Here is a 144,179-nt window from a genome sequence, read left to right as displayed (position 1 = left end):
AGCCTTCTGGTGTCACTCTGAGAAAGCTGTCATTGTAGCAGCCAGACCTAAAAGTACATGGAGGAAGCTGAAAGGTTTTAATCATCACTGTCAGGGGAGGCTCTGCTCTGGTACCTGATCTCATCTGTCCTGTTACATGCTGTACATGTGTGATGTGAGGATTTGTCAAGCTTAGCTGCCACACTTGCCAGATGCTGTAGGCTGCACTAGAAATGCTGGTTTCTCAGTCCTGAGTGTTATTCAGGATGTAGGCTGCTGTGGAAATCACTACCAGGGTTAGTAATGGTAGCATCTTTACCTTGCACTTCCAGGACTGTACTGAGCAACAGGGTAAAACTGTAGTATTTTCTGCCTAGAGTGTAACTAGAAGGTGAATGGAAAGTTCTGTGCCTCAGGGTGTTAATTTAAAAATGTTCAGCACTAACAAATTCAGTTAAGATGACACATCACAATTTTCTATTGTTAGCAGAGTTCTAGGTAGTCCAGTAGATTATGGAATTGTCAGAGTTTTGGTACAATTGTACAATTTTAATGCATTTTTATTTTCATAGGTCTCTGATTAATTTTCCTTTTAATTTCCTTAATAAAGACAACACTTTTCTTCTTCAGGCAGCAGTAGTTGTTTAAGGTGAGAAAAGTCGAGAAAGATACATATTGGATAGAGTAGTTTTTTTGCTTTTTATTCAGTGTGCTTTAAAAAGCCTGCTCATGGTTATACCAAGCAAACTGAAATTAACTTTTGAAAAGAAAATTAGTACCTTGACAAGGAGATATGTAACATTTTCATCAAGTTTTTTGTCTGAAGTTTTTATCTGTAAATGACAAATATAAAAGCATGAAGGAGGAGAATGAACTTTATTACCAATAATATTAGATGCTTCCTTTCTGTTACTGTGTTGAAATCCATAGAACCTTACGCTAAGAAACTTAGTCTCTATGAAGATATGGGAATTGCTTGAAGTTACAAAATTGCTTGGAAAATTAGATGAAAACAGTAAAATAAAAGTGCTATTTTGGTTGATGGACTTATTAATGCTGTAGCTGTTTTTTGTTATGAATGCATCTCTGTTTCAAAGGGGGACAACTCTTTGCCTGTTGTAAATTCTCTCAGTAATACCTTCATGTGTCTCCTGCAATTTAAGTGTATTATTAGAGTCTAAAGTTGAAATACATGTAGCATAATGTCATTATCTTAAATTTCAACAGAGCTATAAAATTGTTATTACTGAAAGCAGTTGTTAGTACAAATGACTTTTTCCCCCTTGGGGAGTATCTGAAAGCCTTGAAAGGGAGGACAACCCACAGCAAAAGCAGAGAAGGTTGATTTTTTTACTTGTGTCCTACATAAGGGTTTTGCATCACTCTGTCATCTTTCCATGTCCCATTGTCTAATTCCAACCAAATGTGACTCATTTCAGAGTAACCAAAGGCTCACAAGCTGTGTGAAATATGAAATTATAAAACCTAAAATACTGAAACCTAAATACCAGGAGAGGCTGGGGTTAGGTCTCTGTTTTGTGTAAGACGAACAGAAGTAAGCCTCTCTTTCTCCCATCAGTGGCAGGCTGGTGAGGCAGCAAATGCCTGCTACACCTCAGCAGCAGTTTGGACCAGCTGCAGCTTGTGCCACCTTTCCCCATGTACCAAACTATGTAAATCCTGGCAAAAGACATGGAAGGAAAAAAATGGCTGAATATTTTATAGTGGGGATATGCAAGGATCAGAGGTCACAAAACATAACAAAACAGCCTTCATTTGTTTTGCACTAAGTCTGCCTGCCACTGTAGGGATTGCCAATTATGGTTTCAAAACTGAGAAACAAATTTGAAAGTAGTATTCCTATAGTAGGGAAAGCCTTGATGTGCAAGTGGTGATACTAATGACTCAAAAGACAGCTCTGTTCTCACTGAGTGAATACTGAAATTAATGTTGCAGGTTTTCTATAGAATGACACCTTTCTGGCAATGAGCTTTTCCTGATGGCTTTCAGAACCTTGTTTCTGGTTACTCATGGTTTTTGAATTATCTTCTGCTTTTCTATCCTAGAAATAGAGAAACGGAAACTTTCTCTGTCTTTAGATGTAATAGCATTTATCATTCCTTTCCCAAAAGCGCTGAAGTGTATTGCTGATCCACTTCAACATGGCTGTATTGTGTGTGATTCTGGAAACTCTAGAACAGTATATAAAAACATTATAGGAAGGTAAAGATATATGGATTGTGTTGAAGCCTCTACAGCAGTGGGCTTTGCTGCCAATGTAGATTTTGGGGGAAAGGTATTGCATCTGCGTCTAGTATTGACAGCTGTTATTCAATCTGATAAAGAGATCAAGGAGAAATGGAATTTATGGGAGTTTGGGGATACCAAGCTATAAAATCTAAAACTTTTATAGCAAACTGTATACTGTTCACTACAAAATAATAATGTATACTAAAATTTGATGACATCCTTCTGGTAATACTCTTAAGTATTTTAATACATAACATAGATAGCATTAAATTGTCTCGGTTTGAGGGGAAAAACCAAAATGTTTTACCCACAAGCAGGGGAGGGGCCTCCTCCTCAATAATCACACCACTCTTTATCAAATTTAAGAAAAGGAATTTTAATACAAGAAGGATAACTGCTATATATATATATATATATATATATATATGTAAACAGACTAGTGCAACCCACTTCCCCAACACCATAAGAGGAAAAAAAAAAAAACAACAACAACAAAACCCAGCAGGTTTTCCTCCGGGAGAAAAGGTTATACTTAAGTGTCCTTGTCACAGCCCGCTGGCTGCAGAGTGAGTTTCAGTCCCTCTCCAGCGAAACAGACGAGCAGTGGGCTTTCAGATGGACTCAGTCTCTTTCCCTTGTGTTCCCCGTCCAAGAAGCAGAAAAGGTACGAGCGACCAGCAGCAAATCCAAGGCAGGTAGCAGCACGGCAGGAAAAAGTAATCCGAAGTAGGCAGCGGCAAGACAGCCAGGGAAAACCCCAGCAGTAACCAGCAGGGCAGCCTGCCTCCTTGGAGCCCCCACTCCCCCGTTCCGCCGAGCCAAGACTGAGGAGAATATCCAAAAAAAACCCAAAAGAGACAAACCTGCCCCCACCCCAGCGATCACAGTTAACTACTTCTTTTGTCAACCGCTGGCCTGGGCAGTTAAGTGGCAGGGGAGAGAATTTACATAATAATCCCAAACTACAACATTATCCACCCCTAAATTCTCTTCCATGCCGATACTCTACATTAAACTTAAATTTTCTTTCAAATAATTAAGTGTTTACAAATACAGTAATATGAGTCGTTTACCCAGAGATAAGTTCCCCTTGAGGTACACATCGTGTCTCTCCATCTTCCTGCATCACCCACCAGGTGGAACCAGATCCTTGAGCAAAGACAACCCCACGAATGGGTTTGCCTTTGCCTGAGGCAGGGTTGATCCAGACTGTTTTCCCTAGCATACCTCTCAGGTGTATTACAGGGACTTTGTCTCCATCTACAGTGTGAAGGGGTTCTGATTGGGCAGGGCCGGCTCGATTGACAGAGCCTCTAGTGTTGACTAGCCATGTAGCCTTTGCTAAGTGTTGATCCCAGTGTTTGAAAGTCCCTCCACCCAACGCCTTTAAAGTGGTTTTCAACAGTCCATTACACCGCTCAACTTTCCCGGCAGCTGGTGCATGGTAGGGGATATGATACACCCACTCAATGCCATGTTCTCTCGCCCAGGTAGCAACTAAGCTGTTTTTGAAATGAGTTCCATTATCTGACTCAATTCGTTCTGGGGTGCCATGTCGCCACAGCACTTGTTTTTCCAGGCCTAGGATGGTGTTCCGAGCAGTGGCGTGAGGCACTGGGTGTGTCTCCAGCCACCCTGTGGTTGCTTCCACCATGGTGAGCACATAGCGCTTGCCTTGGCGGGTCTGTGGCAGTGTGATGTAGTCAACCTGCCAGGCCTCCCCGTACTTATACTTATCCCAGCGTCCACCATACCACAGGGGCTTCACTCTCTTAGCCTGCTTAATGGCAGCACATGTCTCACAGTCGTGGATAACCTGAGAGATAATGTCCATGGTTAAATCCACCCCTCGGTCTCGTGCCCATTTATAAGTGGCATCTCTGCCCTGATGGCCCGAGGCATCATGGGCCCATCGAGCCAAGAACAGCTCTCCCTTGTGCTGCCAGTCCAGATCTGTCTGTGATACTTTCACTTGCGCAGCTCGGTCTGCCTGTTGGTTGTTGAGATGTTCCTCATTGGCCCGATTTTTGGGCACGTGTGCGTCTACGTGGCGGACTCTCACAATCAGCTTCTCTACTCGGGTGGCAATATCTTGCCATATATCGGCAGCCCAGATGGGTTTCCCTCTGCGTTTCCAATTGGTTTTCTTCCATCGGTCTAACCATCCCCAGAGAGCATTGGCCACCATCCATGAGTCGGTGTAGAGGTAAAGCTTTGGCCATTTCTCTCGTTCAGCAATGTCCAGGGCCAACTGCACGGCTTTAAGCTCTGCAAACTGACTCGACCCACCTTCTCCTTCAGTAGCTTCTGCAACTTGTCGTGTGGGACTCCATACAGCTGCTTTCCATTTGCGATTAGTCCCTACAATGCGACAGGAGCCATCGGTGAAGAGGGCGTAGCGTATTTCCTCTTTTGGCAATTGATTGTATGGTGGAGCTTCTTCCGCACGTGTCACCTGCTCTTCCTCTTCATCTGCTAGACCAAAATTTTCACCTTCAGGCCAGTTTGTGATGATTTCCAGGATCCCAGGGCGATTTGATTTTCCTATACGGGCGCGCTGCGTAATCAGGGCAATCCACTTGCTCCAGGTAGCATCAGTGGCGTGATGTGTAGAGGCAGCCTGTCCTGACAACATCCACTTCAGCACTGGTAGTCGAGGTGCCAGAAACAGCTGTGCTTCTGTGCCAATCACCTCTGAGGCGGCTTGGACTCCTTCATAGGCGGCTAGGATCTCTTTCTCTGTGGGGGTATAGTTGGCTTCAGATCCTCTGTAGCCTCGGCTCCAGAATCCAAGTGGTCGGCCTCGAGTCTCACCAGGCACCTTCTGCCAAAGGCTCCAAGACAGGCCATTATTCCCGGCGGCGGAGTAGAGCATGTTCTGTACGTCTGGTCCTGTCCTGACTGGTCCAAGGGCTACAGCCTGAGCAATCTCATGCTTGATCTGGTCAAAGGCTTGTTGCTGCTCAGGGCCCCAGTGGAAATCATTCTTCTTACGGGTTACCAAGTAGAGAGGGCTTACGATCTGACTGTATGCTGGGATATGCATCCTCCAGAACCCTATGGCACCCAGGAAGGCTTGTGTTTCCTTTTTGCTGGTAGGTGGAGACATTGCTGTGATCTTATTGATGACTTCTGTTGGAATCTGACGGCGTCCATCCTGCCACTTCACTCCCAGGAACTGGATCTCTTGGGCTGGTCCCTTAACCTTACTCCGTTTGATGGCAAAGCCAGCTCCCAAAAGGATCTGGATGATTTTCTCTCCTTTCTGAAAAACCTCTTCTGCTGTGTCCCCCCACACAATGATGTCATCAATGTATTGCAGGTGTTCTGGAGCCTCACCCTTCTCCAGTGCAGTCTGGATCAGTCCATGACAGATGGTGGGACTGTGTTTCCACCCCTGGGGTAGTCGGTTCCAGGTGTACTGCACGCCCCTCCAGGTGAAAGCAAACTGTGGCCTGCACTCTGGTGCCAGAGGAATGGAGAAGAACGCATTAGCAATGTCAATAGTGGCATACCACTTTGCTGCCCTGGACTCCAGTTCATACTGGAGCTCCAGCATGTCCGGCACAGCGGCACTCAGCGGTGGGGTAACTTCATTCAAGCCACGATAGTCCACAGTCAATCTCCATTCTCCATCAGACTTATGCACAGGCCAGATGGGGCTGTTGAAGGGTGAGTGGGTTTTGCTGACCACCCCTTGGCTCTCCAGTTCACGGATCATCTTATGGATGGGGATCACAGCATCACGGTTCGTTCGGTATTGCCGACGGTGCACTGTCGTGGTGGCAATTGGCACTTGCTGTTCCTCAACTTTCAACAGTCCAACAGCAGAAGGACTTTCTGAGAGACCTGGCAATGAGTTCAATTGTTCAATCCCTTCTGTCTGTACAGTGGCTATTCCAAAAGCCCATCTATGCCCCTTTGGGTCCTTAAAATATCCATTCCTGAGGTAGTCAATGCCCAGGATACATGGGGCGGCTGGACCAGTCACAATGGGGTGTTTCTGCCAATCTCTCCCTGTCAAGCTCACTTCAGCTTCTAGCACAGTCAACTCTTGAGATCCCCCTGTCACCCCAGAAATAGAAATAGTTTCTGAGCCCACATGTCCTGATGGCATTAATGTGCATTGAGCGCCAGTATCAACCAAAGCCTTATACTTTTGTGGGTCTGATGTACCAGGCCATCGAATCCACACAGTCCAATAGACACGGTTGTCCCGTGCCTCTACCTGGCTAGAGGCAGGGCCCCTCTAACACTGATCCTGGTCATAGCGGTCAGAACCTTTTCTCGATGAGTACACCTGGGAGGTGCCCTCCTGTGGGTCAGATTCTTGCCCGTGGGAAACTGGGACTGCACTTACTCTCACTGACCTTCTTCCATTCTCCTTCAGTTCTTGTACTCGGGCTGCAAGGGCACGGGTGGGTTTCCCATCCCACCGTCCCATGTCTTCTCCATGTTTGGCCAGGAAGTACCACATCTCAGTTCGTGAGGTCTGTCCACTTCCTCTGGCTGGGGGGCGTCTGGCTCTGACTTCAGAGGTTCTCATTCGCACTGGTGCCACTTGGAGACTTTCCCTAATTTCCTCTCTGATCGCTTTTACCTCTGCAGGCAGCGTCTTGAGACTCTCAACCAATGTCTCTACAGCAGAAATACGGGCCTGCATTGGGCTGTGGGTCATGCTTTCATATATCCGGAGCTTATTTGCTACTGCGCCCACTGTTTCATGGTTCTCTTCCCTATACATGGATGCCAGGAAATCGGTGTATTCAGCTGGCCCCGAGCGTGAAAGGTCCCACCACATATGTGGTGTGCATCTGACCTTGTCAGGGTCATTATTGGCTTGCCCACCTCTTCCAAAAAGCACGTCCATCATTGCCATCTCCCTCAGACGTAAAATTCCTTCTTCCATCGTCTTCCAAGTCTTCCTAATATGATGTTCCTGCAGGATTTCTCTATAAACAAACTTCTCTCTTACACTCGTTAGAAGTCGTGCCCAGAGTGAAAGGGGCTTTGATTCCCTCACGAACACCTGTTCAATAGCCACGTCCTGGGCCAGAGCCCCCAAAAACCTGGCTTCAGCACCATCCAGTTGTAAGGTTTCACCCATAAGGTCCCAAACTCGGATCAACCAAGTCAGGATGGGCTCACCCGGGTGTCGAGCAATGTCTTTCCGCAAACTACGGAGATTATCAAATGACAATGACTCAGTGATGATCTCAGGCTCTGGGTCTGCTTGCTGTGGAGGTGCAGCAGCCCCCTCATCGTCTGCTGGATGGTCTAATTTGGTCTTATATTTCCTTTTCTGAATAGGGGCAACTTCCATAGGCTTGGCCTGTCCTCCTGGTTTAGCCTCATCCTTTTCTCCCTTCACTGTGGCATCAGGGGTTTTATTCTCTCGCTTTTCCCCCTTCACTGGGCTAGGTTTCTGAATGCATTCTGGAAAAACCCTGGCCCTACCTTCAAACATTCTGTAAGCTGCAGGGATACAACCCTGCAGAAAAACCATAAAGAGCAAGATATCTCTGGCATCCAGGGAGAATTTAAACATCTCAAAAGCTGTTGTAGCAGACTTGAATGGGGAATGGACAAAGGGTTGGGAGAAGAGATTCCCCTTTGTTCCTTCCCAAGGGTCCGTACTATTATCACTGAATCCCCAGAGGTAGCAGCTTAGGTTGCGGCAGGAAAACAGCCTGGAGAGCACCACCCACATGACATCCAAAGGCATCGAATTCATGGCACCATAAATCCAGAGTAAGAACTCAATAATAATTGCGGCTATTTGAGTTTTGCTCATTGATTTGTTGATAAGACTTAAACCTGCCGCTCCTTTTGGCATGAATTTGTACCAACAAAAAGCCAATATATTATACAGGATGGTCCTGATGAACTCTAAGCTCAAGACCCACATGGTGCCACAAAATAGCAGTTATCCTTCTTTGTTTACAAGCCCCACACGTTGGGCGCCAAGAAATGTCTCGGTTTGAGGGGAAAAACCAAAATGTTTTACCCACAAGCAGGGGAGGGGCCTCCTCCTCAATAATCACACCACTCTTTATCAAATTTAAGAAAAGGAATTTTAATACAAGAAGGATAACTGCTATATATATATATATATATATGTAAACAGACTAGTGCAACCCACTTCCCCAACACCATAAGAGGAAAAAAAAAAAAAACAACAACAACAAAACCCAGCAGGTTTTCCTCCGGGAGAAAAGGTTATACTTAAGTGTCCTTGTCACAGCCCGCTGGCTGCAGAGTGAGTTTCAGTCCCTCTCCAGCGAAACAGACGAGTAGTGGGCTTTCAGATGGACTCAGTCTCTTTCCCTTGTGTTCCCCGTCCAAGAAGCAGAAAAGGTACGAGCGACCAGCAGCAAATCCAAGGCAGGTAGCAGCACGGCAGGAAAAAGTAATCCGAAGTAGGCAGCGGCAAGACAGCCAGGGAAAACCCCAGCAGTAACCAGCAGGGCAGCCTGCCTCCTTGGAGCCCCCACTCCCCCGTTCCGCCGAGCCAAGACTGAGGAGAATATCCAAAAAAAACCCAAAAGAGACAAACCTGCCCCCACCCCAGCGATCACAGTTAACTACTTCTTTTGTCAACCGCTGGCCTGGGCAGTTAAGTGGCAGGGGAGAGAATTTACATAATAATCCCAAACTACAACATAAATCCATACCCAAAGTATAACTCCTAATTAGATCAAATAATATCCAACATCCAGACATATTTTCCTTTTTCAACAGCAAGTTGTAAAGACCTGAGCTTTCTTGGTGAGTTGTATTGGTTTTTTTAAAGGGGTTTAGATACTTTGATACCCTGAGGAAGTGCAGGGGACAACACAACAAAGTTCTCAGTAGGCTGAATAACAAACTTTTACTTGCAAACTTTAGAGCATTAGGGTAGCATAAGGTACCTGGCAAATTTTAGAGCAGTATTTAATCAAAATAAGATCCTCTACAAAATGACAGCAAACACTAACCAACTTTAAGTTACCCAGATTTGGAGAATTGGAAGTTAAGAGAAGAGAGACAGAGAGAAGGGACAGAGAAAGATTAATAGTCACCACTTGGACCCAGCATGGTCTCAGCTGCTTTACAATCCAAGGCAGTGAGCTGTGACCATGCGAATGCCTGTGCTACTTCTTTTATATGCTCTGGTATAGGGATCTTGCCTCCCCAGGTGTGGCTTTTGGTGTGCCAGTGGCTAATAGCCATTTTGGGGCTGGACTAGAGGCTCTGGGGGCAGGGTGTGGAGCAGTGAACCATCCCACCAACACAGAACTTCCCCTGGCTGCCCACTCCCCACTTTAGTTGTTTTGAGCCAGTAATCATTTTGTCATCTCTGACACATGCCTCACGTAGTTAGAACTAAAAGCCTTGAAGCACTTTCTTCTGGGACTTTTTGGACACTGGCATTACAGTCCAAAACCCCAGCAAAGTCACTGTATCTCTTCTGCTGTGAGCTCAGATCACTTTGCATGGTGCAGGTGTTGGATGTGAAAACCATCCAGTTTGGACTGCATCCACAGCTTATCCACAGATCAGAGTTTGTCTGCACTAGCAGGTTTATGCTGTCCAGAAGTGCTGGGTTTGCTCAGGCACATAAAATACAATCCAGCCCCACCAAATTCTGTAATAAGCATAGCAACCAAAGATTAAAGCTTCCATTGTTTACCAGCTAACTCTGTTTGTATCTGTAGGCCATCCACATTTTTAACACTTCATGTAATTCTGGCACAAAGGTGGTTTCCTCCAAAGGGCAGTGGGACTGGGAAAGGCTGAGAGGGGGGCAGGGAGGGGATGGACTTGAAAACAGGGATCTAACTGTCACAGTTGCTGAAGTTGAACCCTCCTAGAGATTCTGTGGCACTATTGTTTTCATGCTGTTGTAGTCATCCAAAGCTCAAAAACTGCTGCAAATTCTTTGCTGCTCCATTTGTCTTTTCTGGAGCACAACAGAACTGCCCCATTTTCTATTCCTGAGGCTGGAGCTGTGCCAGTGGAAAGAGGATTTCTTACCTGTCCTTATTAATAAAGAGGCATAAAGAAGGAAGGCTCCACTGGCCTACTGGCAGCGTCTTCTCTTCTCTATGGCTGAAAATTGCTTATTAAATAATGAAAATCAAAATTTGTATGCACCCAGAGAATTCTGGAGACCAGGAAAGGGTGTATATCCAGGCTAAGGATGGACAAATGCTAAGGAAGCCTGGAAACAACTTCTTTCAATGACAAAGTCTAGCTTTGCACAGTCTTGGAGGCTTTTCTGTCAGATCCAACTTTTTCTTATTGATTTTGAATTAAATAGGTCTCTTAAAAAAACTTATTTTGACCACTTGTGAAAGAGCAGGAAAAGCAGCCAAAGCATCTTCTATCATGATGGCTACCTGGAAAGTGATTTAAAACATGTTCATCATTTTGTCTTTGATTCTACAAACTCTGTGCCAGAAGACCAACATTTCTTCCCAGTGAAGCTCTGATTCAGGAGTAGCTCCCTATAGCTTTTCAAGATCAAAAATAGGATCATAAACAAGCTATACATCCTCCTCATTAACAAGTAAGTTGTAGTTACTTTTACTGTAAAAGCTTAAATTTGTGCTGTATATTGTACATTCTTGTTGCTCATGGCAGAGAGTTTGTTAGAGTCAACTTCTGCGGCAACTTGAAGAGAGTTAATTTTCTCTTGTAATCTTTTCATTGCTCATTTTTCTTGAACCAGTGTTCACATTTCTTTCGGATTCTTAAACATGGTAAAGTGGAGATGTTTCATTCTGTGGTCTGTTTGGGATTGTCCCTTATGAGATAGTGTGTTTCATTTTCACAGAGGGCATCATTGATGTATGCTTTCTCTTTTAATCCAGATCTCAATTTTCAATGGATCTTAGCTTATATATATATGTGCTAAGAGATACGGAAAAACTAGTTACCTTTCTGGGATCTTTGTGGAGCTGCCCAGTAGCCTACTCTTATAGGTGTGGAGATGGCCACTGGCTTCCAAGTTAGCTTTGGGATGGCCCTTCTTAGGCTAAATGTGCTCTTGGAGCAAGGGAAAGAGAAGTAGAGAGAAGCAAATGCTCTTCCTTCCCTGCTGGCTGGCACTATGAGATGGACCATCAAAACCACTGAAACAAATACATAGCAAAAAATGTTTGGATGAAAATTTGCATTTTCTTCCTGTGGTAGCTGGTGACACAGAAGCCAGACAGATCCCTGAATAACGTGAGCAGGGAGCAACAGGTCCAAAAGGAGTGGCAGCAATTCCTGGCATTCCAGGATTTACAAGTCTCCCTGGGGCACTTGTGAGTTTAAATTGTTACTAGTTACATGCAATCAAGTCATCCAGATTTGCAATCAACCCAGTATGTGTGAGGCTTGGGATTTAGCTCAACATGGATAGCAGCAAGGAAATATAACTAGCCTAATTTTAATTTCCTGCTTTCTTTCTGCAGAGTTTGCAGGGCTATTGGACATGGCATGGACAGAAGTTATGGAGACAGTTAGTTGGGAGGTTTAGCTTTAAATTGAGAATTAGACAGTTCTCTGATAGTTGTTTTTTTCCTACGGAACAGGACAGCACAGTCAGCACAGGACAATTAATGATAAAGCAGAGAAGAAATATATTTCAGTGGTAAACAGGTACGGAAAACAAATCAGCAACTAGTTGAAAACATGTCCAATCTCTAAATGTAAGTGCATGCGGCTGTAGGGGAAAAAACATTCCATAAAATACAGAGAACAATATTCAAATTGTTTTTTCCTTTAATTCTCCCTTTTTATGGAGACATCTTTCACTGCTGCTGTGATTACTTGGTACTACTGAATGAACAATTCCTACCACAATGTGAGAGCTCTGGCATGTGTTCTGCTGCAAACACTGTGCTCCCTGAAGCATGCAAAAGCTGGGTGTGCTCACTGCCACTGCTCTTCATGGTGTCTGGCAAAGAGCAAGGCAGAGCTGCTGGCTGGGACGGAGGTCCTCCAGAGCTCCTACACCCACCATTAGTCATTTCACCTCTTTTTGGGTGTTAAATGCTTCTGAAGCTGTCTCTTGGTTATCTAACAGTCTGAATTTCTAACAGCCTGTTCAATTCAACTTTTAGTCCAGTAATGCCCATCTTCACCATCTCTTTTTTGAAATGCTGTAGCCTAAACCCTATGGACAAGAACTCAAGAACTCTTGATATCTGACACTCAGTTATGAATTAAGAGTAAGTTTTAGTAAGTCACAGTACATTTTGCGACTAGGTTTTCCCATATGTATAATAGGAGTAAAAATATCAAATGAAAGAGAATATATCAAATAATAGAAATGAATGTATATAGTACATTAAAATGCTATGACATTTACAATGTAAATTTGCCAATTAAAAGCTAGAAAATTTATTTATTATGATCTTAAGAAATGTTTTCAAAAATCTTAGTGAACAAAACCATCAGGATCATTATCTTAATATCAGAGAGAAGAAGCACACAATTTGAGGTGAAAATAATTGAAATAACCAAGATTTTTTTTAAAAAATAGCATTTATGGAATACTATTCTATTTTTTTCTATGCAAGAAGTTTCCTTTTAGATTTAGGGAAAATTCCAGGTATATTTGCTAAAAGACATGAAATGATAGTTTGCCATGCATGCTTGTAATGAATTTGAACTCAAAATATTGTTTTAACTCTTTTAATGTTTATAATTTCTACGAGCTTTTCACATTCACTGTTCTCCTGTGTTTTTTTGCCAACCCACATAAATTTAATATATTTTTAATTTTGTACAGTCAAATGTTCTGAATAAAATATCAGACATTCTCCACTACCTTCACCATCATCATGAGGGATAATTTTCAGGTTGCTTGGATCTCAGTGAACATAATAATAAACTAATAAACTCTAAAGTATTAATTACACATGCTCATAGGTAAATCAATAGAAAGTAACTGAGTTTTGAAGTTAGATGCAATACCATCATTTATATTTTATGGTGAGAAAAAGGCATTGAAGGAACTGCAGGTAAAGTAATGGTTGTGATCCATTTGCTCCCTTCTCTCTAATCCTGTTGCATTCATCTCATCTAAGCTCCTTCCAAAATCAATTGAATAAAGCCAGGAAGAGTTAAATAACTGTTCCAATGGTGTTATATGGTAAGACATAATTTACAAAGTGCTCCTAAAAGTGGTTATTTGTTTAGGAAAGGAGACAAAGAACTGCACAAACTTGAAGGTGCCATGGACGAAGCAGGAAAAGGAGACTGGATGCCAAGGGCACCCTGGGGAGAAGGGTACTTCTGGAGCCAGTGGTCTGCCTGGCACCACTCCATCCATGGGACAACTTGTGGCATGTGCTGTTCTTTTTGAGCTAAAATATCATAAAAGATAACAAATAGTTTAGAGTAAGGAGAAGATAGATGAAATTGATTTGACACATCAGGAAATCATTATAATGAACACATCAGAAGGATCAGAATGGGAATAAAACTGGCAAAAAGTTATTCATCAGGCCAGTGAAAATGCATTAGGGAAGATTTCTGGCTTTGAATTTAACTTTACAAGGAAATTAAACCATCCGATAAGATCGCAAACACTTTCTTGTAAATTTTTTTCTTATTTTTGTAAAAGCCATGTTTAAAAATAACCACACTTGAGTATTTGACTATAAACATAATTTAGCCTTAGTTGGATACTAGAAGAGGGCAGTACAGCCAAACATTGTTAACCAGATAATTACAGGAAATTTAGGTGGCGTGTTTGTGAGGTTTTCTGATGAAGTTGTTTCTACTTTATTTTCCTAGTGTTTCTAAAGCTCCTTGACTACAGAGGCTGCTATGTTTAGAAACTCATGTAATTAGAAGTGTTTAAGAAGATTTTCTTAGAACAAACTTCAACTTTTGCAGATGGCATGAGGAAGAAATGTGCCAGCAGCTGCCCCCTCTGCAGAAACATGCAGTTGGTTTTTCCAGGACATTGGGATATTACTCTTGGATACCATGGGCAAGAAGATAAGTGTACTGGGAGAGAAAAATATGCCCATTTCACAAATCTCAATGTATCTGAAGCACTGAGTGACACAAAACATGAAGGACTTTATTTAAAGTAACGTTATACTTGATTTTGTTCTCACTGAACTCAAGCCAAAGTGAGTTTTCTATTTCTTTCAACAGGAACCATGGTAGTTTGTTTACCTGCAGGGAAAACAAATACAGGTTTATTTGTCTTAGATGGTCTGGATTTGGTATGGGCAGGGCTACAGAGGTGACTCTGTGCAAAACTGCTAGAAGCTCACATGACAGAGGAAATGCCAGCTGGCTCCAGGACGGACCAACTGCCCAAGACTGAGCCCATCAGTGACACTGGTAGCACCTCTGGAACAACATAGTTAAGAAGGGGGAAACAGTGGTCAGAGAAGAGAGGAGTGAGAACATGTGAGAGGAATAACTCTTCAGGCACCAAAGTCACTGAATAAGGAGCGGGAGGAGATGCTCCAGGCATTGGAGCAGAGATTCTGACCCAGCCCACAGTGAAGGCGGTGGTGAGATCTGGTGAAACAAGACCATGGGTTTCAGGAATGGTTAAGTTCATACAGCCTAAAGGCTATTTCATTCACTGCTTTGAATGCCAGATCTGTTGCTGTGGAAATGATAGCTGACCTTTAGATCTATCATCTGACTTGAGCTCAGGTTTTTCCCTGATGAACTGTATAAACTAGAAGCTACTGGACAAAGGGAAATGAGGGTTTAATCCTTTTCACTACTAGCACACATCTCTGTTCTGGTCTTCTTAGCAACCCTTTCCTCAGTGAGACTACCAAAGGAGAGAGGAAGTTGGGAATAACAACCATTCCCAAACTGAGGCAAATTGAGACACTTGTCAGTAAATGACATGAGACTGAGTTATGAATATCAGGAGTCAAGGGGCAGGAAGGATCAGCTGGTTCAGGAAGGTGCAGGAGGGGATGGGCTGAGTGAAGGGCTCTCCAAGTTGCCTTAACAAGGCAGTTGAGGATTTTTCAGTTTTTCTGAAGGTATCTTATGTGTTTTAGAGGCCTCTATTTCTGGATCAAGCAGAAGTCAGAGAAGCAACTAAGAAAAGTGTACTCTGCCCTGAACTGCTCAGTGTGTGTTAGCAGTGCCCTGAACTGAATGACATTTATTCTAGGAAAAAAGTATTTCACCATCTTCAGCTCATCTCAGCAATGCTGCAGGAGGAATTCCTTCCACTTTGGAGACAAAATGTACAAATGAGTCAAACTGAGTGATGTGATGTTTGGCTAAAGAAAATAAGATGAAAAATAATTTGTTAACATGGACATATCACACACCTTGAAGGTGTGAAGTATAGCCATGGCCTTCTGCAAAACTACAACAGCCTGTTCAACTGACTGATGATAGTGAAAATAAAGTTGAATTATGTGACTCAGTTTTTGTAGAAATATATATGTACATAAGCAAAATTAAGCATATGCAATGTGATCAGATCTTTAACAATGATTTCTCCTAAAAGGGCTGTCCTCTATTATTCATTTGAGACAATGGGGATGAGAGCAACATGTATTTATACTTCAGTTTAGCAGTATTCTTAACATTTCCATTTTCCCCATCTTAAAGATGAAAAGTTCAGCCAATAGACTGGCATCTGTGTGGATATGAAATCGGTAGCCAAAAGAGAGACTTACTGTGAACTTGCTTCTGGTTCCTATTCCTGTAAACACAAAATGGTTCATACAACAGTTCTTATGGCTAGTCACGTATTAAGATTTGCTAAGCTAGGTGATGATTTCAGAGACTGACTTTGTTCAGAACCTTCTGTAATGTCTTTCCTTTCAAAATCTTTTATTTGTGGTGGAAGATAAAGCAACAGTTAGAATTGTTCCATTGATTTATAAGAGTTTTGTAAGTTTCAAGAAGCCTGTTAGATGGAAGATGAATTTAATTTCAACTTTAATGCAAAATGTCCTTCATCAGAATATTTTCAATGTTGGAAAGTAAAATTTTCTGATGTTAGGAAAGGCCTAATTCAAGACTGATTGTGTTTGTTATAACACAGCTTTGTTCTAGTTAATCATACAAAGCACATAGTAGATAATGTTGCCCTAGGCATAACTTCTAGGTCTGTTGTTGACTTCAGTGTGTGGCTCTAGGTGGTCTTATTTAATGATATGTGAGCTGCTGTTTTATTTGATGATGGATTGTATGGCAAAAGTTTATTTTAATCTCTCCTTCAAAGTTGTGAAACAGAGGAATAAAAGAGCCATACTGGGGATGGGGAGGGAAGACACTACTACAGTATTAAAAAACCCCACACTGAAGTCCCTGAAATTTATGTTCCAGAGTATTTAGCTGCTCACTGAGATCCTGGTATTAGCTACCTGCTCAGAATCACGCAGACAAGGCTGAGTTTTCTAGGACGTCTTTAAAAAAAAACACAAAGAAGCATTTTCATATGAACTATATCCACTGGGTGGCAGAAGTAGATCAGAAAAAAAAATGCTCAAACGTAATGAATATATGCGGGACATACAAATCTAGTTACTATTTGAACTACTTTGTAGCAGCACTAGATGAATCTGATACCTGAGCTGAACGTATCTGAGAAAAATGTATCTCATGAGATAATGTGTTAGGTAGGTTTTTTTACTCTCTTCGCTTTCTGTACATAAGTAAAGTAGACTTCTGTACACACCCATGCTCATCCCTTCGTTCTTTTTTTTTTTCCCCCTCACCAGCATTTTCAGAGGGAAAGAGCACTTGGGCTGCCCTGCCTTCTCACCTTATTCTTCCCACTCTTTTGGGTGGAGGATGCTGCTGCTGAAGCTGGAAACTATGGTGTACTGCTCCCTCCTTGAGCAGAACTTGCTGCTTTGGAAAAATTACAGAGGGACGTGTCTTTGGCTAGTCCAGTGTTGCCACAGCTAAAATAAATTGTTAGTTTTGGGACAATGAGGATCCTTTCCAAAGCTGCATGTTCCCAGGTGAGCCAGGTCCTTGAGCTGATCACCTTTACCAGTAGCTGTCCCTTTGTCTTGCCTGGGTTTGTAACTGAAGGCAGATTTGCCAGCTTAAAGGAGGAGTTGAACCAGTGGTAAAATACTGGGCAACTAGTTAAGAGACACAGAGGGAAACTGATAAATTTAACAGTAATTAACAACCCCCACCCCAGTATGGCTACTACCTGACAAGTTTTAGGTGAGCACAGTGAAAATGGAGGTAGAGCAGGAGTTATGGACTACTTGACTTGGAAAGCAAACTAAGAACCAAAAGATAAGTTTTATACTTGAAAATTTTTGGACAAAAATAAATTTAAAAGACAGTCTACATGTCAGAAGCGGACCAATCTAAGTTACATTGTGATCCAGTACCCTTCCCATGTGTGTGTGCATCTTGTTATGATAATAGAACATTGTTTCTTTGCTGCTGTAGTGCCCCCAAATCCTGAGTGAACTAAGAGATCCTGAGGGTTTAATTTTGGTTCATCTCTTGTTTCATTTTGGTATGTATGTATGTATGTATTTATTTATTTATTTATTTTTAATGCAGTCTCTACAATATCTGTGAGAAAGAGATGTAACTAGTGTCTTCATGGTTTTGGACTTTTTTTACAGAGTATTTGGCCTTGTTGCCAGAATTTGTCCTTTACATCTGCCTGTTTTGCTTCCCTCCAAACAGTCCTGCTTCAAAATTCACTCTATTTCCCTTTCTCTGCTCTTTCTGGAGCTGCCAGTTTCTTGCACAGCCTGGGTGGGAGAATGATGCAGTAAGCAGTATGGTTAGTCTCCATGAACATTTTTTCCCTATTAAACTCAGCGCCCAAGAATATCTTTATTATGTGTTTTATTATCGTGAGGCTGTGAGGACTGTGGCTCTTATAAAAATGTATTGCCTAGCAGGTGGGCAGAGCATGTGGTGGGATGGGTTGAGCTCAGCATCTGGAGGATTATGTCTAACTGCTTGTAGGGCAATTGACCTGAAATGATTTTAATTTACAAGGGTAGTTCCCAATAGCGTATTTCTAGCATTCTTTCTTTAGAGTACAATAAATGCCAAGTTGTAATAACTAAAATGAGGTCAGCTATATCAAACCCAAGCTATTTGACACGACACTTTGCAATCTCTGGAATGAATTGAATGAAAGAAACTGTTCAATCTTGTTCTGGCATAACCCTTACTCCCTTTTTTTAACCCATTATGGCAGTATTGTTTCACTTTGAGCACCACTGCTAGATGTACCCAACACTATGAAAGTTTACGTGTTTTTTTTCTAACCACATAGTATAGATTTTTAGACAAAACCGCTTATAGCTATAATTTATCTAATATTTGAGTAAAAATATGAAGACATAATTCTCTTGGGCATGCATAGTGAAATACACAAAATTCTGTATTCTGTAAAAATCTTATACACAACTTCCTTTATCTGTATTTGAAAATCAGTAAGTTTCTAAAGAAAAGTAAGCATTCTGCAAACAGGTGTGATATATGCAAATAATGTGTTTGCTGTGTTGATTTTTTTATACGGAACAGCAATAACTCTGGTACAGAGAGGCAATAGCAGGGGGGAAAGAAGGATGTTTCCCAATAGTCTACATATTTTTATGCCAGTTGTAAAGTAAGAAAGTTAGTCTGCTGGGCACATTCACTGAGAAATTCAGCGTTGTTCAGGTCCAGATTTTTTGGCAGGAGTTAAGTCTCAGGTCTGGGAGTTGTGGCATAGTGAGACCATAACACTGCTAAAAATGAAAAAAAAGTCTTGGGTATCACTTAGAAAATGGCAGTTTTGAAATCTGAATGGAAATTGGAATATTATTAAAACTCCTCAGAAAATTAACCCTAAGCACATCTTGTCACTATTCTGATGATGTGTAAAGTGTTCATCATAAAATTTTCATGAAGAAAAAGGAGAATACCAACTTAACAGTCTTAAAAACAAAGAAAAAGCCCCTGAAGACATTAAATACACAAGAAGAGAGCTCTGGTATTGTGGTTTGGCTTGGTTTGTTTGTTGGGTTTTGTTTAGTTTTAAACATATAGGCTTAGAGTACTCTAATATTTAAATATCACGTGGTCAAATATATTTATTTCCCCCCCTTGTTTTCTGTAGTAAGGAAAATGAAATCTAAGACATGCTACACTCATCTGCTGGAATGGGAATGTTTGTTTTCATGGAACACAGAGATTGTTATCCTCTGTGCTACTTTTCTTCCCCCCCCCCCCGTCCTTTACTATTTAAAGAAACACCAGAAACTTAAGACAAGGTTTAGCCAAGTTTGTAATTAATTGTCATTGATTTATACAAAAACTCTAGAACAGAATACTCACAGGCTAGTACTATTAGCCCAGGAGAAATTGTGGTCTTAGGGACATTGTATGATAGTGACATGAGCTTTGGACATTCGCTGGTTTACAAAACTGCTTCTAGTAACTTGAGCATATACATTTTCCAAGGAAACAGTCTAATTTTTCCAAATAAAAGATGCTGAGTGGAAGGACATGCTGGAATCAGAGAAAAAAGCCAGGGTGTGGGAAATGTTAACTCACAGAGCAGTTGAATAATGCTGGTTGGTCCCTTTTCCATTCCCCACTGACCTTTCCATAAATGAACCCTGGGATGACTCACCATCTCCATATCTTCTCTGCCCTCCCTCCCTTTGGGGCTGTTGAGAGGTTGCAATGGCAGTCATCTGCATTTGGCTCATATATAACAGCAATTTGTTTTTTAGGCTTAGTGGGGTTTTCTCAGCTCCTATACAGAACATCCCTTTTCTTTCCTTGGCTTAAGGTAGAATTAAGAGTATTGTGATGAAAAATTGCACCCTTTCAAAAAGAAGCTAATTTTCACTTCTGTTCCTCTCTAAGGTTCATCTTAACACATTTAAGTTTCTTCAACTGAGCATGGATTTCTCAACTACCATCCTTTTAATTATTTGATGCCAGTTTATCATGGTGCATGTACTAACACGGAAAAACAGCTCAGTGTCAGACAGCACGTGATCCACCATCTTTTCCCCATATGTCAAAGGGCAATAAACAGTCATGATGACAAGAATATTGTCTGTTGATCTCGAAGGAATGTATTATTCTTGCTTCACTTCCTAAGTTTCCAGAAATCAAGTTCTCAAAGACACTGGGATCAGATTTTATGCTAGAGACACAATTTTATTGCACCAGTTTATTGCTGAACCTTGTGTAAGAATAGGATGGTCTTGATTATACTTTGAGCAGTAGCACTTGAAACTACACAACTGGAAAGAAAACTCCTGCCTGTTCTCTGAATCACTCAGGGTCCAGCAGATTTGAAAAGGAGTCAGAAAATCACTCAGACATTGCAGGGAGCCATTGTGAGAGCAAGGCAAGTCTTGCAGCACTGAGGCATCATTCCATTTCAGGACTCAAATACAACTCTGTTTCATGTACTCTTTTCGGAATTTCCCCCCTGTCTTTCCCCTCATGTTTTCCTTGTTTCTCTGGCTTCATATTCACATTTTAGCTCTTGAAAGAGAAGTGGGAATAATCCACTTACTTAATGGGAATTTGTGTGTATTAGGCAGACTGAAAGGGAAAAATTGCTGTTTCTGGAGGTGCCAGAAGTCTGATATCCTGGGATTGTTCCAGGTATCTGTGTTAAAAATACCCATCGAATCTTAGAATTGCAGTCAGCATTTCTGTTGTATTTAAATTTAAAAAATTCTTTTACAAAAATCTCCATTATCTAATTTTTGTGATACTGTTATCCCCCTGTTTATTGTAGTTTGACAGCTGTTTTTATGTTCATTAAATTATATTAAGTGAATGGCTGATAGATTGTTAGGAATAGAAGTATTCCATATAAAATTAACTTCCAGTGCCTGTTTCCTGGAGTTGGCAAGAAAAGCCTAATAAAAATGGTGTGCTTAATATGTAGTATTAAAATAATGAAATATGAATTTAAAAACTGTGGTTCAGTTATAAAATCTTCTACTGGAAGACAATGCATACCTTGAATAATTCCCAGCACTCTTATCTGTGGTACTCAAAATTAAGAATTCTACTTTATTTGATATAAATTTATGGATGTATATGAAATTTCAGTAGAAAGTAAATACGTAGTATCTAACTTGATAGACTGTAGAATATAGATAGATGGGATTACTTTTCACAAACTTCTATTATACTTCAGTAATTATAAAACTTTTATATAGAAGGCCAGAGCATGAACCAGGCAGTTTACTTAAGTAGCAATGTAATGTTGCTTAACATTATTTTCTCATTTGCTCACAACCTAGAGGTTTTTGAAAAAAAATCTGAACAGAGGCAAAAGCAGGAAAATAATACCTGCAGAAGAGAAGGGATTGCCTCAAAAACCCTCAGGGATGGAGAGCGAGGACAGCGGAATGTAAATTTTTGTTTAAACATTATTGATAGGGAAAAAAATCCCCCTCTTTGAAATCCTTGTGCTAAGGAAACATATGACAGCTCTGTCACTGATTTTAAAAGGGCCAGATTTCAACTATATTGATTCTTTCTCTATGTGAAGAATAAATTTCTAGTATTGACTAGGCTATAGCGCAGATGCAATATTCTGCAATGACTGACTTCACCTTTACTCGCTTTGGTTTCTGAGTCTTTAGTGTCAGGCGTACATAGGTCATGGTAAAAACTTAATGTAACTAATTCTTAAATAACATGAGAAAAATGTTGCTCCTGAAATGCAAACAAGGATTCTATACTTGACATTTGCAAAGGAACATGGCAAATTGAACCGTTTCATTGGTCTTAAAATTGGGATACTGAAAAAATATTAAAGATGATCTTCCCTTGAAGTCACAAGTGAATAGGATAATTGTAGTGGACATAACACACAATACAAAAAATATAAGGTTAGATAAGAAGAAAAGCTTTTGACAATATTGGTAAATCAAGTTGATAACATATTGCCTGGTTGAAGTGAGAATTCTTTATTGCTGAATATTTTTAAGAGTAAATTAGGAAAACACCTGGAGGAAATGATTTAGGATAGAAACTGTCATTTGATGACTTTTTCCCCCCTTGTTTATGATTCATTGGCCTTCATGCTCTCAGCTTACCTTAAACTGGATTTTATGAATAAAAAGTAATGGATGATGTTATGGGTTCACCTAGGTGGGCCTAGATTTGGGCTCTGAAGTTTGGATTAGGCCAAAGCTGTCAGCTGACTTGAGCTGGGCTGAGCTAACAGCTGACCTCTTCCAGCCAGTAACTTTGTATTCCATACCACATTATGACATCATCTCTAGGGAAGTAGGAACCAGTGTGGGAGTGGTTAAGGCTGTCGCTTCTCAGCCCTCCTCTTGGGAGGACGCACAATGCTGTCCCAGGGGGGATGGAGAGGACCAGGCCCACCACTGGCTCACAGGGTACCTCAGGAAAGTAAAATGCGTTGTTCTGGGTCTCTCCTTTCTGCTTGGGTTTGTCTCCCTGGGGAATAAGCTTCTTCTTAAGTAATGTGTAGTTAAGACAGTAGAATTTGTGTGTTCGTTAAGAAGTTGAGGTGGGGAACTTGTTGTAGACTTGTGTGAGTGTATATTTGTACTCTCTTCTAATTGTCTCTTTCTTTCTGTGAAAAATATATGTAGATTTAGTATAAATGCAGTTTGAAGTGTTTTTTTTTCTTTCCACTCTCTTTTCCTCCCTTTCCCTGGTGTTAGGAGGGAGGCTTTTCTCTCTGTGCTTGGAGGGGTTGGCAGTTGCTTATCTCAAACCAAGACAGATGACTTTTTCATTGACTTTCACTAACCACTTTAATAATTAGGAGAAATTTATTTTTCAAAGTAATGTTTTTTTCTGATGCCCTTAAGAATCTATAAAATCATAGAATCATAGAATTGATTGGGTTGGAAAAGACCTCGGAGATCACCGAGTCCAACCCTTGGTCCATCTCTAGTCCATTTACTAGATCATGGCACTCAGCGCCACGTCCAATCTGCATTTAAAAATCTCTAGGAATAGTGAATCCACCACCTCTCTGGGCAGCCCATTCCAATGTCTGATTACTCTCTCTGGAAAGAATTTTTTTCTGATATCCAACTTAAATTTCCCCTGGCAGAGCTTAAACCTGTGCCCCCTTGTCCTATTGCTGACTGCCTGGGAGAAGAGACCAGCTCCCACCTGGCTATAACTTCCCTTCAGGTAGTTATAGACAGTGATGAGGTCACCTCTAAGCCTTCTCTTCTCCAGGCTAAACAACCCCAGCTCTCTCAGCCTCTCACCATAGGGCTTGTGCTCCAGTCCCTTCACCAGCCTTGTTGCTCTTCTCTGGACCCGCTCCAGCACCTCAATATCCTTTCTGAACTGAGGGGCCCAGAACTGAACACAGCACTCAAGGTGTGGCCTCACCAATGCAGAGTACAGGGGAAGGATCACTTCCATGGTCCTGCTGGCCACGCTATTTTTGATACAGGACAGGATCCCATTGGCCTTCTTGGCCACCTGGGCACACTCTTGGCTCATGTTGAGCTTCCTGTCAATTAGTACTCCAAGGTCCCTTTCTGCCTGGCTGCTCTCCAGCCACTCTGTGCCCAGCCTGTAGCGCTGCAGGGGGTTGTTGTGGCCAAAGTGCAGGACCCGGCACTTGGCCTTGTTGAACTTCATCCCATTGGAATCAGCCCATCTCTCAAGTCTATCCAGATCCCTCTGCAGAGCCCTCCTGCCTTCCAGCGGGTCGACACTCCCTCCCAACTTGGTGTCATCAGCAAATTTGCTGATGATGGACTCAATCCCCTCATCTAAATCATCAATAAAGATGTTAAACAGGACAGGACCCAACACAGACCCCTGGGGAACACCACTGGTGACCGGCCGCCAGCTGGATGCAGCTCTGTTCACCAGCACTCTCTGGGCCCGACCCTCCAGCCAGCTCTTAATCCAGGAGAGCGTACACTTGTCCAGGCCATGGGTTACCAGCTTTTCCAGGAGTATATTATGGGAGACAGTGTCAAAGGCCTTGCTGAAGTCCAGATAGACCACATCCACAGCCTTCCCCTCATCCACCAGGTGGGTCACCTGATTGTAGAAAGAGATCAGGTTGGTCAGACAGGACCTGCCTCTCCTAAACCCATGCTGGCTGTGTCTAATCCCTTGTCCACCCTGAAGGTGCTGTGTGATTGCACTCAGGATGAACTGCTCCATAACCCTGCCAGGCACGGAGGTCAGGCTGGCAGGCCTGTAGTTGCCAGGGTCCTGCTTGCAGCCCTTTTTGTGGATTGGGGTGACATTCGCCAACCTCCAATCATCTGGGACCTCCCCAGAGAGCCAGGACTGTTGGAAGATGATGGAGAGCGGTTTGGCAAGGTCTTCTGCCAGCTCCTTCATCACCCTGGGATGGATCCCGTCTGGTCCCATAGACTTGTTAGGATCCAGCTGGCTCAGTAAGTCGGTCACTATTTCCTCCTGGAATACAGGAGGGGTATTCAGCTCCCTCTCCCTGTCTACCAGCTCCAGAGGCCAGTTGTCTTGAGGGCCACCTGTCCTACTGGTGAAAAGGGAGGCAAAGTAGGTGTTAAGTACCTCAGCCTTCTCCTCATCTTCCTTAACTATATTTCCCGTCAAGTCCAACAGAGAATGGAGGTTTTCCTTGCCCCTCCTTTTGTTATTAATGTATTTATAAAAGGACTTTTTGATATCCCTAACTGAAATAGCCAAATTTACTTCAAATTCCACTTTTCTTTCCCTAATTTTTTTCCTGCATGACCTAGCTCTATCTGTAAATTCTTCGTAAGTAGCCAGCCCTTTTTTCCATAGTCTGTAAACTTTCTTTTTATCCCTGATTTCTTGCAGAATCTCCCTATTTAACCAAGCTGGCCGTCTTCCCCTCCGGCTGGCCTTTCGGCACACTGGGACAGCCTGTTGCTGTGCATTCAAAATTTCCTTCTTAAAACACGTCCATCCCTCCTGGACCCCCTTGCCTTTAAGGGTTGTTTCCCAGGGTATGCTCTGAATCAGTTTTTTGAATAGGCCAAAATCTGCTCTCCGGAAGTCCAAAGTAGAGGTTTTAATGGTGGCTCTCCTTACATCCCTGAGGACTGAAAATTCTATTATTTCTTGGTCTCTATGCCCCAGGCGGCCTCCAACCACTACATCATCTACCAGCCCCTCTCTGTTTGTAAACAGTAGGTCTAGCAGGGCCTTACCCCTGGTAGGCTCATTTACCAGTTGATGAAGGAAATTGTCCTCTATACACTCCAGGAACCTCCTTGACTGCCTCTTCTCTGCAGTATGAAGCTCCCAGCAGATATCTGGTAGGTTAAAGTCACCCACAAGAACAAAGGCTGGAGATTTTGAGACATCTGCCAGCTGCTTGTAGAACAATTCATCTCCTTCATCATCCTGGTTGGGCGGTCTGTAACATTCTCCCACAAGGGTGTCAGCCTTGTTGGCCTTGCCCCTGATTCTGGCCCACAGGCACTCAACCTTGTCACTGCTGACCTCAACTTCAACAGAGTCAAGAGACTCTCTAACATATAAAGCCACCCCTCCACCTCTCCTTCCCTGCCTGTCCTTTCTGAAGAGCTTGTAGCCCCCCATAGCAGCACTCCAGTCATGTGATTCATCCCACCACATTTCTGTGACAGCAGCTATGTCATAGTTTTCCTGCTGCACTATGGCTTCCAGCTCCTCTTGTTTGTTTCCCATACTGCGTGCATTGGTGTACATGCACTTCAGCTGGACCATTGATTTCATTCTCAACTCGGGCTCTATGCCCTTAGACCTATCTCTGGAGAGCCCAGTTGCCGTCTCTTCCCCCTTCAAACCTAGTTTAAAGCCCTCCTAACCAACCCTGCCAACTTATGGGCTACAGTTCTTTTGCCCTTCCTAGATAAATGAAGCCCACCTGCTTTGACGAGACTGGGCAACACAGAGTTTGCCCCATGATCAAAAACTCCAAAATTTTGACGATAGCACCATCCCCTAAGCCACCTATTGGTAAGCTGGGCTTTCCTAAACCTCTCCTCATTCATCCCAGCTAGCACAGGAACTGAGGCAATTACTACCTGTGCTCCTGTCCCATGAAGAGATCGGGTCAGTGCCTTGAAATCTTTTTTAATTACTCTGGTACTCCTTTTATTAATGTCATCACTTCCAACCTGGACAACCAACAGCGGGTAATAGTCTGAGGGTTGGATAAGCTTAGGAAGTCTTTTGGTAATATCCCTCACCCTGGCCCCGGGAAGGCAGTCTGCCCTCTGGCACATGCAGCCACAGTCATCTGCCCTGTCCAGTTCAGCACTTGATTATATGTTTAGCCTGTAGCTGGCCTCAGACTGATGGGATCTAGCTTAACATTGTTGGACTGTTTCCACTTTGTCTTTAGAGGAGGCAGAGTAAAGCTGCTCAGATAGCACACCTGACTTGGTTAGCTGAAAACCTCTGGTGTTGCTGAAAATCCACTTTACAAAGTGTCAGTCTTAGAAGTCATCCCCAGTTAGGTATGAAGTTACTCTCAGCAGATCCGTAGCTGAATCTAAACAGCTAAACATGTTTTGCTTTCCACCATTGTGGTGTTATTTGAATGCATGTTTAGGCAGCTTGTGAATTCATGAACATCCTTGGAGTCACTCCAGATTCTGTGCTCTAAGTATCTGTCAGTTCTGTATCCAGTAAGTAAATTTATGATGCAAATGGATGATCATTACAGTCATCAAAGAAGTGAACTTTTGTAGTTCCCTAATTTTTGGGTTTTGACAGGTTTTTTTCCTGTACCTGTTGAACTTGTTTTTGTTTTTGTTTTTTTTTTTTTTTTTTTTTTTTGTTGTTGTTGTTGTTTTTTTTTTTAATTTTATTTTTGTTTGTTTGTTTTTTTAAGAAGAGACTTTTAAGAAAACTTTGACTGGTCACATTTCCTTCTTCAGGATTAATCTTTTGACTATTTCTCTGGCCGGAAGAGTAGCTTGGATTTTCTGTTTTATAAAAAAATTGTACAAAGCTACTCCAGAAGTCACCGTGCCCTCCTCACATATGTAGGAACTTTCCATTATTTTACTCTCCAAGTTTTTGGACATGAGATTCCAGCCCACCATCACTGACTCTTTGTCCCAGGAAAATAGTGTGATCCTTTGTAAATGAGCATTATTTCTCACAAATTTAAACCCTGGCTCTTAAAAAGTTTTGGAGTACTTTCCACTTCTACCAGATGTTCCACCCATGTTTTATGGGAACAGATGAAGTCACTTAAGGATGTGGGGATGTTTTTTGATCCTTGGAACTTCACAAACTTCTGAAATGTCTCTGGTACATTCAGGAGTGTAAATGGAATTCTGCACCACTGAAGCAATCCACAGGTTGTCATAACTGCTGTTTTTATTCCCCCTTCCATCTCTGAATAATAATTCAACTTGAAGGATAACTATTCAATGAGTGAAAACTGTGAATATATCCTATTCCTTACCATTTTTTTTTTACTTTTTGTATAATAAGGTGAACGATCTTGGCCTTTTGTGAAGACTTTTGTAAACAGAAATCTTTAAGTACCTTCAAATCTCTATCAGATGTTTGATAAAATTACAAGTGAGGAAGATCATGGTGATCACTGCTTCAAGCCATCCTCTAACATGAAATTGAATTTCTTTTTAAGTACCATGTGATATGATAGGAAATCCAATGGGAGTGGGGCTGCTTCGTCCCAGCAATACTCCAAAAATCATGCTTTACTGCTGCTGTTCCTCATATGTGCCCAGCTCTTCATTATACTTGGAGGACTCAAGGCACAAACCAATTGCTCTATTTATTTCCTTTCACTGCTTTCTATGGACGTTTCTATTGGGTTGGTTCCTAGATTTCTTTGACTCCTGTGTTGCTTCTCTGTTTTGAGTTCTGTCTTTCTAAGGAGCTCTTAACCACCAGCCCTCTTGTGCACTCTCCCCATAATGCTTTTTTCTGGTCATTCCTTTTCCTTGGAGCTCAGTCCTTCATCTAGCTTGAATCTAATTTCTGCAAAACAGCAGTCCCAGTTTCAAAGAGTGGTTATTAGTCTTACAGATGTACTTGCACAATGATTTATTATCTTTCTAACTATTATGGGCCCTTGCTCAGAATAAGAGTAATGAGAGAATGTCCTCCTGTTATCCTGCATGACACAGTATTGTTTCAAGAGGTCCCACTTCTTCATACTGACATTGAGCATTGTAGTATTATCCAGAAACCACCTTACTCTATTTGAGTCCTGGGGATTCCCATGAGTTAGATCAAATCCTTTACCAAAACACCTTGATTAGAAATGTTAATACTATAACAGCACGAAACAATTTAATGTGAAATAAAGCACACAAAGTCAGCTGCACTTCTTGTCTGCAGTGGATTTGTATTAATCACGATTTCTTCAAACTGACCACCTGAGCACTACTTCTTTTATGCAGGTCAGTAACCATCCAACAGCACTGCCACTTCCAAGCCATGGATGTCTGTAGAGAAGTGCTACAGGAGACCCAGAAGCTCTGGGGTTGATCAGATCTTTCCAAAGTCTGCTTCCAGTCCTCCAGTAACCCCAGAATTCCTTTTTCTGTAGAGTGACAATCCTACTGTTTTAGCATCTGCTGCCTCTGACATCTACTGCACCTATACCACCTGGGTTAGAGCCAGACAAGAAATGTGTTTTCTTACTCATCTGGCCAGTGACATTTTCATGAGATTTCTGCACTTTGAAGTCCTTCAGTATTTTCTGATTACATTGACAATCACTTCTGTTTTGCCTTTGAAAAAAAATTGCTTCCATGAAGTTTCCATGCACTTACTGCTCACTGCTTCCTTCTCTTGATGATTGCTTATACAGCATGAGCATGTTCTCTTACTTCACTGGGAGCCATTTTCAAAATTATTTTTCCCTCAGGCTTCAGAGTTCATCTCTTGAACAGACTCTTACAGGAATTGCCCAGTCAGCCAGCTACCTTCCTGTGTATCCTGTCTTCTGCTGACAGTAACAATGGCAAGTTAGGCAATTACTAAAGTTACAGCCTTTCCATTCTAAAGTCATCTATCAATTAGAAGTAAAAACAAACTACTATTTAAGCGCAGTCCTTACATATGGTACTATCTAAAGGGTGTTTATTGCTTCAGTTCTTCTTGAATGTGCTAGATCAGAAATTCTAGGCTTATCTGACTTGCTTCCTTTTTTTTGTGCAGAAATTGTGAATAGTAGGGAAACATTTTGAGGCAGGACTAAGCATTTTTCTTGTTCCACCTATATCCAAAGCAAAACCAGTGAAACCACTGCTAAAATGAAGTACTTCTCCATAGAAGTGATTCTTAGAATGATTCTTATATAACTTAAGATGTCAAAATCAGATTTTGGGAGCTGCATGTTATCAAGCTACTTTAAGTTAATGATCTCATCACAGAAAAAAATCTTGAGTGTTAGCCAGTGCAAATATATCTAAACCAATTTTTGCCTACAGCTCATCTAAATTCAGTTCAGAGCTTCAGCTGATCAATATGGATTATATTAATTCACACAAGAAGAAAATAGCCCATGGTGTAGTTTATAAGGGGTCTGAGTTACAGGACAGCTGTTGAATCAGTAAGTTTCCACACAGTGCACTTGAGTACTGGAGCCTGCTACGTGCAGCCTGCTGTCTGTGACTAATCTTACTTTTGTTCTTTTCGTTATTTCTCATGGCAAATCAAAGTGATTTTATGTGGGAGAACTTTCTGTACAACCAGACTAAATGAAAATGATCTATGTGGGAACAGTTTCTGTATCTTAAGTAATGCTCAGTGTGGTACTTTGCAAATCATAGAATGGTTTGAGTTTGACCTTAAAGTTCTTCTAGTTCCAACTCCCCTACTATGAGCAGGGACACCTTCCACTAGACCAGGTTGCTCAAAACCCCATCCAACCTGGCCTTGAACACTCCCAGTGACTGGACATTCACAGCTTCTCTGGGAAACCTGTTTCAGTGGCTCACCAGCCTCATAGTGACATATTTCTTCCAATATCTAATCTAAATCTGTCCTCTTTCAATTTGAGGTCTAAAAAAGAAAGGTCTAAAGGTGTAGAAGAGCCTCCTGAACCAATATAGCACTAGGCAGTGAAGCAAAGGGAGCCTAGCTCTTGGCTACTTCTTGAGTGAATAGAAATCTGTAACATTTCTGTAAAATCTTGAAAGTCCAAGGAATTATTATTTTCCAAGTTCAAAAGGTTTTATACATTTTAAATACTCTTGTCTTCTGAGTTAATGACTACAGTTACTGAAAATTAAATGTACTACTCCGGTTTTCAAAGACCTATTTACTCCATGAGGGCTATTCACATTATGTAACTTCATTCCAGATTTTTACTACTAATAAAGTATACAGACCTAACCTAAATGTTCTTGGAGAAGCTTCTCCTCATTGTGTATGTAGAGACAGTGTTCCTAAAGTGGACACCCAACTGAAGTGCTTGTATTGGTTGCCCAGAGTGCCTACAGTACCATCACTTAGCTATGAAGAGCTGTCACATAAACTATGGAAATAAAACTTTCCAATCACTTTTTTTAAGCAGTAGCTTAAATGACAGGGAACGTGGAAGCTTCTGTTTTGCAAATCATGGGCTACAACTACTACTTTCCAGTTGTTTACTCTTATACGTTAGTTCTAGTATCTCTTTTACAACCCCAAGTTCCTTGTTCTCACCACGATTTTGAAGAGTTCAGTTCAGAATCTTGCTATGCCAATAGAGTAAACCAAAGTATGTTTATTGGAGAATTAATGGAAAAAACAGAAATAGTGGTTTGCCGTAAGGTTATTGAACTTCTATCCCTTAAAATACAACCTGCTCTTCCAGAGTTGGTTTAACACTGTGATGTGGTTGCTGACAGCATAATTAAGTTAACATCTTGCATTGCTACTTTTCTAAAGCATAAATTCTAAATGGTGTGATTCCTACAGGTCATGTTTTTATTAGGATTTCATTCTGTGGTAGTGCATCCCTTCCTGCCCCCCACTCTCCATTTGCAGGCCACACTATGATCTGAGAACTTAGTTGTTTTTGTTGATACCTTTGCGGGTGATTCCTTAAGCGACCTTAAAGCACTCATTCATGACACCTACACAGCTTGAAGTTGTTTAGAATGCACCCTCATTAGGGGTGAGGTGTGAGCCTGGTGTCCTAGAGATAGCCTAAATTCTTACTAAATTTGGCATTTAGAAATAAGCATATGATTATCAGAAGTGTGAGTACATTTTATGTATTGGGCAACTGCTGAGGTGTAAAGAAGTATTGCTATTTACCAGAGTGGGGTTGATCTCATGGGAATTATCTATCATACACAAGTGTAAATAGAGCTGGTTCTACATCAGCTCTTATCTCTGAGCTTATTGGTTCCTGCCTGGCTTTCTCATGGGAATTATCTATCATACACAGGTGTAAATAGAGCTGGTTCTACATCAGCTCTTATCTCTGAGCTTATTGGTTCCTGCCTGGCTTTTTACTATTTACTGTCTGATTGTAGGGAGAGATAAAAGTAGACATAGGCACAGAATTTCACTGCAACTTCAGTCAGACAAACCTGAAAACTAGAAATGATGTTAAAAACTGATAGTAAAAAATATTCTTAATCTTGAATTATTTAAAATTGAGTAGGAAGGGATCTACAAGGATCCTCAAGTCCAACTCTTAAGCAAATAGCCCATATCGGGGGTATAATCCTGCAACCTTGGCATTATTTACACTATGCTCTAACCAACTGAGCCAATCTCTGGCTCATGGATTAGAAATAACATCCTAGATGTCTACACTACAAAGAAATGTCACTATTTTCAGTGAGATTACTAGTAACAAATACAGAAGTTGATGTAAATCAATCAAATTACATGACCTGAACACTATTGATTAGAAATGATCGAAATATGTGTATTTTTAAATCATTATGCAGAACAGTATATGAATTTAAAAGATGCTGTCTTTCATGACCCTCCACTTCATCTGCTTCATTTGTCCCATGCTGAAGAACATGGGAGAGGGCCCTGTGTTGCAGTTGTGAGGGAAGAAGAGGAATTTGTGGCTGGTTAATTGGGGCTTGGGAGAATTAACCTTCATATGATTTCTCCAGTGATGAGTCATTACCTCCATGACTCATATCCTCAGGACCATGCCCTGTAAACACTAATATACACACCAATACACACACTGTAATTCTTTTGAATAAAGCTACTAGTATGCAAGTTATTACAGAAGCAGACCTGTGTGATAATGAGCTGTTTATTAATGTACATTTTATGTTTACCAAACTTTTCTCTTCAGTTAACACAGAGCTATGTTACTGTCTCTTCTGTCCCTTAAAACTTCACTGGTGAAAAAATGGAAAAATTAAAATTTTTCTTGAGCAAGAAAGAACAAGGGCTACAGAATGTGATTCCTATTTCAGGAGGAGGAAAATAGGCATAGAAGAATAGCTTTTGAAAGGTACTTAATCCTAGTCAGTAAAACTTGAATCTTCAATATATTTAGGTAATATAGATTTATCTCAGTGTAACTCTTGAGAGTTTCCACAAGGAAACAATTTTCTGTCTACATAGCCTTGGCTAATGTAACTTGTTTGTAGAATAACCAGAAACTTAATTTGAAACCACAGAATCCCAAGACAAAGAAAGGCATCAAGAACTTTCACAGTGTGGGAGAAAGATGACATAATTTTTGATTGCCTGAAGGCAGACAGAAATGTAGCAGAGACCTCAAAGTGACTAATTTGGATGCAATTTGTCCTTAGACTTTAGTTTCCATTTTCATTTAATTTCATTTTTACATGGCCCCACTGGGCATCATACTGATTTATGCTTTACATAAGAATGCTTTTTTCCCCTCTTCAGAATAATAATTTAGGAAATAATATAAAAGGTTATTGATATATAATCAGCTAAAAATTCACAATTTTAATGATGGGAAAACCTTAATGGGTGAACAAACATAATGGCAACACAACGACCTACTGGGGACTGTGTTCACATCCACTTTGTGCATCATCTCTTCTAACGTTATTAGCCAAAGGGCTGACAGGACTTACACTTCTGTCCCATTTTTTTGTGTAAGTTAAAGAAAAGAAATTTCAGTGAAGCCTGGATGATCATTTGTGAGTTGAAGTCACATGACAGCTAGTTGTAATTGAGACCGCTGCATTATTACTGCAGTTTTTCAGACTTAAGTGTAGATTCAGTTAAAGGCAAAGTTTATACATATAGCATTTTAATATTTCTAAATTAGTTCTCAGGAGATAGATTTGTTAATTAGAACATCAACGCTTATAAATGATGAATGTTTAAGGAGTCACAATACATTGGCCATGAATGACGGGAAATTTTTCATTCTGTGAACATAAATATTCTTTTCATATAAACACAGGGCCAGAGGTGCTACACTTTGAAAAATACTGATTCTGTTAGATTTAAACACTCTTAGATTTGGCATTTACTATTATATGCTCTGTCCATGGTATAGTTAAAAGTTATTAATTCTTTTCATGCACTTTTTAAGGTAAAATGGGTATTGTTTATGACAATTCATTCTCAGAACCATGCTAAATATCTCTCTTCTAGAGGCTCTTCTAAACTGAAAAACAATATATGGAAAATATATGTGTGTGCTTTAAGAATTATATATGCACACATATATATGAATGAATTCACTAACAGCAATCAAACTGCATCATCATCAACTGAGTTATACATAGGTTCACTGCTGAGTGCTCACTTTTCCAACGTGAGTAGGAGTGAGGATGGCAAAGAAACAATCACTATCAAAGTTATTCTTATCAGATGTTTGCAAACAGTGCCTTTCTGGGATACAATTCAGAAGAAAAAGCATCTTTTGAGCCTTTGCTGTGTTTGAGTAGGTAGACATCAGTATGGTTGATTTTTAAAATTTCTGTCTTATTTGCATTTAACTGAAAGGTGATAGATCTTTCTGTCAGGTGTGGAGGTGTTTGCCTGAATTTTGTGTGTGACCAGGCAACACAGACACTTTGTTCATTCACAAAAATCTACTGGTGTTCAGCAAACATCAAAAGAGATGACATGTTAAAGCATATTGGGGCTATGTTTGCACACAAATTTGTCTCCTGGCTGAATGGAATATGTAAACACAAGCTTGTATGCAGGCATGGCTATTAGGCAAGCAGGAAAGATCTGTGGGAAGAGAGTAGATGAGGTCCCTTATTAAAGTGCACCCTGACCACAAAATAGATGAACTGGTCACGGGTACTGCTGTGCTCCCAGTGCAAATAGCCCATATTTAGCATCAAGAAAAGTACATTTGGCATCAAGAAGATAAGCTGGCCTCAGATTCTGAAAATGGCAGTGGCAAAGAGGGTGAGGACCTTGAGAATGAGAGTGAGTAGCCTCTGCTTGGTACTGCTGGCATCCATAACCCATACTGCTTTCTAATGTAGTTGTCTGTTACAGAGAACTAAGAAAGCTGCATTCCCCTTCCTACCTATCAGGCTCAGACCCATTGTTTAGCAAGGTGTTTTTTTAATTATTTTTTCTCCATATACATTTGTTCACCAGAGGATAGAGCCCATGTGACACAGCCTTGAGATTCCTCCAGACCCTTCATGGATATGTAGGAGGAGACATAAGCAGTATCATCTAGGTACAACTTGTGAATAAATAATACTAGGGAATGGCCCCAGAGGTCTTAACTACTGCTTTGCCTGTACTAGGCAGGCTTGCCACAGCTCTCTCAAGTGTGGACGTTCTTGAAGTTTGTGTGAAGGTGGTGAGGGTCACCAACTCCTGTCTTTAGTAACTCCTCTCCATATATGAAAGTCATGTACTCACTGTCTGGTCATCCAACTCCCAAAGACAAAATATTCCCACCAGTGTGTCTCCTGGACATAAGTCACTGAGACTAGGACTCGCAAAAGACAATTTTCCCTTTACCTGGAAAAGAAGTGCTGGATGATGGGCAGGAATTTATTCAAGGTATCCTTCTGGGCATTGCCTTTGCAGCTGCAGAATTTGATCGGGATCCCTCTGTGGCAACACCTTGCAGCATGTGCTGTCCACAGGGGCAAGGGGGAGGGAGGCATTTCAGTACTGAGTGCCAGTAGTTCTGGATGGACGGAAAGAGCTTCTGCATCTGAGCTCTGCTATGTATGATGGTACTGCAGACACAGAGGAAAGGGATGTGTGATGATTACTGGAGATTTGTGGGACAGCTTCACTTAGTAAAGGGTGAAACCACATGTGCAACATGTGTCAGGAGTGCTAAGGAACACGGCAAATAGTACCTAATCTTGCAGTAAACTCCCCAAACCAAGTACTTCTGAAATGAAAGGGACATCATCACTGAGCTACTTCAGACTACTGGCCTGCCCCTCTTGCATCCAACACTTTGCTAATCCCCGGTGCAGCCGGCTATCGGGATGGTCTTCCAGACCGGGGAAAGCCTATGAGACCCCTGTACCGGGGACCGTGCGGGACGGCGTGGGTGGCACTTTGGGCGGCAGGGGTGCACTGGGCGCGGGGCTGGCGGGGGCGGCGCTGCCGGCGGGGCGGCTCCGGCGGGCGGTGCGGGGCCAGGGCGGCCGCGGCTGGGCGGGCGCGGGGCAGAGCCGCGCCACGGCAGCGAGCGGAGCCTGCGGCAGGTGGGGCACCGCGGCCGGCGCAGGGCGGGGAACGGTCGCCGGCAGGTCAGCGGGGCTCCCGGGGCGCGGGGACAGACGGGCTGCCCGGGACCGCATCCCGGCGGGGCTCCCCTCGCCCGCGGGGCGGCTGGAGGAGCAGCCGGGGAGCTGCACGGGCACGGGCAGGAGCAGGAGCAGCCTCCGGGGGACCTCTACTACCCCTCCGCAGCCGGGTTGCCCCGCGGGAGCCGAGCGTGGGGACCGTGGGCACCGGAGTGTCGTGGGGCTGAGATAAGGAAGCCTGTGCCTCCTTCTTAGCAGAGGGATGAAAACGGACTGCTCCACTGATGCGTTTTTGGTGGTTTTTTTTTTTTTTTTATTTGTTTGGTTTGGTTTGGTTTGGTTTTTTTCAACGTGACTTCAGTGCGTGTAGCATACTGGACTAGCATGACAGGCTTGCTTAGTTTATTGGCACAAGATGAAACATTTATATCCTGCTGTGTCCTGTGCCGTACAGAAACCTGATTTATGCTCGTACCTTGTTATTCTTGCACAAAGTTAATGGCTTTGCGTATCAGCTTCTTCAGTAGTGTGTGGCAAGAGAGTAGAGACTTTAGAAGAAACAGTAAAGTTAAAGAGTTTGTAATAACTGCAGTTATACTTGCTTCTGTACCTGGAAAGACATATTTGTGCTGTGGGCCACTTATGATTACTGCTATTCAGTTGTGTAAGGCTTAGAGGTACATGGTACTGGCTGTGCTGAAAGGTTTTGGTCTCTGATTTGAGGGTTTCACGTGCTGGCAAATCAGTCCACTGGTTGATTCTGAAAGTGCTTTCAGGCACCTGAGAAAACCTTGTGGGTCTGTTACAATTAGCAAACTTGGAAATTTTTCTCAATCCCGATTGATTGTGGGTGTGCTTATTATATAATATCACTCAAATATTTTTTCCAATGCCTAATACCGAGCTAAAGGATGAGTACAAAATATTTATTTGAAGAAATGTTTTAAGTAGTTTTCTTGGGAAATTTTGTTTTCAGCATGAAGATTTTGATAGGATACAGCATGTCAAATATGTGCAAAATTAAGACTAATGTCCTTTGGGGCTGCATAACAGGAGTGTTACATCTGTTGGATAGTTGTGACTTTGGGATCTGTGTCTGGTATCAGTGTTATTTGGGATTCCGGACATCAAAGTTCCAGCACAGTCTCACCAGTTACAGGAGGTGAGTAGCAAACGTGGTCAGAGATCTAGAGAACATAACCTATGGGAAAACAGTGAAAGAATTGGAGTGTTGCAGTCTAGGAAATCAAAAACTGATGAGAGATGTGATAAAAATCTTCAGCTGTGTAATTGGTTGCTGAAGGGTGGTGGGAAGCAAATTCTTCTCCATATCCAGTGGAGACAACAAGAACCAGCATGCTGAGCTGTGCAGGAGATGTTTGGTTAAACGAGTAGAGAAAGTCCTGTTGTAATTATACAGGTAATTGAGCATTGACTGTTCAAACAATCACCAGAAATCTTCAAGACAAAGGTGATCGCGCCTTCCTGTTATTAGAGACATTAAATGACCTCTCCAGATCCCTTAAAGGCTCCAGGGGTGGCAGAGGCTATCAGAAGGTCAACCTGTGAACTCATGATGATAATCATGCATATCAAAGAACCAGATTTATAAAGCAAACACAGTTCAGTAATTCATTTATAGTATTTCACTCACATGTCAAACTTTTATACTAGATTTTGTGATTATTTCTGTTCCAACTGCATTTGCCATTGAAGTCTAAGAACAGTTGTGGATGACCTGCTCAAAAATATCACATCTAGATTTAGTACCATCACAATTGGTAGATTTGCTTATGGGTAAGTTTTAGGAGATTTCAGCTTAGTTTCGAAGTGCAGTTATGCTAATTGTATCACATTATTTCCTTCAGATCCTCAGTGTGACTCAGGCAGTCCATGAGGCAGGACTATTTTGTTTGATTTACGTCTGTCTTGGCTGAGATCGCTATACTGGAAATTACTTGGAATATAGTTCAGTTCTTAAACACACTTTGAAATGTGTAGTTGGTCCTACTGCATTTAACAAGGTTTTTCCTGGTTCAGCTATTAGCCCAATCAATTACAGAAATAGCTGACTGAAGTGAGACTTGGTGGTTTTGTTTCCTTCCCTCCATTACCTAGAGGTTTTTATTGCTTTGCTCAGTTTTTATTCTTTTACTGTGTTATTCTGTGTATTATTATTACAATTTAATTATATAAAAAATTCTACCATATTCTTTGCTTCCTGTAATTGCTTGTGAAATTAGCTTTGCAGTCCAAAAAAGGGTCACTTAAGTTTTTTAAACATCCTTGTTTTAAAGGAGTGGGAACAGACAAGACCTAATCTCTATTTCTTGGTTATTTGCTATTAATTGGTGTACTTGTGCTCTGCTTTTACTAAAGGGCCATTGAATAAAGCTGGTTCAAACTTTTTGTTGTCTTTTTGTGAAAAGAGATCCCTTCTCAATGCTTTTAGTCATCTGTATTATTGAGATGTCTCTGTTTGTGCCTTTTTTCTCTTATTTGAGCTGGCATGACCTGAGTTGAGCTCAGTATACCTGCTGAAGATGTACTGTTCCTGAATCATCTGCTGCTCCTGCCTTGTCCCAGAATCACAAAATATTCCCAGTTGGAAGGAACCCACAAGGATCACTGAGTCCAGTTTCTGAGTGAGTGATTCATACAAGCATCAAACCCATGACCTTGGCATTATTAGCACCATGCTCCAACCAAATGAGCTATCTCAGCTGCTTTCCATTACACCCACAGTGGTGTGGCAGGCTAGAGTGCTTGAAGATACTAAGTTGTGACCTATAGAATGTCTTGCTTTTGGTTTTTATGATGTCAGAGTTTTCCTGAGTCATCAGAAAGGACAAATTTTGTCAAGGCACAGCAGCAGGGGCTCCCTGTGGAGGGGTAGCAAGGATGGCCCTGGCCTGTCCCACGGCCCCAGCCAGGAGCAGATGGTCTGGAGTGCACCAGGTACCTCTCTGGGACTGATGGCCCTGGGGGGGCTGAAGTGGGGTCCTGGGCTGTGGGAAGGGACTGCTAAAGGCGTTAGTAGTCAACACATTTCAAAGATTCGCTGCTGCAAATTTTGTTTTGAAAGTGTGTGAAATCTACTCCTTAGCACAGTAGTGGATACCTGAAGTATCTGAAGATGTGGGTTTTAGGAAGGCTGAGCAGATAGAGACTTGGAAGGCCAACTGTGCCATTTATCCCAGGGTGATAGTCAAAAGGAGACTGTTGGAGAGTTTATGTCCCCCAGTTACACAAAATGGCATAACCTCTAGAACTGAAATTTTTTGTGATAGAGATACATGTGTGTGCTTCAGCACTCTGTCTTTGGCTTGCCTATGCTGGAGTAGGTGGGCATGTAGGGCTTGATGGCTGCTGTGCATCATCTGCCTGGAGAACCCAGTGCATCTCCTTGATCACCCTTGGCAACCCAGCTCACTTCTTTGGATTGGAGATGGCTCCATCGGGCAGGTCTGCTTGTAAATAGCCAATGCTACTAGTTCAGAGTAAAATTTAGGTGTAAGAAGAAAAATGTTAAGGAGGTTGCTACACTGTGGCAATACACACTGCTTTGTTAAATAAAAAAACCCAAAACCACAGATATTCAAGGCTTGACATTTCACTGCTTTTGCCCATAGAAATAGGCTGAACCTTGCAAAACTTCTGTGTTGCTTCATTTAAAACTGGACTGTCTGCAGAGAAATACAATATAGGGTAGAAAAAACTTAGATCTGTGGGTGGCATAGACAAAATGGATTGAGAGGCTTTTTGCTTCTCTCTGGTTTCTGTGGACTGAGGTACTGTAAGACTTAGAAAAGAAACTTTTCCAAGTTGCCATTAATCTGCACAGGTATTGTCTTAAAAGCAGCACTGATTGACTTAGCCTTCTAGGGTAGATGTCAGGCACACTATTCATGATTAACAGCAGATAGAAACCAGGGAGATGAGCAATGTTGATCATACTGGATAATACTGTGAGTGGAAATAAGAGTACAAAGTAAATACATGCCAACATTTTGGAATTTTGTGTGATTTATACCATTTCACTGTTGGGTTGACTAACTGATCTTTTTATCAGTGTGCTTCATGCTGTAGTAAAACAGGCTTTAAATAATAGAGAAGTTTATAGCTGCTCTAAGTAAAACACACAAGCACTGGAATGAGTAAATAGGAATGTGTACATAGGAAGTGCTAATCAGCAGTTTGGGATGTAGCTCTGCCATCCCCATATTCTATGGCATAAATAAAATCTACTGGTAGAAATGGACTACTTGCTTACAAGCATGCAGGTTTGTGTATGGATGTAAAAGATGCTGAATGAAGAAGTGATCATTGGGGTTTTGTATGTTTTAATTGGGAAGATTATCTGAGAGGGCTCTAAATGCACCTGTCTGGATGTGGCATATCCACAGCTGTATATGTGCTGCGTGACAAAATTTTTAGGGTGTTTTTGATACAGAAAAATGCCTCAAAATAAAAAACTGCTAAGAGACTTTTTTATTCTTTTAGCAGCAAAGGTATTTATTAACAACATTGGAGGCAAGCCAGTTCACACTGGGCAAAATGTTGCCTGGCTTGTTTGTGTAAAATAAGCCATTTATACCATTTTGAGTTCATAGTTTCACCTTATAATTTCCATTTTACTGACTGGGTGAAATCTTGGGTGGAGCTTTCCTTTTGGCTTGAAATTTGGGTAGTGGTCTTCTGACTTCATCCCTTGGGTAGTCCTGAAACATCTTCATCATTGTTGGACTTAGGCCTTTTCTTTGTTCAATGACATGACCTGTCAAACTTGTAAAATCTTGGCTTTATCTCTACAAAATCTTGGATCTTTACCATTTCATCCTATTGAAGTGTCTATTTTACCTTAATTTATGACTCTTAATCCATGGTACACTGGTCTCTATAATTGCTAGACAGTGCACACCAGAACAAAGCGACTCATCACTTCATGTTATGCTTTATGAGTTAGGTGTTCTTGCTATGCAAGCAACACTTTCCAAAGCAGAATTAGAAATTTCACAAAACTAGGGGTTTTTTGGACCCTTTTCTCTTTCAGTTTTAAAATTATTTTATCTGTACAACATGCTAGAAAAGTATCTTTATCCAAGCTGTCTTTAAAAGGGAGAAATCAAGTTTTGGAATGAAGAGTATCCCAGCTTCTGTGCTTGGAGAGTACATTAACATTGCCATTTGATTAGCTCAGAGTGGTTTTGTATATTATAAAGACCACTTACTGCATGCAAAGCTATTTTTGGTGTCATTTTTTGTATTTAGTCCAACTTACCAAATATACAATATTGATTTGCATTATCCAAAACTGTCAGCTCTTTTCCCTTTTCCTTTGTGTAAATCTGCAAAGCCATGGTGATGATAAACCGTGTTCTAACTTGCCTGAACTCATTTGTAACCTACATCAACAGAAAATGGGGAAAAAAACCAAAATCCCTGAGCTCTGGTGTGAAATTAACCCAAAAAGTTTTAAAGCATGCCAGCTTGTACTTTCCAAAATATTTTATAACAGTCTGTACTTTCTTCATTAAGTAGAGTTAATGATTTCCAAAAGTTTTCTTTTAGGTCAGAACTGTTTCAACATATAAAAATGTGCCTAATTAAGGTGAATTGAAGACATGTAAGTGAAGAGTGCTGCAGTTAGGATAACAGCAAGAGTACTCTAGGCTCAGCTTTTCACAGACACTTGGGAAGTCTTTGTTGTCAAGAGTACCTTGTACTTCTTTTGGTCTCAGTAGGTAATGCCAATTCTCACACCCTTATGAGCTCCCTAACTCCACAAGAGCTTGTAGTATCATATGTGGAGAGGTCAAGATAACTTTACATAGTTCTATCAACAGTACAGTTTATTAAAATACCAGATTATTGAGCTCAGTTTAAAATCTTGAGGTATAACCCTTGCTTCACTAAAGTGTGCAGAATACTGTGAACTTTTGCCAAACTAGCAGGGGAGCTGTCAGGAAGGGATCACATGGTCCCATGATGAGCTTTCTAGTGATGTGTATGTTTGAGGAAAATGTATGAAGTGGTACTCAATTCTTTTCCTGATATCATACACTGAAAAGTTCAAATTATAAGTGCAGTTAGAAAAGTATCTTCTGCCTTCAGTGTCCCCAAATATAGTAATTTGTTTTTCTTAGTCTTTTAACCACCTGGCATCTCCTGAGTGTCTCTTTTGGAGCTGTGGTCCAGTCAGACTCCATTAGACAGCAAGGCTGTTTACATTACTATCTCTTTAGTCGCAACTCTCCATGACCAGATCAGCATGTTCCTCCTTATTTACACTTGGGATTTGTCCCTGGTTTTCTATTGTTTCCCCTTTCCTTATTGCACATAGAGAAGATAGAATAATACTGTCAGTAAAACAAAAAGGCAAGGGAAAAATAATAGCTCTAGTGTCCCATGTGGAGAAGAGGTGGTAGACACATCTGTGCAATGACAGAAAGGATGGATGAATTATGTAGAACACAACTTGATGATGGAAGAGGCAGGAGTGGACCATGCAGAACTGTTAGAATTGTGAATTCATTTATTTCTCAACTGTGGGAAATGTTTCAAAACAAAAAAAGTACTCTGTGGGAAGTGGCTCCAAAGTCAGATTTTATGCCCAAGCCAAAAACCCAGGGGAAAGTTACATAATGTTAATTTTCATTTTATCAGAGGTTTGATTGCCTCTGGAAGGTGGATTTGAGGTGTCTCCAGCTCTTACAATCTTAGCCCTGATAGCACAGGACTGTAAGGGGTAAAGTAGGTCACTGTTGGCAGCATTTAAGCCAAACTGAATGTGAGTGTGTTGGTAAGGAGCTATGTGCCTTCTTTGTCCATGTGGAGTGGTATCTGCTTACTAATGACATTTCCATTAAGAGGGAACAGAACTGGGTGAGTGAAAGGGAGAGAACTTCTGGGGTATACCATAAGATTCACTGCCAAGTGAGGAGATAGAACAATATGGAAAAGTACAGCCAAGAACCTTGGAGCCAGAATGCAGCCCTTTACTTCATAGCAACTTAAACATAAAGGAAAGTTTATGTGGGAATGCAGTAATAATAAAAGGTAAAAATAAAGGGTTAATATGTGGAGGGAAATTTTCAGAGACAAAATACCTAATTATCTATCTTACTGAAAGCAAAGTGAAATTCTTACCTACTGAAAAGAAGCCTTCTTTATCTTTCAGAAACTATCATTTGCAGAGAAAATGAGCATCAAATGGCAAGCCTAAGAAAACCAACCAAATATATTAAATGGCTTTTTTTTCCAGCTCTGTCTGGAAGTTGAGAGAAATAGAAAAACTTGGAAATAAAGGCAATGAAGACATGTACAGGCAGTTTTTTCATATGTGTGAAAAATCAACTTGGGAATCTTTCAGGTCCTATGTCGAATGACACAAGCCATGAGAAATCACTGATGATAAAATGTATATAAATGCTGGCAATATATTAAACTCTGAAAAATATACTCTTGCAGTACACTAGAAGATAAAAAGATAAAGAATTTTTGTCTGTTTTACCACCATGGAAAACAATAAGGGGTAGGGAAGGAGAAGAAGATTTGCTGAGTAGGAATAACAGCAAATTCTTTTTAAAGGTCCTGGACAATGGAGGTTTATGTTTGTTATTCCCTGGTGAATTTTCAATGAGAAGAAAGGAATGTAATTGTGTGCTTCTGTGATTAAGTCCATTTGCTGTGCAAAGAGGCCCACATGGCCATGTCGTGCTCATGACTGGGCTGAAATGAACATTGACAACTTTTGCCAAAAAAGAGGAGGGAAGCCAGAATGCAGAGGATTTCATTAAGGAGCTCAAAACAGAGGACAGCTGCACCTAATTTTCAGAAGCACATAGTTCTCTTTGAGGAAGCCAAGCAGTACCAAGAATAAAGCCTAATTTTTATTTCTTAAAGAGTAAGGGCCTTACACTTAGTTATCATTTATTTTCCTTTCTAATCTGGATTTAAATAAGGTATCTGCCCTCAGAAGAGATATTACTAGCAAAGAAGAATTTCTTCTCTGCATATGCATAAGTATACCCACTTTTGCTAAGTACTGGCTATTCATGGTTTGATGGTACCTGACAGTAGGAAGTAAAAGGCATTCAACAAAACCATCCTGGAGCTGTCCAGTACAGAGCATTTTCTTTACAGAAGACCTGATTCTCTCTGCTCTTCAGCACTTGACTTCATGCAGTTTGGATTTTTTTCATGGTTCACTCTGTCTGATCTTTCAATAGACCTGGGTGATATATGCCTTCTGCCCCGCAGATTTACTTATAGGATGCCTTTGAAAAGTTGGAGAACTGCAGGCAATGAAATCACACTCAGAAATCAAAGTGCTATGAAAATTCTGTTACGTGGTGGCTGCAAACTGCTACACTAATAGCAAAATAGAGCTTAAGCACTGATTGTTGACACCTGAAGTAAATATATAATCGCTTTAAATCATTAACCTGTTTTCTTGTTTGAATAAACAAGAAGTAGCTTTTCTCTCCTGGAAATTAATAGGCCAAGGTGTCGAGAATGTTTTGATATTGTGGAAAATATTAATATTTATTATGTCAACTCTTAGAAAATATTCCTACACAACTTTGTGACACAGATATTTTGACAATTTTTTCCTGCAGTGTTTGTTTTCTATTTTTGTTTGCTTATACCTTTTTCACTGATTGATATTTTAGATCTGTTTTTGTTTTATGGAAGTTTATTTTACAATATGGCTGTAAAGAAACTGGCTTTCTATATTTGTTTATTCCCCTTTTTCACCTTTAATAATATCTGAGAACCAATAATAATGTGCATAGGTAAAGTTCATATTTAATAAGCCTGTTCCAAAACATACAGGACAGCATTTGATTTTAAAGATCTAGAATATCAGGCAATGCTTGTGGAATATGTTATAGTTGCTATTTGTTGTGGCTAAACTATAGATAAAGTGAGTGTGAATTCTGATAAATTATAGAGTCCAAATAAAAACTGAGAATGTAATCACACATCTGATAATAAGGTTCAGAGGCAGGAAAGTCCATGTTAGTCAGGGGATAAATTCCTTATAGTTTTTTAAGTAAGAGAACAGTATATACTACTTTGCACACCATCTTTGACTGTTGATACTATATTCCAGAGATTCCTCCAAAGACACTTGGTTTTGAAGGAGATGGCATTAAACAAAGTCATTCTGCAACTGTAGATAAACATATGAAATTTATTAGCTTATTGTGTGGAGTATCTAGAATCCTCAGACCACTCATATAACTGTTGTGGCCTTAAAAGACCTGCAAATACCACCATTTTTGCAGTGGCATATATAACTTCTGTAAAACAATCCTGAACGAATTAAGTTAGCTTTCCCATACAATTCAATATTTTGTTAGTTTTGTGTTTTGTAAATGTATTAACAAAATTGGCGGAATAGAATTTCAAAGAATACTTCTTTTTATTTCTTTTACATGAAAAGCAGTGTTAGGTCGAGGTTTGAGCACTGCATATCACTCTGTAACTGGAAATAGCATAGCTGTTACTTAAAGTTTTAAGTTGCATGATTTAACATGCATGCTTATTTATTTTGATGACTTCCTGACTTATTCCATTTGGAGGCCCAGTCATACAGACAATGCTGTGTGTATTTAGGCCTTAATGCAACAAATTACGGTCCAGATGCAGATTTTATAAACCATTGAGATTACTTTTTTTTTTGAATGGAAGCAGTAGTCTATCTAATCACTTTAAGCTGAAGAAGTCACGCTGTGTCTATACAATGATCAGCTTTTTCTAAACCCACAGGTGCTTGTTTTACTATTTGCAGGTAAATGCTGTATTTATTTTACATTTTTGTGTTATAATTTACGTATTTTTTATACTTCAGCATAGAATATAGACAGTAATATACTTTACTGAAAAGGAATTTGTCCATCTGGCCCTTAGTATTAAATTCTGTACAAAATTCTCTATATCCTCTGGTGCAGGTAAGGTAATATTAATACTGGCTTGTAGCCAATACCACACTTGACAGCTTCTTTAGGATCTTCCTATTCAAGATGTCTCTGAGCAGAACTGTAGAAATGTCTCTCTGACACTCACTCAGTGATGCTTTGTAGCACTGACAGTCAAGACTTGCCTGACAAAGGCTGTGCCTAACTCAGACTTACCCTTCACCACCAGGAGGTTGCCCTCTGGTACAGAGGCTTCAACACCTCTCAGTCATACCATATGCTTACCTCTTTTGGGTTGTACCACAATAGGCACAAGCAGCACCTCATTTTGTAACTAACTATTTTGCACCAAGTATTTAAAAATTAACTGCAGTAAAAAGTGTAAAACCCTGTTATTACCTCCAGCGTCTTCAGTGTTCTGGTGATAAATTGTCAGACTCTTGGGAATGCTGGCAGAAGATTAAGAACTGGACATAATTAGAAAGGATCACTCCTAAAAGGGAGGCTGTGAAACCCCAAGGTCTGAAGAATGTGCTAGTAATGCTTTTAAACCATGACTTTTCATTTACTGTGAGAAATACAGATTGGAACTGATATTTAACAGATGGCGTTTATCTCGACAAGCCTTCTTTAAATGAAGACACTAAGACTGCATGCATAGTGTTTTTGTCCAACTGTATAATCCTTAGCTTCTAGTGCCAGAATAAAACCTGGAAGCACTGTCAGTTTTTGCTCTGGAACACTCTGATAGTCAAGATTTTTCATTACTGGGAACACAAAATATATCAGAATTCCCTCTTGTATATAAATTCATCTTTGTAAACAAACCTGAAATCTATTAGTTTTCTAAGAGCACCAGTTTGACATTTTCTAAGAGTACCAGTCTGACATCTAAAAAAACCCAAAAAACCTCAAGTTAACTAACTCTGGAATATGTCTGAAAATGTGTCTGGCATCTTTAGAAATGTCAGATTTCTGGGACAAATAATAACCTATTGTATTCCTTTCACTTTTTTAAATTAAATTTGTATTAAAACTTATGATACTATAAGAATTGCTTTTTAAAATTTGTGGTATTCCTCTGAAAGGTAAGTTGTACACTGTTTATTCAAGAAAGCGCAACCTATACTTTGTTCAGGCCTGTCTGATACTGTCAATATACAGTGTAAGCAACTCGTCATAGGTCCTAGTAAGTGTGCCATGTTGTTTTATTCATGCTTTTGTAACCTATATTAGTGACAGTAGACATCTTAATGGACTTTATGGAAAATACATTGCACATGTTGTATGTTTCAAGATATAGGAAGTACTTTGGAAAATTAATCTTAGCTTTTGAAAGAAAAAAGTGTTGCCTAAACTGCTGTAACCTCTAATGGCCATTTAATGCACCTGTTGCTAATTTAAGTCAAGTTAGCTGATGCAGAAATGTGATACCCTTGAATTATTAACAAATTCCAGGCCCTTTCGTGCCAAAAAGAAGCGAAGTGCAGAGCTTTTGCACTGTTCTCTTGAACAGAAAAGTTGCAAGTGGAATGGGATGAAGGAGTCAGAATACATTCATAAAACCATTAAGGTTGGAAAAGCAGTGCCATGGAAAGGGAGCTGAGGGTCCTGATCGATGGACAGTTGAATATGACTCAGCCGTGCCCTGGCAGCCAGGATGGCCAACTCTCTCCTGGGTGGCATCAGGCACAGCATTGCCAGCTGGTCAAGGGAGGGGATTGTTCTGCTCTGCTTTGCACTGGGGCAGCCTCACCTTGAATATTGTATGCAGTTTTGGTCACTGCAATATAAGAGAGTAATTAAGTTATCGAAGAACATCCAAAGGAGTGCAATGATGATGATGAAGGGCCTGGAGGAGAAGCCGTATGAGGACTGGCTGAGGTCACTTGGTCTGTTCATCCTGGAGAAGGGGAGACTGAGGGGAGACCTCATTGCAGTTACAACTTCCTTGTGAGGGGAAGAGGAGGGGCAGACACTGATCTCTTTTCTGTGGTAAACAGTGACAAGACCCAAGGGAATGGCCTGAAGTTGTGTCAGGGGAGGTTTAGTTTGGGTATTAGGAAAAGATTCTTCCCCCAGAGGATTGTTGGGCACTGAGCAGGCTCCCCAGGGAGGTGGTAACAGCCCCAAGCCTGACAGAGTTCAAGAAGCACTTGGAAGATATTCTCAGGCACATGGTGGGACTCTTGGGGATGGTCCTGTGCAGGGCTAGGAGGTGGACTCAATGATCCTTGTAGGTTCCTTCCAACTTGGCATATTCTGTGATTCTGTGATCACGAACTCGAACACAGCACCATCATCATGTTCATTGTTAAACCATGTCCTCAAGGGAAAGTCTTAGGCTGTTTACTGTATGGGTTGTAGTATTGTAAAATATAGAATCTGTCAGAGTAGTAGTCTGTGGTTGATCTTCTGGTAAATAATTACTGCTGAAAAGAGGGAGAAAAGTGCCTTACTTATTCTGGTGCCCTGGTCAGAACCTAAGAGGTGTGTGGGTGTTGAGTGCTTATGACTGCTTGGGATACTGTTTGCGGAGTATAGAGCGAATCTCATCCCTGGGGGCCAGATAACTCTCTGACCCATATGTTGAAGATTTCCACATAGATGTAGAGTGGGAGGAAAGAATTTTCCTTCTTGCCATGAGTAACTTAGCAAGATGGAACAGGATGCTGCCTTTCACCCCCACTCCATTCTTACAGTGCCAGATTATGGGGAATTTTCTGCAATGGCTGAGGGATAATTTTCTGCAGTTTTGAAAACTGAGATTTCTAAGAATTTTCAAGTGTGTAACAAACCTGTCTGTTGGAATTGTTATAAAATCAAACAACTCAGTCTTGAAGATAGTTCTCACTATACCCTGGAGATCTGGAGTTGCACTGTCATACTATTAAAACCTAATTAGTGAATGTCTGAAGATTAAACAAAAGAAGTGGCCAGCAGCCCAGATTGTCTGACGTGAGACAGAGGAAAAAGCAAACATATAGGAGGTAAAAGGTTAAAGTAGTATTATAGGGTTCAGGGGCTTTTTCATAGAGATGAGATGGTACTTACTGTTCTGTTAACTTAGTAGTGGGAGAATCACTCCCCAGCATCACCAAGGGTAAGGCTCATCATAAAACAGGAATGTGATATCTCGGCAGTTGGGATACAGTGATGTATCCAACTACAAGGTATCACATCCGAAAATTCAAGCACACAAAGACACGTAGGGAATATTTTTAATATGTTAAGAGAAATATTGACTGCTAAACAATGAAAGAGAAGAGCTAGTTAATCATGAAAGAATTGCATGGAATGAAAGGGCACTTTTTGAAAGTGGAAAGCTGAAGAGCTGGTGGATGTCTCTGAGAACAAGATGAATTCCTTCTTAAGCATGTCTGAGGTGTCAGTAAAAAAAATAGTGTTTTGTCATTGCCGACTTCAAACTGGAAGATGTTTGGTAGGTGTCACTTTCAGGACATGGTTGGATATTTTATGCATGTGATAGGGAGTTGGGGAGTAGCTGCTGGGTGTGCTTTGAATACCCAAAGCATGGGATGAACTCTGAATATCCAGACTTTGTCTCTTTGTTAGCTGTCTGCTGATCTTGTTGCCAAGAAGAGAGGTCACAATATGTGGGATGACAATGGCTGTCTTGAAGGCCCATTCTGCACTCCAGGGCAGCAGGAGGGCAGGGCTGTCTGGACCTGCTTTCCTCACCCTGTTCCCGCTCTTTCTCCTGTCTGTTCTTTGTCACACTCTCTTATTTTCATAGTCCCTGTCTGCAACAGAATAGCTCAGAAAAGCAAGTGGTTTGGAGAAGGGTGATGTCCCTGAGGGATAGGGGCCATGCACTTCGAGATCAAGTGCCTTGGAAACTGTATTCTGAAGAGTGAGGAGGCCTACTGGAAAGAAACTACAGAGATACAAAAGTATGGAGGTTGGAAGGGACCTCCTGGCATTGTCTTTTCAAGCCACAGCTCAAAGGAGACCCAGTTAGTGTAGGTGGGCTAAAGCTTGAATAACACAAAGATGAAGATTTTGCCAACTCCTCTAGTGTCTGGCCATCTTCCTAGTAGAAAAGAAATGTTTCCCTTTTACTGAATTGGCATTTTCTGTGTTCCCACATGTGCCCATTTCCCCTTATCATTCCACTGGATGGCGGTGGAAAGAGTCTGCCTCCATCTTCTCTAGACTTTCCCTATAGGTAGTTGCAGATTGCACTAAGATCATCCTTCGGCTTTCTCTGCATTTAGGTAGACAGCCTGGGGGTGGGGGAGACAAGAAGAGACACTGATTTTATTCCTGTCTCCCTCTTGGACTCCCACAACCCCAGAACAGTACTGACCAGGACTACTTGCAGCTTCTGCATCCTCACTCCCTGCACCCCAGGAGTGCTCCAGAGTCCTTCAGATATCTCAGCTCTAAGTTCTCTGTCAGTTACCTGTAGCAATGCCCCTAACTCCCTGCCCCTCTTCCCCCCCGGTCCCTGCAAGGAGCTGGATTATTTCATTAAGAGTGATTCTTTAAATAATCTGAAAACAGGCTTATTAGCAGACACTAAAGAATATCTACAACAGCAACACTTCCTAGATCATCCGGAGTAATCACTGTCATAAGTTTATTCTATGTAGGTTACTTCAGAGATGTTGTTTTTGGTGTCATTATTCTGTAGATAATCACATCAATACACACTATTGCTCCAGGACTGGGACAAAACAGACTGGTATGTTTAGATGTGTGAAGTTGTATGAGGTTTGCATGGCCGTGTTTTAGTATTGGGGCCAGAGCAGTGGCTTCTCTGAGAAGGTGCCAGAAGTTTCTGCTGGGCCTGACAGATCCAATGCCAAACTACACCAAGAACAGAGCCCTGCTGACCAAAGCTAGGCCCATTGGTGATGGTGGTAGCACCTTTGGGTGGGAAAAAACCTGTGCAGTGGCAACTGCATCCAGAGAGAGCTGTGAGAATATGTGAGAGGAACAACTCTGCAGACAGCAGGGTCAGTGAAGAAGGAGAAGGGCAGAGGTGCTCTGGGTGCTGGAGCAGAGATTTCCTTGCAGCTCATGGTCAAGACCATGGTAAGGCTGTTCCTCTGCAGCCCATGAAGGTCCACAGTGGAGAAGAAATCCACCTGCAGCCCATCAAGGACCCCACTCTGGAGTAGGCAAATGACTGAAGGAGTCTGTGACCCAGTGGGAAGCCCACACTGGAGCAGACTATCAGCAGGACCTGTGGGCCCATGGATAGAGGAGCCCATATGGGAGAAAGTTTGCTGGCAGGGCTTGTGACCCTGCAGGGAACCCATGCTGAAGGAGTTCATGAACTGCAGCCTGTGGAAAGGACTCATGCTAGAGAAATTCATAGAGTACTGTCTCCCATGGGAGGGACCCTGTGCCAGAGCATAGGAGTCTTCCTCTTAAGGAGGAAGGACGGACAGAGACAATGTGTGATGAACTGACTGCAACCACCATTCCCCATCCCCCTGCACCTCTGGAGGAAGGAGGCAGAGAATTTGGGAGTAGTCTTCTTGCAGGTGTAAAACAGCTGGGCATGGCAATTGTGCATTCTTTTAATTTTTCCTTGGGATCATACTGCACGTGTTTCTCAAAGTACCGAATTTTGGATGTACTTCAAAGGTACATCAAATTTGTAGAGCAAATGCTTATGTTTTCCCCTTGAAGGATGAATGTGCTAAATTTCTTTTTTCTTCCCTCAAAAAGCTATTTAAAACTCCCCTGAATGCAATTGGAATTCTTTCAAAGTTTTCACTAGTTCAGGTCCTGAATTCCTCTAGAATTTCTACTATTTCCATTCCTTCAGCCATCACAACCTCCTTTGAAAGACTTTTCAAAATTTTCAGTGAAAACAAGGCTAAGTAAAAAGAACCCTCCTGTTTAAAAAACATAGAATTGGAAAATGTAGAAATCCTTTTTATCTGTTTACATTTTGTAATTCTTCTTGGTTTAATGTCAGGGAATTTATATATTGTTGTTAAAATGCTGACATATAATCAAATGTTTTAGGGGCCAGTCTACATCATTATAATACCTTTCTCTGTACTCTAAAGGCTGTTGTACTAAGTTAAATAGAATAAACATCCATTCATTCTTTTGTGTAAAACAATAAAATTAAATTTTGATGCTTGAATAGATAGTTTAATCAGCTTTTCCTGTGGCTATGGATTGCTATTGAAAAGTGAAATAATAATCAGATTTGCTTTTTTTTGAATATTTCTGGAGATAAGGCAAAAAGAGACAGGACAGTTAAGAACCGCAAAAACTAAGCTTTTAAATAAATTTTTGAAAACTTTGACCAAAGCATGGCATTATTCTTATCCTCTCTAGCATTTGAAAGTACTTAAATTAAAACTAATAATAGCATTAAGTATATTTTCTGGAAACAGACTTATGAATAACACTAATGGGCTTGGTGCTGGAATGCAAACCTGTTCAACTGATAAACAGGAGAAAGGAAGAGAAGAAAAAGGGAGATAGAAAGATATAATTTCTATTTCTGATGCTGGTCTTTACTTGAAGGAGGCAAATGAAGCCCATGGACTTATTCTTTCCTTCATATAGTAATCTTACTTGACATCACCTGTTGTGTATTTCTTACTGCATCTTTTGTTTTCAAGGCAAATGTTGCAGTCATCATTTTGCAAATGACATCTTAGCTAAGCCAACTCTACACTCCCTTTTTTAAAAGTGAAGAGCAAAAATAAAAAGATGGAAAGAAAATAATTGTAAGGGGAAAGGAAAGAAGCAGGTAAGGAGCTCTTGGCAGAAACACGTGTCTGACATATCAGGACCGAACTAAGTCTGGTAGCACTGCCAGTATTTCTGAGTCCTTGGCTGTCTTGCTTTTCTGAGAACTTTGAGACCACAGCAGTAATGGCTGAGCAATTCGGTGTATCTCTTGTCACCTAGACATGATCCTAAAGTAGAGTTTTAATTGCATTAGAAGTTGTTACTTGGATTCAATTCATTTCTCTGTAGCCTTTATGCCTCTTTTTTATCACCACTTGTTAGAGATTGTTGTACCTTTCTCACAGGCTTGAGCCAATTTCCACAGTGGTTTCATTGCTAAATATAATGATAGGTAATTATATGAAATTATTTTATATAATTTCTAGTGATTGTATTATGTGCCCAAATGACTGTTTTCTTTCTGTTTACCAACAGTTGTCACTGGCCCAATTGAATACTACATTCATTAGTGCAAAAAAAATGGTCTCCCAAATTATTGCACCAAGTATTTGTTTGTATTAAATAGTTTTCTCTTTTTCCATTTGGTAACATAGATATACATGTGCACACTCAAAATTCAAACTTTTAGGTTTCCTGTAACATTGGGTTGAAACATTTCTTACACAGAATCCTGTTATCGCATGTGAGGTTAATTTCAACTGTACAATTTGAGTGTCAGATTTTACTCTATTGATTAGCTGCTTTGTTTACCTTGGGCCCAGCCAAGGAGGGAAATTTCTGTGGAATCTCAAGATAGTTGATAAAGAGAGAACAGCACAGGCTATTCACAGGCAGGATGAAATCATGATTTCCAGGGAGACTTCAAATTAATTTATTGCAGCCAGAACGCTGAGCTGCCAAGTGTGGTTGCTTACATAAGTCGCCCATCCTATATTGTTTTCCAGGTAGTCATGTATCAGTTCAGTAGCTCAAATGCTGTGGTAAACCTCCTTTTTCTTTATCCTGTAGTAACTAATTGCTGGCTTTTGGCACAGCATTCTCTTGGAGTGGGAATAAATCCAACAAAATGCAAAGTGCCAGAATAAATTGGATTTAAAATTACAAGTCTTCAGTGACTTCAGACGTTGGAGCATGAATACAAACTTTCTCTGCTGTAGACTGAAGGAATCTGTGTGTTTGTGTGCTTTACTGAATCATATGAAAAATAAACAGTCAGCCCATCCCACTTAAGAGAATTATTTGCTTTCATCAATATGTCTTTTTGCTTGGGTTATAATATATATTAACTGCTTACTTTGGTCTTCAATGTACAGCATTGAAGTTGACGTAAAGACTTCATACACTTGATACAAAACCTTCTTTCCAAAATCTACTAAAAATGTGTCAAATCTTTGATTATCTCTGCTCCTTTATATGATCTGCATAATACTTTATGAGTATATATATATATATAAGCTACAAATATGAAGTCTTACCATGTAGTATTCATTCTTGTGGGTTTTATTTTGTTTCTATTGAACACCTCTAATCATGGAAATTGTAATCATGTTGGAGAATAGTTGCATTTAAAGTACTGGCCCATTGGATTTTTTTCTTGCCTATCCCTAAAATATCTTCTGGAGTGAAGATTGAAGTGGTTTGCATTATCAGTAGTTTCAGAAACACTTTTTTGACTATTAAGTCAATGATTTTTAATAAAACATTTAAATTGTGACTGTGGCATAAATGAATGAAATATCAAAAATAATCTTGAAGTAATTGTTAGTGCCTTTATTGAGTTTTGAGGGAGAAATACAAAATGATTGACCAGCAGGAACAGTCCTAGCTAATACATACTTGAGGAACCACGGAGGTGTATGTGGAGACAGGAGAGACTGATTTCTGAAAATGTGGAAAAGATGTGTTGCTAATGTTTCTCTGAGGTTTCCAGTGTTCATATTCTGCAGGTGCTTGGACATTCACTTTCAGCTAGCCCACGTTGCTTTGCCATCAAACCTGCAAGCTCCCATTGCTGCAGCCCTAGACTTGATATACTCACTCATCTGTAAGAGGTCTTTGCCTACATTTGTACTGATGTGTCTCACATGTTTCTCCAGCTCTCTTTGAAGAACTCAGTCTGTCTATCAGGCAGGCTTTTAGATTTTTAGAGGGCAAACAAAATTATGTCTGTTACCCTTGCTACTGTCGTAAAAAGAAAGATAGCAAAGGTGGGGGAAATGTGATGGACAGCCCAGGAAAAAAACCCATTAGTCTTTTCTTTTTAAGGGAATCCAGGCAATCCTTTCTGCTTGATTTCAGGGTTAGGAAACAAAATATATCAAACTGTATTCTGTGTGCTTTATATTGCCATGTATTCTTGCATAAACTTAATACAGCTATTGCTTAGACAGAATGAAACTCTTTTACAACTACTTTTCATTGTCGTTGCACTACTACTAACTGTTAAAAAAACCCTGAAGAAAACTCATGATATGTTGAACTTAAGCACATAATTTTCTTTCTTGATTCCTCTAAATAAAAAATGTAGTCATATATTTAATGTTGTAGAACACTTCTGGTATGAACTTAATTATACTGCTGATTACGCAAAAATAGTTTGCTCCAATATAGAAACAGAAAGAAATAGTAGGAGGGATACTGATGTACTCATCACTGTAGGACATTTTATCTAATTATGTGCAATCTTGCATTTATGTTCTTATATGTTGGCGCAAACCGAGCCTAAATTTATGATAGTTTCACAGCCTCACCCTTCCCAGGAACTGCTGTTATTCTTTTAAATGTCTGCAAGTATAATAACGTCATTAGTTGTACCCACCAAGAAAAATAAATGGAGAAGAACAAATATGTGAACAACATGAATGAAGAATGGGACTGAAATCCAAGAAGAAATAAATATAGATTCAGATGAATTACTTGATAAAAGAAACTGACTTAGAATGAGCTCATAGACTTTTTGAATGCTTAGGACAGGCAGTATAATGTAGAGTTAGGAATAAATAGTTAAATGTAAGTTGCCCTAAGATTTTATTTGTAAAACCCATTAATTTGGAAAATGGAGAGAGCAAATATAAAAAAAGGTAATGCAATATTGCATTACTTTTCCACATTATTTAATGCATCTTAATCAGAATTTTCAGGGTTACTTTTCTCTTGCTTCTACAGTTGCTGTAGTAGTGCATAAGTTTTGGAAATGCAAAGAATCTCTAGCATGTCCTTTCAGTCATTATTGTTGTAATGTCTTACTATTTGTCCCTTTGTATGTCAAACCTAATTATCTCTAGTTAAATTGTGAAATGTTTATGCAGTGATGCCATATGAAAGGTGTTAATTTATACTTGGAAGGCTACATAACATGTATAACCTTTAGTCTGGCTATTTTCTCAGAATGCTGGAAAGGTTATAATCATACCATTCCTGGCTTTCTTAGGCAGTAACTGGCAATGGGAAAAAGTTAAGGAAGGAACTCCTCCTTTGAGTGTAGTTCTTCAGCAAGAAATCTTTATGCAGCAGAGCAGCCAGGGTTCTCAGAGAAAAGAAATATGATTCTCTTTCTCTCCATTCCTCAGTTTGAATAGTGACAAAACTGCACTCATTTTTGAGTAAACATTTTTGATTCTGTAAAACTTCAAAGTGCTCTAAATGGAAACTTTCCTCAGAGAATATTCCTGCGAAGAAAAAAATTATATATTTGTCTGGTCACTGAGAAATTGTAGCACCCAGAAGACAGCAAGAAATAAGTTGTAGGAACTGTGCAATTCGTTAATGCTGCCTAAAATGACACAACATGTGGGTGAGTTGATATATCACCAATTTACAAACTTCACTGAGTTTTCCTCCTGTATGTGACAAAACCTGAATGTGCATTGGGGAGGCTGTCACTTGTCTCTGGCCAAGCACTCACAGGGCATGAGCAGCTGCAGCCAGGTTTACTGCAACATCTTTCTCTGCTGCCTTTGGTGAAGACAGAAATAATACTTTACCATCTCTGCTTTGATGGAGACCAGCTACTCCCCAGCTGGTCATGGCTCAAGAATCTGATGCTTAGAAACATTGCTAGGGCTTTACCTTTCATGTACTCTGAGATGCAGAGAAACTTGCCTGAGTCTTCATGAAAATCACTCAGAGATAACAGGTGTACTCTACAGCCCCTCATTTCTGGGGGTCAGAGTAGAGGCTTTTACATAAACTGTTAGTTATCCCTCTGTCTGAGATTGACCATTTTACCTCAGGGGCTGTTTCCACTCTCTCTAAAGATCCCTTTTGCTATCAAAGTGACACGTAAGATACTGAGGTAAAAAGCATACAGTGAAAAGAATGTCCATCATGAGTTACAGTGAAAGTTCACTCAATCCAGTATCCTCTCTCAGTTAATGTCTCATAGACTCTTGTGACTTTAATTTAAACAATTTTGTGGAGTTGGGAGATAGCCAAAGACCTGCTGCTGCCACCATATGCATCACCAGAGTTACAAAGCCTCTGGGTGCAGTGCACTGTCCCACTAAAGGTGCTAAAGTTAAACAGCTGTGGAGATGCCTTGAAAAATACAGTAACATGCTATTTCTCTACTAGTAATCTGTCAATCAGCAACCCTTTACTTGAGCTGGATGCAACAGTGTGTATTTATTTAGTAACCCTGTATGGATTTCTCCTCCATGAGCTTCCGTATATTAAAAGTGGTTTGATATAACTGAGAGGTGGGAAAGCAATTTGTTATATTTTCCTGGTTACATTTGGTAAAAGCCAAAGGGAATAAACTAGAAAAAGACAGGGGCTAAACATTTTATTTAAAGTATTCATTCCTGCTTTGAGTTGTGGCTTTGGTTGTTTGTGATTTTTTTCTTTTTAATGTTTCCTGTATCTTAGTCTAATATTATAGAATCATAGAATATCTCAAGTTGGAATTGGCCCATAAGGATCACAGAGTCACAGCTACTGTTTGCAGATGCAGAGAAAATAAGGAGCAAATGCCTTCCCTGCACAATCTGACCCAGCTTCTACAGCTCCAGCAGCAAAAGGTTGGGGCAAGGATCCTGATTTCTTGTAGCAGTCAGCAGAGCTCTCAAGGGTAGAGAACAAAGCAGTGAGCACTTCCATGGACAACCACAGAAACAACATTCTTCTCTGTTTCTCTTAAAAAACCTGGAGATAGTAGCGACATGATCAGCAGAGAGGAAATCTGGCTTTTGGCAATATCAGTGGTCCTGAACTGATATTGGTGGTGACCTCTCAATGGTGGAAATAAAACACTTGGACAAGTATTCTCTCTACTATCAAGTACACTTCTGTTGCCTGTTCAATAATTACTGTGTTGACAAGAAACAGAAATTTAGTCTCTGGAGCTGTTTTGACAACTGTTTTGATTGTTAATATTTCAGTGCTATATTATTATTTTCTTTCAAGTAAAGTGAACGTTGTGGAGTTCCTGGAATCCTCATTGGCTGGTTGCTTAAGTTTTAGGTTTACCCTTTTAATTTTGGTTTCTATTAGTAAGTCCAATTTGGACTACTAAATAGTTATTTGACTTTATATTTAAAGCAAAGTTCTCAAGTACAGGCTTTGATGTAAATGAAAAACAGAAGGATTCTCAAAAATAGATGGAAAAAACGATCTGTTGAGGGAATACAATTTGGTTTTGTGAATCAGATAAGCTTGTTTTGCCAATTATTTCACTGATTCTTTTTGAGAAATGTAAGTTGGAGCATGGTTTTCACCAAAAGAAATCTTGCTGTGATGGTTTCATTGCTTTAATGTCTTTCGACATTAAAGACATACACTGATGGCTGCTGTAGCATTGCTGATGCTTTCTGTACTTCAGGCAGTACATAAATGCTGCTCTCACATGTAGCTCTCCCATTGAGGTATTAGTGTTTCTGTGGAGCAGCTCCTTCCTCAGAGGCACAGGGGCTTCCTTGCAGCCCCTGCTTTCCCTTTCCCACCCACCCACCTCTGAGCAACTGCCTCTTTTCTGTAGCTTCTGTCATTTCTGTGGGAGGCTCATGCCTGAAGGTACCAGTGGGTATGTGCTTGCTGAAGGATGAGCAGAGATGAAAGGGTCCGGTGCTGTTCAAGGAAGGCATTCCTAATGGTTTCTGCAGGGTTGATGAGAGGAGAGTGGTGCCAGCAAACAGGATCCCGGTGTCCCGGCCTGACCTCGAGTGTCTCATGACACAGAGCACATACAGGTTCTGTGCTGCAGGCAGCGCATTATTAAAATATTTTTTCTAATTTAGCGTGCTGTTTTAATTGAATAAAAATGTTACAATATTAATGGTAGTTGTCCATGTACTCTTTTTAGTGAAGATTGATGGCAGTGAAGTCACTAAGTTGCTTGGGTTTTTTGGGTCCTGTCTCACAGACCCCAAAGTGCTTCATCTGGTTGCTCACCCATTCTGATGCAAGGTAATATGAATAAAGTATGAGGTTACCTTGCAACTACCTGTAACCTGAAAGAGAGATTTAATAACAGAATAACCATCTCTTTGTACTAGGAACTTCAGAGGATTATATTAGGTAGGAGTAGCATTTCCTGGAAAATCACTTTTGTGCATTTTTTGAGGTTGTTTGTAGAGATTTTTATTTTTTGTCTAAATGGAATGAGTGCTTTATAAACAGTGGAAAAAGCAAAGCAGCTGACTGAAATGCCTTGGTAAATCAACTTACTGATTTGTGGCATGTCTTCTATTTGGCAAACACAGATAATGAATCTACCATGAATGAACATGACATTGAATTTACTACCTCTCTACTTGCTATTATCTTGGCCCCAGAACTATGTAATCCCTTTTTCTCATATCATTTTCTGAAAGATCATGTCAGGTAGATGCATTTTTAGAGGAAAAGGTTTATGTTTAATTGGTGTAGAATTTTGTTTCAGGTAGCAACTTATTGGCTGCTTGATGGCTGCTCAGCATGTTAAAATGATTAAGTGGCATTCTCTTCAGTTTACTTCTTTAACTAGTTGTGGAAAAGAAAATGGTTTCTTATTTCCATTTATCTATTTTTTTCTCCTAAGAGGCACTTAAAATAGGCATGCTGATTTGTGTTTTGGTCACTACAGAGGTTTCAGAACATCTGCCAATACCTTATTACTGGTCATGTGGTGGGCACCTGGTCTATCTCAGGAGTTCAAAAGTGAAGATCAGCAGTATAAAAAGGACAAATACACACAGTTTTCATTCCTCCTCCCCTTCTTACCACCCCATCATGGATAGATGACTTTTAATTTTGTTGTGTAATAAATACTGTAGTTATTTGACCTTTTATGTGGATGTGTAGATCATTTTGTTGTAGGCATAAGGTTTATGACTAAAAGAAAAAAATATGAAAAGAGAAAGAGGCTTGGCCTTATGCAAAGAAAGCATTTCAATTCTAGGAAATGGGCTGAAAAAACCAGCAAGAATGTTAGTGATAAACTTGCAGGTAATAGGTTAAGACTAACATGACTGACAAAGCAAAGTCTTTTTACATCTAGTCAGAAGATTAAATATTCCTCTTCTGGCTAGATGTAAAATACTTGCAGTAGGGACACTGAAAGGCAGTGAAATCTATTGACCTTAAAAATTTCATTTTACATTGAAGGATGAGAGGAGAGACTACAGAAGAGATTTGTTATACTTTTTTTCAGTCTTAAAATTAATGGATCTCTCATGCAGTAGTCCAAAAATGTGTCTTTTACCATTATGATACTTTTTTTTCCCAGTAAGCATAATGAATAAACATGGCTTAATTTAAGTAAATTGGTCAAATAATATTTATAACAGCAATATGAGACCAAAATTGCATATTTACTTCAGAGGGCATTATAGATCATAAATCACGTTAACAAAGGAGACATAAACAGGAAAAAGTCGAAAGTTGAAAATGTATATAATTTATGTAATATAGGCTGTTACAGTACACAGTCTATAGGGCTTGGTTCTGATGGGGAAGGGTTGGGGCTTGCTGACACCCTGACTCCTGGGGACAATCTCAGTCCTGGGATACAGGAGTGGGAATTGCACCATGCTCCCTGAAGTAGCCAGCTCTGTGGGTTGAGACTGAAGTAACACTTACCCACCAGTACCTGATACATAAACACTTGCTGTATTTTGGATCAGGCTGTCAAGTCTTTTGATAATGGCTGCAGAATGGGATGGTGTTTGGACAAGTGTGATTGAGAATATAATCTACTTGTGAATGTGCCTAGCAGGATAAGTGTCTAAAATGTTCCTTGGTGGAAACTCAGCTTCCATGGAAAGGCTGGTGAGTGTTGTTGAGTTTAGAATCTCAGTTTTGGGCTTAAATGCCTGACTGACATTTTTTGGGTCAGTGGTTCATTGCAGGGTGGTCAAATCTGGACCTGCAGATTTGATTCAAAGTTATTCTTCATACACAATTTTTAAACTGCAAAAGCTTAGATTTGTTTTGTAATAGAATAACACTGTATTTTCTTTTCATTTTTCCCCATCTAGTTTTATCTTGAGACTTTGAGAATAAAATACACATGGCACAGATCGTAACATTTTTTCAGATGCTGTTAGTTCTGCTACTTCATGATTACATCTCAGCTGAAGATGGGGAAACAAGAGCAAGTAGGTCTTAATTTTTGCATTTCAGATAAGGGCAACTTCAAAGCATGCCTTGCAATTTTAGTATCCATTTTAATGTCCACATGTATGCTACTGTTGATGGTGATTTTCTTCCACAGTAATTTTACTGGTGAAAATCCTATAATATGTGATAAATAAATAACTTATTTCTTCTTTGGAAAGGGAATATCTTGGAAATTTCCAAGCAGGCAGATGGAATTGTAAAGCTCCAGTCTTGATTTAAAGTTGTCTGTTGGGTATTTGTATTTTTTTTCCTCCAGAAGTCATGGTCTGAATAGTTTAATGTTATGTGAGAAACTAAATAAAGAAAAATAAAGGTTCTGTGAGAGGAAGCTGTGATAATCCCGGTTCTGGGACAGACTTTCATGCATATTCTTCAAGATTAGCATCTCCAACTCCATCAAACCATGTTTTATACTCTAAATCTGGTTTATAGACAATAAAACATTAAAGAAAGATAGCTTTTTAAAAGCAAATGTGACTGAATAAAAAGAGTGTGGAAGACTTTCCTCTGGATATGTATACTTTCAGGGTAAGTCTTTCTCCTCTTGTTTTGCTCTTAGTCCAGAAATTTTCTGTATTTTACAACAAACTCTATAAAATTGCTTTTCACCTCTAGAAAGACTATTTTTTTCAGTCTACCTGCTCTGAGAGTATCCATCAAAACAGATACTCAGCTTTGAGCAGAGTCCAGTGTTGAGTTCCTTCCAACTGAAATTACTCTGTGATTCATATCCCTGGACCACAGAGCGCAGCACTCCGCTCACCACTTACTCCATCTTGCAACGTTTTTTCTCTTCACCACCACCTGTGTTGCAAAATCTTCTCTCCAGCAGACTGTGGTACCTTAATTTCAGCAAAGGTGAAATCTTGTCCTGGCTGGCAATGTTTGTAGGCAGATGTCAGGACTAGACAAAACCCTCCTTTCTTGTGATGAAACTGCAGCCTTTCACCAAGTGGAAAGCACAGTAGCCCCCATGACCTCATGTGCCATAAGTTCAAAACAATTTCTTCTAGTTTTGTCCATCTCCTTGGCACCTCTTGTGTCAGTTATTGAAACTTCTTTCACAGCCAGTTGAAAGTGATTTTCTCCTTTAGAGAGTTATTCCCTCCATCTGAGGATGGGCATGTAGAATGGATAGGGCTTTCCTACAGAAATGCTTATGTCAGTTCATGGCTTGTAGTTAGCAATTTAGTCTAAAAACTCCATTTATAAGTGACTACAACTAGAAGAGCTGAATCCATTCATTATGCAGCTACATTGTAGTTGTTAAATGCAGATCTTAAGTAATCTTATATTCTGGAGGTTGAGCTCATTCACTGAACATTTTTCTTCTATTAGAATTAGAATATGCTACCAGGAACATTCAATTGAAACTCAGAATTTTCTAATAATTAGTTCTGTAAGTGCCATACAGCAGTGTCAGAAGTCAGTGAAAATTTCCATGTGAAAGAATTGCCTATTACTGTTGAATTCTGGAGTGTTCAGACTAGAGCCTTCCTCTGCCGTTTGCTAACAGAAATGAGGTTTTATGTTTATCATCTCTGCAGATGAGATATGAAGGAACCCAATATGTATTCGTCTCTGCTCATTGCATGAAATGCCAGCTAAGGAACTGAATTCCAGAATTTCTCATAGTTATTCCTGGTGATAATGTAAATAACAGAAAATGGTATGGCTTTCAGATATCAGATTGGATCTGATTGTGGCTTACACAAACAGTCTTGTTTTCCCTGATAAATTCTGCTGATTTTTTTTTCAAATGGAATGTGTTTCCCAGTACAGATCTTAAGACAAACAGCGATTAATAGTAAAAACATTCACTGTGGAAGAAGAAAGTGAAAGCATTCATTAAAATGTTTATTTTATTTTTATTATTTTTTAGGTTGCAGAACTGCTCCGGCTGATTTAGTTTTTATCTTAGATGGCTCTTACAGTGTTGGCCCAGAAAACTTTGAAATAATCAAAAGTTGGCTTGTCAATATTACAAGAAATTTTGACATAGGACCAAAGTTTATTCAAGTGGGAGTTGTCCAGTACAGCGATTACCCTGTACTTGAAATTCCTCTTGGAACTCATGAATCCACTGAGAACCTCATGAGGGAAATGCAGTCCATACACTATCTGGGAGGAAATACAAGAACAGGAAGAGCTATTCAGTTTGCTTTTGACCATCTTTTTGCAAAATCTTCAAGATTTTTAACAAAAATAGCAGTTGTTCTCACTGATGGAAAGTCCCAAGATGAAGTCAAAGATGTAGCAGCAGAAGCAAGGAAGAATAAAATCACTTTGTTTGCTATTGGTGTTGGCTCAGAAATTGAGGAAGATGAACTTAAAGCTATTGCCAACAAACCTTCATCAACTTATGTATTTTATGTTGAAGACTATATTGCAATATCAAGAATTAAAGAAGTTATAAAACAGAAACTCTGTGAAGGTAAGTGGTTATCAAATACTTTAGGTGTGCAAAAGGTAGTTCTGTGCATGTATTTCTTAATTTCACAAGCAGAATATATGATTGATGTAACCTAAGGAACTTGATAATCTTTACTATGATCTTTCATTTTGATCTCAAAATAGAAATCACTCACCAAAATTTTGGAGTTATTTTGTCCATCAAGCAAAGAGGTACATTTGGTATTTTAACAGAATATGTCTTTAATTTCAATATATATATCCTTTCCCCCTAAATCCAATTTTTCTCGCATTGCTAGTTTAGAAACACTAAAACATACTTATACTGCTGAGAATATAAGGTTTACTTTATTATTTTCCTAGTTGCAACTGATAATTGTGTACAATCCAGTATTTCTTCTTGATAGGTGAAAGGATAGCCTGCCATTATAAACAGGAGTTCTCAATATATACTTCTAGTATGCATTGTGAAATGCTTAAGGAAGACTCTTGGCAAAAATCACAGAATCACAGAATGGTTTAGGTTGGAAGTGACCATGGACAGGGACATTTCCACTAGACTAGGTTGCTCTTAGTGTCATCCAATCTGACCTCGAACCCTTCCAGGGATGGGGCATCCACAGCTTCCCTGGGCAACCTTTTCCAATGTGTCACTGCCCTGACAGTAAAGTTTTTCTAACACCTAATCTACACCTACTCTCTTCCAGTTTAAAGCCATTCCTCCTTGTCCTATGACTTAAGACCCTTGTGAACAGTCCCTCTCCAGCTTTCTTGTTGCCCCCTTTAGGTACTGGAAGGCTGCACTAAGGTCTCCCCTTCTCTTCAGCCTTCTCTGCACCAGGTTGAACAAACCCAACTCTCTCAGCCTGTCTTTATAGAAGAGGTGTTACAACCCTCTCACTTTCTTCATGGCCTCCTCTGGACTTGCCTCAGCAGGTTCACATTCTTCTTGTGTTGTGGCCCCAGAGCTGGACACAGCATTCCCGGTAGGGTCTCATGAGAGTGGAGTAGATGCTTGGAGTTGTAGCAAGCTGTTATGGTCTTAGAAGGATTTTATAAGAATTAGCGAAGACCAACATTGTAAAATGCCTTTTTAGCTTCAGGATGCTAACAGCATTACTGCATTGAGTTTTCTGAAAATTTTGCAAAACAATGGCTTTCCTAAATATATAAAAAAGATATCAAAGTGCTTCTAAAATGTATCACTCAGACTATAATTACATCAGTGCTATTTTGTACATGTTTTATTATTATGAATTGATGCAAGTCCTATTTCAGTTGTACCATATTTCTGCACTTAGTAAGAGGGGAAAATAGTTTTTGTTTGCTCTCACTCTGAGTATGGACTTCATTGAAAAAATATAATGATACTTTTGTTGAGGATATTAGTGTTTAGTTTTTCATACATCAAATGAGAATCATAATAATTCCTTGTGGCTGACGTAGTAAGGTAGTCAATCCAAAAATTAAATCAGCTAAGTGCCACTAAATTCTTTAATAGAGCTTCATGCAGAGTGAACTTCCCCTAAATAAACATGATATTTTTTTAAACAAAGTTTAGAAGAAGTGACATATTTCCTCAAGATGGATTTTCAGCTTTCAGAATGAAGTTAACTAGTATTCTTTAAAATTCATCTGCAGTATTCCACATGACTCTTACAGCAGCAATCTGCAAGTGTTGCCTGCTTATACAAAAGTGTACTTGCTGTTTCATTTGAAGTGACCCTTTGCTTATTCCCTCTTACGTTGCACACTTCCCTCGTGTTAGCATTGGGATGCCTCTCTCACAGAGCAATCAGAGCCAGTTGGCAGGTTCATTTCTAACCACAATGTCTCTAGCAGGTGAACTGCAAGATTAGTAAACTGGAAATTTTATATCTGAGTCGTGAATTGTTTTATGCATTTATTTGCCTGTCATCATGTTGTTATGATTCACTTTGACTGTGGGAGGGGAAGTTCCATTAGGGCTGAGCAGCACTGGTTTGGCTCTGATCAACTGCATGAAGCTGCCGGAAAATTTTGCAGTTCTCTCTTCATTGTTTAAATGTCTAAAAAAGTGCCAGCTTTTACTCTATGGCATTTTAAAATTTGTTATTGTGTAAACATAGATATATGACCACAGGGGCAGAATTTCCTTTCTGGACAAAGGAGGCTGAGGTTTGCTTGTTCTCGTAGCAAGTAATGCTATTAGGAACAGGCTTGTGGATGGAGAGCTCTAGTGTGCCTTTTGGGAACTCTAGTGTTTGTTTTAGGGTACAGCAGGGTGAAAAGACCTGCTGAACCTGTTACCCAGAAAGAATCCAAATGTTTAATACTTATTCTGAAAGTCAAATGTTCCTGTATTACCAATATTGTATAGGAGAAAAAAAAAGGGTGTCAGGGATGCAGAGGAAAGGAAACTCAATCCAGACCTCAGAAAGTATGTGTGGAGGATGCAAGGAAAAATTCCTTTCTGCTAGATCCTGGGATTTAACATCAAAAAGTTATTTCATGCTTTAGGAAGGAAAATAAAGCATCTGAAAACTATGTAAAAACATTAAAAGGCAACCAGACTTCAGAAAAGACTAGGGAGTTGATGTGTCTGGTACTGTGGACTGGAAATACAGCCCCATTTCTCATGGAAGACAGTTCTTAATTTTGCCCCTGACTTCTGCATCCTGTATAATGGCTTAGTTAGTTGCCTGCCAGAAAATGGCCCAGAATATCCAAAAATTATCTACCTGACTGGGAATTTTTAATGTAACTTTTCAATGTGCAATTGTAAAGAAAGAATAGTTTCTTAATGTATAATTTTATGCATGTTTAACTTGTTTAGTGTTGGTTTGGAATCGTTACTTTGGCATTAATCCATAATAAAGGCCCTGTCACATAAAGTTATTATTTATGCATTTAGTTTTTGATTTATACCGTATTTCTCATATTGTGTCTGATAAGAGACCATTGTTTTAATTTTCTTGTCAGTGTATATTTCTATGATTATATGTAAACTGATATGACTGTTATTCAGCTTTGAAATAAGTGAGTTTAGAAATATTTTCATGATAACAATGCACAGTTGAATAAACTTGAAAAAATAGTGTTATTTCAGTTAATATCATAAGTATGTTGACTTAAATACTGCATCTATGTTTTGAAAAGAATGAGAAGGAAAGTTGTGTTGAACTTTGAATTTACTTTCTGTTTTTTTGGAAGCATTCAGGAGGTAGACATTTTAATTTCCAAAACATAGGCAGATTTCTACAAGAAAGAATTGTAAGAACAGACAGATAATATATTTTTAATTTGAGAGTTAGGTGTCATTTTGCTGTGGTGAGGAAGAGAAAACTAAGTGGAGTTTATGTGATTTCTTGCTGCTGCCCCAAGTACCTGTGATATATCCCTTTAGGATGGATTGTCCTCTCCACCACAGACAGTTTGTGCAGAAAATTACCTGAATTTTCTTAGAGTTTATAAATCCTGCCTCCCACACCATACTGGGGTAGCTTCTGAGTGCCCTTGGGATTGTTAGAAAGGGAAGTCATGGAGCATTGCTCATATTACAAAAACAAGCTAGTCTAGACCTTTGAGCTGATAATTCCCTGGCACAGGGACATGAATTTTCTGGCTGATGGCTGGTCCAGAGAGATGAGAGAACTCTCCATCCTTTCTTTGGAATGTTCCTAACCTCTTTCTGTCTATGAACTAATGTTTTTCTGCTGAAACAATGGAAAATAAATAAAGAAAATTTATTTATTGTAATTAGTTTAGCATAATTTTAATAAAACTAAAATGTCTTTGAATTATTTTTATTAATTTAGTATCCTAATACAATGTTTACCATTAAATTTCACTCTCCTATCTCTTTTTCTTTTTCTTTTTTTTTTTTTAAACAACTTAGATTCACTGCCTAGTAATGTTTTTGTGTAAGGAGAGTTAACCAAAGCAGATAACGTGCAGCTAACTTAAGCTTCCATAGCAAATTTGTCATACACTCTTTCTCCAGTGAGAATAACTTCAAGAAGATTTTAGTGTAACAGACAAAATTGCTGAGGGTCCATTTCGAGTTAAAGAGGATGAAAAAAACAGTTGTAGATGATTTTAACTTTGTCCATTTTCAAGCTGATTTTATAGTTGGGAGGGATGCTGAATCCAAATTATTAGTGAACTTGTGGAAATTAACATCTATAATTTTATAGCATTTGGAAACTATACAATTTTAGAAATTAAATGCATTGCTTTTATTAACCAAATATTGTAATACCTTTGTATTACATTTCATGACAATTCAAAATAGTATGTGAATCTAATTGCAGTAAAATATGGCATCTTAATATTCTTGCTTCAGATTCCTGAGGATTGTTCATACCACTTCTCTCATATTGTACTTAAGTGTCAGTTCTCAGTTCTCTCTTTACTTCTTAAAAGGCAGCTACAAAAATTAGGTGGGACATCAGGTTTTGAAAGTTTCAAGTCATCTTTTGGACTATCCTTACGTTTATTACTTTGCAGAATCTGTTTGTCCAACAAGAATTCCAGTGGCAGCTCGAGACGAAAAAGGATTTGACATTCTTGTGGGATTAGGTGTGAAGAAAAAGGTTAAAAAGAGAATTCAAATACCAGCAACTAATGCAAAAGCTTATGAAGTGACCTCACGTGTTGACCTCTCAGAAATGACAAGGTATTGAAATTTATAAATACACTTAGTAATTTTTTTTGTTTGCTTCAAGTGAGAGAGGGTTATTTTAAGATTTATATGAATATTAAGTACTGTCTTGTTTTTTTCCCCCTTCCCCATTTTTAGGAATGTGTTTCCAGAAGGTCTTCCTCCATCCTATGTGTTTGTTTCCACTCAAAGATTTAAAGTAAAAAAGACATGGGATTTGTGGAGAATTCTGAGTCTGGATAAGAGACCACAGATAGCAGTCACTATCAACGGAGAAGAGAAAACAGTATCATTCACTACAACAAGTTTAATAAATGGCACCCAAATTCTTACTTTCGCTGCACCTCATGTAAAGGTGAGGAATGCTTATTTAAGTACACATTATTCCATTATTCCCCATTTGTCCAAACTAATTTTATTGTTTTCTAGTGTAATCTGAGGGTTCTCTTTCAGTTTTCCTTCAATAATTTCCAGTGAAGTTTTCAACTCTTGTAGGAAAGCTTGCCTTGACTGCAGATGAGACAGTGATAGAGATTGAATATTTCTATTCTTGCATTTGTAGCACTATAGGAATATGAGCAGACCAGAGATCACCCTTCCTGCCACAGGGAGTATTATTTAGGTGAACAAAGGGAGATGATTCAGCAGACAAAGTGTGAGAAAGATTTATTGCTGGACTGCTTTCTAGCCAAGTGGGTTCAACTTTTCTGGGAAATGGGGGCCTGCATTTGAATCCCTATGCTAAGTCAGGCTGAAGCAATTGTAAACATAAATCCTCTGTGAAGGAAGGACTCCTATCCAAGGAATAGGTCTTAACTGCTCAGCTTTTTCTAGGGAGAAGTATTTTATTCTTTTATTATTGGATGGAGAATTTTTGCTTTTTCTTTCTAAATTTATTCAGTTTTATTTATTAGTAGGAGAAATAATTTTTATTATTTTTTAGGAAGCTGTGCTAAACTTGCTTTACTGGAAACTGTTAGATAATTCAGTTTCAAGTCAATAAAAAAATTTGTATTTAAATGTTTCTGCAAGGTACAGTGACTAATCAGTCTTATTCCTTCAGTCCCAGGTATCCATGAACTTCACCATAAAAATACAGCTTTTGTGTTTTTTTTTTTCCTTTGTGTTTCTCCATGCTTGCACTGCTGTTATGGAGAACAATAATTTCACGGCTTTTTTGGAGCTGTGTGTCTCTGTATGTATGGCCAGACTTCACCAATGAAGATTTGGGCAGGGCTCTCCCCACATGGGTGTGCGCTTTCAGCCTGCGCAGTGGATTTTTTAGGTGAGGCTCAGCATGCGCAGAACTGACCCCAACGTTTAAGTTCCAAGGTCCGTTTGCCATGTCTGAGTGAGCTTGGACAGTGACAGTGAAGTCACAGCACCGGGTACTAACCGGGGCTGACCCTGCTGAGCATCCGAGATCTGATGGGATCAGATCGGAGAGAGGCATTGAACTGCCAGGGGATGGTCCCCACTGAGACACGAACTCAGCACCTTGGGATTCAAAGTCCAGAGTGCTCTCCATTACACCATAGGACCGCCCCGGTCAGGGCGTGTGTCTCTAAACACAATATAAATGCCAATATGCTCCTATTGAACTTTTTTGTTTAATAAACCTCTGTGATAATTTATCTCTTTAACTGGAAATTAGAAATGTTGTATATTCTGATCTGTTGCTCATTTTATCTTGTAATAAGAGCCACTGTAAAAAAACCCAAAACCTACAAAGGAAAATAAAATAGAAACAGAGGTACTTTCAAAGGGTATATACTATTAAGTGAAGTAAGATTAATTTCTCTTTATGTCTAAAAAAAGGTGACAAAGATATATAACATACTGAGACAGGCATGCTTCATTTTACTCATATTAATACCAATTTAGTGCAGTATTAATCTCTATGCAATTTAGTTTCTAGGCTAGGCCAGTTTAAGGGGCTAGATTGTTTTTGAAATTCGTAGATAGGCTCAGGAAGAAGATGTTCCTTCCCATGTTGAATTTTATTTCTAAGGTAGGTAAGATTAATGCTTTAGATGTATCTCTCATTTCCTACTACTTGTAGAACTGTGCCATTTGTTTAATTTTCAAGCTTTAGAAACCTGAAGTTTTGTAGAGTAATGTCTGGTTTATTCATTACAGTATTGTGATCCTTTCTGCCAATGTCATGTCATCTTTTTGCGTATGAGATTAAGAGAAAAAAATTCAAATGCCAATTTGTTTTCAAAATGATTTATGATCTGGAGGGTTTGAGACATTATACCACTGCTGAAAAAAGGCTTCTGGTTGCATATTTTCAACAAATACAATTTTGAACACATTCAAGATTAAAGAGATCTATGTGACATAGAAAAGAATTCTGAAATAGGGATGTATTATTACCAATTGTCATCTTCTCAATTACAATATTACTTGGAAATACTTTTTTGCCTATGCAGTTTACAATTATTGCATGTAACATCTGTAACATTGGTCATCTCAACCACTGACGGTAGTTTAAGTGCTGAAATGCAATTTTATTGTTATTTAAATTGAAGACATTTTGTTTTAAACAGTTGTGTTTTCTTGGTTTTCCTTAGACATTGTTTGATGAAGACTGGCATCAAATTCGTCTCTTAGTAACAGAAGACTTTGTAACTTTGTATATAGATGGCCAAGAAATTGAAACAAAGCCATTACGTCCTGTTTTGGGTATTTACATCAGTGGCCTTACCCAAATAGGAAAGTATTCTGGAAAGGAGGAAACGGTACAGGTAAGCATATGCTAAAACTATAATAATTCAGTAATTCTACTGTAGATTAACATTGTATTACTGTCTTTGGTTTTCTTGTGCTTACTCTTCTAATTTACAGTAGACTGAAATTCAGTATACAAAATTCTAATACTTAAAGAGAGGACAAAAATGGTCATGAGGACTTAGCACAACCGACATATCCTGTCTGATGGGTGCTTAATTGGTCTCACTGATTTCAAGGGGCATTTGCTGGCAAAATTGATGCAACGTGGTTGCCTGAATTCAGGTAACATTGTCTGAAAGCAGGGAATTTCCTCTGTGCTTGACACTTGTATATGATTTTCTTCTGTCAGTGCATGGGTTATGCTTGTAAAAGAGGGAGAAAACAAAATTTTGGTGAAGTTTCTTTCTTCTCACTTTGTAGTCATGATAGTTAATGCTAGAAAAACTGGCAATGGTTTCATTTTTTTGGAGTATAGCAACAAAGCAGAATGGAACGAACTTTTGTTTACCTGATGCCAGTGTTTTTTTGGTTCCTTTTTAAAGATTTACATTATACACTAAACTCTAAATGAAATTCTTTTAAGCATCAGGGATACTTTTGATGTTTTGCCAGAATTTACTAATCCTATGTCTAGTATGGACAGGTCAATGTAGGAGCATCTTCCCAGGTCTGTTAAGGTAATAAAGAAAAAAGGTTAGTTTTATCTGTGCTTGTAACTTGTTCCTGGAATGATTCTGGCAGCTGGTGTAGATCGCTGTGTGTGTTTGGATTCATCGTAAAGGTAGTGATTTCTGTTGTTTTAGAAACAGAAGAATTGGATTATTTTTCTTTAAATAATTCTCTTGCAGTATGTTTAAGTGGTTGCATTAATCATTGTGAGTAGTCTGACTAAAAATGTTTCTATATCTTAAATTGATTTTTAACTGTAGTGAACACACAGAGCACTAAAGAGTCTTTCATGTTTTGTATTTTAGTTTGATATACAAAAACTGCGAATCTACTGTGACCCAGAGCAAAATAATAGAGAAACAGTCTGTGAGATCCCAGGATTTGTGAGTATGATAGACAAAGACAACTGCTTGGATTTCTTTTACATATCACTGTTTAAAGCTGACTTAATGAAATTTTATAATAATACTGTATTGTTTCAGCTGGTGCAAACACATGCTCGTTACCTGTGGAATATCAAGTAATACAAACCTGTCTGTTTTCAGGCTTATTTTTCCACAGGTTTTTTTTTTTTAGTTCAGATATTTGATGGTTTAAAGTTGACACTAGTATAGAAGAATCTCAGAATCTTTTGTCAAAATTCCAAATTTTAAACATTATAAATTAATAAAATTTCTATGTTACAGCTGTGTAAAATTCTTTAAATATGACCTTTTAACTTACCCCTGATATACTTGCTACTTGTCTGGTCATTTAATCTTGGAAATTTTGGTACATAACCAACAAACCTATATTTATAAATCACCTCCTATAAGAAATATCCATGCAGAGGTCTGTGATAAATATCCCATTATCTGAAATGTGGCCAAAATTTCAAGTATGTTAAGGATAAGACAAAAGGAAAATCGTGTTCAGGATTTTATGATTCATGTACACAATCAGGAAGCTTATGGGCCTCCTTTGACTCTTTGTCCTCTTACCTACATTAATTATGCAGGAAAATGTAAAACATGCAAACAGATTTGGAAGCTATTCATGTCTGACAGTTGGAGCCAGATTTAAGCATTCAGTTCTCATCTCAAAATATAAGCAAGAGATTAATTTATGCATGCAGATTCCTTCAAAATACTCTGCTTAGTGTGTAAAACAAATTGAGTTTAAGATTATCAGCCACCGATCTCTTACTATGTAGGTCCATATTCTTAATATTTTGATTTGATTTAGTATCAGGACCATTTTGCTTATTTGACAATAGAGCTGTTGAATCCTTTGCATCCAGATTTTACTTTTTGTCAGACTGGCACAGACTGCCAGCTAGTCTGTTTTCCTTCTTTTTAGTTGGAGCCAGAGTGTCTATTGCAATCAACATCTTTATTAGGTCTTTTTCAAAACACAGCTTTCAATTAAGCAGCAAGTAGGTGGCTGGATTATTACCTCTTCTGAAATCTGCCTGTGCATGTCAAGAACTAATGGGGTCAGGAATGCTTTTGTAAAATTAGCTTTAAATCTTGTACAAAATACAATATTTGGCAATTTAACTGCATTATATATTTTTTTCTTATTTGCAAATTAAAAGTAGGATATGAAAAGTAAACAAATGAAAAACATTTTGCGTGAAGAAGACGAACACTAGGAAGTCTGTCACATCTTACATTCTCTGCTATTTGGCCAGGAATCCAAGCCAAAAAGATTGCTTTTTGCCATTTTAGTTTCACTTGCTATTGTTGTTTTTTACATTTGGACTTTACCCATGAAATTCTGGACGTTTTCAGAAAACAAAAATGTTGGATGATCTCCAGGGAGGAATATGTGATTTATGATTGTATTTTGTCAGTGTGGTTGTGTCAGAGCTCCTGAAATATGCAGAAATTGTGCATACTGATTACAGCCCAAATTCATCCCCTTGCCCAGATATACGTGCATAGTAATTGTAAGCTCCTTTATGATCCTTGGAGAAAGACAAACTTCTATAGATGTTCCTTATGCAGAATATTGAATACATGAGAAGCTGTCCCTCCACAGAGTGTGTAGGAAATCTGTGAAATATGTGCATTAGAAAATTCCTGTGAACAGTGCAGCTACTGGTGCCTACTGAACCATTAAGACAGAAAATTTTGTGCTTGCTATTCTGAAATATTTGGGAATGGTTTGTTCTATGGTGTTTCAGATTTTGGAAAAAAAAAGCCCAGTTGATAGCAAAGTCTAATGCAGTCACATAGTAAAGCAAGAAAAGCCAGCCTTGCCTCTATGCTGCTCTGTATTTTCCTAGATGTGTATTCATACAGATCAGAGATTTCAGAAACATTTTGGTACATTCTCTGACATGAATGAATAAGCAGAGGAGTGGTTTGATAAGAAGTTATTCCTGGTAAAAGATTTGACCCAAATATAGACATTAACTGTGTAAATATTGGCATGGTTTATTAATTCTGATTTTCTCTTAGCTTTTAAAAATTGCTGGTGGTAGCTTCTATTAAGCTTAACAACAAAATGAACTAAGATTATTTCATTTGCATTGATAGCAGCTGCACATAAGTCTGAGAGTCTAAAAATTTGAATTAAAATTTCTTGATCGTTACAGCCTTAAAGTTATGATTGGTTTTGATAGTGTTTACAAATTAATGAATTTTGCTTTTTACAAATATTTCTGTGCTCTTAAACTTTGTTTCTTCTTGTTTCAGAATGGAGAGGTAGGCTCAATCCTAAACTACTAAAACTCAGTTTAAGGTAGTATTTGACTTTATATAAGCTTCTTACTGTTCTAGGTAATATACACTTTGTTTTCTAAAGGGAATTGAGGTTTGCTAATCTTAAAAGTGCTGGATTTCCATTAATTGAACTCTAGTCAATAGACAAATTCGAAATCATTTTTCTGAAGAAACGTATGTTTCTTAGAATAAATGGGCTGATTTTTCCCCCCCGTTAGATTCAATTTTTCCTATTTGCAGGGCTGGATACTGTTGCAAAGGGATGGGGATATGTACAGTCAGGTACCACATCATGGTAGTGGGAGCTCCCTGAGGAGGACCTGGTCTGAAGGCTTAAATGAGAGTTTCCTTAACCTTCCTTGTAACTCCCATTGATACCATTGCAAAGGAAATGGGGATTTGTGTTTTGATCAATCATTTGACCCTGAGAAAGAATTCCATTCAGAAAACACTGCAGAAAGTTTTCATTATTTTAGAGAATATGAGTAAAATGCTACAGAAAGTATTTTAGAGGATAAAAACAAGATCTGCAATTTTGTTGTTTGGATTCTTAAATTTTTGCCTTTCTACAGCTCTAAGAACTTACTGGGTGAAAAAGAATTCAGTGAATCTTACTTCAGTGTACAGATTTACTACAGATGCACTATATTTTAGGTACCTGACCCTGGACAAATGGATTTTGATCTCATAGCTCTCCTCTTGCCTGCCTTAGTAAAGCACTGTGGTTTTATGTGAGGCTTGATGGTGAGAAGCAAGTGTCTCAAAACCCCCCCAGAATTCTCGAGGGTGATGTAACCTGCCAGGGTTTAGTGTTCACTGCTGTATAGGGAGCATAGCTTGCAGGAGGTCACCTGTTGGTCTTTGGAGGATGGGCACCCTTGGGGCCAGGACTAGAGTTGGTGTAGTGGCTGTGCCCCATCTCTCCTCAAGTAGCATCATAGCTGGGACATGCTTAGGAGGTAGGAGACTTCTATGTTATGTTCTTTTCGGGCTTCCTAAACATTATAGTCTGATCTCTGGTTGGGATCATTATGCTATATATATTATTTATTACATTCCTTTACAAACTTTTAATTAAATAGTTATATTTTGAAATTGATCATACTTCAAATTATGAATATAAATTAGTTTAGAACAAGAGGTTTTCATGTTGCAAGATTTAAAATTAACAAACTATATGACAAAATCTTTGTGAAATAAAGCAGTTATCAGCCCAATATTGGTACTTTTTTTCCCCCTTTGTTTTTATTCTGGGTAAAATGGTGAATTCATACATAAAAAACTATTGAAGGGCAATATTCAGATAAGCAGAAGTTCCAGAGGAACAAAGCAGTGAAAGCCAGGACCCAAGTTAAAGCCAACCTAATGAAAAGCAGCTTCAAATAATGTTATGATACATTTGTTGCATGCTTTTGGCATATATATTGATGACTGGTTTTGCTCTTGGTAGTGCATGAATGGTCCTAGTGATGTAGGCTCAACACCTGCCCCCTGCATATGCCCACCAGGAAAGCAAGGACCTCCAGGCCCCAAAGTAAGTCTTCATTCTGTCTTACTAAGCATACACAACCTTTTATTTTTATTTATTTATTTAAATTCTAAATCATACATTAGCCAGTCATAGTCAGGCAGATTGAAAAAGTAGGGACAAGTTCTCTTAGTTCTAATTTCTGGTGCATGGCTATAGTGATTAGGATCCTTAAGGATGGGGTTTGATGTCATAACTCCCAATAACACAAATGTATCTTCTATTTTTTAAGGAAAACTTTCATGGATGTAAAATTGTGTCTCTTTGCTACTCTTCAGCAAATGATGTTGCCCTGTTAAATGTTTGAGAATGAAATGATTTACTATATAAAGTCTTTTAATGGAGAGGGTTTTTTTCCTTCATTGTAAAAGAATGAACAAGATGCTTACTGGGAGACTTCCACCTCAGCTGTTCTGATGACCTCCCTTCAGAGCTGAAGAACTAAAATGAGAACTAGACTTGAATTGCAAATGTCTAACATGGCAAACTCAAATCCCTAGTATTTTGCTGCAGTACTTTTCTCTATAACTGCCCAAGCAGTGCTTACAGAGCTACTTGCAAGTTTAGTCAGAAAAACCCCAAACCACTTGTCTTCCATTAAGCAAATGAATAAAACCCCTTGTATTCTCATCTCATAAGAGGTTACAGTCTGCTGCAGCTACCCCAAGTCAAAGGGCTTATTGCTGCAGTGGTAAAGGTTTCTGCTGAGGGAATTGGAATCCACAATATAGAGATCATAATTATAATTTCATGTCATAGAATTTTCGTGGGGTTTTGCCTTTTTTTTCCCTTTTTAGCATGTTAAAGAGAGAATAAAGTATCATTTAAAACATTGAAAACAACTTCTTGTAAAGTATGAAGGAGTATGAGATGTCAGAATTAGGGTGACCTATACAATTTTTAGACTCCTACTTCATGTGCAGTCTTCCAGCTGCATTGCAGATTAGTACATCTTTGGGGATAACTCAATAGCACAGGTGACAAGATACGGCCTAACACAAAAGGCTGCAGAAAGGGTGAAAAGGAAGCCAATTTAAGACTGAGTAGGTTATCCTAGTTATAGTATTTCTTAGCTTTTGAATATGGGACTCTGGAACCATATAAATGTAAACTTAATTTGGGTGTTTGTCATATTAATGAAGTACAATAAAATTAAATCAAAACAAATTGAAAATAGAGGTATTTCAAGATATATTAAGCTTTTCAAGTTAAAACATAAAATTTCCTTGTTTAAATAGTATATTAGAAAAAAAATTATTTTCATTTGAATCCCAAACCTGAATTTCTTAATTTGGACCATAGTAGTTCTGGGTAAACTATTATTACTTTAGCAAATGATATCCTTTATATGATTCTAAAGGAACATTATTCTATATCCTGTCTCATTTAGTGCAGCATTACATTTCTGTGGTTTATATGTGAAAAGATGTTTTTCCTCAGTCGCACTGAAAGGTAGTTTCCCATTTCTCTTCTGATGTCCTCCCTGCTTATAACAATTCAGTCATAAGTGACCTGCAGTTTTTATAGATCAAGGCTTACTAGATTTTGCTGAGCTCATGTCAAGGCAATTAGTAAAACAGACCAAGTCAATACACTAAGGGGATATATTGAATAAGAAGTTCCTGCTTTTCACCATAAACATGAAGCCTGAGGATCCAGGTGTTGTTTAACACAATCATAAGAAATGTTATCAAAATAATTTCAAAGAACTTTTAAGAAAAAATCTAAGAAACTATTATGGTTTTTAGAGAGTAAAAAGTGTGTGAGAAGGAGTTTATATTTAGCAGGTTTTAATCCTGGCACCTACCTTTCCAGTGATTTTGTGCTAAGAATTAGACTTGGACAAAGCTAGTGACAATTTTCTTTAGAGTAGAAATATTTGATTAAAAAGGTTTGAATAAAGATTGTTTCATCTTCTTGATAAAAATTGGTTTTTCATTTCTGTTGATTAAAATGTTTAAAAGCTTGAAAGCATTTGAGATGATGGATCAAACTTATGTTGTAACTGTGTGGACTTACTTTTCCAAGTATTGGGGAGAATTTTCCCAGAGAAGGGTTTACAAAATCAGTTGGTTTTCACTGAAGGAATTACTCCACAATAGCAGGTATCTGGACTTCTTTTGTGGAATTTTATAGGGTTAAGGATTCTCTGTGCTAATTTTAAAGTGCTCTTTCATCTGTTTTGTGTGCTAATGTATTGCTTCTCCATAGGGTGACCCTGGGCAGCCAGGGAGTCATGGTTATCCTGGTCTGCCTGGTCCAGATGGTAAGCCTGTGAGTACTAAAAACTTAGTCATATATTGTAAATGTCAAACTAACAGGGGAAAAACATGTACCAGTGAGATCAGATTTTCAAATTTAGATGACTTTGTCTCCATTCTTTGAAATTGTGAATTCTATGAATTTGTTAATTATATAATTATTTTGTTTCAAGCTAAAGTATTGCGAATATGAGTTAGACACTGCTGTAAATCAGAGAACAGGCTATGAGAGGTCCTGTTGGTATTTGAATTATTTTGCAGCAGTTATCACCTTCAGTCTTTACTCCTTAAGAACTGGTGCAATAGAAAGCACTTTAGGGCAGCTAAGATCCTAAATTTTTTTAGGGACTGCTGCTCATGTTTAAGCTTGCTATGTTTAGGTTTTTTGTAAGCTACATCAAGTAGTCCATCACAATAGGTAGGTATAAATGAAAAATATTAAAAATACAACTATTTTTCAGTTCTAAATATTATGTGTTAAAATATATATATAATAAAATGAATAAAAATAAATAAAAATATCTGTATTTGTCCTTCCCTAGATATTACTTTTTGAATTGTCATTCTACTAATATGATACTAGGATGATAAAGACTGGAAGAAAGTAGATTACTAGCATATGTCCCTAAAATAAAAGTGACAGATTTGGCAATGGCTTGTTTGGTCTTTAAGGTTATTTTTTTAATTGTAATTAAATTGTAATAAAAGCAAGGAACTATGTAAAAATAGCTAAAGATTTCATTCAGAAATATATTAGGTCTCTGAGTCTAACAGAAAGCCTCCTAAGATATTGACAACCAAACTTCCCTGTGAAGTACAGGTTTGTTAACAGCCTGCAGTCTGTACCATCACAGTGGTGATGTGCATGTGCCTCTGGTGTGTTGAGAAAGGGCAGGACAAAAGCCAGGAGACTTGACCACTTGTGTTTCTTTTCAAAGAATGTTGTTTACTATCTATTAGAAGCTGTTTGGGGTCATTAAAATAATTTGCTGCTGAAAATAGAATAATTTCTCTGCTTCGATACCAAAAGAAGAAAAAGCAAAGTGCATGCCTATACTAGAAATTGTTAATTCATTGTACCTTTGATTCTTATTGTGAGGGCTAAATTTTATGGTTGAGTCCTTAGGTTGTAGTGTTATTTTGAAATCTCCCTGGTGAAGTAGAAGAGAAGGTAAGCATCATAACTTGAAATACACATCAAATGCAATTAGGGAGGAGTTCCAAACTACTGAAAATAAAAATATTAAAAGTTGTCCCAGAACATTAGAAAATACAAGTGATGAGTGCAAAGACAAAATTATTTTTGAAAGAAACATTGGATTACACACTGGCCAACTAACAATCTGTGGTTTGGTTGAAACTTAGAAGGGATATGAAATAATTTTGGACCATTTTGGTCCCTACTTGACAAAGCAAAGTGACTTGACACACTGGAGAAGTACAAAAGGGCTGGATTAAACCGTTCATCTTCACTCTTTTAGTAATTTTTCTGTCCTTTGAAAAGATTAATGAGGATATTGTAACTATTCTCAAGTCTTTACCGAACCTGCCCTTATCATAGTATTCTATCATGTTATTCCTACTAATGAGACACTACCCACCAACTTAGATGGCTTCACAAAAACAGCTAACATTTAATTTTTGTTAAAAATTTTTAATACTAGTGATACATTTGTTTTCTATGCCAGATAAAGATGGAAACATGAGATTGACACTTATTTGGACATGTGTGTTTTATAAGGGTAATATGTATTACTGGTTACAAAGAAAGCTCCATGCTGTACCCTATAAAAAGTTCTCATTTATCCTGTTTTGTTGCTTAATTATATGTTGGCCTTTTCTTAGGGATGGCATCTGGTTCATTTAACTGTGATAAATCCATTTGTAATCAGAGCTAGTTTGGCAGAAAGAAAACAGGCACAGAAAAGAAGAAATGTAATTGTTTCTAAAACTTGAAAATTTCCCTTCTTTAAAATATGGGACATGCTATATTGAAACCTCTCCATGATGGCCCAGATGAGCAGTGAGTACATGAATTTTTCAGTAGTTCCCCAGACAAAGATCCTCATTTTCCTTGTGATATAAAAACACTTTTATACTTTTGCTTTGGTGTTAAACAGCTTTTCATAGACTCATAGGATTGGTTGGGTTGGAAGAGACCTGTGAGATCATCAAGTCCAATCCTTAATCCAACCCCACTTTGATTGCTAGATCATAGCACTAAGTGCCATGGCCAGTCTGACCTTAAAAACCTCCAGGGTCGGAGAATCCACCACCTCCCTGGGCAGGCTATTCTAATGCCTGACCACTTTCTGTAAAGAACTTCTTCCCGATATCCAACCTAAACCTTCCCTGACAGAGCTTAAGCCCATGTCCTCTTGTCCTACTGTTGGTTGATAGCTATTATGTTTGGAGTTTTTCTTGAACTAGAATTAGAAAAGGCAATCTGGATTGAAATTATCAGAACTTTAAAATACTGCATTTTGGTTCTAAAAAATCCTGAAAAAATACAGGCTTTAAAATACTCTAAGCTGGGGAAGTGGATTAATCAGAATAACTTTTCAGTTGGTAATGGTGGTGCTTAAGCTTATGAAGAACGTTTGTCATCTGCTACAAAAGACAGCTGAACAAACTGAACCTGGAATTGCAGGGGAGAAGGTGTCCATCACAGATTGACTGTTTTGATTTCTGGAGGTAGACTTGCAGTATTGAGAAGCATAGCAGAGCTCTCCTTAATCCAGCTGAGTCTGATATTTTGAAAACAAAAGTGATACTGTGTAAGCTTTAATGAAGGCAGAATGAATTGGATATGGGTAGGGAAAAGGCAGTTTTGCTTCTCTCTTTTAAAGAAACTAGATTAAGACTTCATTTCTAAAGCATCCAGTCAGCTGCAACAATATTGTTTTAGAAACAATTTGTTATGACTCTTTCATACTTTTGTGATGGGTTTCCACTTCAAGGCTATATATCTTCCCATAGCACTGAAATTTGTAACAGCATGAATCATGAAGGAGAAATGAACTGATACTGTAGACTTATTGTAAGTTTGTAATCTGGCACTAACAGCTTTTTATTTTTTTCCCCCTGTAAGTGAGTCATAATGTGCATAGATAGGCATTCTCTGAACATAAAATGAGTGCCAAGAGTAAATCAGAATAAGAATCAAAAAGCTTCAGTAGAGGAGAAATTTTACCACTTTTCTGAAGTTTATATGCTATTTGAAGAGCTTACAGTCAAATCCTATAGCTTTATTAACTGACTAATATTTTTGAAACACCAGCTGTAGTTTCAGTTTCTGCACTTGTTCTTTGTAAAGACATAATTGCAAAACTATTAGATCATCTGCAGGTCTGGCCAGTACATTATTATTCCTTACAGTATATTCTAGAGTGCTTTCCAGGCAATCTTATAACCGTGAGTGCTGGGAGACCCTTTAGATACACTGTGCAGCAAAACAGATTCCCATCTCCGTCCTACTGGTTTACCTTTGTATTTGCTAATACAAGTTGCACATTTTCTGTGCTTTTAGTGATTTTCCTTTTTTGAGGAAACTTAACTCATATGAATCTTTTTAACTATATCCCTTGGGGAACTCAGAAGCAAGCTCTTAATTCAGATACCACCATAGGCTTACAGGTAGTTGTGTAGTCAGTCTTCTTTAATCAAGTGGCTTTTGTGTGAAAAGCTTTTCCTGCAAAGTCAGTCTTTTCTGTTCCCAAACACATTTTTATGTTCTTCTCTAAAGTTATTCCAGTTTGCCTATCTGGTATTCATTTTCTTTCAATAGTATAACTGGTCAACAAAATGTTTTTTCCTCTGAGAAAGGTTTTAGGCATGCATTTTTATTACTATATGTAACTGATTTTTAAAGCAGAACATCAAAGAAAATTTAGTTTATTGTTTTTGGACTGACTAGATTGTTCTAATATATAAAGTTAGTTTTAGTCTAGAGAAATTGAAAACAATTCCTATTAATATCTTCAATCTTACCAGAACATGATTGTTCACTTGGTGTTACCCAGTAAAATTTTTTAACTTCAAAATTTGGGGAAGTGAACATAAACATAACTTGTTTTCAATAATTCCTTAATTGTTCTCTTTTTGTTCATAGGTTGGGTTTTTCCCTTTAGTTGCCAATTCTGTTTATTTCCTGATATATACAGAAGAGATCTATTAAAGTTACTGTAGAAAAGAATGAAAGTGAGAAGCACAATAAATAATGAAAATACATTTTTTCCAATAAAAATGTAATTCAGAACCTGAAATTATAAAATTGTCTAGTCAGGAGAAAAACACTGGTCAATAAGCACAACGATAAAAATAGTATCTCAATTGGAACTGGAACTCATTTTAATGGACATTATTCATCTGAAAGAAGCAGATTGCTGGCCCTGAAAGTGCTCAGCAGTCTGACTGTGTGGTCACAAAGCCATTTTTTATTCCAAAGGATACTTCGTATGTACTATGGAAAAGCTCAAGGGGAAAAAAAATGATCAGAGTGTGCAGTGATTACTTATGGTTAATAGAGGTGATACGCTATCAGTCTGCTGAAAGAAATAAAAAAACTCCAACCACTTATTTGTCAGTTTTGAACTTTGAACCATATAGCTGAAAAATCTGGACAATTTTCCAGTATTCCATCTATTTTCATTCATGACGGTTTGGAACTATTTGCCTTGTCTTTACAGTATCTACAAGCAGTAAGCAGTTTACAAATAATCTGATGAGACTGATTTTGCTTACATATGCAGATACAGAGTTCATAACGTAGCCAAAGCCTCACATAATAAGTAATTTCTGATCATTCCAATATGTTCTTCAAAAAACTATAGAAAATTATTACAGCTGGGCTAACTGGTGTTTAATATTTGGACACCAAGTGACAGCCAAATCAACAGTGCTTTTGGAATAAAAATGGGTAAAAGTTTCATGTATACATAGAATTCCCTGTACTGTTGGATGGTTTGTTGGGATTTAAGTTGTTATAAACTCTGCAGCTACTTTGTCAGGAAAAATTTGTAGACATAGTTGATAATTCATCAATAAAATACTGCTTTCAATTCCAGAAAAAGTACTTAATCCTCAGTAACACTGTGACTTGCTATTATTAGAGGAAATATGTTTGGTCCATTCTAATGCAGTCATGTAGTGACTTCTCTGAGACTTGCTAGTTTGAAATCAGAGCTTTGCCTGATGCTGACTTGTGCTGCACACAGCTGTGTAGTTCAGAGAGAAAAACGTATCACTTCCTGCAGCTGTAGCCAAAGGCAGATTATATGATAAGGATGAACATCTAACCAGTGAGCAGGACGTTATACTCCCTTGGTACAGCAGCTCATGTCCTAACAGTCTGAAGCTGATGAACTTTTTAAGGTGGATTAATGACATTTTGTTTAATGATCTTGATGGATCTTTTTGCTTTTGTGGTGTTTGAGAACATAATGCTCTGGTAAAATATACTGGTAGGGGCTCGCTCTGAGTTATGAAAGCCTTGGCAGACCATGGAATAGCTAACAGAAGAAAGTGTCATGAAATGGAGAAATAAGAAAGAGACCAAACAAAGCAAACCTGAAAAAATGCAACATACAAGACACTAAAACCTTTTTTCTTTACTTTTCCCATAATAACATTCACATGATTATAAGTCTTTGATCAGGAGTCATGCCAAAATTTATGCTGGAAGGTAAAGGGTTAATTTAGTTACCTTTGTGATTTAATGCTGGATCTGCCCTTCATTGTCTCTTCACTGTGGGCTTCACTGCAGACACAGTTCTGGTGGGCTGCAGAAGCAAATGCCACAAGAAGTCCTTCTACGGGGCCGTGCTGTTTAACAGAGGGAGGAGAAAGGAAAAATGACTGTCATTCTAAGTTCCTGAGTTACCACTGCTCAAGGAAGTCCCAGAGAAAGAAGTAAGGCAGTAAGGCACAAGTTCCAAACAGACCTTCTGAAGAGGATCATTTGACTGATCCACATGTCCAAAGCGGCAAGAAAAAGAAAAACAGTATCCAGATAGGCATGATGAGGTGTTAGAGAAGACGTTAGAAAAAAGTGAGGGAGAAGGTCATAGTATGACAGCAAATTTGAATGGATATGTCTGAATAGCTGTAACACATGTAGTCTATGAAAAGAGTTGAGAGACTTGTGTTCTAATGCTATAGATTACTATGCTTTAAGATTTTCTACAAGAAACTTCCATAAGAGGTCCGCAGACCTTTCAACATGTCTTTCTAACACCAAATTACCAAATTACTGGACAGTTATTCTCATTTTTTGGACTTTGTGTGAATTTACTTTTCAATGTTCTCTGTTCCCATTTTCTATTGACAGAATACAGTGCCAATGTGTTTGATTTGTGTTGAAATCATATTACAATATCTATCTCTGAGATAAATATGCTATTTTCTAAGCTGAAGACTCTTCTGCCATCTCCATTCATCTTGTGAATTTTGAAATTCAGTTCAGTCAGAAAGCTGTACTCCTCTACTTCTTCCCTTGTTCATTTAGATGTAGAAGGGAAATTGCATTGCAGAGATCTAAAATATGAAATAGAGTTTCATTTATATAGAATTATATCATAAAGAAAGTCAGACAAACTTTTTGCCTATTTGTGTTTAGAAGAAAAAGAATGGATAAACTTTTAAAGGCATTTTTTGGCTTTGTGAATTATTTCAGCGACCTGGGAGGCCTATAAGCAATCTGGGAATACTATACCATTTACAGTTGAAGCTGATTTTGCTAAAACTACCTTGAGCACTAAAAGTGAAACGCTTGATAGAGGATCCATGTATGACAGAGACCTAGAATTCTGTTTACTTCTATACTAAACATTACCAGCTGGCTCACCAGGCATCTGCTCAAATGTCTTTTGGGAAGAGGGCACAGCAAGGACTCTCTTGTATCTAACCCAGAAAATAATTTTAGCTCTGTTTATTATTCCTAGGAAGCTCTGACTGATTTAAAGAAGATATCAGACATAAATGCTGCCTTCCTTGTATTGAGGAGGTTCTATTAGCTCCTTTTTACCATTGTGGAGATCCCCCCATTAAATTTTGGGCCAAGTTTTTAGTACTGAAACACATTTAGAAATACGACCATTGGTTCTCTCAGTTCAAATTAAGGTCAGATTCTGGGTATTTGAAATTGAATAGTACACGTAATGGGATTTATCAAATGTAGTTTTGTCTGCCTGTTAAAATGTCTGAGCCAAATACCCTCAGAGTTTTATAAAACAATTTCTCCTCTCGTTTTGAGTGTTTGCTTAAAAAAATCTCTCTTCATAGCTTATTTTGTCCATTGGAATAACATGTTTTTAATGGAGCTATATGAAATTCTTATTCTTCAGTAACTTGCCTCTCTTAAAGGATTCTTTAAAGCCCTTATTAATTTTGCATAAAAACTGGCTATCTTTGCAGTACTGATGGATTCAAATCAACTCAAACATAGACATATATTTTGGATTCTGTAAAGGTTCTCTTGTTCTAGCAATGCTGATTTCTAGTAAAGCATTCCTGAAATTCTCTCTTCAACTCATGAATTATTTAGTTTTTCTTTTTTGTAGTCCCAATCATTCAATTCTTTTTTTATTTTCATAGCCTGTTATATACCTTCGAGTTCATAGCTAAGTGCTTAGTATTGAGAATGGAATTTTTCTTATTTATATTACAAAACTGGCTGCATTATGTATTAGAACATACCTTATTTGTTAAAGCTTGTTTCTGTAATGGGAATAAACCTTTAAAAGTCCTGGCATTTTTCAGCTATTTTTCGTGAGAAAGAAAAAAATGTATTAGCATATGTGGATTAATTTCCCTCCCCCCCCCCCCCCGCCATGGAAAAAAAACAATTTGTTTGTTATCATGTAACAATTCTAAAATAACTGCTTTTAGCCAAAGTATGGAGCCTGTAAACTTCAGATGCAGATGCGAAAGCTCTTGAAAGCTGAAATCTAAATCCCAAATATATGATTGTGAAAGCATTTGCTAAAATTTGTGACCTAATATGACAGGATTGTGACAACAGTTCTCTAGTAAGCAGGAGAATTGTTTGGAAATTTGTGTAACTTCTGAAAAGTTGCAAATCTTGGTTCTTTTCCTTAGGGATATCAGGGATCAGCAGGAACTCCAGGTATCCCAGGAACTCCAGGGGTTCAAGTAAGTTTCTGTTTTGTTCCTAGATTTTGAGACTAGATCTGAGACAAATCCTGCCACCTCTCTCTCAATATCCATTGTTTGTCATTGAGAGTTGAGATGTGGGCAATGAAAAGGACTCAAGGGATATCATTAAATCAAGGACCATCCTTGGGTGAATTGCTTTGGAATTCACACATCTTTGGGGTTTGAAGGTAGGCTGACAATTAGACTGCAAATCTAAGCAGTGCTAGGTAAGATCTGCAGAAGATGGACTCAGCTGCAGCTTAGACATTTTTGTCCTGGTCAAGAAGCCAAACAACAGTTCCTTTAATTTTTCTATGAGTCAGTAACAGTGATCTGAAATCTTGTCATGGTGATGGATTACCCACAGTTCACAGGCCCAAAACAAAGTTTCAGGTTAAGCTCAGACTGCTGGAGAAGAATTATTTTTCTTTCTTTGTTGCATCCATTTAGTAGTCTTTACTGAGACAGTTGTTGGAAACCAGTCCTGTACTTGTGGCATGATCCTGTCAAGCTGATAGTCAGAACTTAGTAATTTGTTGAATTAAATATCTGAAGCATGCTGTGGCCAGGAGTGAGCCTGCAACATGGCATATGTGAAGGCTGTCTGATGGACATTTGAAGGGGACATCTCTAGGCTAGTACAGGCTGTGTGACATTCCTTTTTGCCTGGAGTTGTCCTTGGTTAGAACAAAAAGTAGTTTCAATATTCCCGAGCCATGGGTTATGATAGTGTGCCATATTCCTACATGCTGGATGCATTTCATGCTTGGTTCTGCCTTTGTGTCCAATTACAAGAATGTTGTAATCAGCCAGCTGACACACTGGTCACTCGGTCATGGTGCATTACCTTTCTGTGTCTTGTTTTATATCAGGTTGTTTAGTATTTGAGCTGGGTTTCACTTTTTTTCTCACTTTAGGGACCTCGTGGCTTGCCAGGTATCAAGGGAGAGCCAGGACAAGATGGGGCAAAGGTAAAAAAAAAAAGAATAAATGAATAATAGAGAAAGATTTTACTCTTACAATTTTTTTGATTGTACAGTTAAGAATATATATACTTTCCCATGAAGCTTCTGTGAGAATTGTTTGTTAAAAGGGTAATAAGGAAGGATTAAGAATACTAAATTAAAATTCTGAATTTGGTCTGCTTTATTTAATAAAGTTTATGGAGGCTTTAGGACTGCCAGTAGAAACCTTACTGCACTGAATAACATATATTTAGAAAACATATCTAAGTATGGGAACCTGGAGCACAATACAGACATTTGTCAGAATGATTTCTTTTTAACACTTTTTAGCTTTTTTCTCTTCAACTGAGCATCCCAGATGACCTAGGTAGGAATTTATGGATGGCAACTTTTTATCAGAAAACACTGATTAATTGAAACCAAAGCATTTTGTGGAAAATTCTAGTTGAGGTGTAGCCAGTAGCTTGGAGCTATAGACAGATGTGGAAGCTTATATGTAACTCCCTTCTGGTAATCAGGATAAACTTGACTCTGGATCTTCTGTATGCATAGTGAATAAACCATCCTTTGGCTATTACCAAGTCTCATTGATATGCAAATGTCTATGCCCACATTTCTGCCCTATGTTTAGAAAAGTTATAAGTTTAGTGTGATAAAAATTATTTTGATTTACAGTTATTAAAATTTGAAAGCATTTTCTGTAAAACACTTGTTTTCCAACAAGTCTTACTTAGAATTTCTTTCTAAAGTTCCCAGTGTAAAAAGCAGGTCCTTAAATTCACCATTGTTTAGCAGATTTCTCAAGTGCATGGTGAGGGCTGAAAAATGTGTATATGTGTTCTGTGCTTTAGTCATCTCAGTCTAATTGATTTTAGATGTTAATCTAATTGATCAGTCAGTATTAGGCCATGTGTAGAAATCAAGATACTGCTGATGCAAACCCCTGTTCTGGCAGTGTAGGATTGTGACAGATAGAATATTTCCTATTGCTCAGTCCAGCCTTGTTTAAAATGTGCCAAGAAACAGGGCTTCCACCACTGTTCTCGAAAACTTTGCCATTGTTAAACAGGTCTTGCCATTAGAATTTTTTTCCTGGAGATTCAGCTGAAATTTTCATCCCATTACTTGTGAAGTTTCTGTATCAACTAATTTAAAACTGTTTCCATTTCCAAGTCTTTTAGTTCATGCAATAGTTTAATCACCACTTCTGAGCAGAAATGGAGACTCCATTCTTTTTCATTAAGAAGCAATGGATGCACAAAGTGTTTATTTTATAAGCTTTGCTGATTTTTTGAACTCCATTCCACCTGTTTTCAATATTTATTTGTTGAGAGATATTCTGATAGTACTAACTCACAAGCTATCATTCCTGTGGTCATGTTCCAGTCTGTGGAGAATGTATGACAGACCCCCATGTCTGCTTAGACAATGGCATTGATAAATAGCACTGAGACATGTTGTGATGGTTTGACCTTTGTCTTAGAACTTGAAATACTATATGAAATAACTTTCTAAGCATAGTTTACTATTCCTTCTTTATGATTGAAATATATTAAACAAATTGAAATATATTATTTAACAGAGAGTTAGATATTAACAGGGAAAAAACATTCTGATTGACCAAATATGATTTTGTGTTGGCCCTTTGTCCCATGTGAAATAGATCTTGCCTACTGAAACAAGCAACTAAGCTTGCTTCAAGTCAAGGACACAAGTTACAATTTAGCCTTTTATTGTAATTGCTGAAGGGAGCTTGCAGAAAAATTTTCAGTTAAATATCTTCAGCAACAACTGGAAAAGCTTGGAATTCCTGATACCTGACACTTCTGAAAACAATAAAAAGAATTGATGACTCGACGTGTCTTTTCAATTGCCAACTGCTTTTACCAATTTCTATTCCACTGAAATTAACAAAGTGCCAAAGTTGTTTTATTGCTGTATTTTGGTTAAATTTTGTTTATTTTTTAGAGAATGTACTTAATTCCTTATTTTTTAATACTTCTCTCATCCAGAGTAGGCTGTTGAGAAATTTCATAAGGTCAGAAGGTCTTTAATATCTTCAGTAAGAGGTCAAAGCAAAGCCATTCCAGGTTTAGGGAGTTTTCATATTCTTTGGGAATTAGGAATGGATGGTAAATTATCACAGGTCCCACAGAGGTTTTCAAAGCCTTTTTCATCTTGTCGAAGCTGAATTGCTGCTTTTGAATGTCCATAAGATTTATTGAGAAATTAAAGTAAAATTTATTCTAAAATATAATGATTGCTTGAAGTGTTTCTTTTTATGTACTGAAGCTTGTTTGAATATAACCAACTCTCATCAGTCATCATAGAAATATTATGAAGTTGATATGGTGATACATTGCATCTTTCCACTCTTTGTTGATCATGAGAATATGAATGTTATTATAGTATATTACCACTATTTAAGTTATAAGGATTTAAAATACATTTGCTCTTTTAGGGTGACAGTGGACTACCTGGATTTCCTGGATTACATGGGATGCCAGCACCAAAGGTTGAAAATAAACTGTTACAATGCTCTTGTGTTTCAACTTGCTCTATGGTTTAATTTAAGGGAAAAATAAGTCTATATACAATACTGTCAATGCATAACTACATAAAATCAGTAGATATGATGCTGAAATTTAGGGGACATGCATGCCATGGGATTTCATTACACAGATATCAAGCAACAGAAACCACCTGGTTTCTCATTTTTGTTCTGCTCTATGGGGTTTTATATTAATTACTTTGATTTTACTACTACTTAGAACGTTCTTCATCACAAGTAATGTGTAAAAAAAATAAAAATAATTATACAATTTTCTTTAAGTCTTCAATTTGAGTGACAGCATTTTGAAGGATAGTTCTGGTTTATCCTAGCAAGTTTAGTTCATATGTGTGTTCTCCAAAACACCATCCATCTTATCTCTTTTTCCTCTATGTGAGTACTCAACTGGATTTATTTCTTTGTTTTTCCAAATTTGTGTTTTAAACTTTTCAAATAAGGTCTTCAGAAAAGTGCAGCACTTTTCAAGAAGCTGAATTTTCAATAACGTTCCTACCTATATGGAATCAACCAGAGTCACAAAGTACCTTCCATAAAAGTAGAAACATTAAGACTGCATGTTGTGGATTTCCTCAGAGTCAGTGTTGAACATTCTGGGCTTCCTTGCTTCAGAGAGCTTGGAAAATTCAGAATTTGCATTTACTGTCTTGAGCATATTTTTAATATCACATGGAGCTCTTCCAGCTTTATTTTGAGTCTGCTATACATGTAAACTTTGCATATATGTCTTTGTATAACTACTTCTATTTTAAAAATTATCTTGTTCACACACATTTTGTCTAGGGGGAAAGGGGTCCTAAAGGAGATCAAGGAGTGCCAGGAATATATGGAAAAAAGGCAAGTGAACTTATAATCATAAATTAATGCAAAATGTTACTGGTATCTGTGATGGGGTGACATTGGCTGGCTGCCTGATTGCCCCCCCACCAACTCTCTCATTTCCCCTTCTCAGCAGTATGGTGGGAGAAAAGTGTGTGAGTCCAGGTAAGGGAGATGACCTGCCAGTTACTGTCACAAGCAATACAATGTCAACTTGGGGAAAATGAGTTGAATTTGATGACAACTAAAATAGGTTTGAATAGTGAGAAACAATGACAAAAACTAAAACACCTCTCCCACCCTGCATTTTCTTTGGGACAACTTCCATGCTTCATAGAAAGGGAAATAGGGAACAAGGTGAGCTGGGCAGTCCATAACAGCTCTCTGCTCTCTTTCCCTCTTAAATTTCTCCCATGCTTCAGTGTGATTTCTTCCCATGGGCTGCAGTCCTTCAGGAGAAATCTGCTTCTGCGTGATGTCTCCATGGGCCACAGCTTGGCTATCGCAGCTCTGCTGTGGTGCCCTCCACAAGCTGCAGGAGAATCTCTGCTCCAGCAGAGCACTCTGCCCTCTCCTTTGCTCCCTTTGATATCTGCAGAGCTGTTGCTCTCACTTTTTTCTCTCTCCTTACTTTGTCAGTGTCATGTTGTTGATCCTTTTTAAGTACATTTTCCCGAGATGCCCCACTCTGGTGGTTGGGTCGGAGACGCCTGTGCCCAGTATGGGACAGCCCCAGTGCCTGCACAGAGACCCCCGCAGCCCCCACTGCTGCAGCACTGAGGCATGGAAGCCCCATGGAACATAATTTGTATTTCTATTACGTGCATTCACAGATAATTTGATTCTCAAGTCATAACTCAAGGAAGTCTTCACTGTTGTTACAGGATGTAATTACATTAGTAATATGAAACTTGCACCCTGCTTATTTGCATATTTTGAAAACTGTCTTCATCCTTCTGTTAATGGATCAGTGTAATTCATTTTCACATGACACAAAATGCATATATATTTTACAAATAAGTCTATAAGGTAGCACAACATATATGGGGTATATGTAATAATCATATTGCAAAGAAGGCTGTACTTTTTAATATGTAGGAATGTATGTCTAATCAAACAGGAGAGAGGGAGAGGAGTAAGGCAAGTGAGGAGAGGAGCACATGAAAGGAGTGAGGCTGATAGCGGCCGCGAAGAGGGATGTTTTAATCTGTAATTTATATAAGCAGAGAGCATATTTTGGCCATCCAAGATAACAGTTACATTTTCACCTGTCCTTATATTTTCTTCATGTGTTTTTGGTCGAGAGTTTTATGCAATTTGAAAGACGGTCTATGTTTGCATTTCTTATTTTCATGCATATTTATATTTCTGTAATGGGGGAGTTATTAATTGACAGTTGCCTATGTTAACCAAGAAACAGATCTTCTGTACATTTTTTAAATTAGAAACAACATTCATTAATTGCAGGTTAAATATATTGAATTTGTGTCATAAACATTGAGTATAACTTACTTTGTGTTTGCTGTTTTTCTAGGGTTCAAAAGGAGAGAAGGGTGATACAGGGTTTCCAGGAATGCCTGGGCGATCAGTAAGTTTTATGAAGACAATTTGCCTTTAACTTTTGCTTGTTAATTTGCCTACTGATTACTGATAACTGTTGCTACAGGGAGACCCTGGCAGAAATGGGAAAGATGGATTACCGGGAAGTCCTGGTTTCAAGGTATGTAGAAATGCATATTTGTATTACACCAAAGTCTTTCATAGCATTGCTATTGGTCTAAATATACCCAGCTTATTATGTGGAGAATTACTGTAAATTAAAATAGCATAAGTAACTGGGAAATGCAGAGGTTTACTGCAGCAGTGAGCAGACTTCATTGTTTTCAGTTGTTTTGTGAGCAGGGGCAAATCTATTATTAAGAATGTATTAATGATTCTTAGAGATTGTTTGTACTTTGTCTCCCTTATCCTTTTGTGTTTCTCTAATTCTGTGTCTCTCTTAAAGAGATTTATAAACAAGCATACACTGCAGAACATAATTGCTTTTGAATGGACATGCAGAGAAGTTACGGGAAAACACCTTTAGTATTAGATTTATATTTATGTTTGTATTCATTTCACTGTGCAATGCTCTTCATATTGAATTTAGAACAGTTTTTCAAGTTGACTATGTATCTGTCTACTGTAAAAAAGACTACAGGATCTGATATTTCTATGATATATCACAGTGCGTGAGCTCACTGGCCGTTTTTCTTGCCAAACTGTTGCTTGTGCTGTTCTAAGTTATGAAAAGAAAGAGTTTAGCCATATCAGTTTTAAGTTCACAGAAAAAAAAATAATATGCAATGTAAATGCTCAGTTGAATTGACCTAAAGAAGCTTTTAAACAGCAGCTTTGTTCCTCTAATATTTTTCTTAGTAATAAGGGAATTATTTAGTGCTGCTCAAGAGTAATGTTTCTTCAGTGTCAAAAACACAACTGTACTTTTAAGTTCTTTTGTCTGAACTCCTATTGCTTTAGTTGGTGATGTGGATCTTCCATTTTGTGACCATGCTTGTCTAGAGCAGTTGGGAGTGCAGTTGGCATATCTGTGACATCTGCTGCAGCAGGGGGATATGACACAAGACTTGCGAGTTGAGACTTAAACCCTTCAGACAGCAGCTGCCAACAAGGTGGATCCAACAGGATCTCAGGCTCATTCTCTCAGGCTGAAGGGGAATTTGGGTCATCTCCTGGACTAGCCTCCTGCTCACAAATGGGGCACCACTGAATCCATAGCAAGTTCTCAGCTGGGACTTGGCAACCTCCAAGGATGGAGACTGCACAACTGTTCACCTTGTTCCATCCTTGAATGTCTTCATGGTGAAAAATAATTCACCCATATTTGGAGCAGGCAACGGCTCTACATGTCTGTGTGGTGACAACTGCGGGAAGCTCTTAGTAAATATAATAAATGGAGTTTCTAAAGTCACTAAGCTCCTGATTGTTAACTGCTATAACTTTTAAGACCTCACTAGTAAGTTTGAAGTCCTATTTGCTTCTCTTTGGGTAGCCCAGGTGACCTGTAAGTGCCAATTCAGAAGGACATAGGTCTCCTCTAGGTAGTACCTGCTAGCCCAGCATGAAGCTTTGGCTGCCCTAGAACACCTCAAATAGAACCTGTCATTTGTGGTGAAGTAGCTAAATCATACCCTCGATCACTGTAATGGGGTCTTAGTGCCCTTACATGTCCCTAGACAACTTTTGGGTGTACTTCTTGTTTTTTAACTGACCTTATATTTACACATTTAAAATACATCAGTAAAAGAAATTGTAAATTAATTAAGGGGAAAATTGTTATTGCACATTTTTCTTAAGTTAACTTCAGCAACCAACAGCAGATTATTGCTATGATACTAGAGTACTTTTTCTTAATTTTTGCTTGGTTTAGTTTTAAATACTGCTACATTAATTTCATTTTCATCTTCAAATCCCATTGCTACATGGTTACAAGTTGTCTTTATTAATATAACATATCTCTGACTCCTGCAAATACATCAAGCAAAGACAATTGAACTGACACAATTGAACTGTCTTGAAACACTCAGCTAAGTTCATGTCTATGGACATAGTAGCTTCCTATGTTGCCATTGAAGTCAGTGGAGGACTAAGTGGTAATACCAGTGAAGTCAAAGAGAGCAAGCTTGTAAGTACCAGTTCAGTTGTGTACATAAAAAGCCAGTCGTGCATTTGAAATGAATTAGTGTCTGAAGCATCCTAAGGCAGCTAAAAACTATGACATAAATTGTATGGAAAGCCAGTGCCTTTCTGGAGTGGGAGTATGTGATGGAATGGTGTTGATAGTGTCTTAAACATTGTCAAAAATCATAGAAAGACTTTTTGTCAAACTACAAGGAAGCAACTGCCTGTGTGCAACCACCAAAGCCTGACCAGAATTTCAACTGTGAAAGGGGACTTGAGATAATACGGTCGTCTAGTCATCTCAAGTCTGAGGAGAAGTAAACAAGGCCAAGGAAAGAAGAATGCGTCTGTGTGAAGAATCCTCCCTAGCTGAGCCCAAGGGGTGGTGGTGGAGAAGGATTTTGGGTGTGTGATGGCAAAATCTCTCCACACCAGAGTAAACCTCCCCACTTCCAAAAGAGCGCATACACATGGGCCATTCACATGAGAGGCAGCTGAGAAGGGGTCATAAACCATCAAAGACCCCCAAAGTACCCTCTCAAATCATTCCTGAGGCCTTCTACTACTAGAAGACTGGACGTGACCCAAGCAATGCAGCAAACCCAGAGTTTGTGGCAAGAGACTGCAAAGATTCCCTCCCACCCCCATCCCAGAGGAGGTGGCTGGCATCTCCCAAATATATATTAATCCACTGGACTCTTATGTTTTGTGGGACCCTCATCACCAAGAAGCCCAGAAGAGCAGAACCCATGGGACACTAAGGGGTTACACAGAGAGCTGATGCATTTTCTATTTTAATCTCTCACTGTCACTTTCTTTCTTCCCCCTCCTCCTTTTTCCTATTTGTTTCTGTCTCTCTTTCTCTGCCTCACATTTACCATTAGGTAAAACACCTGGTGATGTTTGCACCTTAATTCAGGCAGAGGCATTTCTAATAATTTTGTTAACCACATCATAACAGAGCAGGATGACAGACAAGGCATCCTTGGGTATCTCAGATATGACCAAATGTCTATGTACAGCTATTGGAACTCAGCTTCTGGGCCTGGTCTGCTGAATCAGTCCTCCATTAATTGTGCAGACTGGAATTCTGTTGTCTGTGGTAGGAGCTTAGTTACCTCCACAGATTTATTTCAAATGAGCCCTCCCTTATTTTAAATATATACATATATATATATATATGTATGTATGTATAAAGTACCCATATAGAGAAATCACTTCTAGGCTGGTGAAGAAATGCTCTGGTACTATAGAATGTAGAAAAAAAAATTAGGTGTTAGATTTTTTACTTTTCTGGTATTTGATAACATGGACAGGTAGTAGTCACAGTTATAACATTAACACACAATTTTAACTGTACTGGTGGCCATTTAGAGTGAAGCATTATGTTGCTAAAGGATTAATTTGGAGAATACTTTGATCTGCTTTTATGCTTGTAAACAATATACAGAGAATTCAGTATATTAGTTGTGTGAATGTGTGTACACTTAAACTGAAAGATATTTTCTGAACTATTTTCTTAATTTAATTATCGTAGTACAAAAAAAATTGACATGCTCATTAGTTTTTATTGATTTTATAAATAGCTAACAGAAGCCATGTTCTTCATTCAAACATTTTGTCTGCTTGACTTCACCATCTGCTTGCTATAAAACATTGTTTCATTCTGGGTCTGTAATCAAATTCAGAGCAGTAACAAACATGCTGTCTTTGAAGGAAATTTCTGTTGGAGCTTTCCTGTTTTTTTACAATATTCATTCCAGGAAGGAAAGTGGAAAAAGCATAGCTTGAAACCCAGATGCTGTCCATTGTAACTTCAAGTCCAGTTTTTATAATTTTAAATTTATTATTGCTTGGTTATTTATATATGTATACACACTCTATCTATCTATCTATCTATCTATCTATCTATCTATCTATCTAAAATTGATCTTTGCATTTGTTTTAATTGCTTTTATTTCTGGAATTATTCAAATTTTCAGGATTTTTTAGTATTATACATATTTTGAGTAAGGTCATAAAGATTTGTTAATTTCTGGTACTGGTGTATTCTGAAGTGCTTTGAAATATTTTTCCAGACGTAGCTGTACTAACAATTAGACAGTATCACTTTATTAATATTTTATGCATTTCCTCAACCAGAAATTGCTGTGCTTATTCAAAGGACAATTGTCATTCATCTCTTATTGCAAACTCTTTGACAGCTGTCTGTTGGACACAGCATGAGGGAATATCAATTGACAACACTTCTTACTATGTTTTAAACTGTTTTCAAGAGATGCTTATTTGCTAAAGCCTGATTTACATGTATTGGGTTGACATTTTATTTATATTAAAAATAATAATTTACTGTTTCAAATAATTATTTTTATTATGTAAAGGAAGGTATTTTCTTAAGTATTTTTTTTATTTTAAAGGGAGAAGTTGGACAGCCTGGATCTCCAGGCCTAGAAGGACATCGAGGACAGCCTGTAAGTGATTAAACTTCTGACCTAACCTTATGTTCTGATTTGTTAGGTTTTTTGGGATTTTGAGGCTTTTTTTAGTTAATGGCTGTTATACTCCATGTTTCACTCATATTGATTTGAATTGGTTGATACATTCTTTTTTTTAAAGTGTTGCCTATTTTCTGCTGTCTTCAAATTTGATTTTATTAAAAGAAATAAACAAACCATTAAAGTCAAAGACGCCTTAATTATATTGCTGTTACATATACTGATATGTATATATGTTATAAAATTGTCTCATTGACTTCTTTCCTGTTGATATTATTAGATGGGTGGATTTTAATAATTACTTACACAAGGAAGGATTCTGGATGGTTTTAACTCTCATTTCTGCAACATGACTTAGCTTCTTTCATATACTTGTTAATGGCACTTTTAAAGTTTATTTTTGTCCAGCTTTATTGGTCTTTTACTTCCCTGCATCATGTTACACTGTTCATCTTACTTGTATCTCTGCTTTTCTTGGTTAGCTGAGGACCATGCTGCTGCATTTTTGTTTTGCTTATTTCCAGAGACGGTTCCTCTACTGGTATTTGGGCAGCTACTCAGCGCAGCTCATTTTATCTCCTCTTTATGTCTGATAGCTTGGCTTTGTCCTTCTTGTTTCCTTGTTTCTCTCTTTAAGAGCCAGCAGGCTGCTTGAAGTAGATGAGCCAAGATATCTGTAGAAATAGCTGAGACCTTTGAGTGCTGAGAGACAGCCAGCTGTCATCAGTAATTCTTCTGTAGGCCAAGAGCAGTAAGCAGAGTTCAGTTGGTGGAACACTGCTTTCCACATGAATTACATTCTGCATTACATTTTGAGCTGTAAGACAAGGAGATACAGCTTCATACATACAGCAGAAAGTTTGTGGTATTGAATCTGAAGAGAGGCAGTGTATGTTACATGGTACTGAAATCTGGTAGAGAGTTTTGAAAACTGGGAAATAACACTTCCAGCTGAAAATCCTCAAACTCTTTAATTTAAATTTTTTATACATTCACAAAAACATTCTAAAACTCTATAAGTAGACTGCAAAACACTGGGAAATCATTCACAGGAGACCTTATTCACACTTGGCTAGCTTAAGTGGAACACACATAATATCTCTCTGGCTTTATTTTTCCCTCTTTTTTTCTATCCCAAATAATTGTGAAGTGTTTTAACCTTTTACAGTCTCTGGTATCTTCATATGTAAGAAAGACTGAAATTAAAAGTCATAAAATACAACCAAAGGGGTTTTGGGTTATTGTTGACTAGCACACCATAACAAATATGTTGAGATAAAAATGAATTGTTCCTAGCCTTATTTTGTCTCTTTTCATTTTCACAAAACAAAAAGTTTGTTGGTCATTGTGGTTTATAAAAAAATTAATCAAAAAAAATGGAAGGGAAAAAGCATTTCTGACTCAGGGAAAAGAAAATATTTAATATTCTAATAGCTCTCTTTCTGATCCGATAGCATTGGTTAAGTATTACCTGTATCTACTAAAGACGTGTATTTTGGTTTAACATTAATATAAACATGTCAAAATACAGTATTTTAAACAGCAATGTAAACTCATCCCTTAAGTTCCATAATTTTGCTTTAAAGAGACATTGAGTGACAGATTTAAGATATTAAAATAGCTAAGAAGTCTTTGAAAATCACAAAATAATAGAGTCTTCCAATATATAAACAACTACAAAAGGTTTAAACAGTCCTAAAAGGACAGGCCATATTACATTGTATTCTTCATTTATAATCAGTGGAGGTACTGAAGAGCAGAATGTCTACATGCTCACCATGAAATTGTCTCAAGGTAAACAGTGGAAGACGTAAGACACTGAGTCATCCCTGCTCATCTGCCCCCACTGCTGATGGAGCATGAGACTGCATGTGCAAACAACTATTTAGAGGCTGGAGGAAGAGCAAAGGGCATTTCTGTGCAGCCACAGGTGTGTTTGGGCTGTGGAAAATGGAAGCTATCCTCAGCTGTGGGAGACATGGGCTCCCCTATTCAAGTTGAGGGTAACTGGCTTTCATCTCTTGGAAAGTGAGATGAATCACTGGGAGCTGTGAGGGATGTCGTGTGCAATTTATTGTTTCTGTTGTTCCTATTGTCCTCCAGTGTATATTTGATACATAACACTTAAATGACTCCTCTCTGCTTCTCTTCTGTGGAATTCAGTGTGATGTTCTCTGGTGGAATACCCTAGGAGTTATGGCACTCCTGTGGAAGAGAGGGATTGAACACCGCTGTGCCCTCCGTGTGAAAGCCAAATAGGCTGCCTAAGCTCAAGGCAGGGTTTGGATATTACTGTTGAAACTGTTTGAGTCTCTGCCATTAACCAGCCACATACACCTGTGGCCCTGGAACAGCTCAGCAGATTTCATGGATAACACCCCAAATGTACCTGAAGACAGTCTTTATTTCTTCTATTCAGCCACATTACTGTTAGACATGGCCTAATTTCTTATCTTTTTAGAAATAGCCAGCTTATGATCCCCCGTGATTTAACAAATAAAAAGATCATAGTTCTGAAATGAATTTGTCTTGAGACAACATCTGAGGGGCAACTGTGTAGGATAGAGCACACAGTTGAACTGAACTCCCATTGCCTCCAGCCTTTACGCGCTGTGGTAATTTTTTGGGCAGACTACTTTCTGCTATATTATTACTATTATTAATCTCCAAAATTATAAACAGGAAGAAGGAGGTTGTAAAGCTAAGTAAATAATTCCATGTCATGTGGTTGTTTTCCCTCAGTAGTAGTATTCGGAACTTAACTTGACTGGGCCATCCCAGTTCTACCCACTCTGTGTAAGAGTAATGTGACAGTATGGACAGAATAATTTAGATAGCATTTAGTAAAGGTAGTAGTCAAGCTTATTTTGCTGATGACAAAAAAAGGCCATGCTGTCACTTGAATAGTCTACTGGCTAGTCATCTGTCTTACTGATGACAAACTGTTTTGATAAATAGGGTTTATTTCAGGGTCCCACTTTTCAAATATAGAATAAAGCAAGATTTATTTGAGCTTAATTTCAACCTGACTGTCCTTTTTTAACATATGTATAGTTTTGACAGAGTCTGGTTTCAGTGGAAGCTGCTTGTGTTTACAATTATGCAGATGGAGGCTCTGAAGTGAGTGCTTGTGGGTAAAACTGGCAGGACATTTATAACACTCTTCTAGGCCTAGCTCTCCTGCCACAAATAATACGTCTGAGCATTTGCAACTGCTCATGTTTACTGTCCAGAAAACATATTTTTCAGAAATACAGCTGGAAACACTTAAAATAGTAGAGTTTGCCCTCAATATTTAGGTCACATCACAAGACCTCAGATGTGGCCTCATTTGTGCCAGTGATAGCAACACACCATGACTTTCAGCTTCTGACTTGACTCCCACTGTTATACCTATCCTCCTGGTTTGTCTGTTGATCTTTCATAACTGCATCAGGAATGCCAGATCTAGATCAATGCATTCCCTGGAAATATCTGTGTTTTATGCTAGGTAATGGTAGCAGAATTCTTTTTGAAATATGTTCAAGATACATTGCAAGATACAAGAGAAGCTGCAGTATTTTATTCATAAAACAGAAGTCCTGAAAATAAACTGGTATAGCCAGGTATCCTGTATGTTTTGAAAGCAAACCCACAGTTGATGTAATTCTACTGCATCTGTAGCCCTGCTGAGATTGATAGAAACAGGAACCCAAGAGAGAAGATTCCTGACTTAGTTATATAGTAGTATGCAGAACAAAGTATTTACTTTGTTACTCATTTCCTCTCTCTGTCCCGTAATGTTTTACTTGATGCACTTTATGTTGATGTTACGGTGGTTTGTACTAGTTTTAGTTAAGAAGATGACATTCACTCAACATTTGTTTTTTATATTTGTATTTACATACTGAGTTATGAAATACTTTGGAAAAAAACAAACCTAAAAACTGGATTGTAAATCTATACAATAGGTCTCGTGAAAAAAAATTCTTTCTGAAAGTGTTACTTTATTTTTTCATGCAACTAGTCTGATTATTGTATTTCTATTTTTAATCTCCTAGTAGATTAAAAAACAAAGATCTTGTATTTCTGGTGCTCAAAAGTTCATAAGTTGTGTGAATTTATTACCTGTGGAAATGTTCCATAGAGTACTAGATACTCATTTATATCACTTTAAATTAGACACTTCTATAAAAGAGCACTCTCTTTGTAAGTAGTATATAAAGAAGAAATTATTTACTATCAGTTTTTAAGAGAAATGTGATTAGGAGACTCAAGAAACTGGTTGTGTGAGACTGTCAAAATTCTTAACTTTAGATCTGATAGTCATGGTTTTCCACTAGTCTGAGATGCCTCGATAGTAGGATCTGAATGCGGGCCATTGACTTGAGAGTTGGACTCGATGATCCTTGTGAGTCCCTTCCAACTCAGAATAGACTGTGATTCTGTGAACTTTAATGGCCTGTTTTTCAAAAGTGTCAGCATTGCAGGCATATTGGATGTACAAACTACTGTTTTCTCTGCAGGTGATGTCTTGTGGGTCTCAAAAGAATACCTTATTTCTTATTAAAAATTCTGATATTTACCTCTAAATATGTATAAAGTGAAATTGTTATTTGGGTGAGGTGGGGTTTTATACGTAATCAACTGACTTTGGTAGGCATATGCTATTCACAACTATTTCTTTACAAATAGGTTTGGTTAATTGAATTAGCTTTTTCATGATTTCTTCTTTACTCCTTCTAATTTCTAAATTGTTGAAGTAGACAGGGCAGAGTCTTGCTGAGGACTTTCAGAGTGGTAGAGCTACTATAACAGATGTTGTGAGTCTTGTTCTCACTTGAGGAAGGGGAGATGAGAGTTTGACTGCACTATACTTTTGGCAATCATTTGTTAATTACATAGTGCTTGCTTTAAGCTCAAACACAGTTTTTAGACAATGCAGGTTTTCCTGTTGAGTATAGCTTTTAGGTTTTTTTTTAGATGGATTTATTTTTAGCAGGCTTAATTTGCACTGGAGGATTATCTTCATTCTGACTAACACCTAGATTAATTCCATACTACTTTTACAGCGGAGTTAATTGAGGTTAAAAAGGTAAATATGGGAATGGTGCTGTAATGAAACAGGTAATTAAAGACTTCTAGAACTTCAGGCAGGTTAATCTGAGTTGGTTTATTATTCCCAGTTGACAGCAGTGATATAAGACATGACAGTATAGTTGCTGATCCAAAGCATATTGAAGTAAATGGAATGATTCCCATTTAATTCAAACTGGACTGGGGCCACAATAAATGCTGTAAGAAACTTGGACTCACTGACCTAACAAAGTTGGAAAATAATGCCTGCTTTTTAAGTTATAAAGCTAACAGTTCTCTCCTATCTAATTCTCACTTGCTGACTGTTCATCATGATTTCTAATTTTTAAATTTCTTTCCTCACACAGCATGCAATTATATTATTTATATTAATTTTCTATAATTGTAGTATCTTTTTGGTTTTGTTTTGTCTACAAGATTTGGGAAGGTTATTTGTTCTTTTTTTCAGTTAGTGCCATTTTAACTTTTATGACTTTGGAAAATCAAGCACAGAAGAGGTGGCACACCTTGCTGTCACTTTTTTGAGACTATTTTATAAACACAATGTTAACAAAGAGAATTTCTTAAAAGTTGAAAGGAAATATGGAAGAAGCTCTAGTTGTAAACGTATTATGGGCATGAATGGTGTGTGCTATAAATAGTTATAAAAGGGTACTCAGAGTATTCTATTTTCGGCAGACGTGACCTTTTGATGGCTACTCTGGCACTTTCCTTACTAACTCATATACTGATAGAAGTTAGATGCTGGCATTCCTCCCCCATTTGCAGCTGAATTGTGAACATAGTATAGAAATACCTCTGGCCAATATGTTGTACCAATTTAAAATCTCCCTATTGGCTTGATGAGCTATATTACAATAAACAGATGCTTGTCACTTGTTAAAATGTATCTTAATAATTTTTTAATCTTTCATAAGTTAAAAAAGTCTGTTAAAACAATGTGATTCTGTAAGAATTATCCTGCAGTGAGCACTTGAAGGTGCAGCTTTGTTAAAGAGTGCATTCACTGTCTTCTAAGAACAAAATTAGTGGTAGTGATTGTTTATATTTCATGACTGATTTCAGTGAGTTAGTCCTGTTTGTACACAAAACCACAAGTCTAATTTCTTCTGTGCATTAAAATAATTTTCAGTACTTATTGGACATTTTCATGTAGAGGCGTTAAGCTTGATATTATACTTGGTTATCTGTACTAAAAAGTGAGATGTAGTGCTTTGGTATAAGCTTATTCTGTTCATAGGGTAAGACACATGTTGTTCCACCTGTGTTTTTTCCCACTGAGGAAATGATAATATTCACCTCATACTGTAGCTTCAGCCTTCAGCTGTCATGTTCTCAGCTTGGCTTAGATGGAGTCTGGTGATCTGGTTTGAAAATAAGAGCAAATCAACTTGGCAGTTAAATGCCGCCCTGACATCCAATCCCATCAGATCTCAGAAGCTAAGCAGGGTCAGCCCCGGTTAGTACTTAGATGGGAGACCTCCTGGGAATACTGGGGACTGTAGGTTCTAGTCCTGAGGACTTCACTGTCACCGTCCAAGCTCACTTGGCCGTGGCTGATGAACCTTAGGAGTTAAAGGGCGGGGCCAGTTCTGCACATGCTGTGCCTCACCTAAAACATCCACTGCACAGGCTCGAAGGACACACCCACGTGGAGAGAACCCTTCCCAAATCATTGTTCATGAAGCCTAGCCATGATGATCATGGATGTATACATTACACATCAGATATCCTCTCTCATGGGAACATTCATCAAAAATACACACAAATGTTTGTCCATTTACATGCTTGTACATTTAGGAAACTAAAGGCTTTCACATCAGTGCCAGACACTGCAGTATGCAAGCACTTACAAACATTACCATCATTTTTTTTGAGCACTGGGAACTAACTTTTCTTGGTATTAACATTGCAGTAGGCCTTTTTGTAGAGATTTTTTTTGTATTTGTACATTATAACTATACAATTTTATTTAGTGTATATTTAAGTGGGAAGAAGTCAGTTGACTGTAACTGATTATTGAAAAGCATTTTTGATGAATTATGTTATTTTGAGCAGATATCTCTCCAGTATATTAGTTAATATACTACAGCTTGGACCAAAAAAAAAAAAAGACATTCTTAAGAATTAGTAGGCTGGAGATTTTTGAGAAGTTGAATGGACAAATCCACACAATGGTAATTTGGTCCTGTATTCTTTGTCAGAAATTTATTTTCTCACAAATATCAGTTAAAAATGTGATTGTTTACTGGATTGGCTTAAATTAAAGAATTAATATCATCGTTCTGTGTGTGTGTGTGCGCACACATAATTGGTTAGTTAACCTGCTAAAAAGTGAGTAAGTACTAAAGATCTTGACAGATCTAAAGTGCTTAACATTCTTTGACATGTAACATTTAAAAGACTCATTTGCATTCTTTTGGATCCACCTGATATCAATAATGATACTTAGAGCGTTCCTGAACTTGTGTGCTAATTTCATTCAGTCAAGAAAGGCTTTTCTGAAGAAGAGGAGGCTTGAAGAATGTTTGGTATATGTTGTATATTGGGCTGGTGCCTGACATTTTAGTGCCAGGAAAGTTCATGCTTATATTTACAGTAAACAGTGTTTCACATTTGCTAATTAATCTTGAAACAGCAACATCTCTCCTTTATTCTTGCCTTACAGTTTTCTTAACTCCCTCAGTTTTCAAGGAACATGTCAAGACACTGTCAAATCCTTCAGTAATATAGATAACACATTGGAAATTACATCTTTAACAAAATAGATTTTGTCTATTCCTGAGCAGAAAGATTATGCCTGGAATCAGAAAAATAAAAATACGCTTGGTGAAATAGTTAAGAACTTGAATGAACTTCTGACAGCCAGGGTACCCAACAGTTCCTATTGGGTAGCAGCATCATCACGTGTTTTTTGCCTGAATTACATATATATGCATGACCTTTTAACCAAAATACAATATGACAAAGTATTTGAAATATTACAGTTTTTCAGTTTATTGGGAAGAGCAAAAAATGAAAAAAAAAGTTCTTTTGTAAAGGAAAGAGTATTTCACCAGTAAACAACCCATTTGTGGATTTAAAAGGAATTAAAACCAGGCAAGATATAATATTTATTTTTTCTTTTTTATTTAATTAAGTTTCAAAAATGCCAGCTTTCATATTTGTATGTTAGTCTATGCTAATTTTCTACTTTCAAATGTGTTTCAGTCATAAGATATAAAATTCCTCAGCTTTCAGTATCTACACTAATAGAATTGGAAATATTTTAGTAACAATAAATGATAATTTGAACAGTAGGTTTTATGCAAGAATACAAGATATAGAACATATTAATTTAGTTTACCAGATTACAAATAAGAATGCCCTTTCTGTATTGCTTTCATCTGTAATTCACAAGATTATTGCTCAGCAGCTGTGTTCAATAACACACAAAGTGTCATATCTGTTAGACCATTTTATACTGCAAAATGCAGTGATATGTGCCTGTCCTAAGTGACTAAACACTGTGCTTACTGCAGGTTTTCAATGTGTGAGGTCTCAGAAGCAAGCTATGGAAAATCAAGATGGATTTGGATTTTTTGGCTTTGTATTAACATATGCTCCAAAATGGAAATATTTTGAATAAATTCAAAATTCAGACCAAACTTTTTAAACAGTACACTGGTAATCCTACATAGTCATGGCAATGCTATAGGAGCTAATGCTTCACAGTACAACTTCATATTTCATTTTTAGGCACACACAGTATTGCTTCCCACTCATTTGTATCATTGCATTTTGACATAAGAGTAGTATTAAGTGTGATTTGTATCTTAGTAGTATGATTCAAAGATGAATTCCTAGATATATTGAAATGCTGGTCTGTTGAGGACAGGAATGTGGTGTTTTAGGTTTATAAGAAAGTGTTCTTGTCTTTGTAGAAATGGTAATCACAGACTCTCTCTATCACAGATTATTTTGAGTTGGAAGGGATCCACAAGGATCATTGAGTCCAACTCTTAAGTCAATGGCCTACATAGGGGATTGAACCCATGACCTTGGCGTTATTACAACCAAGTTTAAACCAACTGAGCTAATCTCAGGGTGTCTCTTTTAATATTCATGCTAAGGCATAATCAAAAGAAAAGAGGTCTGAATGCCTTTAACACATCCCCTAAATATTTCTATCTTCCTTTCCTAATACATTATGAACACTAAGAATTAGCATTTTCATTTACAGATTGAATAAATATCTGCTGGAATTTCCAGTGACTCTGAAGACTAAACAGAAACTTCCCTCAGTTGATTGCTGTACTTAGAAACCAGACACAGAGAGTAAGCTATGAATGAAGAAGACACTCAGACTGTAGCATACATAAATATTTATTATCTCTGTTGACTTCCTTTGCACAATGCTGTTCTATTCTGTGCTTCACAACATGTTTATGGCAAGTTTCTTAACCACAAGGAGAAAGAGGTTTACCAAAAGGATGTTTGGCTTTCCTTCCTCTGATCCAACCTCACCAGCATAGTAACATGGTAGCTGATTTACTAGCTAATGACCATTTTTCTTCAACATGGGAGAAGCCAGAGAAAACACTTGGACCTGTGTCCTCAGAAGGTTTGAGTTACAGCCTGCTGTGTTCAGAGTGAGGACATGAAGCAATCTAACTGTAACTCCTTCAGACCTCTAAGTGCTGTACCTGGGCATCAAATCTGCTGTCTGTATTCTGATAATTATCCAGAATGGTTTTCATTTTATTTCATATAGTCAAGTAGACATATTTAGTCTATTTCTTTGATATGGTTGTTCTTTGATATGAAACTAATATCTGCATAGCATTATTCATCCCATCATTAAATATTTATCTCAATTAAAAGCAGTCATTTTCTTTTGCAATTGCCCTTTTGTTTGGGCTAGGTTAGACAGTTCAGATTTTTAGATTAATTAAATTTAGTTGAATTGAACCTCTCCAGAAAATGTGCAAGAGAAAAACAAGCAAACAACTTAAAGCACGGCTTCCTTGTTAGTTTTGTGTTCAAGTGGTAAGTGGGCTGTCAAAGTAGTTGCTTGTTATGCTTCTTCCATGTGTCCTTCTCGATCAATTGCATTGCGTTGTTCTTGTGCAGGGTCATGACAGTTGTTCAAGATAGATTGTCACATGCTTTGTAGTGTAGAGCTAAGAAAAGATACAGAGAGGTTAAGTAAAGGAGATCTGCAGTATTTGTGAGCCTTACAAATCCTTTAATCAGAAAAAATGCATTAGGATTGCTTCTGCTCAATCATCTTGCTATAAAGAAGGTGATTGCTTTGTAACTGGGATCAGTTGGTTCACTTCACTGTAGGAAGTGGTGAAGAAGTTCCTATCCACAAAGAGCTTAAAATGTGAAATTGAAAAGCTGATATTCAAATCTCTAGAAAATTTGGGGAAGTTTGATACAGTTAGTGTTTTCATTTTTAATCCTTAGGTATGAAAATTACTGTGACTTGAAGCTATGGAAAGTCCTGTCAGAATACAATCTGGCTTCTTATCCATAAGCAAACAAAACGCTAAACAATCTTTAATCAGAGTGAATTTAAATCCATTTGTCCAGTTTAACTAATGTTCCAACTAGTATTATTTAAACCATTTAAGACATAACCTTTGGCTCATATTGTGAAAATTAATTTTTGCTTTAGTAATTGGTTTTAGTGATTAAATTTAGTCTTAGTGATTGCTGTAGGGTCAAGGTGTGATATTCTTTCTTTGTGCTCTGAAAGGTTTTGGTCCCAATCTCTGCTCCAACTTTTCTGAGCTATTCTTAAACAGGTAATAACTGCCAAACAGACTCAGACTAAAGGAATTATCCAAAACTTTTTCTCTGAGAATGGATAGAAGTGTGTAGAAAATGTTTTTTTCCCACCTGTTTTTTACTGCCAGATTCTGTCTGTCAGAGCTTTGGGGAATTCCTCAGCCAAAAATGCATGCTAGCCCATCCTACTTAATAGCCAGTAGTGGACCAGTCCTCTAGGAATTTTAGCCCTTTTTGGAACACAGTTTTACTGCTGTCTTTTGCTGCATCCTCTGACCACTTTCACAGTGTGCACCATATGGGAAACAAAAAAACCCCAAACAAAATGATTTGTTGTTAAACTTACTCCCTTAATATGGGAAAGGGATATGGTTGAAAATTGTGTCCTTCTGCATCTGTGACCTGTGTGAACAGAAATTGTTGGGTGCAAGGAGCAGATCAACAGCCTTTGAGGTGGCTCTGCCATCGTCCGTGTGCCCTCTCATGTGTGCAAGATGGCTTGAGCAGTGTGACCTGTCATAGGTTTTTCTCCATAACTTTAGTAGTGGAGAAATTTTAAAGCATTTTGGAGGCATGTAACTGCTTGAGAATCAGTGTGTTTACATGAAAGTGACAAACATGGTTTGGTTTTTCAGATTTTAGAAGTCTGTAAGTTTTGTAGATAGATTGGATGTTGGTTTTCACAATGTCTAAGGCTGGTTACCAGCATGATAGGCAAAGGAAGTGCATCGTGATTCACTTGCAGGGCTGGGAGCTCCAATTTTGGCTGTCCACCTTTGGATCCACAAAGATTTGACAGGTCTGATACTCATATTATATTGTAGGTTGTTTACAAGAAACAGTGACACCAATTTCAGCCTGTGACAAGATATACAAAGTTTTCATTTTCTGTTAGTATTTCCAGCTTTCAAATGACAGTTTTCCAAGGTCTATTTTGTTGGCAATGCAATAGGGGTCACCCTGTTCCACATTTAACATGTGTGTTCTATTTCTAATAACTGATTTGCCAAAGAAAGTGTTTGAGAACTCTGGTCTTATAATTTCAGAGATCTTTGTAATGCTTTTTCCTTTCCTGAATTTAATTTAAAGCTTCTACGCTAGTCTGGTGGATAGTCATTATGTCTGTGGGAATGCTTCTTTGTATTTAGCCTTTTTTTTTTAATGAATTCCAACTATTCAGTAGTAGCATATGGGGCTTCACTGAATTTCTTTTCCATATATTTTGTTACTTTGCCCAGTAGAAAGTTTTATACATTATCTAAATTTGGTTTGTGTCTTTCATTTATTAGGATTATCAAGGATTTGCTGTAATCTTTTATAAAGTATTTTGACTTTTGTACTTTCATAAAAATTATGACTTGACTTCTACATTTTTTGCATGCCCCCAGTAAATCTCTCATATATCACCAAGTATGCTTTTTCAAGTAAGGATCAGTAATGCATAAACAGTTTTGTTTTTCAGGTGTTTAAAGGGATCCTGGGAACACGTGAATAGATAGATATCTTTTGTGAATCTCTTTCTATTGCTATAATTCATGTAATGCCCTTCAGTGTCTTCCCAGAATCAGAATTGCAGATTTTTGTGAGTGAAAGGAACCATTTGTTTGAAACATAATTCAGAGAATGCATATACACTAGAAAAGCCATTTTTTATCAGAAGAAAATAAGATATAAAGATAATTATACTCATGTTCTCTACATCTGCTTGCAGAAGTGACTGGAAAGCAGTTTGCTCATAACAGAAGAGCTTTTGGAAATACTCTATAATTTTCCACCTTTCAGAGATAGAATTTTATGATTATGGGTATGTTACTTGTAGTCTAGAAACTCCTAGTTCCCATACTGTCCTATGAGGCACTGAAGAGCGAGAGATTATTCAAGACAGTATCAGAAAATAGAGAGTAGAATAAGCTAATAAATACTCATTTAAAGAGCAAAATAGCTTTTGTTTTGTTATGAAAAATGTTTTTACACGTGGTTTCTTCTGCTGTTTGTAAGCATAAAATTAAACATGAGTGGGATTCAAATAATCCATGATACTAGCTAGAAAATCTGTGAAATATTTTGAGAAATGTAGCTTCTTTCCTAAGTAAAAATGCTTACACCTAGTTGATCTGTATACAATGCCTCAGGCAATTTCCTTAATGGATTTTTTGTGGAACTGCACGGAAGAGAATCCAGCTGTTTAGTATAATCCAAAAAAAAAATAGACACCTCATGATTAAAAAAAGCTACAAGAAAAATTTTCCAGGGACTGTAAAACCATGTTCCTCTTACAGTTAAATCCATTATATCTGCCAGATATTATCAAAGAAGGGAAGATTTATTTAAGTTGCTAAAGCTGGGATAAAATAGAATATTTATTCAGAATTTCATAAATGTCATAATTTAAGCTTGCCATCAAAATAGAAACAAATTCATACTTTTGCGTGTTCTGAAGTTGCAGTGTTATGTGGAACTTCAGCTGAGGAAGACTGCATCCATTGATTTAGTTGCATAGGGACATGAGCTTCAGTCTGCAAAGAAACTTTAGACAAACAAGTAGACATCAAGGTGTGTGGGAGTTGGTTGTTTAGGCATTGGCACCACAAGCCATTGGAGTTGTGCCAAGGCAACTGCAGCGTCTGGCAGGCACGACACAGTTTTCAGAGCAGAGGGATATCTTTTTCAAAGCTTAGATAGGCTATCCCACAGCACCTTCAGTGACACCAGAGATGATTTCATTTAGCTTTATGGCATTCAAATGTCACTTTAGATCCCTGCAGTACCCTGCACATCCTCCCCAGCTTTGTAACCAGGGCTTAGAAAGCTGACAGGCTTCTAGGTACATGTAGGTGACACAGGGTGGAAGATAAATGATTAAGCAAGCAAAGGAGGCTGAATAAAGTGTAAAGGTAGCAGTGTCTCAGTAAATAAAGAATCTTGGTTAGCTGCCAGACTAATACATGATCACATTAGTTTTTAGGCACAAACTCAGCAGTGTATGATAAAACTGCCATTGAGAATCTTTAGAATAGACATGATTTTAAACCAAAGAATTAGATTTGCTAGGCTCTCTTTCTGGCTTTAAATTTCATGTGATTATAGCACTTGCTGATTAAGATGAACATAATGAATAATATTGCAGGCTTTCATGGGGTGAGGGAAGGCTTCTGATTTAAGGGAAAATTTCAGATAAAGGAGGAAGGCATTTGAATGAAGTAAAAATAATTGGCAAAGTTGGATTCTTGATACTGAAAGAACTAAGGCAGTGCTTACAATTAACAGAATTTTTAACTATAAAGAAACACTGGATAAACCTCACATGAAGTTTGATGTAAAAGGATGATCCAATTCATATAAAGAGAGAAATCAATAAAGCACAGTAGATGCTTTGAATTTTAACTATTTTGGCTAGAATGTAATTTTATGTTTTATTGGTATTATAGCTGCATATATTATATGTACAAACCATTTAACATATATTTTTTTTGAAAGACAAGGAAAAGAAAATTTAGAATTACAACCCCTTTTCTTATTTCATATGAACAAAATGTTGCTTGATAGCTTTGCAAAGGCCATCCCTAAAGGCAGTTTTTTTCCTGTAGGCCAGTGAATCATGAATTATTCCATAGCATTGATTCTTTTACTCCCAGTTAGTGGCAGTTTTCCCATTTGTAGAAGTTCCAAACACTGTTTTTCCCTTAGTGACAAAAAAATTGCATGATAAATGTGTTTCATATTAAGTTTTGATTAAACACATGCGTTTGTGATAATTTTAGTTGCAATATACTCTTCAAAAAATGACATTTTTATCTTACAACTGGAGTAAAACTAGTTGTTTTGCAGCATACTTTAAAGTAAGAATACATTTTTTTCCTAATGAAAGTAAAGTTTCCTTGACAGTAGTTAGTGTTATGTCACCCAATTAAATATAATTTCCTGTTAAAAGTGCCTTATTACTCATGGTGGACCAAAAAAAAGTGTTCAGATTCTGAGGATTTGTACTGCATATGAAATCCCTGTTTAGGGACAAGACACATTTCCAAAGCTTGGTTTGGCTTTTGTCCTAGAAGTTAGGGAAGAAACTCATGATATCTAAAGTACGTTTTTACTGTATCTTCTGAGAAAGTGCAAATAATTCTAATTGGCATAACCAGAGATAATCCATGTAAAAGAAAGTAATGGATTGGGATAGATCACAAGAAGGAAACCAAATCTAATTTTTTAGGCCATCTGGAGCTGATCCTACAGAAATTAGTCTTTATAATTAGTAAACTATGGAAGCTACACAGAAAAACAGTTCTTTTGGGAAATACTCATTCTTTATGACCAAATTAGCCACTTCATTCTCCTCCTTTTGTGCCAACTGACATGTGGAGAGTAACTGAAAATCTTCACCATATGTACTCTGGGGTTCACTTACATCAGCATAAGTGATAGATTCATTCTTAGTTGAGTGAATGTCAATGAACCATAAGAGAATTTTACGGGTCTGAACCAGGTCCCACTGAAATAAGAGTCCAAGTTCTGTATACTTCAGTAGTGCAGACTCAATCAGAAGGGGGGGGAAAGGGAAAAAGAAAGGAAATAAGACTTACTTTTCAATTACTGTTCTTTGAGTTTTATCTTTCTTTGTCACTGATATAAAGTTAAATGTCTTGTACCAGCAATTTATTTTAATGAAGAAAGATCAACACAGCTCACCAGGATTTGTCTTTCTTCTTCTAGGCATGCTCATATAATGGTAAATAATTTGCTGTGTAGGATAAGTATGTGGAACTGTCTTCTCTCAAACTGCATAGAAATGTAACCATGGAAAGCTTTGGTACATCCTTTCAGGATGGGAAGGTTGCTGCCTAGTGGGAGGTTTTTTCAACATGTATGAAATACCGTTTTGTGTTGCAGGTACAGATACTCATGATTTGGTTGTATATTTTACAGCTACAGAAATAAATAATTCAATCATTAAATGTTATCATAAATAATTGTACTGAGAACTCTTGGGCAGGTCTGGAAGTTCCTAAATGTGGTGACAAATGTGCCCTATTTCTCATTTCTTTATTTGTGCAAAAGTTCTAAGAGGGTTTTGGCCAATAGTTAATCCAGAAGATCAAGTCTCTGGATGAGGCATTGTTTTCAAGTTCTTTTTATGACATTATTTGATCTCTTTTTTTTAATGATAGGTACAGTGGAATTTTGATGACCTGTAAAATGGTCAGAATGTCATTGTTAACTCATGTGCCATTGACCAATGAGCTGTTTGTGCTTGGTAGCATCATTATTAACTAGAAGTGGGTGTAAACTGCAAAACAATGGAACTATATTTTGCACAGATGTAATCTGTATGTAAAGTATCTGTTCATTCCTGATTGTTAAATTAATTTTATTTTCCCCCCATTAAATCCATTTGTTTGGTCTTGTATAAAGCAGTCCTCTTGTCTTTACTGCAACATATTATTTTCAATATTAAAGTCTTTAAACTAAATCCTTGCTGCAGATTAATGATGGTACAAATAAGAGCAGTGCCTGTTCAAAAAATTTGAATCATTTTACTTGAGAGAAAAAAATTGACTAACTGAATATTGACTACAGTTTGAAGCATATGTGGAGTTTTGTTTAAAAGCTGAATTATGTTCAATTAAATGATTGTTGTGATAAAAATGTGAGATATACTATAGAGCTGAATGAGCAGTGATGTTTAGGAAGTGACAGAGATCTTCAAGTATTTATGGAGGTGAAAGCTAGTGTACCTCAAATTCAACTATAGCTATCTCTTTACAGTCACTGTATTTTAGATAAGAAAATATGATTTTTCATACTGATGGTCCTGCTGAATAGGGCTTTTGCTTTAACTTATATGGGAAATCTTATGGGTAATGAAAAGTGGTTTCCTTTCCCCTGTCAGGGGTTTGGGGCAAGCAGGAGCATGAGAGCCTGCCCAGTGGCAGACATAGACTCCTGGAATGAAAGCAGTGGGGAGTGATTGAACATTAATGTTTCATTGTCTCCCTAAATGAAATAGTCTGCATGGTTCCAGCTGAAGCTCTTTTCTCATGGTTTTTTTAGTGCTTGGTCTTTTTTTGGGGTTTTTTGGTATGAAGGTTGGATTTTTGGTGGTTTTTTTTTTGTGTTTGGTTTTGTTTGTTTTTAATTTTCTCTTTCTGCCCATGTTGGCTAGTGCTAAACTTATGAGGACATATATATTTTCTGCTGAAACTATGCCATATATTTAAAAGATTTTCACTTCCTTCTCAGGGAATCCCCGGAATTCCTGGAAATCAAGGAGCCAAAGGACAAAAGGTATTTTTAATTGTTCAAAATCTAGTTAAAATCTGTACCTATACATACATTCAATCCAAAGTAAGGGTTCAATCTGTGCTCAGGGGAATGTTTCCTAGTGGGGATTTGTGACATCAAATACAAAAGAATGAAGACATGCTCCAGATTCTTCGTGGCATGTTTGAAAATCATTAGGTTTTATTTCAGCTGTTCCAGAAGGAATTAATGTTTTAAAATAAACAAAACTAATTTCATAATACTTTGAGAAACAATCTTAGATAACTAAAGTTGCATAATTAAAGAATATCTAAAAAATTTGTCAAATGTGCATACATTAATCACAGAATTCTTTTCTTTCTGTAAAAAACAGGGTGAAATTGGACCACCAGGTCAACCAGGAGCAAAAGGGTCACCAGGAGATACTGTAAGTTTGCAATATTGTGTTATTGTGAACAAATATTTCTGGTGTTGTCATTCTCTTCTTGTCATAAACAGATGTGCCATGGCAAATCCAGGAGCAACCTTGCATTTTCAGACATTTTATCTTTCCTGACTAAAATGCTTCTGACTTTCCTGAGAGATACATGGTTTAGCATAATAAATAATCTGTTGACTTTTTAATTAGCTAAAGAACCTTCTTTTCACCTTATATTCAGCCTCAAGCAGATCAATATCAACTATTACTGATAGAATAAATAAATACTGTAGAGAATTATGTACAGAATTACAACTGATGCTATTATCTCTATAGACAAGGGACTGAAAAGCTTTAACCCTCTAAAAATTTGGGGTTTTTCTTAGAGTATTGAGCCATATGGTGGAATAGGAGATTTAATGCAGTTGTATTCAGTCTACAGAATTAGTATCACTGTCAAAGGAACAAACAGATAACACTTCTCTGTTTGCGGCTGAATGGCATGTAAATTAGATAGAAGTTGTAATGTATTACAAAATGGAAAGATCATTTTCTTTTTTTTTACTTATTGCCTTATCTTGAGATTCATTATTCGTCTTGTATGTATGGGCTTGTCCATGCCCAGTCCAACTAGAAGAAACTTCAATTTCTCATGACGCCAACAAGCAGTTCACTGAAAATATTTAATTGAGATATTTCACCATTTCCTTAATATTGTTACTGAGGTAAACATGCTCACATGGGAAACTGTAACATACTGCTTATTTTCTTTAGCTTGGAGAATGTGTTTGAGGATAAATATTCACCGAGTCAAACTCTGTGATTTTAATTACTGATGGGTTTTCTAATAACTGAATTGAGGAAAAGTATCAAATTCCTGTAAGTGCTTTGATAGATCGGAGACTAACGTATAAATATGTTTCACAAAAATTAATCTCAGAGTAATAAATTTGCTGGATAATTAATATTGTCTGAAATGGAGAGTAAGAGGAAATAGTAAGTGAAATTGTCTGGAGAAAGCTGAGGGATTTGAATAATGGCAAGAAGGAAGTGTTCTGAACAGAGCTTCAGAAAAATTATTAAAAATAAATGGATTGAATTCCATGAAGTGGAGGAAAAGACTGTGAAACTTAGATAGTGATGCCTGCATTGTAGATACAAGTGACACTGACCATTTTATTCCTAAGTAGGGAAGCTATAGTTCACAGTCACAATATTCCTTCTATTAACAGCAAAGACAAGGCTATCAGAAATGTAAATTTTTAGCCCAGTAACTTACTTGAAGTGTGGAAATTGTGGCTGAAAGCTGTGAACTGGGTTTTTTTTCTGCTGTCTTTATAGCCACTTGATATTTTGGCAAGAGGTGAGAGAACTTTGCTATAGGTTCTTGGATTTTGGTAAATATTAAGAGATTGTATTATTTGGTTTCATAGCTTTTCTGTCTCATGACTTATCTATCCCATCTATTTTCAAAGTCTTTCCCCATGAAAATCTTCATCAGTAGTGAACTGCCCCTTGATATTCAGCTGTTAAGTTGGACTTCCTCTATTTCAAAAGACAGAGGTTTCAGGTGTCTCTTTGTACAGTTACAAGTACAAAAGGTGAGGGCTCATTCTGTAAAAGAAATCCATGCTTTTATCTGCAAGGTCAAATGCAGGATAGTTAGTGGCTCTCTGAGATGGGCTTGATGTTCATTCCTTAGTCATCACTACTGTTACACTGCTAAGGCCAACTTACTGTCAGGATCTGCCTTTCCTTGCATGACAGGAATAATCTTTTCAGGGACCATTCTTTTCTGCTTTCAGTGGCTGCAGGGGTTGTTTACCCAGGTTGTTGTGGCTTGTGCCTCATTTTAGTGGGTGACACCTTGAAGGAAGAGAATGGAGAGGGTCTTTTGATACTTGATGCAGACTTTTTGATATTCTTTCTTAATGAATCTAAGGTTCTACCTTAGGTTACCATCTTCTAGAATATGTAAGGGCAGACTTGATATCAAAATTACCTGAGGCTTACAACCCACTGCATTACTCCCCATTCTAAAGAGAATCCTTGTTTGGATGGAGGTTAGCAACATGTATATTTGACCATCTTGGTGCATACAGTCTTGTGTAACATTTTTCTTGCTGCATGCCAAATTAACTGACTGAGTATCAAAGTAACTACTAGCCTAAGTCTCATCTATGTACTAGTGCTGGTGTGTTCCTCAGGATATGTGTTCTTCTTCTCTCCTCTCCTTTTCTCCCCTCCTCTCTTCATTGAAGAACTCATTTCTCTTTCCATGCTCACAGTTCCTTAAAAAAATACATGATCAATTAAAACCAATGTAGTTCTTGTTGGAGAGAAAGGTTGACACCAGTCTGGGATTTTACAAATTTACAATTACTGTCATCCAGTACATTCAGAGTTCCCTGTACAGTGTACACCAACCCTCTATCCACAGCAGCAGCTTTTTCTTTCCTGACTGCCACAGGCCTGACCACTATGCTGCAGCTCTCAGAAGACCTTTTTTGTATAAAGTGAGTACACTGGTTTTTTTTTAATAAACTTAAAGGACTTCTCCAGCCACCTCCTCTGAAAAGGTTAGATTTTCTTAACAACCAGTTATTGCAGTTGTTCAGATCAAATTAGAGTGAAATGTTGCCTGAACTGGAAGTTCAAATGTCCCTACACCTAGTTACCACATGAACATTTGTTCTTCACCTGTACCTCTAATCATTTTTATTACCTATTGCTGTAATTTTTTCTCGATTTCTTCCTGAGCAAAGTTGAACAAAATACCAGAGAGAAGGCTGTATCATCAGCGATAATAAAACCTTTTGTGGTTGCAAAGTGTACATATTTATTTCAGTCACCTACCATGTTTTCTAAAAATTTCATTTAGATAAATAACATCTGGTTCTTGATACACTTGAAAATAATTAATTCCTGTTTCCTGTCAAGTCATTTAATGTATTTTTTTGTCACCTGATAAATTAAATAGGAGATTAATGCATGGAATATTTGAATATGTTACGGAGCATAAGGGAATTTCAACCAGAAACAATAGTGGGATTTTCCTTGTATTAGTCACACTGAATATGTTTGTTCCAGAAAAAACAGATGGAAAGTTGTAGATGGTCTATTAATACCTTGGGAAAATTATTCAGTTACAAGTTCTTCAGAAATAACTATCCCTATTACATTGCCAACAGCAATTTATTAATTTACCCACCATATAAATAGTGTCAGCTCTGGAAAATAGGGGAGTAATGCTACATTTTATGTCCTTAAATTGTTCTTCATTTTTATTCAGGACATGCTGTTCTCTTTTAATTTTACATAGTTTTCAGATTATGTTCTCAAGCTTTTCTTATATTACATCTGAACATTTTCTTCTTGCAGTGTGCTGATTGCATGTAGTTGTCTTCCTGTTTTTTAAACTAAGTAAATTAAATATGGCCTAGCAATGAAAGTGCAAGAAAGGAAACCAGGACAACTGGGTTTTATTTCTCCCTTTTCTGCAGGTGTATGCATGACCTTTGGTTATACTAAATGTATCTTCTGGTTTGCCTTCTCTGGTATATGTTTGCAGGTCAATGTGGATATATACACATGGCTGATTTAATAATAAAAAAGAGCTATTCTGTGCATATAGTATTTCTACTTTGTATATGATGAAATCAATCAGGGACATTTTTGATAAACATGCACTGCTTCTGTAATCCAAGGACTAATGTGCATGTCAAGTAGAAGTGATGTAGTGTGGATGTGGTAGAGGGGAGATTCTCAGTGTGTTACATGACTGGAAACATAGGACTACCCTGAGATGGCAATATGTCAGGAGCCAGAAATACCCCAGTCACATTTCTCATCCCTTCCCACAATACCTCCCCAAAATTGTGCTTGCTTTTCTCTGCTGATTAATGTGTTAGTAACGAGAATGGAATAGAAATCTGAGGAGAATAAAATTTTAATTTCACAATGGTTTTTGGAAAAGGAAGGTAATCTTCAAGGAAGGCAAAATGGTCACACAATGAAGAGAGCTGTATTTCAGAAGTGAGGAGGTCAATAGATAACATGAAATTTGATTTCGAACAGCCAAATTGTATTAAACCTTACAATGAAATGAAAAGTTTCCTATGTAAATAAAAAGAGAAAAACTGAAGAAGCAGATCTAATGTACAAGTGAATTAAGACAGCATTAATATAATCAAAGTTAGGTTACAAACCCAAGTGAAGTGAAGTAGTCTTGTAACAAAGTCGGTGCTGAACACAGTCCATAAGCAAATGGTTAATGGGAATACACAGTCTCTTAGGTTATGAGTGTAAGCAGTCCTCAGAAACTTTAATCCATCTGGAGAGGAATTGGTAATTGTGTTCCAAAATCATGAAAGAAATGGGGTAGGGTATAGCAACCCTTTGTTTACCAAATAATAGATTACACTAGATCAGCTGCATCATTTTCAATAAAAAGGCTGATTCTCTGTATAAGTAAGAAGAAGCATATCTAATCTTCAAAGTTCAGGAAAGTGTTGGAAATGATTCAATCTATGATATCAGTTAATTTAGAAAAATTGAAGTTTGATGGATTTTTTTCATGTGCAATTGACTGAGCAGAAAAAGTCTTAGACTGAAGAACATTGGTAGCAAAGTTACTCAAGTCTTAGTCTTCTGCATGATATAGTTTATTTGTATTCACAGATCTGTGTCTCTGGCCTAAAGAGTAAGTTGTTATATTTACTGATGGAAAATTTTGGTGACCAGTGCTTTCTTACCATACAGCAGCAAAGAAAATGGAATTAATCTGTAATTAATCTCTATTAATTTCTATTTAATAGTAAAACATGGGTGAAATACCAGAAAACTGATAAAATCCTGAAAACTCTGGCTACAGAGAATTACTTGTTGTTTCAGATAGTCTGAATTTTCTCTTCAATTTGCAGAAGTTTTAGCAAAGAAACTAAAAAGGATTTTTTTATTTTTTTTCAAAGCTCAGTTTTAATCTGTGTAACAAAGTACATATGTTTTGGTTTAAATGTAATCTTTAAAAGAGGTCTGAGATAATGTCATGAGAGTGAATTGTTTCTATCATTTAGTGTTAAATGGAAGGTGGTTGTTTGGATTAATATGAAAGCAAAAATTAAATAACAGTAATAACAATGGATTTTGAAAATATTATCAGTTGGAATAATGGATAAAATTTAATCTCTGACAAGTTAGATTTAGATTTCCAAGCCTTAATAGTTGTTTGACTTTCTGTATTCCCACGCTTTTATTTAGTACTGTCTTAAACACACTCTTATAGCAGATTGTATTTCAGAGTATTTATACAAGTCCAAATAAAACAATGGTATTCTATTGGTTTTATTGATGCTTGCAGCCTGAGACTGGCTTTAAACAGAAAGAAGCACATCAACTCTGTGATGATTTAATATCTTTTAGTTCTTCTTTATGTATGGAACAAAGACAGCTAAACAGGCCCTTATCAACATGATTTCATTTGAGGAGTCCAAGGGAAAGTTTTAGCGATGCTCTGACTTTGCTCATGTGCTGAAACATCATGATAAGAAATGGCAGAAACTATTGGGTTCTTGAACGAACAGTTCCACTTTGCAGATTCTGGAAAAGATGCAAATGTGTTGCCCCCAAAGTTGACTGCTCCTGATAAATCACAGAGCTTGCAAAAGTAGTCAAGGCATGGCAATCTTTGAGGGACAGTCAGTCAGAAAGAATAGAGAGAATTAAAAAGTGCCACATATATTTTGCTGGTTTTGAAAACTCTAAATGTAAACCAGGAAACTTCTGTCTTACTTTAAATTATGGCTAAGGATGTGTTACAAACTATATTTTGAGTTGCAGAGTCTTTTCCCTCAGGAGTGTTCCATGACAGCACTGTCCCCTTTTTCTGTATAAGTTTTGTTTCATTGCACAGTAGCCCTTCATTAGACTATAGAAGGTCTTAATAATGCACTGTAATGTATCCGATCTATAGCCTATATAGTATATAATATGATGAAAGACATTATATTTCCTGCTTATTTCATTATAGAGATAATGATACTACTAGTACTCTACTGAAGCCATTATTCCTCTATTTTAGTACAGAAATATCTCTGCCTTTTTCATAAATAAATAGGGTTTGATGGGACCGGAAGGCTCACTTGGTTTACCTGGAGTTCCTGGGGCTAAGGTAAGTATCTGTGTTCATGTGACTTTGATAATGACTGCTTTATAGATGATAAAAGGCCAGGATTTTGCAGTTAGGTTTTTTTGTATATTGAATATTGGTGAGTAGCTGTATGAGTTTGTCTTTATTATTTTCTTTGATAGTTCAGTCTCAAGAGAGGTTAATATAACTCAGTAGTTGGTGGCTGTCATCCCATGAGGTTTGGAACAATTGCAGAAATGGTCATGACACTTGGTTTCAGCTTTGCAGCCCTAGAAGATGTTCTGCTATGCTGGGAGCCAGATAATTCTCAGTATATATCTGGACTTTCTTCCTGTGTTACATTTATTTATATTTTCATTATGTTAAATAATGTTACATGTTGTTTTTTCCACCCAAGGAACCAAATTTATTTTAGATGTAACTTTATTGATTGTACTGCAGCTACAGCAACAACTAATTTGACCCATGCTCTCAGAAGTTAAAATAAATGTTATAAATTCATATTAGTTAGTGCAACCTTTTAATTTAATCCAAGATGAGTTTTGGCAATGAAACACTGAATGGTGTGTCCTAGAGAATATTTAGGAGCATAGAATCCAACTCCCAGACTTTGTATTTATATTTAGATCCATTTCCACCCATACCTTATTTTATATCTGAAAGTATGTATGCATTTATTTAAAATTGTATATTGAAGGTAGCGTTTTTGTAAGTGATCAGATTGCTATTGTCAAGAAGATTAAAAACTTACAAAATTACTAAAAATTAAGTGGCGCGCTTTTTTTTTGTGAAAAATGTGGGGGTTTTTTGTATTTCATTCGGAATATAAGCTGGTTCTTAGAGAATCATTCTTAATAAGCTCATTTTTACAGAAGAGCATCATGAAGTAGTCAATAAGTTTTAGATTTTAATGAAAATCCTCATGCTAAATATATTCTTAATTCAATAGGCTACAATAAAAGCCAAAACATAAATAAATAATTTTCCTTGGAGAGATCCTAGGCTTCTCAGAGTTTTATTAAATTATATGATGGAAATGTGAAGTGAGTATGCACAAACATGGTGTGACTGGGCAAAGGAAATGAGCCAGGGATGGGACAGGTGAATAGAGGCTGGAAAATCACATTTTGTCATCAGTATCTCATCTTTCCTCAGGGAAAACTACAACTTCAGGCTTTCTGTAAGGGAGTAGAACTTTAGCCTTTCAGTCACTACCTGTGCCTATTTCTAAGAGTCAGTTTCTCAACAGTGTCCGTTTTTGTTTCTAGTCATACTATAACACATGTGACAGAGCATAGTATATCAGCCACACTCTTATGTTGTCATACAGGGTGATAAAGGCGAACCGGGAATACAGGGGAAACCAGGATCGGCAGGTGCCAAGGTAAATATGGTTCCAGAAGTATTCCAGTTAAAGAAGGGATTTATTTACTGTATTACAAGGTGTTCATTTCACAGTAAAACAGTAGTTAGCATTAAATTGCATCAGAATCCATTTGATGACTTATTTTTACTAATTTTATATAGATTTTACTAAGTCAGTTGTTCATTAAGTTCAAACCTGCAAACATTGCCAGTATTTCAGATAGTATTTTTTGTGTGATTTTGAAACATCAACATCAACTGTATTTAAATTAATAAAAATAGATACTGGGAAAATGATATTAAGAATTAGGACTCCCTTTTGTGGCTTTTCTGTATTTAACATCCCTTTCATGAATTCTCCAGACATTTCAAACATCTTCAGTTACAAAATTTCAAAGTATGATAGCCAAAGTGTATCACGTGGCCTTGAGAAAACACGCAATATATGTTTTTACACACAGCACATCACTGACACAGAGCTATTGTATTACTCAGGGAGAACTAGGAGTACCAGGTGCTCCAGGTGAACCAGGCTACCCAGGCATTCCTGGTATCCAGGGTATAAAAGTAAGTATTTTTTTCCAGTTTTACATTAATTGCATCTTTTATTGGAAGTGCTTTTCTTATAAGTGGTCATTATTTAACAAAATCCTTTATCTAAATATGTAATTATTATTAGATAACAGGTGTACACATTTAAAGCAATAATATGTGCCTCCTGAAGGCATCTGTGGTGGGTTGACCTTGGCTGGATGCCAGGTGCCCACCAAGCTGCTCTATCACTCCACTCTTCAGCAGGACGGTGTGTTGAGAGCATAAGATTGGAAAAAACCACATGGGTCAAGATAAAGTCAGTTTAATAAACCAAAAGGAGAGGCCATGTGCAGAAGCAAAGTAAAACAAAATATTTATTCTCTACTTCCCATCTGCATGTGTTATCCAGTCAGTTCCTAGGAAGCAGGTCTTCAGTACACATTGAGGTTTCTATGGAAGACAAATGTCGTTAGAATGATGTCCTCCCCTCGTCTTTCCCTCAGCTTTTATTGCAGACCAGACATCATATAGTATGGAATATCCCTTTGGTCAGTTTGGGTCAGCTGTTCTGGCTGTGTCATAGAATCACAGAAGGGTTGGGTTTAAAGGGACCTTAAAGATAATCTAGTTCCAACCTTCCTATTGAGGACAGGGACACCTTCCACTAGACCAGGTGGCTCAAAGCACAATCCAACCTGGCCTTGCATACTTGTAGGGTTGGGGCATCCACAACTTTTTTGGGCAAGCTGTTCCAGAGCTTTACTACTCTCACAATAATTTCTTCCTAATATCTCATCTAAACTTGCCCTCTGTCAGTTTAAAGCCATTCTCCTTTGTGCTATCACTACAGACCCTTGTGAAAAGCCCCTCTCCATCTTTTTTTGGAAGACCCCTTGAGGGACTGGAAGACTGCTCTAAGGTCTCTCTGAAGTCTTCTCCAGGCTGAACAACACCAACTCTCTGTCTGTCTTCATGGGAGAGGTTTTCCAGCTCTCTGATCATCTTCATGGCCCTGTGTTCATCTTCATGGCCCTCTGTTGGACTTGATCCAGCAGGTCTACATCCTTCTTATGCTGGAGGCCCTGGAGCTGGGTGCAGGTGGAGTCTCCTGAGAGTACAGTAAGGGCAGGGAATCACCTCCCCTGACCTGCTGGCCACACTGCTTTTGATGCAGCGTAGGATACGATTGGCTTTCTGGGCTGGAAATGCACATTGCCAGGTCACGTCAAGCTTCTCATACACCAACACCCCCAAGTCCTTCTCTCCAGGGCTGCTCTCAATCCATTCTCCACCTACCCTTCATTTGTGTGTCCTCCCAAGATGTTGCCCATCTCAAGATTACTGGTGAAGGGGAGGATTTGGAGAGACAGCCTTGATGCTGTGGGAACTCTGCTCAGCAGTAGCCAAAACACTGGTGTGTTATCAGCACTTTTCTAGCCATCAATGCAAAGCACAGCACTATGGGGCTGCTGTGGGGAGAATGAACTCCCTTTCATCCAGATCCAATACAGCATTACAGCAGCATTACAGAAACAGAGATGAATCAGGCATTTCACTTCCATAAGGAAAGACAAGTTGAGGGGTAAAGAGGCAGTACGTCAGGAGGGTGGTGTTGTAATTAAATATTTATGAAAATCCCATACAGAAACACTCCAGTAGACTTCAGCTTCTGCTCCAGAAGGGCACAGGGTTCCTGTATGTCCAGTATTGTATATGCCAGACATGTACACATATCTTGTGTCTACTAGAGTACTTCACGTGTCACTAGACACCTATATGGAGATGACTTGCACTGCCTAGAGCATCTTAAATACCTACTTTTAGAGAACTGAAGCAAGTCCCTGTTCAATGGAGGCTAGATGATCAAAAGTTAGTTATATTTTCCAAGATAAGATGTAGAAAAACTAGTCTTCTGACCAGTTTCAAAACAGGGATCTGCAGAGCACAAAAAGACCAAAATTTCCTACCTAGACTCTTTCAGAACTTGCTGAAGCTCAATGGAAAAGTGACTGAAGTCAGTATCATAGCAACGATTTAATTAGTTTCATTATCTCTATATATTCAGTTTCAATATCTAAGAGTCACGTAAGGTACATGTACCAAGACAATAATGCTGATTTTATAAAAGGTGATTTTGTTAAAATTTATGAAACTTCTCTAAATTTTTACTGAAAAAGCTTTTGCAGAAGTCATTAATTTTATATGAAGATGAAAATTAACTGGAGTTACATGTCGTAAGTATGGCAAACTTTTGAATTATTCAGGAAGAAAAGTACAATACAAATACCAAATACAGCTGGCATAAATATCTTCTTATGTTCTGAGTTTTTCAATCAGAAAAATATTTGCCATGGTGAAAATCTCCTCTTTACTGCTGTTTATAATTTAGCTTTTTTTTCCCCACCTCATCGTGTTGTATTTTTAAATTCTTTACTTTGTATGTGAGTATTCATTTTTATTTTTGATAGTTCTTTTGATGACAAATCCCTTTTTTAGTATAGCTTTCTGGAGTTTTCTCAGTGTTCGTCTACATGGGGATGAAGTGATTGATTTTCATTCAGTATAAATAAAAGCTATTGGATGCTTCTCTTGTAATTACTGTGTTAAATTAAAACACAGACTGCATGTCTTTGAGATGAATCATGTTAAAGTAGAGATTTTTCTTCTAATATTTCACAGGGGGACAAAGGAAACCAAGGTGACAGCGGTATCCAGGTATATCAGTTTTGTTTCTCATGAGATCATCTGGCGACACTATTAATACAAGTCTTAGGTGTTAGTTCAGACAATTTTGTTTTGTTATAAGATTAAGCTCTACAAGAACTTTGCTTGAATAGCAGCAGTAACTTTATGTTCCCAATATAAGCTGTATGAACTTCCAGCTGTTTTTCTAAGGGCCTGAGTAGGCTACTGGCATTTGGCACAGAGCTGTGTGGTCCCAGCAATATTTCAGGCTCGGGGATACAGGTTGTGCTGCTGTCCTGAGGGGCTCGGACATTGCTCAGACTGTCACAGGATAATTTCTGTCCCCACCTGCCTCAGGCACTGTGGGATCACAAGCAACAGTCATAGTCAAAGTAACACCACCTGGCCTCTGCCTACCTACTGTACTGTAATAAGTGGAATTTTCCTTCTTGTTATGTAAAATCATGGAAATACTCACAGGAAAAAGAAGAGTTTTATGTCACTTCTTAGATTGTGACTTGGTTCCTCTGAGTTCAGAGTAGAAATTGTATTCTTTTGCACTGTTTCTGCTCTCTTGAAGAGTAACTCTTCAGATTCATTTGTCCTGGTTAGGATGAGGTTTTAGGGTTTAATTAATTGTGTTATTTTTGATAGTTTAATTATATGTACCAGATAAATGTGTATTTTAAGAAAATGTGCTTCTTTTCTGAAGGGACCAAAAGGAGACAAAGGAAGACAAGGAAATCCGGGATTACAGGTACTGTTAAAGTAGTGATCCTGGTTTTAAGAGAGCGATAGTGATTCTGGTTCAAGAGCATGATTCACATTTGTTTCTTAAAACTACTTCCATCAATGTGCCTAGGTCTTTGCATCAGCTGAAATATATTTATGTACAACATGATTACATAGTTGTATAAATTACCGCTTAAACAATCCTAGTATTTTAAAAATAACAAATGAAACACATGCAGAGAAGATGGAGCCACACTTTTCTCAGCTGTGCATGCTGGAAGGATGACAGGAAATGCACATGAGTTGGAATGCAGAAAATTCCAACTTGCTATACAGGAAAAGCCTTTTGCTTTGAGAGCGCTCAAACACCGGAGCTGCTCACAGACATTGTGGCAAAACCTGTCTGGTCCATGTGTTGAGTTGATCAAGTTGTATCTGTTCTGCAAAGGAAGCTGAACCCGAGGAATTTACTTCCAATCAACGTGTTTCTGTGGTTCTGGAATATTCTATCTGAGAAAAAGTTAATTTCTTTTTTAATATTGTATTACAACCTTAATTATAGAATATTTTTACAAAATACCTAGAAATAATATAGAATGCAAATAACGGCACAAAGTGGATTTTATGTAAAGGTTATAAGAGTAATACTTGAAATGTTAAGATTTTGCATGTACCAGCTACACTTTCATGTAGTTCATTACCTCCTAGACTATACTGGGAGATACTGACATCTTCTGTGCTCATAAATTGCAGATGTTTCCTCTTTCAGCTGCAAAGCAGTGAGATGCAGTTGTTTCTCTTTAACTCCGGGCCAGTGTATTCGGATTGTGTCATAGTTGGCTATCTTGTTATACCACAGAAAATAACTGTTAGTATTTATAAACTCTTGTAACTGCATACTCTATGTGGTGTGTAAACAGAGAAGTATTTGTTAGAGGTACATATCTAAAACTAGACTTGGAAGGAAGACACAGTTGCTTTTTTCAGAATTACATCGATACAGCTGCCTGTCTAGCCAGAAAGAGCTGATTCCCACTGAGTTTGGGCAGGAGATTTGGACTGTATGTTAGTTAACACTCTAAGGGATATACAGGTTAACAGTTGTTCAGTATTGAAGCTGAGCAGATTTTTAAAAAAAGAAATAGGTTAAACTAAAAGACTAGTCATTGATTTTAACAAAATGTAATCTCCTGCTCTAACATTTTACAAATAAATCTTGCTGTTTTTTTCTTTTTAGCAAATAATGGACAATTTTTCATATATTTATTATTTTAATCATGAGGTAAAACAAAGTGATTGATAGTAAAAGAAAACATTTTTTTTTCAGATAGACTGATGCAACTGAATAGCTATTCCTTGTTTTCTTTTTTTGGGGAAATCTGAAAAAAATAATGCAGGCTGTGTCTAAAATTGTTTCCCATGCTTTTCTAATTTGGTCAGCAACCAAAAAAATCAGACATTCATATACTTCTAGTAGACAATGCTAGGTCTTTCCAAGGTTTCTCAAGACTCCAAGACTTCTTAAAGATACAATACAGATTCCCTTGCCCATAAAATGTATCAGAAAAGTGAACTGCCATCTTGACATCATGACATCATTTGCCAGCATCCAAAATCTGGCTTATCACTGAGTTTGTATTTGGAAGGCTCTGAAATTAATTTCTGCCTAGTAAGACAGTATTAAACAGATAGAATCAGGAATTACCTTTTGCCAGAACATCAAATTTTATTTCTTTTGCGTTTTGTAAAGTGAATAAGGTTTTGTCTCTATATTATGTTTATTTGTTTGTGATATGTATGATATATTCCAAACTTATCCTCTCGGTATATAATAGTAAAGGTATTAGTGAAGTTTTCGCTCACCATGATATAAATTTTTCATCATTATATGCAGTTTTATTTTTTTGTACAATAGTAATTGCAGAATCTTTAAAAACTGACATTTTGGTTAATTATTGAAAACAAAGGATTCCAAGTAATTTGGCTCAGCCTGCTTCTTAAATTTTTTTATCATATTATTTCTTAAAGGGAGTAGAAGGATTGAGGGGAGAACGAGGAGAGGTAAGTATTTTTGTGATGGTGAATATAGTACTATAAAATGATTTCCTTTGTTTCAACAAATTATGTGATCTGTAAAATGTGTGTTTACAGTCTTGCTTCTGTTCTCACATGCCTATAAGTAACAGAAGAGAAATTAATTGAGAAATATCAGAGAAGAGAAAGAAGTATTAGTTAAAAAGAGACATAATGAAATACATATTTCGTTAAATGAAATATTTAAAAAAATAATTAAAGTCAAATATATTTCCAGAGAATTGAAAAGCCTACAAACCAACCAACAAAAATAAAAGAGAAAAAACTGGTTGAGGAAAGAAAATAACTAAAGAAAAAACAATCCAGAGATTCTATGGTCACTGAAAAATAAAAATATATTCATCAATATTCAGAATCCTACTCAAAGTATTATTCAGCAGAAACCAATAATTAAAGGCATGTTATAAAATTAAGGAACAGAATACATAACGAAGATCCTTCTTCTTGTATCTCTTCCCCTTCTTTTTGGCAGTCCAAAAATTGGGAGCATATAAGCTAAAGACCACTGCATTTAGTATCAGGGTTGAATCTGCCTAATTCCTTTTGAGCTGTGCTGATATACTCTACTTTCAGCTTCTGTAAAAGCCAGTAGTAAGGAATTATCTGTTTATCTGTTTTATCTGTCACCAGTGAGATTTCTTTGTGTGCCTTTATTTCGAAGCTAATGGAAAGGATTATAGCAAAGCCTTTACAAAGTTTTTTTTTCAGTGGTTTCTGTTTTTTGAGACTGACTTAGAACATGCAAGGTAGAATGTTTTCTCTTTGCTACTAAGTCTATAAAGCAATAATTCAGCTCAGCCTAAAACTTGAGGGGCATAAGGGCAAGTGTTAAAGCCCAGGCTGGACAGGGCTCTGAGCAACCTGCTCTAGTGGAAAGTTTCCCTGCCCACAGCAGCAGGTTTGGAGCCAGATGATCCTTAAGGTCGCTTACAACTCAAAGCATTCTGTGATTCTGTGAAGCATTTGTTCTCCAGAATAATTTAGAAGTCCCATAATTTTCATCTTTTTTCCCTGTTTTTGGCTAATGTAGATATATTCGTGGCTAGACCTTTAATCTTTGTGTCGCACGTTGTTTAAAAATTGATATTTAAAAGATTGATTTTGTTGGGGTTTTTTAATTTATTTCAATATCTAACAAAATCAGAGTACATACTGTCCCATTAATCTGGTTCTCCTTCGAATTTATTTAGAGATTTCTTTGTTCAGCGCATTTCATTAAAGCATTGTTGCATATCAACAGCTGGATTCATTAAGTGGAAGCCCAGCCTTGATAATTAAATAGCTTTATGCATTTTAAAATATAAACTGCTGTGGTTCTATGAAATACTTAAATTACAGTTTGACTTATAAGTGCTTTGAGAAATCATTGCCAGAATTGGTATAAGATTCCTTGTATACTATTGAACTGGTCTCTTTAAATATTTTAAATCATGGCAATAGTATATTTCTACTGAGAATTCCTTTTAATAATTTGCTTGGTATACATTACTGTATAATGATGTCATTGTGTTTTCTTATCAAACCTATAAAATTAGTTTATTTTTTTATTTTCATAAAGAATGGGTTTTGTTAGAGTCTGAATCCTCAATAAAAAGTTTCCTCAGCCTGTAATTCTCAGCACTTACTGAGCTTTTCCCTTTTAAAAACTTCCTTTGCCAATAACAAGGATCAACAAACAAGGCCATGCATGGGATGTGGTTGAACATTAGAAGATCAAGACATATTGCAGAAAACGTTCCCTCTGCAGTTTCATTTGCTTTTTGGCAAGTTCTTCAGGCAGTTTCTGCTGTTTCCAATGATTTGTCCCGGTGCTTTCATATTGGCTTCTTGCCTCTAATGTTTTTCTGCAGTAGATGCCATTTTCCCCAATATATTCATTGGTTATTAATGCTTTCTAGCCCCTTTAACATTTAGTTAAAATAGATAAATTTGCAAGTCAGATGTCTTTTGTGTAAAGTTAGTCCATAGCTGTAAAAGTAATTAAAATTTTAAAAAAAAACAACCCCAAACAACTCCTACCTATTAAAAACAGCATGATTTTCAGCTCTCAGTACGTATATTCTAATATAGCCATAGGCAGCTATATATGCTCCATGTGTTTATCTCTGAGCCTTGCTGACCATGTTAAACAAAAAACTCCCACCGTTGTAATTATGTAATAGAAACGAACAAGTACAAAGCTACTTGATGTAATTAAGAGGATCAATTATTTGTGACTACAACATTCAAGATGCCAATATCAAGAAAATAAAATACTATTAAAACCTTGGAAAAAGGTGTGAATTTGTGTATAACTTTTGAAGGTATGGACTGCTGTTCAGGTTATGCCTGGCATTGTACTGTTGGACCATCTCTACAGTAGTACTCTTAGGCACCTGACTGATGCTTGTCTCATTTCTGTTTTGGTTTTTTTTAAGTGTGTAAACTGCCTTTCTGATTTTAGTGGCTATCTCTCTGCATAAAACTGGGCAATCTGATACTGAATTTGCAGGTTGCTGCCCTGTAGTAATTAATGTGCAGAATTCTGGACATTGTTACTAATTTAGACTAAGCCAGGAAGCTTTGAATTTTTGTGATGTGAAGAATTTTGATAAATAATATAGAAAATTAGACAAAATAATATAAATACAACCATTTAAAATTCAGTGTAAGTCTATGAAGACTGTATGCATGAATATTCTTAAACTTCTATTATTTGTTTCAGTAAGTTTTGACATATGTAATAGTCCTGTTCCCACAGTTCCATCTAGAATAGCTGGAAAGGGTAAAAGAAAATTTTGAAGTAACTGATAACATTAAGCAGAAGCTGTGCAAAAATGGAAGGAAAAAACTCACCAGGGAGCAAATGGAGTATACTGACTTTAATCTTGGGCACACACCAAATTACATTGTACAGATGTTGTGTTGGCTCCAGAGCAGGGAAAGAGTTTCACATAAACTATTGCAGTAGGTAATTCCATACATAGAACCATTGCTTTGATGAATATATATCAAAATGTTTTCCAGTATTATTTTAATCTTTTCCAGTGAAGCAAATGGAATACAGTTATTATCAATCAGATGAAAAAAAGGAAGAAAAAGATTCCTAACTCAAATCAAGCTGTTTTTTCTTTGTCTTATATATGATAGACATAAGGTAAAGGGTTGGGTTATTACAGCAAGTTTCCAAGAACTTAAGTGATGCCAGAATTCACCCCTCTTTTTTCCAGCCTTCTAAGGAATTTAACATACTTTGAAAAAGATTTCTAATTCTCAGGAAAGAATGAATAAAGCCTTTCCTTCCATATGTTAATAATGAATACTATTTTTTAAATCTCAATTAGTAGGTAAAATGGTTCCTTAAAGTTGAAAAAGATAAGTTATTTCTAGCTATATTTGGTAATTGTATCTGAAACAGTTACCAAAGAATCTGGAAAATTCAATACATCTCATCAAGTTAATTTTCAGTGACAACTTATATTAATTTATGAAGATCATCAATAAAGATTTTCTCAGAATATGTTTGCGTGGTGCTATCTAGCTTACAAATGATCTGTGCAGACACAACTGGCTGTTCATTGATTTTTCATTCCAGAAAGGTGAGAAAGGAGATCCAGGCATTCAAGGCAGCAGTGGACAAAAAGGAGAATCTGGTGTCCAGGGTTTGGTTGGACCTCCTGGTCTCAGAGGTCAGCCAGGAGATAGAGGACCCCCAGGACCACCTGGATCAGACGGAAAACCCGTATGTAGAGGATCTGAAACTTGTCATTTTGAGTACCTTAAAAAGCACAAAGAAATGTATGCTCTCTTATTTTAATTCTTCTCTGTTGAATTCAGGCACGAGAATTTTCAGAAGAATTTATTCGACAGGTGTGTTCAGATGTACTGAGAAGTAAGTTTGAAAACCTCTTTACTTTTCTTTCCTTGTTTGAAGTGTTAAAGAAGTTTCCTGATAATGATAGAGATGCTTTCAAGAAAGCAAGTTCCATATTGGTGATTTATCACTTGTTTTCCCACATGTGTGGAAATATGTTTCCACACCACAGGTTCCATACTTTGCCATCTTACTTCCTAAAGGGATCATATTCTCCAAAGAGAGGAAAATCTCTTTATTCATGGGTAGGGGGCAATACTTCTATTGTTACAACACTCTAAGCAATTTTTTGTTTGAATTGTCTCAGCCCAGTTGCCTGCCATCCTCCAGAGTGGAAGACTGCAAAACTGTAACCATTGTCAGTCCCAAGGTGCTCCTGCAGGACTTCCAGGGCCACCAGGTCCAAGAGGCCCTGAGGGCCCAAGAGGATTTCCTGGTTTGCCAGGGAATGATGGCATTCCGGGGCTGATGGGCATCCCAGGCCGCCCTGGGGCTCGCGGGACAAGAGGTACTGTGAGCACGTGTCACGGTGCTAATGGACTTGGTTTTCTCCTGCTTTTGCATGGATTAGTGGCAGTGTGGAGTAAGACAATAGCTGGGCTTGTGTGACAAAGTATAACTGTGAACATGCTGTAGTGTGCATGTTTCACTGCTTTCAAATGACAGAGGAAGAGAAATTACAAGAATGCAACATGACAGCCAGTGTTGTCTACTGTAGTGAAATTGTTCTGATCTTTGTCAAGAGTTCATAGTCTCATGTAAACGTTTCTAGCTGTGTTTAGATTATATTTTAGATCAAATATGCTTAGACATGGATTTCAATGCATTTCCATGTTTTCTGGTTTGTTTTCTTCCAAACTAGTTTCTATGTGCTATTTTAAGGAATGGTATTTATTCACTGGCTACTTATCTTCACTGATTTTTGGCATGTGACAACTTTTAGATTCCCCCTAATTTCCTCACTTTTTGTTCTTTCATTCTCTTTATCTCAAAAGTATTTTTACTCCTTTGTTTATTCTTTTCTTAAATATTCTGGGTTCTTTTTAAGCAAGATAAGCTATATGCTTTCAGGTAACCCAGTTGTCCAAGCATTCCAACTGATCTGTGATGTATTTGCAGACTTTATGTTAAGTATGCATATGTAATCTGGAGCTAGAGAAAGAGACTGGGTGAAGTCCACAATTTGGTAACTGGTAGCATCCAAATAATCAAGAAAGCTGTATAAAGTACAGCTAATTAATTATGTGCCAAGAGTAAGAAGACAAATGGTTGGTAAATTTTTACTTTCTTTGTGACATTAACTGTGACCTAGCACATCAAATTCATTTTGGATGAAATTTGCCTGCAGGGCATGTATAATTTCATCTCCAATAGGAGAATGTGCAATTTTCCTCTGTAGCAGACACTAACAGGTCTGGCTACTCCATAACAGTTGGAAAAACAGATATATGTTTCTATGAAGAAACTGAATTTACTGGGTTGTACTAGTGTAGGAGAGCTCATATTTTGACCCTCTCAGTATTTTTTGGTGGAGTTTTAATTCTGCTGCGTGTTGTAGAAGATTGTCTGTATATTTTGTATTCCACATGGACTATGGTAAATAACTTACACTTCCTTCATACAGCTTCTTAAAAACTTTGCCAGTTGGAAGGCACTGACAGCAAATTTCTTAATTGCCTATCATCTATTCTGTCAGCTTATAGTAGCTGTCTACTTAACAAGTGCTGCATTAGCTCTAAACTCAGTAGAAATGAGGATAAATTAGAATCCAGTCACACTGTGCAGGTTACAAGAATATGCTTGTTTTACATCCCATTATTTGCTTTTAAAATATTGGGTTATTTATTCAATAAATGTTATCAAATGCTAACTTCCTAGTTCATTGGATGAAAACAGTGTGCAACGGTGTACCTGTGTTTACTAATTCACAGGACTGCCAGGGAAAAATGGTGCAAAAGGCAACCAAGGAATTGGGCTTCCTGGGATTCAAGGCCCTCCAGGACCTCCAGGTGAGGGATGGTTCAGCTGTGCAGATTCAGTGCATGCTAATAATTTTTTTAAAATGTGGTTTAGAAAAAAATTCTGGTATAATTTGGAAAAAGGTAGTTTAAACATACCTTAATTGCTATATATGTTTTAGGGTTAATGTCTCTATCTTGCATGCCTTATAAATTGTCATATAGTACATAATTGCTATAAGACAGGTCTTGTAGAGACTGGTATTTAAGACTGCTGTTTCTTGATGAATCCTGAAATCAACCATTATCTGAAAACTGATCTCTGATACCATTATGTGACTTGTAAACATTGCTTAGTGAATGAAGATATTCTTCCTAACCTAGTGTATGCATACAAAATGCAGAGTTGAGTGTTTGGAAGAGATATTAGGGTCTGATTCAAAGCCAGAAAACCAAATAGGGGGACTGATTCATGCCATGGTGGTTTCACATTATATGATAAAGTATAACTGAGTACTAAAGTGAATTTTTATGTTTTCCTTTAAAAGCTATTCTTATTTAAAGTGTTTTCCATATCCTTTTAAAAAGTCTTAATAAGGTGTCATGTTATGTATATAACCATATAAGCAATTTGTGACAAGAAGTGTTGTTTTCAGGAAAGGAAGTTTTCTCTATCTGCATGCTTCACCAGAGTGGGGATGGGGAGCAGGGGAGTGGGTCTGTACTTGCTCTTGTTTTTATTTCAATAGTAATGTATTTGTTTATTGCATGTGTGCTATTAAGGTCCTGAAGGCCCGCCAGGTATGAGTAAGGAAGGACGTCCTGGAGAGCGTGGGCAACCTGGTAAAGATGGAGATCGTGGTACTCCAGGAATGCCAGGACCAGTTGGACCCCCTGGAATTTGTGACCCATCACTGTGTTTTAGTCTAATTGTGGGGAGAGATCCATTTAGAAAAGGACCAAATTATTAATTTTGATATGATGATTTAGAAGAATAGGTATGGTGCTTGTCTTTCATGGTCTTTCAAATCTCAGGAAGGTGACCAGCAATAATCCCATAAGCAGAAAAGGAAGTATCTCTGACATTACAAGCATTATAAATTATGATCCCAAAGGTTATACATTCATTTAGACAAGAAACTCCAAAACTCCAATGATTTTTTTATACCTTGCACTGGTTAAATATCAACTATTTTAAGGCGATCATTAGTTTTAATAGGAATAAAATTAACTATACAATTTGGTATTTAGTATTCAAGTGTCCTATCATTTTTTTTATCACTGAAGTCCTTTGCAAAATTGCTGGAAGCACCACTGAGCAGGATTAGTTCTTAAATGGCATTGGTATAAATTACTGTGAAGCTTTTCACATGCAGCCAACATATATAGTATTTGGTTTTCAAAGACTGTGGCTGGCTTTGACTTCATACATTTCATATGTCATAGCTCCAGGTGTTCTGTGAGTGAAAACATATATCAGATTCTTATAAAATAAGATAAATATCTGGATAATCGTGGAAGAAATATCCCCTCTTTTGCCACAGGACTCTGCTTAAAACTAAGCTGAAATGCAAGGGTGGAACTACTGGGTCAAGGTCCAAGGTTTTATTGAAGATGGTGCTGTCAGGTACTAAATGTTGAAAGGTTACATGTGGATGATTCAACTTACATGAAAATAGTATTAAAAATAAAAAAAAAAAGAATAAAAGACTGATACAGCTGGCTTGTAGCTATGATTTGACAAAATTAAAGATTAAAAGTGTTTGCACAAGCCTAATATAACAGGTCTGTGTAATGAAGTATTAAGTTATATATTCTTTGCTGTTTCTCTTCAAGGACTCCATTGCCAAGTTGAAGAAGTGGGTTTACAAGGGAAAAGGTCTAGCTGGTGGCTGAACAGCTGGAAAGTTTGTTATGATGTTTCCTCTTTCATTTTAAGCAAGTTGTGTGTAATTTTCATTGTCAGCTTTGCTAAGAGTTGTTATTGCTTGCTTTTACATAAAGAGCAAAGCCACAGTTCCCATGACATTTCTTAAATTAAGGTAGAGTCTTGTATTGAATTTAACTGATGCTTCATAAATGACTTTTTCTAATGTGTTGTTTTTCTGTTACTATCAGAGACTGGTAATATGCTTGACATTCAAGGTAAAATAAAATTTTGTAAAGAACTGATGGTAGTTTGATGAGCAATTTGCAGAGAAGAGTGATGCCTGTAATACACGGAGGGATAGTTCCACTTGGCAGCTGTGCTTTTCCTCTCCAGGGTCTTTCTATTCAGAGAAAGCATTGTCTCTTGGAGCAGCACCTTTCTGCTGAGCTTCTGGTGCCTGTGGGGCAGGGCAGGGAATGCCAAGTGGCCAACTGTGTCTGGTGGCTGCAGCCTGCCCAGAGCTGTGGCTGTGAAAGGGTGCTTGCAGTGAGTAGCTTAGCCAAACCACAGCCTTGGTTGTAGTGGAGTGCAATCATTAGCATCTCATAAAATCTAGCCTAAAAACCTCCAAAAGGATTCTTGAAAGCAACTGACATGGACCTGAGAAATGAAACTGTTCATGAAGTTTTCTCTCCAGACAAATGTTCCTCAGTACACACTGTAAGACTGCTCATGTGAATGACCACTGATTGAATTGGTGGAAAAAAAGTCTAGAAAGCTCTTCATTTGTTGCATTCAATCTCACACTGTTTATTTTTTGAGAATTGGAAGTGAAAAGTTGCTAGGTCAGGAAGGAATCAGGATCCCAGCATATTTATAGAAACTTTCTGAGCTGTCCACACTGCACACTAATTTAAATCCACATTTAAGACACATTTTCCAGTATCATGCATGATGGTGTGAATGGTGAGTCTGAGAGGAAGCAAAACCAAAACCAAATAAGAGCAAGTCAGAAGGACATCTGACTGCAGTGAATACAAATGGAAAACCAGAATTCCTTTCTTGTAGAAAAAACTCCTGATTTCAGCCAGTCTGATTGGTAGCTTTGGTTATGATTTCATTTGATCAAATTAACATGTATATCAAGCTTCTATTTTAAAAGTAGTGGTAGTTTTGTTATCCCATTAGTCCTACTGGAGGGTTGTTTCTGTATGACTGAGGATCTGTGTGTAATTTCCAGTCTGCATCTTTTAATTATCCCTTTATTGTAGTTTTTTACATGTCTTGCCAATTTCCCTGTGAGCTTAGCTTTTGCTTTTCTGTCCACATTTCTGCACACACTGGCAATGCCCTTGCAGTTCTCAACAAGTGTTTGTTGGCTTTTCCAGCTCTGGAGCTCTTTACGTTTGAGCAGACTCAGAAGCTTACACTTAAGCCAAAATGGTCTCTTGCTCTGCCTACTTCTGTACCTTTAAAGGGGATGAACTGATTTTGTCCCTCCGTAAAGACAGTTTAGAAAAGCTCCAAGCACTCACTAGCTTGTTCATAGATCCTTGTCATGAAATCCCTCTCAATTTAGCTCTGAGAGAGCTGAAATTTGCTGTTATAAACTTTAAAATGTTTGTTCTAGTACTAGTTTTCAGCGTGCTCAGCAGGATCCCAAATTCCATGATAATTGTGATCACTGCATCCAAACCTATCACCAACTGAGATATTACAAAGCAAATTTTTTTGTTTTGTGAGCAACAAGGCCAGCAGTGCCTCATTCATGGTTGGCACATCCAACATTTGTACAAGTAAGTCAACCTCTACACATTCCAGTAATGTAGTAGGTGACATGTGAGCTGTTGTACTGTTCTTCCAAAGAATGTGTGGTTAGTTGAAGTCACCCACAAGAATCAGGTTCTGTGACCCAAAGCTTGGTTAAGTGATCCAAATATTTTTCCATTGGTCTTATTGTCTTGATTTGGAGGTTGGTAGCAGATGCCTACTCTAGGATCCCCCTTGGAGATGGTGTCACAAACTGAAATGGTTAATGATTTATACATTCTAGGAGACTTTGCAGGCTTTTGACTTTTGCATTATACCCCTGATGGGCAGTTGGGGCCCATTCCTCCCTCCTGTGCTAAAAGTGTCGAGCCCTGAAGAGGCAAGAAGAGCCATTACCTTGCCCTCCACGTGAACCCTGCACCCATCATGAAAGGTGGGAAGAATATTGGGGGTTCATGGCCCGGCTGGCGACACTACTTCATGGAAAACAACCCCCTGCCTTGGGGGAGGTGCAAAAGGCATGCTGAGGGTATATATATGGACTGGTGACTTTGGGGTTTTGGGGGTTCTGTTCCTCGCCCCCACCACCTGCAGAATGAGACCATGGCATTCAGGACTACTGAGATGCAATGCTAGATCCCTGAGTGGTGACTATGTGAACCTTTTCATTCTCATCTTTTCTTTTTCCTTGCTGTCCTGAACTCTTCTCCTGTCTTGCTCCCCCCTATGCTTTTTTTTTGCTGTCCTGGACTCTTCTCCTGTCTTTCTTCCCCCTAAATGGAGTTGTTCTTTTTCCTTGCTGTCCTGAACTCTTCTCCTGTCTTTCTTCCCCCTACGCATCTCCCCCCCCCCCCGCCCCCCCCTCCACCCAAGGTTATTTTCTATGTCACATTATACAGAATTATTAAATAAACACTGATTATCTAGTGTCGTTTCACTTTAATCCACCCCGAAGGAATTATTAATAACAAACTAGGTTACCCCCATCTCCTTTTCCAGGGGCGGGTCGTAACAGATAGTACCTTTGATCTTGACTAAGAAGCCCTTGTGAGACACTGGATTATTATAATTAATAATTATTATCTTAATTACTATCTTGGACCAGCTCAAGGGGCAGAGGGAAGTGGGGGTGAAGGAACAGGTCGAATCTCACAAAGATGAGGTGATGCCCTGCCCCATATCCCAGCCCCCAGGAACCTCACTGGGAAACTCTGGAGAAGCTGTCAGTCAAAAACATTCCAGGAATACTGCCCCATATCACACCCTGGAGCCCCTGATCCGGTGGGTATAAACTGGAGTATTATGAGATTCATGATCCTCAAGAGAGAGACTCTTATTTACTATTGATGCAAATTATATGAGGTTCTTGCAGATGTTGATCTGTAGTCAGAAGCTGTGAATTAAAAAATGTCACTGTGAAATATGTCACCATCTACCTACCACAGATTGTCTGGAAACAGTTACTAGAAACTTAACAGACATTTACTTACTCTTTTGATGATAGATTTTAAAACTGACTTGAGCTAATTTTCATGCAGCGAATAAGATGAAAAAAAAATTCTGGACATTTTTTTATTAGCATCTTGCTGTGTGACTTTTAGTTAAAAAATCTAATTCCTGGTTGGTCTAGTGCCTGTTGGTGTCAGTAGAGGAGCTATGATTCACTACACTAGATTTTTAATATGGCTTCAGTTCATAATATATTTTTGTGCATAAAATCGGTTTAATATTTACCACTTTAGTGTGCTCCTTGTTATTGTCTCTCAGATACTGAGGCATATACTTGAACATAAAGATGCAGAATTGCAAAGTATGTGGGAACTGATTTCTTAATGAAAGCTTAGTGCTGTATGGAGATCAACAATTTTCACCTCTAAGAATCATGATCTTCTTAGAGAAGTTTAGAGTAAATACATATGGAGTCATGTGTGTGTGTCTTTCTCTCTCTCTCTCTAGTGATTTTGTAAAAGACCAGATGTCACAGATGGTTTCCACATGTGCAGATTTATTTGGTGAATATATATATAGGTATATATATTGTGTGAGTATGTGCATATGTATATGTATCATTCTCTGAAAGATATTGTAGTTTTTGAATAAAAATGAAAAAGGATAAAAGCATAGAATCATAGAATGGCTTGGGTTGCAAGGGACCTTAAAGATCATCTAGTTCCAGCCTCCTGCCATGGCCACGAGCATCTCCTTCCAATAGACCATGTTACTCAGAGTTCCATGCAGCCTGTCCTTGAACACTGCCAGGGGTGGGGCATCCACAGTTTCTCTGGTCAACCTGCCCCAGTGCCTCACCACCCTCACAGTAAACAATTTCATTCTAACATCTAATCTAAACCTACTCTTTCTCAGTTTCAAACCATTCCCCCTCATTTTGTTACTACATGGCCTTGTAAATTGTCTCCATATTTCTTGTAGACTTCCTTCAGGTACTGGAATGCTGCAATTAGGTCATCTCAAAACCTTTTCTTCTCAACAAACCAAATTCTCTCAGCCTTTCCTCACAGGAGAGGTGCTCCATCCCTCTAATCATCTTGGTGGCTCTCCTCTAGACTTGCTTCAACAGGTTAATGTCCTTCCTGTCCTGGGGACCCCAGAGCTGGATGCAGCACTGCAGGTGGGATCTCACCAGAGTGGAGTAGAGGGGAAGAATCACCTCCCTCGCATGAAGCCCAGGATATAACTGGATTGCTGGGCTGCAAGTGCACATTGCTGGGTCATGTCCAGTCTCTCATATACCAGCACCCCCAAGTCCTTCTCTGCAGGGCTTCTCTCAATCTGTTCATCTCCTAGTCCGTATTGACACTGAGAGTGGCCCTGACCCAGGTACAGCACCTTGTGCCTGGTCCTGTTAAACCATATGAGAGTCCCATGGGCCCACTTCTAGAGCTTGTTCAAGTCCCACTGGGTAGCATCCCATCCTTCTAGACTGTGTGGGCTAGTCTGGAAAAATCTAGCCTTGTAAAAGAACTGACCTCTCACAGTCCTGTTACTGCTTTGGAGCTAGGGTGTCATTGTCAGCTTCAGGTGTAGCCGGTATATTTCAGGGTTGGTCAGCCTGTTAGAGGAGGAACTGAGAATTGTTAGCTGTGCATCTTTCAGAACTAGAGAATCTTATTTCTCAGAAAACTCAAGGTGCATTAAAATGGAGTTTCTTATCACTGAATCTGCCTGTCCTGGCAATGAACACTGTCAGGATCTCCCACTGTAGTTCACACAGATCGAATCAAACCCTTGAGAAAAGATACTACTTTTTTTTTTTTTTCCCAGGGAGAACATGTAGATGATAAATCTAAATATCCCTTAATCCATATTGAGCAGAGATAGTAAATGCTTTTAACAACTATTGCTTTCTGGGGTGATATTAAAATGTTTAAAACTTGAATTAATATAAAAAAATTATGGGTTATTTTGTTCTGGTTTTAAGCAGCATTTCAGCATTTTCTTATAGAAGACATTGCCTGTGTCTCTTGAAGAATCTAAGTTCCTTTTTACAATGGGGAAATCATTACTATGTAATTTCTGATTTTTTTCTTTGCAAGCATCTTTCCCCTCTCAGTATTTGCTTTATTTTCATAAAGTGGTTTTCACTATCAACAAATATTTTGGTGACTTCACAGTATATCCTGTTAGTCTGCTTTATGCTTTTCTTTCTTAGCAAAAGCTGCAAGCATTGGAAGATGGTCTTCCAAAAGTGATGTCTGTCCACTTTGCTAATTCTCTCAAAGGTGTATTGGTGGGTTGGAAGCTCAGTTGTCTGCCATAGGCTTAAAGAACTACTTAAGTGTGGTGTGTTGATTTTCTGACACTTTTTCCTAATATTCCACTTGTAAAAGTATGTAGTGTTCTTCCACTTAAGGAAAAAGTAGGTGAGAATTCATCAGAAGATTTAGTCTTTGGTTACAGTCTTGTATGTCCATAATGTCTGCAAAATGCCTTCCCATGCTGGAAGCTCATGAACTCCAAAGAGAGTTTCATTTGTTGTTTTCCAATTTTCCTTTTTTTAAAGCATGGTATCTCTGGGACACACTGAAATAACACATTAAATACAGTGCAAAAAAAGCAATAATGCCTAGAAACTATGTTTCAAGTCAATAACTATTAAACTGCTGAAAAACATAGTGCTACCTGAGAGATATAGTGTCCTACTTCGGCAGGTGGGACCAGTTTATCACTGTGTGGGGGTCACCAAAACTATGCATTCTACCACCTCTATTCATTTCCCAAGAACAATAGACCATTTGCAGCAGTTGCCCAGGGCACACCCAACTCCTCCGGATGTGAGCTGTGTGTGAAAGACACCTGTGAGATAAGAGCTGTGATAACTCCCCTTCAGGAAGTTGTTAGCACCTTTGCAACCAGTCTGAGGGGGCGTGTCTGCTAATGGGCCATCAACAATTCCAAAAACCCCATGACTGACTCCCCGCCCAGGGGGAGGTACTGGGTGCTCCCACCTGGACCTGAGGATACATAATCTGGGAGTTTGAAGACCTGGGGGAACCACTTGTTGGATCCAGGCCTGAGGATACATAATCTGGGAGTTTGAAGACCTGGGGGAACCACTTGTTGGATCCAGAGGAGGACCAAAACCTCAATAGGAGGAGACCACCACATTCAACCAGACTGTGACCACCACTTTTCACCAGACTGCAACTGTCAGCTGCACCAACAGGTTTTTCACTTATTTTACTTTGCACTTGGGGGAACCACATGGGGTTTGTGCCCCAGGGTGCTGGGTTACACTTCTGGGTTTTGTGGTTTAAAACCAATTTCTCTTTGTGCCATTGCATTTATTGTAGTATTGTTACTAAATTGTAACTCTGACTTATAATCTCGTTTGTGTTGAGTTCATTTCTCCTGCTGGTTTACCTTTAAACTAGCACAAGGAGAAAAAAACTAAAAGCCCTCTTCTGACTGGAGCATGATTCTTCAAGGTATGTAAGGCTTTTTTTGGAGTGAATGTTACCTTTAATGTAGCCAAAATGGAGCCTGATAAAAAACCTGGCTTAAGCAGTACAGTAGCCTAGGTAGCAAATAAAAGAGAAGGAAAAGGTCATTCACTTTAGTCCTTCACTTCAGTCCTTCATTCTAGTATATGTATTGAATGAATTGTATTTTTCCTTGTCCTTCTCAAAGAAATTATGAGAAAGTACAGTCTTGATACGAAGTGACAGACCTCCCAGAAGTGAAAGCTCAAGATGAATGCGTCCGTGATGAGCTAAAGAAATCTCCAGCAGCTGAGACCAAAGTTCTGGATGAGAATTCAAGGGATCGTAACTGTCTCACCCTGATATTATCCAACTCCTGCTCTGGAAATTGGCAGGCAAATGCTAGTACTTACCAGTGTTTGTGTTATGAAAGTTTAAAGAGATTTTTTTATATACACAATAAGTACTTTTACAATACTTCTTAGAAACCCTCCTCCCCCCCCCCCCCAAAAAAAAAAAAGTAGAACTGAGAAAGAAGAACATGGCCTTGAGTGTTGTGGTCACCTAAATCTGAATATCCAAAGCCGCCTATGCTGGAGAACTGGGTTAGTTTCCCTTCCTAAGAAAGTAAGTTAATTTGCCTAAGAACAGGCCTTCAAAAATCCCCTATACTTCCTTTTTTTATCTCTGCATCAGACCACCTGTTACCCCCAGGAATCCAGCACCCACCAGCTTTCTCGAGGGCAGTTTGTCCTTACTCAAGCTAACAGAAGCACAGAGTTCAGGACTCATTTACTGTTTCATATTCACTGAAAACAGATCACTGCTAAATTATGCATTAAACTTCTGGTGCACACTAGTGTTTGTTGGAGGTGCCTGCCATATGCCAACTGCTGTACATACCACTGAGCTCATGCAGAGGTGGTAAATGTAAACAACTAGTGAAAGTTACTATCAGAGCACCTTTAACATGTAGATGTAGAAGTAGAAAAACTCACTTGTTTAGTGGATAAACTCAGGCAAGGTCTGCCATGAGAAGGTAAATTTTATAAAGCTCAAAATAGAAGTAGATTAATACCATTTGTCCTCTCAATGACATCACTGCTGTAAGGATTACTTTATATTACATGCATACTGGCAAAAGCTTGAGAAACCTTGGAGTAATACTTTGACAGTAGCTGAGCAGCATGATAAATTTTACTTTTTGAGAAGTTGATAGCATAGCCTTGACCTCTGTAACATCTTTTATTAAAAGCTGAATGAAGGGTGAGTAAGCCAATATTTAATGTATACTTGGTGATCAGCTGACAGGAAGTAACTTGGAGCTATACTTGACAGGGGAGTAGGATAACTTCTGTGAACATTTCCTAGCAGGGAAGCTCAAGCTCCTGTCTGTCACAAGCTGGAGGCCTTATTGCTCCTTCACGTGATAAGAATCACAAGAGATTAATTGATAATTCCCAGCAGGCTGAGGGACAGTGCTGTCGAAGGTAATGCAGCTGAACAAAGTTCCCATCTGTAACAGAGAAAGGGAAAAAGTAGTAAACTGAAAAACGGGTATCAGAAGTAAGACTTTTGGGATGTTAAAAGGTTTTGGCAACAAAGAATAGTTCTGTGACAAGACCACGTGTGGAAAGTTTTGCTGCATCTTTGGTTATGACAGATGTGTCCTCAACAAGTGTTTTTGTAGAATTAGTTTTCACCTGAGTTGTTAGTAAACTAGTTCACCTTACAGACCAATTGAAAAAGAGATAAACCACTACTAAATGGTGACTCTTCCTGCCTGTGGACTGAGCAGTTTTTTTATATACGTAGCTGGAACAATAGAGGCTCTACATCTGTGAGAGTGCTGTGCAGCAATCTAGCTAGGAACCTGGTATAGAAATATATATCCTGACCAGACATAGAGATGGCCAGAATCAACTAGAGAAAAAAATAACTGAAACCTCCTCATCTCCTCTCCAAGTTACATGTAGCATAGGAACATCATTAGAGATCAGGCATAGATATGCTAAAAGAGAGAAGATTTGCTGCCTA

At 38.0% G+C, this 144,179-nt stretch overlaps 1 protein-coding gene across 1 annotated transcript; it reads left to right on the top strand.

Annotated features, from left to right (window-relative positions):
- Positions 1-35,718: 35,718 nt before the first annotated feature.
- Positions 35,719-135,790, top strand: COL21A1 (collagen type XXI alpha 1 chain). Its single transcript, XM_071547821.1, has 30 exons — positions 35,719-35,774; positions 60,886-61,005; positions 62,910-63,461; positions 67,928-68,096; positions 68,220-68,436; positions 70,658-70,831; positions 71,792-71,869; positions 74,168-74,176; positions 75,645-75,728; positions 77,934-77,996; positions 86,081-86,134; positions 87,055-87,108; positions 89,564-89,617; positions 90,455-90,508; positions 92,025-92,078; positions 92,157-92,210; positions 96,589-96,642; positions 113,755-113,799; positions 114,149-114,202; positions 120,309-120,362; positions 121,672-121,725; positions 122,202-122,273; positions 124,920-124,955; positions 125,638-125,682; positions 127,686-127,718; positions 131,326-131,472; positions 131,568-131,622; positions 131,912-132,112; positions 133,536-133,613; positions 134,346-135,790. Exons 2-30 carry the CDS (start codon positions 60,918-60,920, stop codon positions 134,531-134,533), a joined length of 2,874 nt encoding a protein of 957 aa, XP_071403922.1. The 5' UTR covers positions 35,719-35,774; positions 60,886-60,917; the 3' UTR covers positions 134,534-135,790.
- The last annotated feature ends 8,389 nt before the right edge of the window (positions 135,791-144,179 follow it).

The sequence above is a fragment of the Pithys albifrons genome, chromosome 2, assembly GCF_047495875.1.
Source record: "Pithys albifrons albifrons isolate INPA30051 chromosome 2, PitAlb_v1, whole genome shotgun sequence".
Taxonomy (NCBI): domain Eukaryota; kingdom Metazoa; phylum Chordata; class Aves; order Passeriformes; family Thamnophilidae; genus Pithys; species Pithys albifrons.
The sequence above is the reverse complement of the archived record's forward strand: the minus strand, read 5'-3'. Positions and strand labels throughout refer to the sequence as shown.

Bases quoted from the DNA above. Each gene is read 5' to 3' on its own strand.
- COL21A1 (XM_071547821.1), top strand. From the start codon at position 60,918: ATGGCACAGATCGTAACATTTTTTCAGATGCTGTTAGTTCTGCTACTT. The intron at 114,203-120,308 runs GTAAGTTTGCAA...ATAAATAAATAG, and splicing joins AAGGGTCACCAGGAGATACT to GGTTTGATGGGACCGGAAGG. The intron at 122,274-124,919 runs GTAAGTATTTTT...AATATTTCACAG, and splicing joins CTGGTATCCAGGGTATAAAA to GGGGACAAAGGAAACCAAGG.